Source organism: Lontra canadensis, unplaced genomic scaffold, assembly GCF_010015895.1.
Source record: "Lontra canadensis isolate GAN:19392208 unplaced genomic scaffold, GSC_riverotter_1.0 scaffold14, whole genome shotgun sequence".
Lineage (NCBI taxonomy): Eukaryota > Metazoa > Chordata > Mammalia > Carnivora > Mustelidae > Lontra > Lontra canadensis.
This window is the reverse complement of record NW_022631008.1, coordinates 8,485,086-8,629,264: the sequence shown is the minus strand read 5'-3', so window position 1 is coordinate 8,629,264 and position 144,179 is coordinate 8,485,086. Positions and strand designations below refer to the sequence as shown.

Below are 144,179 nucleotides of genomic sequence, written 5' to 3'. Positions count from 1 at the left end.
GAGAAAAGAATCCATCAAAACCCTTGAGGCAAACACAAGCAGCAGCCTCTTCCACCTCAGCCACAACAACTTCTTCCTAGAAACATTGCCAAAGGCAAGGGAAGCAAGGGTAAAAGTGAACTATTGGGACTTCATCAAGATCAAAATCTTTTGCATAGCAAAGGAAACAGTCAACAAAACTAAAAGACAACTGACAAGATGGGAGAAGATATTTGCAAATGACATATCAGATAAAGGGCTGGTGTCCAAAATCTATAAAGAACTTACCAAACTCAACACCTAAAGAACAAATAATCCAATCAAGAAATGGGCAGAGGACATGAACAGATATTTCTGCAAAGAAGACATCCAGGGCGGGGCGCCTGGGTGGCTCAGTGGTGAAAGCCTCTGCCTTCGGCTCAGGTCATGATCTCAGGTCCTGGGATTGAGTCCCGCATCAGGCTCTCTGCTCAGCAGGGAGCCTGCCTCCTCCTCCTGTCTCTCTCTACCTGCCTCTCTGCCTACTTGTGATCTGTCTGTCAAATAAATTTAAAAAAAAAAAATCTTAAAAAAAAAAAAAGAAGAAGAAGACATCCAGGGCCTACAGACACATGAAAAAGTGCTCCACATCACTCAGCATCAGGGAAATACAAATCAAAACCATAATGAGATACCACCTCACACCAGTCAGAATGGCTAAAATTAACAAGTCAGGAAATGACAGATGTTGGAGAGGATACAGAGAAAAGGGAACCCTCCTATACTGTTCATGGGAATGCAAGTTGGTGTAGCCATTCTGGAAAACAGCATGGAGGTTCCTCAAGAATTTGAAAATAGAGCTACCCTACAACCTGCCCTACAACCCAGCCATCACACTACTGGGTATTTACCCTAAAGATATAAATGTAGAGATCCAAAGAGGCACATGCACCCCAATGTTTACAGCAGCAATGTCCACAATAGCCAAACTATGGAAAGAACCTAGATGTCCATCAACAGATGAATGGATAAAGAAGATGTGAGATATTTTATATACATATATATGTATAATGGAATACTATGCAGCCATCAAAAGAAATGAAATGAAAATGAAATCTAGGGGTGCCTGGTGGCTCAGTGGCTTAAAGCCTCTGCCTTCAGCTCAGGTCATGATCCCAGGGTCCTGGCATCAAGCCCCGCATCAGGCTCTCTGCTCAGCAGGAAGCCTGATTTCTCCTCTCTCTCTCTCTGTCTGCCTCTCTGCCTACTTTTGATCTCTGTCAAATAAATAAATAAAGTCTTTAAAAAAAATGAAATGGAATCTTGCCATTTGCAATGACATGGATGGAACTAGAGGGTATTATTCTGAGCAAAATAAGTCAATCAGAGAAAGACAATTAACATATGATCTCTCTGATATGAGGAATTTGAGAGGCAGAGTCGGGGGATTGGGAGTTAGGGAGGGAAAAATGAAACAAGATGGGATCAGGAGAGAGACAAACCATAAGAGACTCTTAGTATTACAAAAAAAAACGGAGGGTTGCTGGTCGGGGGAGCGGTATGGAAAGGGTGGTTGGGTTATGGACATTGGGGAGGGTATGTGATATGGTGAGTGCTGTGAAGTGTGTGAGCCTGACGATTCAGCTGTACCCCTGGGGCAAATAATATATTGTATGTCAATAAAAAAATTTTAATAAACAACAAAAAATAAATATATAAATAAAAACCAGCAACCTTCAAATGCACAAATAATAAATAGAAGATATGATGGAAGAGAAAACCCCATTTACAACAGCAACAAAAAATTAAAATACTTAGGAAAAAACTTAACAAAAAAATGTTCAAAATGAATATGTGAGTAAAACTATAAAACTATATGAATAAACTACAAAACAGTCCTAAATGTAAAGATACTCTTTGTTCTCAATTAGAACATTTCAACATCATCACAATGACAGTTCTCCCCTAAAGTTAATTTACAAATTTAATACCAACCCAATAAAAATACCTACAAGTTCCTTTCTAGAGCTAAATAAGATAATTCTAGAGTTTATATGGAAAAAAAAAAAGGCAACTTATAGAATGGGAGAAGATACTTGCAAATGATATATCTGATAAAAGATTAGTATTCAAAATATATAAAGAATTTTAAAATTTACCACTCCAAAAATGAATAATTCAATTAAAAAATGGGCAGAAGGCATGAATAGATATTTCTCCAAAGAAGACATCCAGATGGCTAACAGACACATGAAAAAATACTCAATATCACTGATCATCAGGGAACTGCAAATCAAACAATACTGAGATATCACCTCACACCTGTCAGAAGGATTAAAATCACAAGAAACAATAGGTCTTAGCAAAGATGTGGAGAAAAAAGAACCCTCTTGCACTGTTGGTGGGAATGCAAACTGACACAGCCACTCTGGAAAACAGTATGGTGGTTCCTCAAAAATTTAAAAATAGAATTATCCTATGATCCAGCAATCGCACTATTATGTATTTACCCAAAGAATACAAAATACTAATTCAAAGGGATATAAGAACCCCAATGTTTATAGCAGCAATACCTACAATAGCTAAATTATGGAAACAGATCCAGTGTCCACTGGCTGATGAATAAAAGAAGATGATAAATAAGATGTGGTTTATATAGACAATGGAATATTACTCAGCCATAAAAGGAATGGAATCTTTCCATTTGTAATGACATAGATGGAGCCAGAGAGTATTACACTAAGTGAAATAAGTCAGTCTTAGACAAATATATAATTTCACTTATATGGAATCTAAGAAACAAATGAGCAAAAGGGGAAAAAAGAGAAATAGAGAGGCAAACCTCTCCTCAGAAACAGACTCTTACCTGTAGAGAACAAACCGATGATTACCAAAAAAAGAGGTGAGTTGGGGAATAGGTTAAATAGAGATGAGGATTAAGTGTGCACTTACCGTGATAAGCACCGGGTGATGAATGGAAGTGTTGAGTCACTCTATTGTACACCTGAAACTAATACTACACTGTATACTAACTGGAATTTAAATAATATTTTTTCAAATTTATTTATTTATTTATTAGCAAGAGCACAAGTAAGATGAAGGGAGGAGGAAGAGGGAAAGAGAATCTCCACCAGACTTCCCGCTGAGCACAGAGCCCCGTGAAGGGCTTGATCTCAAGACTCTGAGATCATGACCTGGGGCAAAATGAAGAGTTGGATGCTTAACTGATTGAGCCACCCAGATGCCCTTAAATAAAAACTTAAAAAAAAAGAAAAAGAAACATGAAAATATACTCGGAAAACATAGAAAAAGAAATGGTAGGAGAGGGTACAATTCCTAACAGATTAAAACATACCAAAGAATAGTATACTATTGGTGCATGAATAGAATGACTAGAATAAAAAGTTTACAAACAAGACCACCTATATATGGGAATTTAGTATATGATAAAGGCAGTACTCAAATTACTGAGATGATGATAAATGTTTTAATAAACAGTATTGGGACAACTAATAGCCATTGGAAAAAGATAAATCATTCCTAATACATACATTAAAACAAAATGGAACAACACAAGTACTCGAAGAAAACACAGGTAGATTCCTTTACAATGTGGCTAGAGGAAAAGACTTATTAATAAATATTCAAAATCTAGATACAGTAAAAGAAAATTTAAAAAATTTTACTGCGTAAGAATTAAAAAACCACTTGCTTGACTTAAGATATCATAAGACAAACACAAAAGACAAATGACAGAATGGGAGAAAAATCTGAAACAAATATTACAGATAAAAGGCTAATATCTCTGACATAAAAAGAAATGAGGAAAAAAAAATGACCAAAAATCCTCTAGAAAAGTAGACATGACATGAGCAGTCAATTCACCAAAAAAAAATAAATTTTAATAACTCTAAACATGAACAGATGTTCAACTTCACTCATAATAGATAAATTAAAATAACACTGAAGTACCATTTTTTACCCATCAAACTGGCAAAATAGGAAAGCTTGGCAATATACTGTGTTCATGAAGTTATGAAGAAAAGCACTCTCATGCAAAACCCCTGGGATGCAAAATGATACAACCCTTATGGAAGGAAATTTAACAATATATAACAAAACTGCAAACACATATATCTTTTGATCCAGTGATCTCATTTCTAAAATTTTTACCAAGAAGTTACAGTTCTAACAATATGAGATTATCTGTTTCCACATTATTTGCAATTGAAAAATCTAAAAGCCCAAACAAGAGATTGAATGAATTAACTGTGGTATAAACACACAATGAAGTATCATGTAACAGTAAAAAAAGATTGAAAAGAATATCTCTGAACTGATATGCAGTGATTTTCATACCAATGCAAAATGCATATATAATACATTACCTTTGACTAAGAAAGAAGAAAAAGTAGGAAATATACAGGAACATGCTTGTTTTGGAAAAGCCATACTTATACAGAGGTGGAGGGAATGGAATGAAAGGGATAGATGAGGGACTGAGGATACCTAGGTATATCTTTTTGGATTCTTTTGAAAGGATGTTAGTGTTCCATATACTCAAAAAATAAAATTAAATCAACAAATATGAGGAAAACTATAAAATTAATACAGAAATAGGTGATCCAAACTGTATTTTAAATAAATAATATAAGCATGTCATGTGAGAAATAGAGAACTAACCAAAATTACTTTTGAACACTGGCTAGCGAATAAAAGATTTGCAAACAAATCTGGATCTCATCTCAGTGGGTCTGTTTTTGTGTAGTAAAAGGATATGAATTCTTAAACAAGTTGATGTGCATTGAAGGATTAAACAAATGATTAAATGTGTTGATGTGGCCAGAGCCAGATTTCTCTTGCAGAAGAGACATCCAAATATGGAAGACAGAAAGGCAAATGAAGAATTTTTTCCTGCTCAGCGGGGAGCTTGCTTCTCCCTATGTCTCTCCCCCTGCTTGTGCTCTCGCGCTCTCTCTCTGTCAAATAAACAGATAAAATCTTAAAAACAAACAAACAACAACAACAACAAAAACTTTATGAATTTGGATTGAAATTAGAGTTATCAGTATGCACCCATGATTTCTAATACACAAAAACACACGTACAAGTTATACCCACTAAATGAGTCTCAGAGCAATGAGCATATTTAACATCTCATCTTGGTTTCTAAATGCCATTCTCTACTAATAGGACAAGAGTTCCTTGCAGAAATGCTGATTCCAGGTCTGTGGCAGGAAAAGTTTAAGATCAGCCTTAAACATCCTTTTATAACAGAAAGTTAAAAAGCACTAAAAAAAATGACGGAAGCATATCAGAAAAACACAAAGCCAGATTAAAGATGTATTCTGGGGCAACTTGAGCATGAAAATAAAACAGTAAGAATTATAATCCAATGACTAAAATAGGAATCCATGAGTTCATACTGATACTAGAAGACAATGATGATGATAGATGGTAGGTAGATACATACATACATAAACTTTTCTCGTGTATCTTTAATATTTTTCGGGCACCTGGGCGGCTCAGTGGGTTAAGCCTCTGCCTTCGGCTCAGGTCATGATCTTAGAGTCCTGGAATCGAGCCCCGCATTGGGTTCTCTACTGGGCAGGGAGCCTGCTTCCCCTTCTCTCTCTGCCTGCCTCTCTGCCTACTTGCGATCTCTCTCTCTGTCAAATAAATAAATAAAAGTCTTTAAAAATATATTTTTCAATATTAATTTCATTTTTTACTACCAATAATAAATTTTAGGTTCTTCTATTTCTTCTTCAAAATGTCTGCCCATGTTGTTTCTTTTCATTTCGATTGGAGTTTCAGTATCTTTTGTAAGACTATAAGCTGTCTCTCTCTCTTTCATGTATACATTAGGATGGCAAAACTTTATCATATTTATTGCAACTATTTTTTAATTTGTCATTTTTAATAAACAAACCTTTTAACCTAAAAACTCCTTCTGACACTATATGCACATTAAGAAAAATACTTACTGCATTGTATTCCTTCCAACATATTCCTTAATTTTTCCTCACAAAAATAAAATAAAATGTCACCCAAAATCCCTACAAGGCACCACTAATGCCAAAATGGAAGAGGAAAGGAAAGAGACAGAAAAGAGGAAGCCCAACTGTGAGGGTTAATGAGAGAGAAGTCATATTCCATCCATTGTGCCTTAAACCATTCAGTTGCAATTGGGAAGGACATCAGAAGACAAAACCACTCTTCTTCCACAGAGAAATTAATTACTTTCTTAGATTCTAAACCCTTCCAATGAAAAATTTCCTGTTGGCCAGAAGCACCTTTCTAATTAATGATCTTTAGTTTCTCAGGTAAGCTCATGCTGCACAAATCCCTTCTCAGCTTATAAGAGAAGAGGCATTTAAGGACTGAACTGCAAGCTGAAAGAACAGGAGAGTTACACAGAGGAAATGAACTGACAGCTGGGGTCCGTGCGTCCCACTCTTATGCTTGGAGCCGATGAGGGGCTACAAGGATCTTTGTCCCCTGGCTCGGTAGAAAGGAGTGTGTGCTGACTCAAAGCTCTGGCACATTCTTGAAAAATCACTGCACAGTTAACTTCTAAATTACTGAGGACAATTGTAGAGATCAATAGAAAACACCAACCTCTAAAGACATTTCCTACAGCATAATTTGAAGAAGTAGAACACGTGAAGCAGTGAGCCACAGAAAATCAGGTCTTAGCACTAATTAGAAATTTTTCTAAGCTTTCTCTCTCATGAAACTCTGTTCATCGGATAAAGGACCAATTTGAAACATGGTTGGTTTACAAATTATCATTTGGGCTGAAAATAAAATGAACACCCCGATATTTGAATCAACATTTTAAATAAAATTGTGAGACTGATTAATTACTTGCTGTTAATAAAATTGTAATGGAAATTGATTATTCACTAGTAGTTAAAAGCTGTTTTCCACATATCAGAATGAAGACAGCCTATGGAGCAAAAAAAATAAAACACCCACTAGAGTATCTCATTTACTCACAAAGGGGAGAAAAAAGCCTAATACCGTGTCCCCAGAAACATAACTTCTTCCCTTAAACTTTGATTTTATAGCATTTACTTGCAACAACTTAATAAATGCTTACCTCATGGTTAGCTATTAATCTCAGCTAGGAAAGCCATCTTTTTCTTTTATAGCATGATCCTGCCTGACCTAGAGTCACAGAGATACCACAAAGCACTATAGTATGTATATCTTTGTGTGTGAGTGTGTGTATATCTATCTGTGTGGGGTTTTGTTTTCTTTCCCCCAAGTAAATCGTTTAGAGGTCATTTCTCTTCTTCTTAAAACAGAAATTCCTGCTTACCTTCTACTTAAATCCACCCATGTCGTTTGATCTCTGTAGGTGTGGTTCAACTGTTTACATTGATGTGTTGTCTGAATTACAGTATCCTGAGAATACTTACCTGCCAAAAGCTACTCTTTTAAATAGAAGAAAATTAACTCTCCTTGAGCAGATCAATTGGAGCATGTTTTCTCTTCAAAGGGATACAATCTTATAGAAAGGAGGCCAGGGTTGTTAGTCAATGCATCATCTTTTTTTTTTTTAATTTTTTATAAACATATAATATATTTTTTTCCCCAGGGGTACAGGTCGCATCATCTTTTTTTAAATGAAAGTCACAATTTCTTTCCTGACTGGTTTGATCAGTCACTGGCAATAGTTCTATTATCCTCTTCCCATGTGCAGATTCAAAACGTAGTATAATTTGGATCTACTATCTTTCATTTCATTCTTTTTATATACCCAGGTCACATCTTAAACATGATTCCTTCATTTCTCTTAAATATTCCCTTCTCATATATTGCAAAGCTTAAATTTGGGTCCATTGTTTGTTCATTTTTTCTAGTTATGAATTCACTCTATCTTCTCATTCACATGAGACCAATTAAGTATTATTGAGGATACAGTTTGCTAAATTTTTAATACTTATTATAGTAAAATATGTAAATACAAAAACAGAAAACAAATGAACAAATAGGAATTGTAAACATATGTTAGGACCAACTAAATATCAGCAAGAGTACATAGTTATAATTAAAGTCATATAAAGATTTTTCTGCTAAACATTAGGCAGACTAGAATATTAACATATGATATTAAGATATCATAATTTATCACAATTTAATGTTTGCTGTAAGAAAAATTAGGAAAATATAGATATGCTTAATGAAAATGAAAACCTCTCACAATTCCACTGCCTGAGATAACCACTGTTAACATTGGTATACATGTTTTCTGGTTTTCCCCACTCTTATGTATGTTGTTTTTTCTAACAGTAGTGGGCTTCATACTATATAACCTGCTTTATAATGTGATTTCTACGTCAATGAATACACACCTGAAATATTCTTTATGGCTGCATTTTATTAATACCTTAATTTGGTTAGCCAAACCTTAAGATCCTTAGATTCTGTATCTAGATCCATTTTTTCATTATAATTTTTACTAACTAATTGCTTTATAATTGTTAATGCATAATGAGTCTCCACTTAATGCCTACTATTATATAAAAACATCAGTAAAAATATTTAGCTCTTAGAGGAAGCCATGTATCATAAAGTGAAATCCAGCTAAATAAATTTTTTATTGAACTACATCATTTAATTCCTTGGGCTCATCTGCTATCAATTAGGGTGATAAGCAGGCACTCAAAAGCTAGCTTTTCAATTATGTTTTCTACCTTTCAACTGAAATGTTCCTGTCATTGCATATCGTGTAGTAATTCTGAAAAGGCTTCATCTTAGCAACCAAGTGATAACTTTAAAATCAAGAATCTGAACCAATTAATTCCTAACATTAATTACTTCTTTTAAAACAAAAGGCACTTTAAAGTAAGTGACTGCAAATATACTTTTTAATCCCACTAACAGTCCTTATCTCTTTTTCCCCCAGCTCACAATTCTGTTGACAACTCATGCTCAGACTCAAATCATCATTCAAATCATAATTAAAGCATAATTCTGAGCTCTCTTTGTACATGCTAATTCCACAACCACCAGATGTAAAAGCCACACAGAAATTCCTATAGAGTATTATTAGCTTGCAAGGAGCAGAATTAAGATGCATAAAAGTATCTTCTATAGCAAGTAAATATTTTGGTTTTAATTACATTATTACCTTGTTTTATGCAACTAATTACTATGATTTATTGTATAATTAACTCTCAGAAAAAAAGTATTACCAAAGCAGTTCTGTAGCCTTAAACTGAAGATAGTATATACTAATGATTTTGCCTATACCTTCAGTTCCCTTAAAAATATAATGTAAAATATATTTTGTAATAGGTTAGATAAATCTCTTTTCTATTCTCCACTCATATATAAAGTTATCATATACAACTGGTATTTGCTGATTTATTTCTCTATAAATCACAGGGCAATTTTTTAAAAAAGCATATTTTCAAGCCAGGGACAATGTATTAATCTCTTTATTCCCCAGCACCTAGCCCAGAACTTGAAATTCAGCAGGTGCTCAGTTAGCTTTATTAAATAAATTAATGAATTAATCATTTAAAGTATTCCTTAAACTTAATGTCATAAAAGCATTATTCTTAAATATTAGCTGGTATCTATTTCAGCTTTACAGATTAAAAGCTGCAGCAGTTAAAGCAAAGAATGAACATTAGAAATAATAACAGTTTGCTATAAATTGAAAACAAATGAACTCATTCTGAGACTCCGCAGTCATTCATTCATAAGCTTCTTGAGCTCCCTGCCCTCTTGCAGTTTATGACCTCAGCCAAGCCTTTCTACTCAAATAGAGCCTTTTGTTCACTCTGGGGCCATCCTTTGTTTTCTCTGTAATTTGCACCAAAATTTTAAAGGTTATGAATACTTGCAGTGAAGCATAGCTCTGAGCTACATTCATTCACACTTAGGTGTTTTGTTGTTGTTGTTGTTGTAATTGTTTTCTTTTAACTACAAAACCAGGGACTGGCATTCACTTACTTCATGATAACCTAATTGGACGTAACTTTGAACTCAGGATGTTCTTCAAATGTCCTCCTTGGTCACAAAATAGTGAACCTTGCCAAATTCAACTAGGCCAACCTCATCCTCCTAGGAATAGTAGCTAGCAATAAAAAGTGGAGAGTTATTTCTTGCTTGAAACTATACATACCTGAATTCTTTTCAGATTAAAAAAATGTGGTAAATTATATTGCAAATGACAATGGGTGAACATAAGCACAGTTAAATACATAAATTTGCTCTGCCTATTACTTCTAGGTCTATTTCCTTCTTTTTGCTGTGCTTTTTGTTTAATATTTCTTGGACTAACGTGCCCTCTAATGGTTAAAATAAAAATACAATCAGAACCATAAAAGAAGCTCCAACACATTAAATCCAAGGAATAATTCTATTTAAAAGATAGTTCTTTGACTCAAACCTATGTCTTCAGGATTAAAATGGACATGCCTGTAATGAAGCACAAATGACTAACATTTTATCTGCTCTGTACAATAGACAATGCAAATGAGATACAGCAAACAGAACATGGTCAAAGAGATTTAAATGTTAGTTCCCATAAAAAGGCATCAAGTGTTTTTAATAATGTCTATAATTAAGTCTTGCATGCGCTGAAGTTGAAATATAGATTGGGATTATGCCGACTCTAGTATTATACTTTAAGCATTTAATTTAAGAAAGATAATACTCCAAAACAGATTATTTGGGTCCTTTCTTCATTTTTATTTCTCTAACCTAAAATGAAAGGCTGTCTCAATCTCCAAAAAATATATGTACACAAAAAGATTTAAATAGCTGTGCTATGTGTTCACAATTTACCCTCAGTGTTTGTGCTCTCTTATTTGTGGTTAAGCTGTAGTGTCAGAGAGTAATGGAGATTCAGTAATTACCCAGTTAATGCGACCAATGGCAATAGTCCATTGAGCTAAGGGAAGAATTCAGGGAGAAATTTGCTTGAATGATTTAGCTTGGCTTACTAAGTTCAGGAAAATTATTGTAGTTTTACAACACAATGTACTTCTAAAAAGGTTTTGGTTAAGACAGAAAAACATATATACAGAAAATATATTTAAATGTATCTTAAAGAGTAGAATTGAAATCAAAGGCATAAACAAAGAATATGATGCTTAAAGATGTTCTGCCTTGCTTAACTATATATTGTTAGTACTTCAAACAATTTGTTTCTTACCAAAACATGATAGTATGTCAAGAACAGGAAATTTTCAAGCTCCTTTCCAATTTTTGATGCATTAAAAAAAAAAAGGAAGAAGAAGAAGAAGAAGAAGAAGAAGAAGAAGAAGAAGAAGAAGAAGAAAGCCTATTATTTTTCCTATTGTATATATGGGGTAACTGTCATTGAGGTGAACTGACCTACCAAATACTGCACAAAGACAGTGGCAAAAGCAAGATTAGAATTTAGAATTGTTTATACAGTTTGCTGATTTTAGCTGGTGCTTTGTGTGCATCAGAGGAATGTGTTACTCTGTTAGAAAAAAAAAATTACATTTTCCTGAATTAGGATTTCCGTCTTTATCTTTCAACATTAATTTTATAGAGTACATTCTGTATTCTATTCACATGATACTATTTTTTTGTATTTTAAGTGAACAGTTAAAATACAAAATACTGGAAAACTACTGAAAGGGCTGCAGACAAAGGGACCCTGTTTCTGTTTGTGCTCCCAAGTGAACTTAAGCAAGACCTGAAAAATTCTGTTCCTCAGTTGCTCCCACTATGAAGGAGATTGAATTAGATAACCTCTGACTTCTCTTCTAATTTAAAACTGGAGGACTTTTTAAAATAGTGCACATGAAAAAAATATACAGGCATTTTATAAATATAACCTAAAATTCAGGATTTTTTTTTAAGATATTATGATTTTTCTTTCTGATTTTTATCATTATATTTGAACATTTTGTAAAAATACTCAATAATATTCAAACAGATTAGGATAGGAGAAAATATACAGTGAATGCCCTTTTAAACTACAATCACTGAGACTTAATATAAGTGATTCCATAATAATCTGCCTTTATTTATGTTGCTTTTGGTTTCATTGCTTATTATTTGTTTTGCTTTGTTTTGGGCTCTTACATTTTGAAGACAGGAATTATTTTCTCCTCGTGGTATCATCATACAAAAAAAGGATACTCAGTAATATTAACCAATACAATCAAAATTAAGTTTAGCAGTTTAATGAATAAAACAACTGAGACTAGGTGAGTAAATAGTCAATACAAGAGGTGAATGAATGTATTCTCATATTCTTAAAGGAAAACTTAGAAACAATATGTCAAAGGCTGTAAAAGTATATGTAATAAATGTACATTTGCACCAAAATCAATACAATAAATGATTAGAATCAGAGACATCTTGGTTAATAAAGGTGAAAATAACTGTCTAAAACATTAATACAGGGGCCCCTGGGTGGTTCAGTGGGTTAAGCCTCTGCCTTCAGCTCAGGTCATGATCTAAGGGTCCTGGGATTGAGCCCCGCATCGCACTGGGCTCTCTGCTTGCTCAGCAGGGGGCTGCTTCCCCCTCTCTCTGTCTGCCTGCCTCTCTGCCTACTTGTGATCTCTCACTCTGTCAAATAAATAAATAAAATCTTAAAAAAAAAAAAGTGCAAATTCTTAAAAAATAAAATAAAATAAAATAAAAAATAAAACATCAGTACAACATGGAGTACCTGGGTGGCTCAGTCTGTTAAGTGTCTGACTTGACTCTTGATTTCAGTTCAGGTCATGATCCCGGGATTGTGAGATCAAGTTCCACACAGAGCCCCAAGACCTGTTTCATGCTTTCCCTCTCTCTCTCTCTCTAATAAATAAAATCTTTAACAAATTTTTAAAATTAAAAAAAAGATCAACACAACCCACACTAGAACTGGCATATATTGCTCCCAATCCTTGAATCTCATAATTCCCTACTATAAAGAAAGTGGGAGGGGCACCTGGGTAGCTCAATTGATTAAGCAACTGCCTTCGGCTCAGGTCATGATCCTGGAGTCCCAGGATCCAGTCCCACATGGGGCTCCCTGCTCAGCAGGGACTCTCTTTCTCCCGCTGACCTTTCTCCTCTCATGCTCTCTCTCTCTCTCTCATTCTCTCTCTCTCTCAAATAAATAAATAAAATCTTTAAAAAATATATAAAAATAAAGAAAGAAAGTGGGAAATCAAGGAATAATGGATCCAGTGGTTTCTCTGTGATTTCTCACACAAAGTCAGCATTGTGGAACCTCCGTGTGGTTTCCAGCAATTTAGTGGTAGCAGGGAGTGGAGGCTGTGCCAAGGAACCTCAGTGCATTGACTGAAAACCTCCCTTGGTCCCTATTTACACCAGCTTTCTTTCATTCTTTATTTCCTGGAAGCAAGAGCAAGTCATTCCCATCTACCAACAAAAACTGAACCCAGGTTTGTACATATAGCTCATGTGTAGACCAAAGAATAGTCAGGAGTCTCCATTCCCTGCCTTTATTCCTCATTTAAGTCAGATGTTCCTTTTGCCTCTGCTTGCCCTGGACCCACCATGTGGTTATCATTCCTGCTTCCTTGAAGCATGCGTAAGATCCACACCTTAGGAAGAACACCAAGAGTCATCCACAACTGCAGTCTCATTCTATAATTTCTGATTTGCAATATCAGGTATTTTTATTGGTCTCTAAGCATCCACTTCACAACCTCCTACCCTGGATTTCCAATTTTTTATGGACCCTAGGATTGCAAACCTCTGAGATCTGTTTAGCCCCTCAAAAACTACTGCTATTCAAGACCTGCCTCCACAACCATCAGTGCTGGATGCATAAGAGGCAAAATAAGGAGATGGTTAAGAAATAAACTTTGGAGCCAAAATACCTGGCTTTGCATCCCACCTCTTCTAGTACTAGCTTTGTGGCTTTGGACAAATAATTTAACACTTCTAGACCTCAGTTGCTTCATCTATGGAATAGGGACAAGAGTAGCTACCTCACAGAGTTATCATGAGGCTTAATCATGTTTTTGCAAGTAAAATACTGATAATATTGCTTGGTACATAATACGTGATAGAAATGTTATCTATTATTAGAATAGCCAATTTAACTTTTTTCCTCGGTCATAATGGCAGAACAATAAAAATTAAATTAATTTTAATGATTCAACCTTAGCTTGGCAATCTTAGCTCTTATTTTTTTATAATAAAAATGCTCATAAATCCTAGTTACCCAGTTTATACCTGTTGTCTTGGGGTAATTGTTAACAGCAACCTCTTTTATCTTCAGTGTCCAGATTTGGAAAACAAAGTATATAACCACACTAATTATAATTAGAATGCTGAGCAGTTCTGTACAATTAGGAGAATGAATTAGATGGCTTCTGAAGTTAAGTAAAAAATGAAGGTTTTCATTAAAATATATAGGTTATAAATGAAAAGAAATATTTGAATGTTTTATAAATAAAGTCTAAAATATTAGGAAGTGTTATTAGCTTTGGTAAAGATGACATACTTTGATGGCTTTTTTTTTTTCTTTTTGAATAGAAAGAGTTTGAACTTATATGTGGAGAGCTACTTTCATTTCACTTATTCAAAATGATGAGAACCTCTCTGGAACTATGCCCTTGTTTCCCCTTAATTTTTCCTCTCCTCTTCCCTACTTAGTTTTACTCCCTCTTCTCCCACTAGATATGAGGTGGAATGGGGAGTGGACAAGAAGAAAGAGAGCTTTACCTCTCTTCTTAAACTCAACCATTAAATCAGAGTTCTCAAAGAAGCTGGCCAGTCTCCAATCCAAGCTTGGTGAGCAATCACTCCTAAAAAAATATTAACTGAACTTCCTTAAATATAGGGAAGAAAAAAACAGAGTCGTAGGCATTGGCTGTCACTGCATGATATCTACAGAATGACAGTATCGAAGCTAAGAAGTAGTAACATCTTCATTTAGTTCATTACTAACATTTTAAAATACCAAAAGCCAGAAATATCTTCTGGAGGATGACAGGACTTTCTAAAGATTAGGTTAAAATACAACATATGGGAATTGCTTTTATTTCTTATCTTTTTTTCATCATACAGAGTAGCTTTTCCAATTTGAAAATTATACTATTTATGTCCATCTTTAATTGTATTGTTTTGTTATAAGGCATTGAATGACAAAAAAAATTAGACGAAATATATATTACTTATAAAGGATATATTGTAATCAATACTACTTACTTAAAAAGTTGATTGATCATATAAACATAGCTCACAATTATGAAAAATAGAGATTTTTATATAACTCAGTAGACATGCAAAATTTAATCTTAAATATGAATCACACTATAATTGCTTGATTGTTGCAATGAGCTGAAAGAAAAAAAAAAACACAAGGATCCTGCAGAGAACAAGAAATTGTGAAAGCAATCATAGAGGGAAATAATTGTTACATTTATGATTCTTTCAATTATGGATTATGGAAACGACTGCATGGCAACCTCTTCAGTTTCAAGACAGCATGGTGTTTTATATAATAAGGCTCTGAATAAAGTAACTATTATCAATAGTGTTTGCAACTTAATTGGCTACCTTTGAAGCTAAAGAGGTCTTTTTGTTTTATACCTTTGATTCCCAGCTATATTTTAAAACATTGGCATTCTGTCCAGCTGTTTAACTTCCATTTATGTTCTTAGATTCTCTGGAGGATAGTGCATATACGTTTTACTAGAGCTGAGAAACATTTTCACTAGGGAGGAATAAGCACAGAATCTGTTAAGCATCCATAAATTTATGTGTTTATCCAACAACATGCCTACATTGCACCTCTACCCTATTATAATTACATTTAATTTTAAAAGGAACATCACCTTAAGCCACAAGTAGAATTTATTAAGTTCTCAAATAAAGCCAGCCTCCAATGCCTAGTGCATTTACCAGAATAGTATTAAGAAGGATGCGTTCCCTGTTTAAAGATTTGTCTAGAAGAGGCCTTGTCTTAAATAGGCTTTGGCCTGATACGGGCTGATGTTCTCAAAGGTATCTGTACCAAGAGAAATGCCAGTTAATGAGGATGGCAGTTTGAGAAATGACAGTTTCACTGCCCTGGTTTAATCAATGGAGATGGAGGAGGAGGAGGAGTCGTCATCTTGGTGTAGCCAAAAAATGAAGGCTTGTTGATGTAATACTATAAATCAAGAAGAAAAGAAGGTAAAAATGTACACCTCACTATTAAAAGTATAAATCAAGAATTATATGATCTAAAAATCTTGGAGGGTTAAATTTGGGAGAGAGAAACATTCATCTCACGCTAATTTCAATAATCTGTCTCGTTTGATTTTCCTATAGTGAGGTCTCAGCTATTATATGACTACATCCTCTTTGACTTATGCCATAGAAAATAAATGTTTATTTAATGTCTGTTATGTGTCTTTTGGTCAGTATTACCAAGGCAGAAAGTGTTAGAGAGTGTATTAATAAAGATAACAATATTTAAGGAGCAATACACTGATTCACAAAGTTTAACTTTCTACATCATGGTATTAAGTCAAATAACTCAGTATTTTGACTCATTCCTCTAAAACTATTTTCTGTTTTTCCTGCATGATCTGAATATATATAGAAACATTTGGAGGGGCGCCTGGATGGCTCAGTGGGTTGGGCCTCTGCCTTCGGCTCAGGTCATGATCTCAGAGTCCTGAGATCGAGCCCTACATTGGGCTCTCTCCTCAGCGGTGAGCCTGCTTCCCCCTCTTTCTGCCTTCCTCTCTGCATACTTGTGATCTCTGTCAAATAAATAATAAAAACTTTAAAAAAAAAATTGGAAGGAAGTAAATTCAGTTCTGGGCCGTAAGCTCCCATCCCTGTTTCCCACTTCATCAGTCCCTACAGGAAAGGAGTCCTTCTATCCCTCACACAGTTCCTCCTGCACTTGGTCCTATATGCCGCTGGCCCTGAACAAAGGTATATTATAATTTCAGACATTTAAAGGTTCCTAAAATATCTCCCCAAGAAATCCAATACTGATAAAAGCCACTTTTGTGGCTTTTCCTGTACCTCAAAGGATTGATTCCAGAAATCCCTTCTTAAAATACAAATATGTTACCAGAAAACATAATACTTTATCATCCTCTATGATAGCAACACCAATTTGTAATTTCACAAGCTCTTTGTTAGAAAAGGCACTGAAAAAATGACGTTAGTATTCATTCATTCAAACATTTGTTGTCAATCTACCACAGCTAGACTCAATGTAATGATCAGCTGGGATCCCAAGATAAATAAAACAGTATCCATACCATCAGGGAGTTTACTGTCTCGTGGAGAAGATGAAGATGGAGATATATATATATATCTATATATATATATATAATTTCATTGCATATATTAGATAAGTCTTAATAAAGAATCATTTTTTAACAAAAAACAGAAACTCAATTGGACAAGTTAAATAAAGAACATATTAGCATAAGTAGCTAAGAGCTTCTAAAAGGCAACTACAGTCTCAAGAGGGACTCTAATAAGAACTGAGAAACCAATGAGAAACCAAGACAGGTCTCTACTTATTCTCTTTCTTAGCACATCTCTCATATATGCTCCCATTTTCCTACCTTTTCCCATAGATCAACTTTCTTGGCTTGTATATATGACCACATCAGCCTTTGACCTACTCATCCAACATCCATAGCCAACGAATTCACTTTCTCTATTAATTCTTGGAAAGAAAAATCTGACTTAATCTTACCCTAGTCCTAAAACAGATTCTCCTAAAAAGGAAGTATGGGAATGAGGAGGAAATAATTACCACCTTTAATTCAATAAGGTAATTTCAAAGTGAGCCTTGAAGGAAGGGCAGACATCTTTCAGAGAATCAAAGGGAAAAATGCAATCCAAACAGGCACACTGTCATGTTCAAAGGTATGGATGGAGAAAAGCAGCCTTTTTAAAGATGCACATATGAAGATCCACGGTCAAGTGGCCACTGATGATGTTCAGAAGATAGGCAGGGATCAGAAGACAATGTACTTTCTATGCTCTGCTAAGGAGTATGATTTTTTATCTGAGAGCTAATGCAAGTGGGGTATCAAAATTTTTAACCAGAGGAGAGAGAAAAGCAGACCTGTGTTTTAAGAAAAAATAAATACATAAAGCGAAACAAAAACTCCAACAGGAGGTGAAGGATGGGATACAAGAAGACCAGACTGAATGTACCAGTCAAGAAGCTATTGCAGTAATTTAGACAAGAGATGGTGAAGTCTCAAAATAAGACTGTGGAAAAGAGGGCATAGAGGAGAGAAAGGATTCAAAAATATTGTGAAAGCTGAATCTAAAATGAAATGGAGTCAGTTCAGAAAAGCAAAGAATGATAAGTTTTGACCCAGAGAAGAGAATGAAAGTCTAAACCAAATCCAAGGCCTGTGCTATATGGTGTAACAGACATAGGAAAAAGAACACACTGGAAGAAAGGATGGGCACAGAAGACACACTTTGCATTCTTTCTGGTCTTTCCTTGGGGGTAGCCTTTCCTATGATCTCTGAATATTTTAACCTAAACAAATAAATGCAGACTCCAAATCTTCAGGATGTAAGCACAGGAAGCAACAAAATAATTGGTAATCAAACCTTAATCAAAAGCATACTCCAGTTATCCTGTCATTTTATTACAATGTCTGTCAATTCAACCTATCACATAAAAGGACAAGAATTGATTCCTGGTGAAGCTGTAACTCACTGGTGCTGGGCCTGTTTCATTATGTATTTAATTAGAAGTTTTCACGGTGTTGTTTTCCTTTCAGTTCCAAGAATAAAAAGTGAAAAATGAGAAATGTGAACTTTTCAGATGATCCTATGACTTTGAAGCCACATATCGGAATATATGATCTCTTGCTTTTGCATTTAGAAGCCCTGGGGAAGAACATTATCAGATTGATTATGAATGTGTATATTTTCATAAGAATATGCAATCTTAGCCAGCTCAGCACAGGACACTGAAGTGAGTAAGTATCAAATTAAAGATTATTCTTTGTTGTGTGGAATTCACTCCAGCAAGAAATTGAACAAGGGGATTTAAAATCCAAAAACAGTAGGACCACCTCCTGAGACATTATTAATTATTAGTGGGCCCCAGTCTTCCAGTTTCTTATCTCCCTATACACCCAATGCTCCCATTGCTTTAAATGATTATCATTATTTGTTAAATGCCTTCAACGTGCTTAGTATCCTGGCAGGCACAGAAAAAAGGTACCATATCTTCCCAGGGGCTTTCTACCTAAATTGTACAGATATAATTTAAGTTCGAAAATGGGTTGTAGTTATCAGTTACAGTCTTTTCCAAAAGCTTAGAAGCAATAGAACAAAACTAAAAGTATGTAAGTTCCTATCCATTGCTTTTTCCTCCTTGGGCCTTCTTTATATTCCACAATATATTTGGAATATATTACAATATATTGGAATATATTCCACAATATTTCTGGGTGGTCTACTCACCCAAAAAACAATATTGTAGAAATGCACCAGAGGTCAGTAATGGGAGGTCAAATTAACAACATTTAGAAAGAATCTTGTGTGTCTGACTTATCACCCTGCTTCCTACTGTCCTAGACTGGGGGTAGGGGGTGGGGAGAGGGAAGCTGCTGCGGAGCCTGTATTCTGAAGCAGTGGCAACTGAGGAAAGGTGAGTGGAGAGCAGAGGCCCAGAACTGACTTTTTCTTCCCTATCCTCGACTTTCCCCACCCAGTCCAACCTGCGACATGACCAGCAGTGCCCATACCTGCTTCAAATCTTCACCATCCTCTCAGAAACCTTGTCCTTCCCTGACGTCTTCTCCAACTTCTTTGACAAATAACAAAAGTGAAATCTGAAACCTAGCCTCTGATTTAGATTCTTCTATATACATTTTTTACTCCATAAAAATTAGTTGTTTAAAAGAAAGGAAAAATGGGGATACTCTCACACCTCTATCTGCCCCCCTGCTTTCTCAGTATTACTAATAAAAACAACCCTTTTTAAAAATAAAAAATGCTGTATTTGCTTCAAGATCAGATGGGTGATAGGGCAAAAGCAGTGAATTGGAGCTCTATTCCACCATAGAATGAAGAAAAACGCACACAAAAACTGTAGGAAACAGATGTGGAAAAGGAAAACATGCAGACCAACCCTTGGGCCAGTGAAGAAAACAACAGGAGGATTGGTGGATGGGAGGAGGTATTAGGAAATATTCTAAGGTTCTGGAGAATTACTGGGGGTTTACTAAAAAGTTTCCCACCCTATAACCCCACTGCCACTGCTGTCACCACCAAACTGATAACATCCCCCAAGCCCCACCCCAGCCTCCACTAGTAGCCTTGGGATCTACCACCAATGGTTTGGCATTAGGGAATTCCTTGCTTCCACCATCCAGCAGAGAAGAAAGAGAGGAGCTCTTCTTGATTGCACAGAACCATGAGGTACACACACAAGTTCAATGACTGAAAGCCATTTCCTGATACATCATTATGCACAGTGAATTATCTAAATTCAAAAATATATGCTTTGCCTTTAAAATACATATTCCTTGAAGGTAAAACTCTTATAAAGTGACCAGTGCATATGTATACATTTCCAATGTATACATGCATATGTACACATGTCCACTGCATTATTGCCTACCAGTTTTACCCTCTGCTTTAATTTCCAGAGACAGTGCCTCAGTCACTGCAACCCAGTAAAACACCACCAATTATGCCCATTTCTACAACTAACAATGTCCAATTCTGCCACCTCCTCTGGCCTTCTCTTTTTTGTTTCCTATCTGTATTCATTCTGTCCTACATTCTCTCCTGCATGAAGGTGTTACACAAACATTCATTATTGATGTAAGAATTATTCACTGAATGCCTACTATGTACAAGACATGGTGCTGAGTACAAAGCATTGGAGTACCTGGAGTTTTAGCATTCCATTCATGTCTGCTCTAGCCCGCCAATTTCTAAAATGTCAACCAGGTCTTAGTCCACTGATGCAATATGAACCTAAGTTCCTATTCCTCATACTCCTGGCATTTGTCTAGAGATTGTTGAATGCATGCATAGTTCTTTTCTTACTGATCCTTGGTAGTCTTATTATGTAGACCACAAAAACCCTAGCTCATTTTTTGAGAATGAACCTCAGTTGTTCAATCATTTAAATAAATGAAATTGCCTTCAATAGATAGTTCTGTGTTTTACAGAGATTGTATAAAAGTCACTTTTTAAATAGTTATGTTCAGAGGTAATTCTGAGGAGATAAAGGGAGCAAAAGGAGATGAAAACTAGAATAAAAGTAAAATAAAATTAAAATAACTAAAATCCTGAAAGTAAGAGGTATAACTGTGCCATGTTTACTTGAAAACACCGATTTTCAGGGCAGAAAAAACCGAAGCAGAGGTGAGTTTTCACTTGACAAAAAGATTTACAGTATCGCTTTCCAGTATGAATAAAGTACAATTCAATTAGTAAAAAGAGAATATACGTGCTATTTTCTAGTATATCAATATAGCAAATCTGCAGTATTTGTACACTTTACTCAGCATAAGTTTGATAATTGATCACTGATGCCCACCTTCTCAATTTCTGGCTCCTACTTCATTTTCAAAACCTTATTTTCTACAAAAATAAGAATAACTAGGTGAGAGGCATATTCTGAGAACAGGTTAAATGATTTAAGATTGGATCAGTCCTCTGCTTCTTCTCAGCCACCCAGACAAAGGCTAATATATGATTGTCAGATCTGGAATCCATAAATATCATAAGCACAAAGCTGAATAATCCATATCAGTGCACAGGGCTTGGGGGAAGGTGTGGGAAACAGAGGATAAAGAGGCAGAGAGATTACATTTAAAGAAAAAAATTTATAATCATAGTTTCTAAATGTTGGTTAAAGGAACATTTTAATCTTATTATACTGTATTTTTCTTACTTTCTGTACTGCCTGAATTCTTTCTATTCAAATTTCTGCTTATATGTTATTCTTCCTTGCTAGTAAATTCCCTTTTTTCTCCATCTTTTCTATAGATCTATTATGTTCCTTCAGATTTTCTCATCCTTGCTTCTTTTCCCCTTTTCATTAGTCTATGTAATCTATTCTTCTCTCAACCACTTTATTTCTCATTTTTTTTCCTCATCTTAAATCTGGCTTGCATACAATCAGATCTATAGATAACAGTATTAGCGAATACAGGATGTTACAAATAAGTATAAGAACAAAAGCATCTGGGGCGCCTGGGTGGCTCAGTGGGTTAAGCCACTGCCTTCAGCTCAGGTCATGATCCCAGGGTCCTAGGATCGAGTCCCGCATCGGGCTCTCTGCACAGCGGGGAGCCTGCTTCCCTTCCTCTCTCTGCCTGCCTCTCTGCCTACTTGTGATCTCTGCCTGTCAAATAAATAAATAAAATCTTTAAAAAAAAAAAAAAAGAACAAAAGCATCATTCTAGTTTTAATTTCTTTCGTAAACCAGCTTTGTGTTTTCCCTCAAGGCTTCTACCTTATTTTCTTTTTATTGTTATAAACATCTTTATTCAGTTAAATGTATAAATGTGAATCAGTGTTTCCTACAAGAACCCAAACCCCAAGCTAGAAACCCAGAGAATTCAGGGTCTGTAAAAATTTGCCAGTGCCTCCACTTTTTGATGAGAACAATTTGGGTCTGGATGAAGTCACCGATGTGTCTCTGAAGAAACAAATGTCAGCACGACCTATTAAAGTCAACCCAGAGCTAGGTAGCAACAATGAGCTGGGGATTAGCATTGACAGCTCCCTTAATGTGATTCTTTTGGACAGGGATTAATTTAATGTGTTGCTGTCAAATGAAACAAAAAACGAGATGGATTTACTAATGACTCTATTCTATACCACACACTTTTCCACCCCTGATCTATGTCAGAATGAATCTGACAGCAAAAGAAAATAATTTTTAAGATGAAAAGGAAGAAGACATTGCCTTCTTGACAAACTTCCAAGAAGGGAATTTTTACTGGGCCCCCAAGAGGGAGGATGAGTGTAGGGTAGGGGGCAAGTGAAGGAAGACAATGGGAACGGCTGACCACCACTCCAACAAAGAAGCAGAGCACAAGGAGGATGGGGACCTGGTGTTGGCCCCATGCTTTGGCACAAACTTGCAAGATGCCCTTAACTTCTCCAGGCCTCTTTTAACTCCTGTGTGACAGTAAAGGTTGTATGTGCTAGGAGGCTTCTCAATGTCATTTTACTTCTAAACTGCTAAACTCTGAGAGGGGCCCCAAACCAGCTGGGAGCATTAGCCTTGCAAAGACAAGCCTGCACTGAGGCTATGACAGAGAGGGGGCGAATCAAAGAGCGAAGGTTGATCTTTTAGCAAAACGGTTTGCCAAGTCAAATGCTAAAGCCTCCTTAAAATAATTTGGATTCTTCTTTGTTCTCCCTAACAAAGAAACTTTAATTCGCAGTTCTCTGCGAAGACAATGCAGACAAGCCATTTTCAGGTGAAAGGTGTCTCGTCAATTAATAATCATTAAATAATCACTAAGAATTGGCAGGAGATATTCATCAAATTTTGATGCTCATAATATGACACCGCATTGACCTACAATACAAACTGGGCATCACTCTTCCTTGTGATTGTTTTGGTTTTACTTCCTATGAGGTAAACACTTTTCTACTCACTTATTTGTATATCCTCCTGTAAGTTACCATGAGGCTAGAAAATAACCTCGGCTTCCCTGTGTCTGCGTCTGGTCTCTGACAGGTAACGCTCCACCACAGAGTGTGCGCACAGGCGCTGGGAAACACTGTCCTCAGAGCCCTGCCTGAAGCGTGTGGTTAACTCAGCACCACCCGGAACAGGGTCCATCCCCAGCCCGCCCGTCGGTGGGTCCAGGTGGGGGTAGAGGTACAGGCCACGAGAGGGATAGCGGAGGCATCTCGCCATGGCTTAATTGGGGGACCCAAGTGCGGGGCAGGAAGAACCTGGATGTGACGGGCAGCAGAGGGATGAGACACCTCTCCCCCTGCAGGACCCCAGTGCCGCTCGCCCTCACTCCTCTGCCCAGACTCCGATTGGGGTTATCTCCGCGGCTAGAGATAACCCGTGCTGCGCCCCCGAAAAGCGCCCTTGGTTGGGGAGGTAATGACTGTTCCCCGCCCGGCCGCCTGCGCGGCGCTCTCCTGGAGCAGGGACTCCCGCCCGGCGGGGCGGCTGGCACGATCCAGCCAGACCCCGATGGGGTAAGAATCCTGCCTCCGGTACTTAGCTCGGTGACCTTGAGCAGTTATCTAACCTCTTAAGGTCAGTGATTCCCACCGGTTAAACGGGACCGAAGATGCGGTCTCCGCGGCTCCCTGTGGGATGAAATGAGAGGACCTACGCCCGCCTCGAACCCCTAGTGCCCTGGCCCGTCTTCGTTCAGTTCCGCTTCTTCCTCTTCTATGATCTCCTTCTCCCTTTCCTGGCTTTTGCTGTTATTTTTGATCCCGTGTTTTCCCTTGATTTTATCTCCCCAGTCTTTCCCAGAATCCTTTTACTTCTCTTTTTTTCGTTTTTCCTTTTCCTTCCATACTCATTATTGTAGCCAACAATTCATCAAAGATTTGTTTCCACTTCCTAGACTTCAGGATTCCCAAGGCAAATCCCTATCATCTCCACTGGCCCGCTCCCCGGGCCACCCCAAATAATCAGGCAGTCAAGGAAGAGCTTTGCTTACTATGTAAATGCGGTCTCAAGATATACGTGCCCTAGCCCCACTTCCAACCAGTAATTTTCTGCTATGCAGGACCCCTGAGACCACCGCTGCCCTAAAGGAAAGGCCGCTGTGTTATCTTTGTCATTGTGTCCCTCTGCCAGGCCCAGAAATCTATGCCAGGATTTAAGAACGACACAAGCTACCAGCGAGCAGAAGCAGGAGCTGAAACTGGAACCCAGTCTTGAACTGACTTGCCTTGATTTCTTACTAAAGAGAAAATCAAACTTATATATAATGTTCTATATTCATATAGGAACATTTTTTTCAAATCTTCAATTAAGCTGAAAGATAAAGTGTAAAAAGAAATAGCACAAGATGTACTCAAGTGTTTTGTGGTCTTTTTCTAAGCCATGTTCTGTAATTTTTACCTATAGAACTGAAGTTTAAGATCAAGTTCTTTATTGAGATTGGTTAGAACAGGAAGAATATTGCATTGCTTAAAAAGGAGGAGTTACATTTATGTTCATTTATTGAAATACTTTAAAGATGTCTGATAATGCTACTTTTTGTAATAATGAAAACTGCTACCACATACACTATCATAGTACATATAGTATAAAAAGTATAAATAAAATACCAAAAACTATAACCAAAGTTTATATATGAACATTTTAAAAAGAAGCAAAAAGCTAAAGGGAAAAATTCTTCTAAAGAAGACTAGAGAATTTTTAGTTGCTTGCCATTTACCTCAAACTTAAAAGCATCAAGTTTCCCTTAAAATTATTTCTCATTTTTATTAGAATCTAATTGTAGATCACCTGTAAAATGTTGGGGGAAAGGAGACAAGTGGAGAAATACCAATTCTGTGCTTAGATTTTTGAAAAAGTAAAAGAACCACAGTACCACCTTGTGGGGAACTGAGATTTTTTTCATCTGTATTATGGTTGTTTTATGCCCCTTCACTATATAGTCACATACACACACAAATTTTAAATAAAAATAAAATCTTTTAAAGCACAGAACAAAAACTTGGGTCTATGTGAATAAATTATGATAATATGCCTTCTCTATTATTTTAAACACACTAGCATGTTTATGTCAAAATAACTTTCATGTTTTATTAACAAACTAGCATAACAATATGCTAGTTTGTTCTTTCAATAAAGAAATCTTGCTTCTAATACTAATCCCAGAAATCAAATGTTAGGCATGAAACACTAAATATAAAATTATATACATATCCCAAAAGAAGAATAAGTCTTTCAAAACTGGTTTAAATTTTATTAAATAGTATTTATGCCTTTTAAATTTCTTTGTTCAGTTGCCTAGACTTGAAAGAGGGATATTCTTAGACAAATACAAAATAGTGTTTTACTTTTTTAAAGCTGTTTGTTTCATTACATTTAAGATTGGTAGAGAAGCCAGATGTGTATAGAGCCTATATTTGTTAGTTTAAGAACTGTTCTAGTCATTTAGTGCATATAAAAAGGGCATAGATCATAAAGACTGCATTTTAAGATTATAAGACTTCAAAGCCAAGAAATGCAAAATAAAAACTGTGTCTCTTCTATTGTATATCTGGAACTATCTTACATGACATGGATGTCTTCTGCTTCTAAACATGTTTTCTGCAAGGCAAGAGAGAATTCTGGGGTTACCTGTAGGCATTCTTTATTCTCTGTGCTTTAGAATCACAGAGCTAGGATATCCCTCTGACCTTCAGGAAGGACTAAATCAAAAGCATCCCAGGAAGAGAACAGTGTATTTCAAACTGTGTTCGGCAAGCCCTAGGGTCTGTCAAAAGATTAGAAGGGGAGGGGAACACCAGCAGAGGCCCCTCACTCCCAGGTTCTACCAACTGACTATGATTACATCATTTTCACTCTGATTTTCATCATTTAAACAACAGGCTCTATGGCTTTAAAAGTGTTAGAAAATCACTAATCTAACATAGCTTATTTTGTAAAAGATTAGTCAAGAATTGCTACAAGAAATGTCCTGATGCTTCCTGTACATTTACTAACAAATGTATTTTAGGAGCAGCCCACCGTGTTTCCATATAAAACTTTCCTTTCTTTAAAAAAAAAAAAATGGTTCATTACAAAATGAACTAAAATTTAAAAGTTTGGCTGTATTAAAAAAAAAAAAAACTCCGTTAAAACATAAGTATATTAAATAAAAAAATCTCTGTATTACCACCTCAATCAGCTCCCTTCCAAAGAATAACACAATTAACAATCTGGTTTGTACCCCCCCAGACACTTTATCTCTGTGAGCACAGATACAAATGTGTCTGGGTACGTACACACAGATACATACACACAGAGTGTTTGTTTCAAAAAAGCAGGATTTTATCATCTGTGGTTTTGCCCTAAATAAAACAATAAAGAATATTTTTCTGTGTCACTGCCTCCAGAACCACCTCATTTCTTGTATTGACTCCATCTTATAACTGACTCCATATAAACTTAATTTCATTTCAAATGTTAAATATTTGGATTTTTGTTTGTATATTATGTATTTGCCCTTGCTCTTCCCTGATCCAAAATGCATTACTTGCATTCCACCTGGCCAACGCCTACACATATGTTTCAGTTTTGTTTTTTTTTTAAGATTTTATTTATTTATTTGGGAGAGAGGCAGTGAGAGAGAACATGAGCGAGGAGAAGGTCAGAGGGAGAAGCGGACTCCCCATGAAGCTGGGAGCCCGATACGGGACTCGATCCCAGGACTCCGGGATCATGACCTGAGCCGAAGGCAGTCGTCCAACCAACTGAGCCACCCAGGCGTCCCTATGTTTCAGTTTTTTATGTTACCTTAGAGTAACCACTCTACCAACCTCTAAGAAGAAACAATTTCAAAATTTTGAAACATAGTTTCTTAATACAACATACTTTCTTCTCTACCTGAACATTTAAAACACAGTAACACAGGATTTTTTTAAAGCATATTAATTTCTTTACATGAAAATAATAAACCTACATCCTTTTTGGATTTTCCTACCTCAAGAATTGGATTTATGGGGGCGCCTGGGTGGCTCAGTGGGTTAAAGCCTCTGCCTTCGGCTCGGGTCATGATCCCAGGGTCCTGGGATCGAGCCCCACATCGGGCTCTCTGCTCTGCAGGGAGCCTGCTTCCTCCTCTCTCTCTCTCTCTCTCTGCCTGCCTCTCTGCCTACTTGTGATCTCTGTCTGTCAAATAAATAAATAAAATCTTTAAAAAAAAAAAAAAAAAAAAGAATTGGATTTATGCTTTTTGGAGAGCAATCTGCTTGCACCTATCAATAAAGTGTGGATGTTGGTTCTCATGAAAGAGTGGGAAGAAGGAAAGGAAGGGAGGGGAGGATGAAGAGACAACAACCCAGAGAGATTATAGGATATTGGGATAAATCTGCACTGGATAAATAATCATATAATATGTTTGTCATTATTAATTTTGATAAATAGTAATAAGAATATTACATTATGATAAACTATTTAAAGAAATTGGGTTTTCTTCTCAAAGAGCTGCAAAATGTTACAAAAACCTCTCATTCTTCTTTACCTTTTAAACCCAATCTTTGGTGATATATTTCTGAAGCATCCAACATATGTTCTTTCCTTTTTAAAAAATATATCTCAACATACAGATAAGCCCCTTTTAAGTCTAATGAATCTCTGATTGAAATTTATATGTCATTACTTTCTTCTCATTTAATGATTATAGTTTTTGTCCTAAATTTATTATTAACATACTTAGGCCTTTGTTTCTTACCAGCCCATTCATTTTTCTATTCTTAATTCATTTTTCAAATAAAGATAAAATATAATTGGGTATTCAACTGTTAAATAAATACTGCTACTTGGATAAAACCAAGGAGACAGGTGAAGCTAAAGTTTTGGTTGATTTCTAAATCAGCACTAATAAGATGGTGTATAAGAGCCCAAATTCAATATGCTCCGTAGTTCAGGAGTGTCAATGTCTAAATGTCTTAAGTCTTCACTTTAATACATGAAAAGGAATATATGAAAGCTAAAGGCCAACATAAAACATAAAGTGTTTTCCATAGTATTAGAGGAGTAACAACTAGAAAAAAGGAGTGTCCTTATCAGGGGTTTCGTTTTCAAGGATATCATTTGTAATAGTAGCAGCAGCCACCACGATAAAGTTAAGCTATGAACCCACAGAAAATTCAGACAGGTCTGAGTATACATATCTCGAAGACAATTGAGATTGGGGTGCCAAAGGCCTATTTCTTTTTTTATTTTTCTTTTTCTTTAATTTTTATTTTTTTTTTAATTTCTTTTCAGTGTTCCAGAATTCACTATTTATGTACCACACCCAGTGTTCCATGCAATATGTGCCCTCCACAATACCCACCACCAGGCTCACCCAACCTCTCACACCCAGCCCCTCCAAAACCCTCAGATTGTTTTTCGGAGTTCATAGTCTCTCATGGTTCGTCTCCCCTTCCAATTTCCCCCAACTCCCTTCTCTCCATCTCCCCATGTCCTCCGTGTTATTTCTTATGCTCCACAAATAAGTGAAACCATATGATAATTGCCACTCTCTGCTTGACATTTCATTCAGCATAATCTCCTCCAGTACCGTCCATGTCAATACAAAAGTTGGGTATTCATCATTTTTGATGGAGGCATAATACTCCATAGTGTATATGGACTACATCTTCCTTATCCATTCATCCGTTGAAGGGCATCTTGTTTCTTTCCACAGTTTGGCAACTATGGCCATTGCTGCTCTGAACATTGGGGTACAGAAGGCCCTTCTTTTCACTACATCTGTATCTTTGTGATAAATACCCAGTAGTGAAATTGCAGGGTCATAGGGAAGCTCTATTTTTAATTTCTTAAGGAATCTCCACACTGTTATCCAAAGTAGCTGTACCAACTTGCATTCCCACCAACAGTGTAAGAGGGTTCCCCTTTCTCCACATCCTCTCCAACACACGTTGTTTACTGTCTTGTTAATTTTGGCCATTCTAACTGGTGTAAGGTGGTATCTCAATGTGGTTTTGATTTGAATCTCCCTGATAGCTAGTGATGATGAATATTTTTTCATGTGTCTGTTAGCCATTTGTATGTCTTCATTGGAGAAGTGTCTGTTCATGTCTTCTGCCCAGGTTTTGACAGGATTATCTGTTTTGTGTGTGTTGAGTTTGAGGAGTTCTTTATAGATCCTTGATAGCAGCCCTTTGTCTATATTGTCATTTGCGAATAACTTCTCCCATTGTGTGGGTTGCCTCTTTGTTTTGTTGACTGTTTCCTTTGCTGTGCAGAAGGTTTTGATCTTGATGAATTCCCAAAAATTCATTTTCGATTTTGTTTCCTTTGCCTTTTGAGACATATCTTGAAAGAAGTGGCTGTGGCCGATGTCAAAGAGGTTACTGCCTATGTTCTCCTCTATGGTTCTGATGGATTCCTCCCTCATATTGAGGTATTTTATCCATTTCAAGTTTATCTTTGTGTATGGTGTAAGAGAATGGTCCACTTTCATACTTCTACATATAGCTGTCCAATTTTCCCAGCACCATTTATTGAAGAGACTGTCTTTTTTCCACTGTATATTTTTCCCTGCTTTGTCAAAGATTATTTGGCCATAAAGTGAGGGTCCATATCTGGGCTCTCTACTCTGTTCCACTGGTCTCTGTATCTGTTTTTATGCCAGTCCCATGCTGTCTTGGTGATCACAGCTTTGTAGTAAAGCTTGAAATCAAGCAACATGATGCCCCCAGTTTTGTTTTTCTTTTTCAATGTTTCCTTAGCAATTTGGGGTCTCTTCTGATTCCATACAAATTTTAGGATTGTTTGCTCCAGCTCTTTGAAAAATGCCCATGGAATTTTGATCGGAATGGCATTAAAAGTATAGATTGCTCTAGGCAGTATAGACATTTTAACAGTTTTTCTTCTGATCCATGAGCATGGAATGGTCTTCCACCTTTTTGTGTCTTCAATTCCTTTCTTGAGTGTTCTGTAGTTCCTCGAGTACAGATCCTTTACCTCTTTGGTTAGGTTTATTCCCAGGTATCTTATGGTTCTTGGTGCTATAGTAAATGGAACCGATTCTCCAATTTCCCTTTCTGTATTTTCATTGTTAGTGTATAAGAAAGCAACTGATTTCTGTACATTGAGTTTGTATCCTGCCACATTACTGAATTGCTGTATGAGTTCTAGTAGTTTGGGGGTGGAGTCTTTTGGGTTTTCCATATAAAGTATCATGTCATCTGCGAAGAGAGAGAGTTTGACTTCTTCATTGCCAATTTGAATACCTTTTATTTCTCTTTGTTGTCTGATTGCTGTTGCTAGGACTTCAAGAGTTGAACAAGAGTGGTGAGAGCAGGCATCCTTGTGTTCCTGATCTCAAACGGAAGCTGTGAGCTTTTTCCCATTGAGGATGATATTTGCTGTGGGTTTTTCATAGATAGATTTATGAAGCTGAGGAATGTTCCTTCTATCCCTATACTTTGAAGTGTTTTAATCAGGAATGGATGCTGGATTTTGTCAAATGCTTTTTCTGCATCAATTGAGGGGACCAAGTGGTTCTTCTCTCTTCTCTTATTGATTTGTTCTGTCACATTGATTGATTTGCAAATGTTGAACCACCCTTGCAACCCAGGGATGAATTCTGTTTCTAAAATAGACCAAGGATGATCCTGGGAAATACATCTTTAGGTTATCAGAAACTTCAGGAGTACCAATTTACCCAAATGAAGGTAATAAGCTAGTGTTAACACAGAGGGATGATTTTGGTCATGTTAGCAAGATTATATATGACATGTATGGAGACTTCCTAAAAACACTGGTAAGAATTTAAGAGACCAGAATGACCTTGGAGTGGCCTGGGGCAAGGGCTAAGGGAAAGAAGGGGGGAGTAGATAACTACAGAAATACTGTTTGCTTTCTGTTACAGTGAACTTGTAACACTTTATCCTATCTATATTCTGTATCTGGGGCACCCTGAGAAAACGTGAGTTAGATAATACAACACTAGGCTCCAACAGACACTGTGCCAAGTTCTTTCTTTCAAAGTTTGATTGATTTTTAATTTTAGAAGTAGAATTTTTATTTGAATCATGAGAAGAACAAATAACTACTAAAGAAAAATTATTTAAGGGCTCATTAATGACCATAATTTGTATAAACCACTGTCTCCAAACTATGATAGAGAAACAAACAAACAAACAAAACCCCAAAAACAGAACAGCCCTGGCCTTTGAGACCTTTGGGGCAGAAATCAGCTGGTAAAGGGTATAAGGAATATACACAGATGATGGCAATGTTTTATACCTTAATAGGGTTTGGATTCTATAGAGGTATTCACTTGTCAAAACCCAGCAAATGGAATACTAAAGATTTGTACATTTATTGTATGTAAAATTTACCTCAAAAGAAAAAAATGTAAAAAATACTGAACTCTTGTTAATGATATGAATGTTAAAGCACTTAAAGAAAAATGTACCAATGTCTTCTATTACTTTCATCAGTGAATATATCAAAAATTAAGATATATCAATAGGTGGATAAAGGGTTAACTATATGGACACGTAATAAAACAAGGAAAGTAAAAATGTTAATGTTAGACTCTAGATGGTAAATATTTAGGTTTCACAATAAAAATACTTTTCAGTTTGCTGTACATTTGAAAACTTTCATCATGAAACATTGGAGAAAAAATTAATGTCTCAGATCTAAGAAGATTTGAAGTCTAAAAGGGATCAGAGAGGGCTGATAGGATCTGTTTATAACCCAACTAAAATAAATAACCAGTATGGGATGGAAATAGGAAAGAGCAATATGTCAGCTCATCTCATTTTTACTGCCTCCAATTCCCCCAGCATTCCCCAGCACCTCAGATTATTTTGATTCTCCCACCTTTGCCTGGTTATCCAGCCATTCTGTGTGTCAGGCAGTCAGTATAAAAATAATTACAGCTGTCCTCCATACCACCTCCAACTCACACCAACATCACACTCCAAACAAACAAGTTTAGACGCTGATGCACTTGCCCATATTCCCAGTCTCATCACTGGCTTCTATGTTGTGGCCTGAAGCTCGTTAGCCCACAGTCAGGTTTAGGATTCAGTGCTTCCATAATGACCAGTGGGTTTCTGGGATTACCCTGCCCCTTTCAATTCCAGTTCTGAAAAACTCTAGTTGGAAGGGAGGAGTTTCTGTTTTGGTTCCATTTATCTCATCAGGTTTCTGTGGTCACTCTCCCAGTTTGGTGCCTGCAGCCCAGACTATCACATAAACAGATAATGCCTGCTGTACCAGAATGACCTCTAGGATAAGCAGCTTAAAGAAGAGGGCTACCAAGGGTCCTTGACTTGAAAAGCATGTGGCTCAAAGAAGGGTTAAGACAGCAAACGATAAATCTAAAGAGGCTGAGGTCAAGCCGCATAGTTAGGCAACAAATATATTTAAGTCCCTACAATGTGTTGGGTACTATGCCAGGCACTGAGTAATTCAGTGGTGAACAAAATATAGTCTCTGACCTCACAGAGAGGCAGAGGTAGTAAATAAACACTAAAAAACAAATATATATAAATATATACATACTAAATTTATTACAAATACTATGAAAAAAGAGATCAAATATTAAGGAGACCCACTTTAGACTGGGTGGGGAGGGAATGTCTGTCTCTGAAAAAGTGTCATTTAAGCTGTGATCATGTGAAGTGTCAGGGGAAGAGACAGACAAGATGGAGAGAAGATGTGAACGTTTGTTAGATCGATGTTCAAGGAAGGAAAGAAAGCTTATTTACCTGGAACAGCATGAGTAAGGGAATATAAGTTCTTGGAAAAGGTTTTAGACAACTGAACATGGTCCAGATCTATGCAGTACTGGTAAGCATGTTACGGCCTCTCAATTTTATTTAAATGCAGTGGGAAACCACTGGGTTTTAGGCAGAGGAATTAAGTCTTCCTGAGTGCCACCTGCCCCAAAAATGGCTCCAGTTCTGGGTACTAAGGCTTCTGAAATAACTCAAGGATGTCAGCTTCAAAAGTTCAGAGATTTTTATCTGTATTGCTCATTGCTCTATTTCCATCTGGAACTTGGTATACATTTGTTTGTATCTTAGAGATACATTGTATCTCTAAGCATATAGGTGTTCTTTATGATTGCAGACTTAGGTCATACTCAGTTTCAATGGCTTTGCTCTCCTTTAAGCATCTAACTATAGACAACATTATAGACTCTTCTTATTGCTTTACAGAAGCGAGAGCTTAACTCTCTAGCATATATCCCAAGAGCCAAAGGATTTTTAAAATATAAGGCCATGTGTTTGATATTTTGATGATAAATCTTGTTGGGGGAAGGAAAACAATGGCTTCATATAGTGTATACAGTGTTACAAACTCTACAGTTGCAAGTGAGAAAAAAATGTAAATTGTGAAGGGGTGGTGGGGACTATTTGGTAGAACAGTTGGAACTTAATGGTTCATGAAAGTAACAGTTCAGGGGTGGAACTCCAGGCACCTCTGAACACAGATGTTCAGGCATTGTCATTAGGATCCTGTCTCTTTCCATCCATGCTGCAATTCCCTTACAGGCTTTGTTCTCAAGCAAGGTCTCCCCAAATGGTCATAGGAACAGTTAGTAGTAGCTCTGAGTATACAAACTACCAGTCTAGCAACCCTAGCAGAAAGAGAATGACTCGAGCCAAAGTCTATTGGCTCTGATTAGCCTGACCTAGTTCACATATCTACTCCTGAACCAGTCACTGTGACCAAAGAGAGATACTATTCTTTGTGGCCACACCTAGATGGCTTTCCCACCACTGAAAGTTGGGGTGGAGGATGGAGCAGTCAACCTCACCTGAAAACCAAGTACAGAGAGGGGTCACTATTCAAAGGAAAACCAAGATGCTAATGCCAGAAGAAAGGAAAGTGAGTATTAGGTGGACAAGTAAAAAGCCAACTACAGAGTGTTAAGAATCATTTTTATGTCAAAAAAAAAAAAAAATTAAAGGCAGGGATGCCTGGGTGGCTCAGTCAGTTAAGCATCTGCCTTCAGCTCAGGTCATGATCCCAGGGTCCCAGGATCAAGTCCCACATTGGGCTCCCTGCTTGGCAGGCAGCCTGCTTTTCCCACTGCCCTTCACCTTGCTTGTGCTCGTTCTCACCTGCTCTCTCTCTCTCAAATAAATAAAATATTTTTAAAAAATTTTTAAAGGCAGAGAATGACTAATAATTATTTATGGACCATACATACAAATAAGTACCAACCTTTAAATTACAGACTCTGTGTGTATAAACTTCCTATTTCCTCAAGGTTCAGCTGAGTGAAAATTTCAGGTGAACATTCCAATCAATGCATGCACTTGAAAAAAAAAACACAGCTTTTCACTTATAAATGTTTACCCTGACATGACAGGAAAGCAATAATCATTTACAAGAATTTTATGCATTTCTAAGGAAGTTTTAACAATATTTTTTAAATTAAGCTGAAATGTGAAAAGCTAAATGTGGCATGTCATATAGCAATCAAACTGCTATATGCTATTCTGCATATTATTAAGAATTACTAGTATTTTGGACCACTTATTTACTTAATAAAAATATATTCAGTTATAAGTATTTTTATACTTAATCAAAAACTTTTAAAAAAATCTTAAGTATAAATATGGCTGAACCAAGTGTGATAACACTGAAAAATGCTAATTGCAGTGAGACATTCCTAGAATAATAAAGACCTTGAAACAGAGTCTATGGTAATGAGGTCATTCTTGAAAGAGAAGAATATCTGAAAATGAAGAGGGGGGGGGAACAGAACTGATTAAGTAGAACTACCAGATATGCAAAATCAGTAAGCTGCAATCAATATGGAAAAGCATAATCGAGAAAATGTATTACAACTTTGACTTTTGCAATGCAAGTACTAGGTAAAAGTATTAAACACATTGAGTGAAACCAATAATTTATTGACAACTATTAAGATTTGTAAGAATAGTATGTAAACAACAAAATAAGCAGCTCAACTTTAAGTTTCCATAAAAAGGTGGAGAGTTAAGACCAATCAATAAGCTCATTAACTGCTGTGAATCTGAAGCCTGGAATAGTACCTGACACATAGTGGATGTTCAATACATTTTGTTCAATTAAAAAAATGGCATATGTAATCATTCCAGTTACTTCCATTAATTAAAGTGAACAATTTGGTGGATCATTTGATGAATCCAATACAGCATTTACTAGAATGTGAATTTACAATTGAATATACCCAGTAAGGTTCTGCCAGTCATATGTTGGGGTATATAAGTTCTCAGTCCTGAAAAAGTAAAAAGAAAAAATCATACTTACCATTTGAATTTTATAGACCTGCCTGGCTACGACCAAGACTCTATCATTATTGTTTAGAGAATACCAAGTTCTTAGTTAGGTATCCCCTAAAGGCAAATCCTGAGACAAGGATGTAATGTACCTTGTTTACTTGAAATAGTGACCTTGACAAGGACATGAGAAGGTAATGCAGAAAAGGAAAAGCAGCTGATACATGGTGCATAAGCCAACTACCTCAGTGGACACATAGGGAAGCTCTAGAATTATGCCAGTAAAGGGGTGAAGAGCCTCGTATTTATACCTCTATACCATGGTGACTGGGTTAAGGGTGATCAACTAAGGAATATTACTTTTCATGCATTTTCAGAGCACCCAAGCATGTCAACAAAGTGAGTTTTGGTAACCCAAAGTTAACCCCCACAATAAAGATGTAATAGCTGGCCCTTAAAAAATCAAGTTGGCATGCTTGAAAATACTAAAAGAATCTGAGGGTATGAATATGGCACTCATAGTGTTTGCTACAACAGGCAAGAAATGGCAACTGGTATGTGTAGTGGAAGAGGCTCTAGAGAAAAAGAGAGGATATGAAGATAAAACTTTTCATAGCACCATGCTATCTAGTTTTAAGGGCACTATAGTAAAGTAGCTACTACTGTCTATACTCAGTAACTCACTGCTGCTTGATGGAGGAGTGAATAAATAATTTAGGACTGTGCTACCCAAGAACAGATAAAACCAGAACACTACAGACAGCCATGACAGCTCACTGGCAGTGAGCTCTAAATTTTACTTTTTAATGTTTACTTTTGACAACCTAGCTAAAAGGGCATGGCTTTGAGGTAGGACTTTTTCTTCTAAGAGATAGTTATATACAGTTTTAGCCATAAAATATCAAAAATAAAAGTAATATATTAAACCCCAACACTTTCTCCTAATATAAAGACAATTAGTCAATTAAAAATCTAAATTTAAAAAGTATCTTGAAAGAAGTGTAGTAATTTAACTTCTTATTCTCTACATATCCTAAATCTCCCACATTCTTTCTCAAAATCTAATGACATTTGGAGACTAAATTTTTTGTAAAGATTTCTTATTTATTTGGCAGAGAGAGAGCACACAAGTAGGAAGAGTGGCGGGCAGAGGGAGAGGGAGAAGCAGGCTCTCCACTGAATAGGGTGCCTGACGCGGAGCTTGATCCCAGGATGCTGCAATCACGACCAGAGCCAAAGGCAGCCTCTTAACAGACTGAGCCACCCAGGAAGCCCTCAAGACTACATTTTTAACCCAGATTTCACATCTTATTACAGTCCTACAGCTAAATCTTGCTACTTTCAGAAATCTTTTGTATGTCAGTTCAATATGCTTCAAATGGAGGTGAATTATCAATTCTGATGATGTGCTTTTTTTTTGGTAAATTAAGCTAGAGACACAGGAAATAACATATTCTTTGTTTAGAAGTTTACTAAAGTTGATAATGAGTCCTTTAGAAAAAACAGAAATCAATTCTGAGCAAGAAAGTTTTGGTAAGCTATATTATATGAAATTGAAACCAAAGATGACTCCATTTTTGTTAGTTTAATAAACACCATACGTCAGTTCAAATATATGTTATCATTTCTCTTTTAGTGAAGATAGCTAATATTGATTAATAAACTTTTGAATTGTGTGGATATATGAGGAGGTGTAAAACTTACTCTCATTTAGATTGATCAAGCGTTGTTTCATTTGATCCCAGAATGAAATTTCTCTTTAGGCCATGAATCTAGTTTGATCAGGATAATGACATACTAACCTAAGCAAGTGCCATTTTTCAAGGAAACACAAGTATTTACTAGGAAAGTTTAAAAAAAAAAGTAGATATTTAAAACCCTAACATAAACTGAATGATAATATTTTTCATCATCCCCAAATTACCGAATCCTACTTAATGGCCATGCAGTAAAACAGTATTATATTTGATATACTCATTACAGTATGACCATATTCCTAAACATCCTTGAAGATTCATTCTTAATGATTAATTGAACCTGTACTCTTTAAAATGTTTTACTCCACTTAAATTTCATCTTTAATTTCTTCTCCCTGAAACCAAAGAATCTCACCACGACCTCTGTAAATGATCAGATGAGAATGGAAATCCTATTAGAAAACTCATAGGGATGCAATCCTAAAGTATAATTATCTCATCAAATAAATGGAAAAGGTTCCATATTTTTCCAGGGTAGGCCCATATTCAAAAAATATCCTGCAAATAAAGTTACAATTAATCTATTTTTCTTAAGGGACCCCAATATACCCCAAAGCAATTTGATCATCTGAGAGTTCAATATGCAAAAGCATAGAACTGGATTGTTAGCAGCTACAAGTAGTAGTAGAATCTAATTCAATAGCTCAATAGAAGCTAGGACTAGTAATCTGGCCCTGAACTTTCAGGCAAATAGATTTTGGTGATTTTACAAAGAACCTCAAGTGTCCATTAAAATTAAACATCTTCCTACAGTTACAGTGCTGGTTACTGTCTTTACAAAAGTGACCAGAGGATGTTGGTAAAATGATTTCATAAGACACTGTGGTGAGTTCATCACAACTGTACCATAATCTTTAATACACCACCTCTTTCAAGCCTCTTTTCTTAATGTATTCTATTATTAGAACTAGGTTCCCTTTCTCCAGCCTCTCACTCAGAAGCACCATACTGTAGCATTGGCTTTTTAGTTCTTATGGTTACTAGTGGTTTTGCCAAGTAGGAATCTAAAGCCTAATCATCTTTGAGCGAACCAATAAAATTGAGTAATTGAATTTATAAAACCAAAGATTACAGCCAAGATCGATGTGTCCTCACTAAGGTGAATTGTTCCGTAGATGCTACTGGAAACAGTCTTCAACTGCAGCCAAAAGAAATGTTTTACAAATCAGGACACTAATATCACTAACATCAATTTTTTCTTTTAAATAATAGAAAAATAGGCCCAAGATTATTGTTGTATAATTTTTAATTCTTCAAAATGAATTATTAAAATACATGCTGCTACCTATATGTGACCTTAACAATTCTCTACTCTGACCAGGCTGTGAAATGAAGCTTAAGGCTGCCTCAGTCATATTTTAGACCTACCTGATCAGATTCTCCAGGAGTAATACTCACTGACAGAACTCTAGGCTGTGGCTAACGTTTGTTATCACATCATGTTCCTTTATGTAGTATTTCATTCATATTAACATTTCTGAACACCATATATTTTCTAGGCACTGTACTATATACTTTCACATATTGTTTCATATACATTAAGATTTAAAGATGGATTGACATTTTAATATTTAACTTTGATATTATTCATATTCATAACAACACAAATGCAATTTTGCAATATCAATAGGAATATAGCATAACTTACAGGGTAATTCATTTAACTCAATATTGACAGTGTGGTCAGTCAGGCTTCAAATAATAAAAAATTATTGGATTATTTAACAATTCAAGCTAAAGCTACCAGGCATGAATTTAATAGTCCATGCTATTGCACTACAGGTAGAAAATTCCATTTAAAGAATAATCATCATAATTCCATTTCCTGAATTCTTCTAATACTTCCAGTATTTCTTCAAATATCTGAGCTTTAAATGTTGATTTCCCAAACTTATCAAATATGACAGAACAAGTGAAAACTGAAGATCAAGCTAAAACACCACTGGGGGATGATTTCCGTTTAGACTTACTTCCCTTAACTTTCTGAATGCCTCTGGGCATAATCGAAAGACCCTTTTTCTTTTCCTGTACTACGTGTTAACGTTTAAGTGCATTACATAATTGAATTGATTAAGAATTTTTAGAAGATTAATTAGCATCCCAACAGAAATTTAACAGAACTTTTCATTAATACCTTAATCTTGATAGTACCAATTTCCTTCTCAGAACACTCTAAATTCCCAGAGATGGCTTCTAAATATGGAGCCTCTATTTACTTAATGGAGCTTTGCATCACTGAGAGTAGCTCTGTGGGGTACTAGGGAACTCAGAGGAAGATGTGAAATGGGCTGCTTAGGAATAAGAATGCAAAGTAGGCCCCCTCAGCCTTGCAGGTTTCAAGCACTATATATCCCTTACTCTGATTGCAACTTCAGCAGAGTGGAGTGGTTTGTTTGTTGAAATAATGAAGAGTAGATGGCATCCATTTTAGTGGAAAGTTTTAATTTGTGATTCCCTGAGGCTGTGTGAAATAAAACACCCTCATTTATTCCCGTAAATGAAGCCAAATTGCTTTCTGGAATTTCTTCTGAGATAGACCATCTAAGAACACTGATTTGACATATTAGTCTGGGAACTAACACATTTAATGAATGCACTTTTGTAGTGAAGAGCACTATTTCTATGAAGGTTATTTTTATTTCTGAAGTATATTCTTATCTGATTAAGTTTTTGCTTTTAAAAACCAACGCTAAATATATCATGATGTTTTAAGTTTGCCTTAGAAGCCCAAAAAATAAAAACCTACCTATTCTATTTGATTCTACATCTGTTTTACTTATTTATTATTTTAAGTAAGCTCTCCATCCAACATAGGGCTTGAACTCAGGACCAAGAGTTTCATGCTCTACCGACTGAGTAAGCCAGGCACCCCGATTTTACATCTATTTTCCTTAAAATACCAGTTATTTCTGAAAGCAATCATTAGCATCACAGTAACATTTCAATTTCAAAATGCAATTTAAATACATTGCATTGTAATGAGTATTTGGAAAAAAGAACAAGTTTATCCTTGAAAAATCTAGAAACAGAAATATCCTTTTTTAAATCTTTTTTTTTTTTTTTGAGATTTTACTTATCTATTTGTCAGAGATGGAGAGAGAGCACAAGCAGGGGGAGCAGCAGGCAAAGAGAAAAGCAGACTTCCTGCTAAGCCAGGAGCCCAATGTGGGGCCTGATCCCAGAACCCTGGAATCACCACCCAAGCCAAAGGCAGATGCTTATCTGACTGAGCCACTCAGGCATCCCCAGAAATATCTTAAAAAGGAATCATTTAAATATTGAAGAAAGATTTAAATAGACCAGGAGAACAAAGCATTTTCAAAACTCTAAAATACTTAAGAAATTTTGATGATAAACAATTGATATGCTATTTATCAATTTAGCCATTCATTAAATCTTCTCTCAATGATAATACAGAAAATATGCGATTAGCTCATTCCTTATACCTGAAATAAAGTGTTTGCTTAGACATAAAGATATTCATTTACATTTTATAAAATGATTAAATGTCTACTTCTTTTCAGGTGCTGTTCTAAGTCCTGAGACAGTGGTGAGCACAATGCTTATAATCCCTGTCCCAAGTGGAACTAACATCCAATGAGCAGGAGTGGGGAGGGTGGGAGTACAGATAATAAACAAGGAGGCAAATAATTAAATAAGATGATGTCAGATAGGTAAGGGCTAGAAATAAAACTGAGTAATGGATAGAAAGGGAAGGAGTATGTTGCTGAAGGGAGGAAATTTGGGAAATCGCAAATCCAAGTTGAGAACGGCTTTCCTGTAGACTAGCATGTAGGAAAAGAAACATAACACACAGAAAACAGAACTTCTCCTAATATGTATGGGTCCAGGGCATAAATGCCTGGACTCACATGCTACATTTCTAAATATTTATAAGTTCTAACTCAAGATAACAACCTGGTAAAGGAAATATATTCCATCCTTCTACTTCGGTGATATTAAGTTCACCAGAATGTGGTGGTATGAGCAAAGCCTGCCTTCAGCTCCTGACCTAGACCCCCTTTTCCTATTTTGGACTCAAGTCTATATTATAAGGAACCTTACATACCCACATGTTTAATTTCCTGTAAGCATTGAACACTGAAACACCCTTCTATCTTGGTTTCCACAACATCATAATTTTTAGTTTTCTACAAATTTCTTTAGCAATTCCTCTGCAACCACCCATGCCTTAAATATTTCATTCCTTAAGGCTGTTTTCTATCCTATACTTTCTCACTTGACACATCCTCCCTAGGTGACCTCATTCATTTCCATGACTTAAATTATTGTCATAAATTTCACTTTTTACTATAAGATTTTTGCTTAAAATGCCTACTATCAATTCCTGATTAGACCTTTAAGGATGTTCCCTTCAAACTCTTGATAGTTGTCATCAAAGAGAAACTTTGTTCACACAAAGAAATGAAAAAAGTGTTTAAATACTTTTAGAGCCATTTTTAAAATTTGCAACAATTGCAATCATATTTAAGACTCCAACAGCTCTTCCTCTTTTTAAAATACAAATGTAATGTTCAAATTTTTATATTACTATGAATGGATTTTGAAACCAGTTGAACTTTTTCTTATCAAATATTTCAAAAACAAGGGAGATTTTATCTGCAGGACATAATGGCACCATCAAGGCAGTTGTCTTACAGCCAGCTTAGCTGAGGGAGTAAAAATTAAAACATTAGTTAGCTACAAACAGAAATGTCTGTTATATGTAATGTCAAGAATGCTTTAGAACTGTACCTACCTCTACTACTCCCCCAGGTAGTAGAGGCCTAACTTTACCCTCCACACTGTGGGCATCTGAAACACAAACCCTTTCTGCAGCCCCATGGGCTGCTAAAGACCTAGGATAAAGATGTCGGGAGTAGCAAATATTGATAAACTCAAATATTTAAGAAATGCATGAATTTGGGGAGCTGCTCTCCAGCAGTGCCACTGAATTATTAAGTCATTGGCTATCCTTTGTGTATTGCACTTTTGAATATTTGAACAGAAATCTATTTCTGAACTACCTGGAAAGAATAATATTTGATCAGGTTGGGCTAGTTTGTTTCTAGGACAGGCAGTAAGGATAATACTTTCTAGACACTTAGCTCAATCAGAATAGACATACGAATAATGAACATTTGTTGGTTGCAAACCAAACAAACATTCCCTGCTTTTTCTAGATTTTTCTTCTGGTTGGGAGCTCCTCCTTCTCAAAGCCCATGACTCTTTGAGTCCTCAGTCTAAGTTACACAAGATATTTTCAACCTCAAACCTCCTGTGCCCTACTGGTCACTCAAGGGTACAGTTGCCAAGAACTTTTTGAAAACAGAAGTTCCATGATCTTCTGAAATAGCCACCAAAAGAGATATTCTGTCATTGTACTGGAGTGTATGTAACTGAACAGTGAAATTTCTAGAGCCTACATTCTCAATGGGGGCGAAAATTGGAGAGAGAGAAAAAAGTCTTACTTCATGTATAAAGCATAAAATGGGCATACAATCCATAAACAGATATGCACCATATCTGTGGTATTAAAATTTGGGGGGGGGAGCATTGAGAAAAAATATTTTAAAAGGCTCTTTGTGGGAGCATTAAAGATAAAAAGATGGAGAAACAATGTTCTAGAGCAATGGCAAATACCACAAAAGGCAGAAGACAACAATGGAAGTAAATTATTGATGCTATCACTAAGTTTATGAATCAAGGTTTATATGCCAAAAACCTGTTCTAGCTCAACTTTCCACTTAACTGAGTAAATAAATTCCTTTTATTAAGCCATTATGTGTTGAGTTTCCTATCATTTATAACAAACGTCATTAACTGACAAAATATGGAATTCATTATCTGATGTATTATACATGCCAATACAACAGAACACTAAAGTGGAACTATTTTAGTCTGTTTCTGCTAAGTCGCCATGAAATTAGGTGCCAGATATCTTCATACCAAAATGAGCCAAGTAGGATGATATTCCCACTTAAATCATACAAAGAGATGGTGGGAAATGGATTTCAAAACTCTTGGTCCTCATCCCATGGATAGTGCAGAAGAGTTAAAATTGAAGACAAGGTTGAAGGTTAAAGAGTAGTGATTAGGACACTGACATGAGGGTGGTTGGTGGAGAGTGCTCAAATTGAGAGAGACATCAAGAAGTTCCTTTAAAACCTTACTTATATCTCTGGAAATGTGTGTAGACAAATTAGACTGGTAATTAAAATTCAAATAGTGAGGTCCAACCATCAATTCTTAACTCATGAAAGTTAAAGAAGTTAAAGGGAATACAAATTAAAAATTGAGGTGAATTAAGATAAGTTCAGCCCCACCCCCTCATTTCTCTGGATTCAAACTGAATTACTCAGGAATCTTTGATTGCAAGTGACAAAAATACAACTTGGCTTGGCTTAATTGAAAAATGGAAATTTACCATCCACATAATCCAATCACAGGAGGTGATCTGGACTTTGGGGATGACTGGATCCAGACATGATCAGTGCTGGGACGTTATGAGAAGCTAGTGAAAAGGTTCCAGGCAGACCTCCCTGCTTGCCCTGTACCCCATAAAAAGCAGTCTGTGAGCACACAGGGCAACTGACTTTAGACTAGTATTAGTATCATAAGTCCAAATCAATGGATAAAATATAGAAGCAGAAATACTGGAGATTTCAAAATCATGTAGGAAGTTCACTTTGAAATGCATCTACCAAAAAAAATGATAGAAGTATGTGTGCATGGTTAAATAGATGGGGGGAAAAAAAGACAAAAACAAAACAAAACCAAAAAACACACACAAAAAAAACAAAAAAATAAATAAATAGATGGACAAATATAGAATAAATCAAGTAGAGTAAAATGTTAATGCTAGAATCTTGATGGTAAGTATATAGGAGTTCACTGTAAAATTCTTTCATATTTTCTGTATGTTTAATTTTTTTTCCCAACAATATGTTGGGGGCGGGTAGAGGAAATCAAGCAGAATAGCATCATGGCTATAAGGATTAGTCCCTTGTCAGCAGAATACTAGTTCTAAACTGAAGGTACAGAAAAGAGACCTTACACCCCAGGCAAAGGGAGAATTAGCAAAACCTGTTCATTCAACCAGAACACAGAACAAACATTTCTTGAGCTTCCACTTAGTACCCACTGAATTAAGATCTAGGTGTTAAAGAGAAATCAGTAATGACCTGCAGAGTGATAGCATGAGGTAAGAGATGACCATCCTAATTTGGGAAATCCAAAATGACAGGTGAACATGGTCATCCCATTGACTTAATCTGTTTTTATTTAGTTATTAGTGCACTAAGCATCATTTTAAATGTATAAATAAAGCTCTGATTTCTCACTTGGCCAAACGAGTAGATGGATATTATCCTTCACAGAGACAGAAAATGCACACAGAAAAACATATTTGTACTGGGTAACTTTTGCATTTGTTTTTGGAATCTTGACGTTTAGGTGTTTATGTCACACCTAAATAAAGATGTTCAATAGGCTGGGAATGCAGGTAATATTTGAGCATTGGGAGAGACTGGGCATCATCATAAAAGTGGTCTAGGTATCCAAGACACTGTGTATCATCCAGGGTGTATGTGGGGAAGAAATTCTTTCACTCTTTTTATAGCCACTCACCAAATTATCATTATTACCAGAACTACAAAAATGACATGTTTTTCAGTTCAAAACTTAATTTCCAAATCCAATCACCCATTTGTTATCCCAAATGTTTCTTAGTTCTGTACAGCATTTACTGGGTTGGCTACTCTTTAATTGGAAAGCTCTCCTCCAGTGATATTCCCATCACCATTCCCCTCTCCTTCCCTGTTCTGACTGTTCCTTTTCTGTCTCTTACCTTACTGAGTCTTAGAATTTGACAACTATAGGGTTTCATCCTTGGTCCTTAAGCCTTCATTTCTAACTCCAATTTTACCAGTTCAGTTTTAGGTCAAATCGACTAAATAAAGTTTAAAAGCTAGTTTAAAACTAAAAATTGAGTTAATAGCACAACACAGGCAACACCTTGGAGCTACACTGACCTAGCTTCTTATAGCCTGTGATATTCATAATCTTTTTCCTCTCTCTGAGCTTATTTTCTCATGTCCTTAAAATGGCAGCCAAAATATTTAATTTGCAAGGATATTAATGATTAAATTATAAACGTAAAGCATCTGGGTGCTCCGTACTCGATAAGTACTATTGATACAACCCGTAACTTCAGATGAATACAAGTTATACATATCTACCTTACCTAATACTAACTTCTGTTCGTGTGCACTCAGTCTACAGTTATTCAGGTTACATGCGTTGGCTCGCTCTGTATTATTTTCTTTAGAATCTCTCATAGCATCAAGTACTGGCTCAAAGTAACAGTAGCAACCGCTTTCTTGCATACACCGCATTGAGGGAAACACATTTCCCATGACTTCTTAAAGATATAGTTCAGTTTAGCTTAGAGGTGAAACTGAAAAGCTTCGTCACAAAAACTTAGTCCGACACTAGCCCATCCTTCCGCAGGTCTCTGAGAGAAAAGGGAGGGGAGATACAACACAGTTTACCAAGCAGAGTTGAAAACTTAGTTTTTATCTTTCCCGCGGGTATCTAAACAACCAACCGCATTAATATACCGTCGTACTCTGCGCCACTTCCGTTCGCGCATTTTAATTACGTCAGGCATCAGCTCTCGCGGTATCACCCGATGCTGCAGTCCCTTAATAAAGATCTCGCGAAATTTGTTCTACAGTTCCAAGCCGGCCACTCACTCTCCCCCACCCCACCCCCAATCTGCCCTTCCTTTCCCAGTCTCAGTCAGAAAATTTTCCCCTCCCCTTTCTGGAGCTGCCAACCCTCCACCTATTTCCGATTTCAGGCCGGAACCGGAAGTTCGGTGGGCGGGCCCGGCGGCGGAAAACGCAGAGGAGCCGGAGCCGGGACTCGGCTGTGGCCGCTGTCCCTGTCCCCGCCACGGATCGCCGTGGCTTCAGTCTGAAGGTCGGTCCGGAGACGGGTGGGCGCGGCTCTCCCCCGGAGTGTCGGGGTGGCAGCCTTCCCGGGCCCCCCGGGCTCCGTGAGGGATCATGTCTACAGCCTCCGCCGCTTCCTCCTCTTCCTCGTCTTCTGCCGGTGAGATGATCGAAGCCCCCTCCCAAGTCCTCAACTTTGAAGAGATCGATTACAAGGAAATCGAGGTGGAAGAGGTGAGTGAAGCCTAACACGGGGGCACCGAAACCGGCCTTTGGGTGGTGCCGACTCTTTAAGGCTTCCCCTGACCCCTCTGATTCTCAGGGCCCCTTCGGGTCCACTCGGGAGTCCCCACACAGGCTAGGTATAGAGCGGACTTTGCCCTCAGATATTCTGGGGAAGCTTGCTTTTTCCTCACTTCGGCACTCTTGTGTTTGGTCCGGTGCCTGGAGTTCGGTTATCTCAAACAGCTCTACTGGTGAGATGGTGTGGTCCACCAGTTCTTTTATATATGTGTGTTTGTGTGTTGGGAGGGGGGTAAATTCATCAAAGACCATGGCCGTTTTGGAGTTTCAGTTCATTGAGACTTGTCTTAAGGGCCAACGATTGTATTATGTTTGACTTATAGCTCAGTGCCCGGTACGTAAATGCTTGTTAAATAAAGTGTTTCCCCAGCTACCGAATGATTCCTCACTTTCGCTGATGCTGTAGAGTAGTATTCATAATATTAAATGTTCTACCTTCAGTTGGACTGATTTGGATAAATTTTACTGTTATAATGTAGACTCTGATGAAAAACTGCTTCAAGGTAGCATATTCCGAAGAGATAATTAATGATTTCGGTGACAACCGCAATATAACACCAAAACAGAAATCACTATTAGAAAACCCAAATCCATTCTTCATTCTGTAATAAGAAATTTTAGAGAAAGATAATAATGTGCTTTTAACATATTGTTTGTTTATAAATATACAGAGTAGATTGATTCTAAGGACCACAAAATTTAGAGAAGTAAAAACTACATATTTTAAAGATGCACTTTAGAAAGTGTTAAACCTTTAGCTGGAAATAGTATCTATCAGTTACCATTTATTCTTCATTTTTAAAATTTGTTACTTTGCAGTATATATGCCATAAAGAACACTGTGTGTACTATGTTGCAGACTTTCAGCGAATTATCTCTACTTTGAAAATCCAAAATTCTTTTTAGACAGTGGCAAGCTAAAGTAGTGAGATAATTATCATTCAACAAATAATTTTTTTTTATTCATGTTTTGGAAGAAAAATGGATTCCTTAATCATATCTTTTTGTGGCATAAAGTAATCGTTGAGAACAGCCTCATTTTGCAAGGTAGCATAAACAAGGCTTTTGGAGTTAGCCATGTGATTTGAAGCCAGTTTCCTAACTAATCCCTTTGAGCGTTATAGCTTTATCCCTTAACTATGAAACAGGGCTAATAATTTCTATGTAATTTTATCTGTGTACTTCCTATTATGCAATAAAATCAAAACACCCAACACAGTACCTGACACTAACTACTAGGAAACTGAGTTCTAGAGAGGAACAGTAACCTTCTTTAAGGTCACGTGGCTAAAAGAAGGCCCTAGACTTTGAAAAGAGGGGGGAATTTTTTTGTGATCATGGGGGTGTGTGTTTTCTATTGAGGCTATGATAAATTCCTTTTTCAGAAGTGGATAGTTGATCTGCTTTCATGGCTTTCTTTTTTAAGAATAAAAATTCAGTGAGTCAGTATAAAAGAATTGCAGTTTTTAAATAAGCATTTACGTCTACTCTGTGGCAAACTGCTGTACTTGTAGACTACAAATTGTTATATAATAATAACTTGTACTTCACCGTCTACCAAATGCTTTCACAGACTTACATCATTTGATTCTTACAACCTTCATTTTCTCACACTATTTTCTAAAGCATTTTACATTATTGCTTCTTTGGAAGAATGGAAGTTAGTGAGGGGACATTCATCATTTTACTGCTCTTCCCAGAAAACCGTTTAACTTCTGATAAAGTTTTACATTTCTAAAGATATTTCTTTCAGTTTAGATATTGTTTCAACCTTTCTTTAGTATACTTAGGATATTCCTGAGGAGTAAATTTTTGTTTTCAGATGAAAATTTCTAATACTAGTTGGTTATCTAGTTTAGTTTTCATTTTTTTAATACCCAGTTTATTTTCACTTTAAAGATTGAATTTGGACCTTTCTGTTGTTGAAAACATACATAATTCCCATTACATTCATTCGCACACATTAAAACAGTGTTCTATAATCCAGCGTCTACTATAGGTATTTAGTTAATAACTATTTCTGAACTTAGATTTTGCTTCTAGATTAAAATAAAAAATAAGAGAACAAAGAAAGATGACCAGAAACAAAAAGTATTTTACATTGCCTTTAGTATTTCATATTATACAAATACATTGTCTATAAATAAAATTAAATTTGTATTTCTTAAGTAACAGTCTAATTGAAGCAGCATTATATTGATACAGTTAGAAACTGTGTAAGAAAAATACTCCAACCACAAGCCAAATATACAGTCATTTCGTAGATGCATATCTTTAAGGCATCAGCTGATTGTAATCCTTACATTCCTAATCTTGTGACTCAGTAATATCAGGGCAGCACTTCCTAAATTCAGTTCTGATATCAAATTATGTGAGGTCTCAGCCTCAGAAACTTATATAGGTTTTGGGGTTTGGGGTTTTTTTTTTATTATTTTTGTTTTTTGTTTTGTTTTGTTTTGTTCTGTTTTTAAGCCACCTGGTTTTTACCATTCTGGATCTGAGTGAAGAGAATGTTAGAATAAATTGTGAGGTATGTACATTGAAGACAAGGTTGCAAAAGTGGTAAAAGCAGTGTGGTGTGGTTAAAAGTGTGCTGGACTGGGTATTTTAAAAAACTGAATGCCGTACTGATTCTAGTGTAATATATTTCAGTAGCCTTGAACAGGTAACTTAATTTTTCTGGGTCTCTGACTTTTCATGTGAACTGAAGGATTAAATATGATCATTCAAAGGGCACCTGGGTGGCTCAGTGGGTTAAAGCCTCTGCCTTTGGCTCAGGTCATGATCTTAGGGTCCTGGGATCAAGCCCCCCATCAGGCTCTCTTCTCAGCAGGGAGCCTGCTTCCCTTCCTCTCTCTCTGCCTGCGTCTCTGCCTACTTGTGATTTCTCTCTGTCAAATAAATAAATAAAAATATTTAAATATGATCATTTAAGGTGTCTTCCAGTTCTAAAATGAAAACACATTTATTATTCCTAGTATTTTTGCTCTGTTTCCACAGTAAGCTTTACATGATCTCTTGTGGAATGTAGTTGGTAACTAACCCTGGTTAAACAAGACAAATATCCCTATTTTACAGATTCTGACAAATGGTCATAGAGTTTGATTTACTAAAATCAATTACTAGAAGCCTCATACCTAAGTAAATGGTAGAGCTGGGAAATTTGAATTTGAGATATCTCACTCCTGAGTCAGTTGCTCTTTCTATTAGATTTACAGTGAAGCACTCTGAGCAAACCTTATTCTGAGAAAGGAGAAACAAAATACTGATTTTCTTTATGGTGGTTGGTCCTATACATTTAGTGAACATTCTCTTCTGTGTACAATACAGCTAAAGTACTGTGAAAGATGAATAGAAGAAGGCTAGGATACTCTCCTTGAAATTTTTTTTTAAGATTTTATTTATTTATTTGACAGAGATCACAAGTAGGTGGAGAGGCAGGCAGAGAGAGAGAGGAGGAGGAAGCAGGCTCCCTGCTGAGCAGAGAGCCTGATGCGAGGCTCCATTCCAGGACCCTGGGATCGTGACCTGAGCCGAAGGCCCACTGAGCCAGCCACCCAGGCGCCCTGACTCCTTGAAATTTTTTACTTCTTGTGAGACTAGAATAAACACAGAACAGTTAATAATTAACATTTTTAGAACCATGAATTTAAAACTGTGGCTATAAATAACTGAGCACTGAAGCCATAATTTGGAAGTAAGGTTAATCACAGAAGACTTCATTGTATGGAAAATAGTTTGAAGCCAGATTTTGAATAAAGTAAGCATCACACATTGGGAAAGGCACAAAGGTGAATTTTCTTTGCGGTTGCTCCTCTACCTAGCATTCTCTTCTCCCAAGAACTTCACATGGCTGGCTCCTCTCACCAAGTCCCAGCGCAAATGTTTAATCCTTAGGGAAACTTTCCCAGATCTGCATTAGTTCCGTTATCCTTTGTGGAACTTAACCAGTAAACAAAATTATGTATCCCCCAGCAAAACATAAGGTGCCTTATTCATACTTGTAACACCAATGCGTAGCACCTAGTTTTTCTATAAGTATTTGTTGAATGAGTAGTTGAAGTTATCACAGCATAATCATGAAGATTTAGTGCTCATCCAGTTCTTTCATATTGCATGTGATAAAACCAGAGGTTGCGGTAAGTTTGTGATTTGGCTTAGGCAGCATTTACACTAGAAATGAAATCTGATTCTCTGTCTAAATGGTGATTCCATTATACCTAGCAAATGCATTTGTTTAGCAGGGATTTTAAAAAGTGCTGTGAAGGGTCAGATGCTGTAAGTATTGGTGGGCTTTTACTAACATCCTGAAAAGACCCTATTTGGCAGGGCTGCTTTTTAAAAGGGAGACCTATGGTGTTGACATCAAGTATAATAGGAGCAACGTACATATTATCACTATAGTACTTATATGTTGTTAAGCTCTATTACAGAGACCCAAAGGGTTTGTTTTAAAGGAAAATATAGAAAGAACTTTGGCAGTGATGTATATTTTGTAATTTCAGAGGTATATGGGCAACATAATGGAGAAAAACCTCATTTATAGTGGCCTGAAAAAACTGAGTCTATAGATTTGTGAGTCAGTACTTAATTGTGGATATCCAGAATTATTAATAAACTCTTCCATGTGAAACTTAATGATCTTTGGTTTCATTAGAAATCTGAAATTGTTATCACAATGAAGAGATAGACACATGATAACTTGTGTGTGTGTGTGTGTGTGTGTGTGTGTGTGTGTGTGTGGCTTAAAAGGTGACATGGGCATATTACTTGAAAGAAAGGCCTACTAATTAGGTCAGATGTCTATGCCAGACTTTTAAAAAAGACTGCATGAAAATTCAAAAGTAAGTTTGGATAATCAAAGCTTTACTTTTATGTTGTCAAGCCTGTCTTGTCAGCAGATGGCAGTTCTATTCTGCCACCGTTTATTAATAGATATTGAAGTTCTAAGTTCTGAAATAGTTGGAGGCTCTAAATTCTAACAAATAAATATAAGATCTATGCTTGTTCTGTCATGTTCCATATTTCTAGCCAGAGCAGTGGCAGCACAGCCAGGGACCATTCACATAGTCCACAGAGCAGGGCCAAATCAAAGTGACAACTATAGTCACTGAACTAAAAATAACATGAATTGAGGACAATTAAGAAGAATTATTTTGTAGTAAATTAAGAGCATATAAGCATCCTTCACCATTTAGTATAGCTTAGGTAGGCTTTTTGTTTTGTTTGTTCATTAGTTTTTAATAATATGACTTTGATAAAGGAATAGTCTTCCATCCTAAAGAAATTAGTTTTTAAAGGAGTTGCTTTCCTTAAACACACAGAATGAATTCTGATTTTGATTTTTGTGCTTTTTAATATTAATTGCTTATAAATATTCCCATTATCTCATATTTTTCTGTTCTATTTTTTATTTAAAAATTACATTTAAACTTTGCTTTTACTATATGAAACTAAAGTTGTGGACCCCAAACCAAGAGGACTACACCACAGGGGAAAGATGCATATCATAAGAGAATTAATCTAACAACATTTTAATTTAGAAAACATTCATAAATTTGGAGGAAATATTTCTAAATTAACTTCCCTTTTAAAACCAAAATCCTGTTAGTATTCCTCTGTTCTTCTATTTTTACAGAGGAGAGATTGTGAAAAATAGCTAATATCTATTTCTGGGTTTGCCATTTTGTATGGATTTTGTGTGATAGGGGAGATGCTTGTAATTTGGATGTGTGCCCGTTTTACCCCCTTGCCGAAAATTGATCTTTGGAGAAAGCAGTCATTCAGAATAATTGTTAATGATGATATGTCAAAGAAACTTACAATTTGGATATGAATGCAACCCAGAAAGCATATTGATTTGTCAACTTGAATTAGAAATTTAGTAACAAGTAAAAAGTACTTCCTTTCTTTGTCTTGTAATTTGAATATTATGTTTTTCATTGTTTACCTCCGTTGCCAATGTGTCTCAACTTGTCATCTATGCCACTCATTTCTACTGACCTACTGTGTGTCAAGAAAAACACTTGGGTTGCTCACAAGAATCCCCTTTTCCTTTCTTCCTGCCCAAGGTAGCCTCAGTGCTCTGGGAGACTTTCATAAATAATGTCAACTGGTCTATGTGATGGCTTCCACCAGAATATTTTGTTTCACTATTAATTATGTTTTTAATATGACCTAATGTTGTCATTCTCAAACCAGAATCACCTGAAGAGCTTATTAAAACACAGATTGATGGACCCTACCCTCAAACTCAGTACTTTTGGGTTGGAACCTTAGAATTTATATTTCTCACAAATATTCTGGTGATGCTGATGCTTTTGATCCAGAGACCACACTTTGACAGAGCCATTGAATTAATGCTTTGATGTTTTTGCATTTGCTTTCTTGTGACACTCTTCTGGTTTGCCTGCTACAGTACTGACTGTTCCTTCCCAGTGTTTCCTGGTTCTTCCTCCTGTGTGTTCTAAATGTTGAAGTTCTTTGGAACTCAATTCCGGGTCCCCAGTATTTAGATAATGTTTTTTGGTAATCTCACCCAGTTGATTGACTAGAAATAACCAACTAAATGCTGTTATTTAATTGCTAAATGTGTTATTTTAAAAAACATTTTATATATATATAAAATTTTTTTGTTTTCCTTCATTAAGCTGTTGCTTAATCTAGACATTATCCTTGATTCATCTCTTCCTCTCCACCCATCCTGCTGCAGGCAGACCATCAGCAAGCTCTTTTTTTTTTCTTTTTAATTTGAGACAGAGGGAGAAAGAAGCATAAGCAGGGAGGCAGGAGCAGTGGGAAAGGGAGAAGCAGACTCCCCACTGAGTCTGATGTGGAGCTTGATCCCAGGACTCTGAGATCATGACCTGAGCCGAAGGCAGTCACTTAATCAACTGAGCCACTCTGGTGCTCCGCAAGTTCATTTAACCCTACTATAAAACATATCCAAGATCTGCCCATTTTTCTTGTCCTCACAGCTATCATCAGTCTTGTCCTCACAGCTCTTCTCTCCTGCTTGAGCTGCTGTAATAGCCTCGTATCTGGTCTCTCTATATATTCTAGCTTCCCTACAATCCATTTTTCATGTAAGAGCTAGAATGATTTTTTTTAAATATAAAATCATATCACATCGTTTCTTCTTAAACTCCTTCTGTTTCTTCCCATTGCACTTAGACTGAAATCCAAACTCCTTTTCATGATGGAGAGAGTCATTCAGGATCCAGACTCTGCCTATCTCTCCAGCCTTATCTTGCATCACTCTTCCCTTCTCCCACTATGCACCGCCCACACCAAACCTTCCAAGTATTTCTCTAGGTCATCACTAAAATGTCACCTTTCTCAGTGCAGCTTTACGGACTACCCTGTTTGAAATAGGCGAAGGGGGCGGGGGGTATAGTACATACATATTTGTACACACAGTATTTTTCTCCTTTTCTTCTTAGCACACTTGTGATTTACTAAAATATATGTGTTTTCTTGTATATCTTGCGTCCTCTTTATTTGTCTTTCTCCACAAGAATATAAGCAGTAGGAGCAAGGATTATGGTTTATTTTGTTCGCTTCTGTACCTTGAGTGTCTAGGATACCACCTAGTGTATAGATGGAGTTCAGATATTGTTGAATAGGGAATAGTGGGTTATTTCCATCCCTCCTTATGGCCTTCATATTACTTGTTTCTTCTTTGGTTGGTTCCTTCGATCATTCAAGTACCAAGTTAGTAACATCCCAAGGTTTCCACTAGTCTCTGTCCTCTCATCCTCATTTTGTGTTTTCTACATGGCATTTTTTGCAGTCTGGTATTTTTCTCGTTCATCTTTTTGTCTGTTGATTGTCGTCCCCCCACCTCCCTTAATTAAAAGTACATTCAATGTAGATCAGGACCTTTGTCTTGTTTATTGCTGTATCACTGGTATCCTAAATGGTACCTGGACATAGTAGACATTCAGAAAGTACTGGTGTAAGGAGTGAACAAATGAAGTTCATTATTCTCTTGGCATGAACCTCACCTTTACCCCTTTTGAAAGGAGAACTTACCTGTCCTTCCTCCATTGGCCTACACTGATTCTCCAAAACTGCTGAGCTCCGTGTATTTGAATTATCTGCCATCCCACAGTCTGTGATATAGGTTCCAACAATTTGCTCAACCACAGCCTCCTTCCAGCAGTGTAGGAAACTCTAATTTTCAGTTGCCTCACTTTTCTCTTGATAAGAGTTTTTTGTATCATTTCCATGTTCTCTTGGGGCTGAGAGAGCCTGAGCAGGGCCTCCCTTTGTCTGCCTCTCTTGCATTCTCCATCATCTGTAGCTTCCCTTGTTAGCTAAGCTGCATGAGGCAGCCCTCTCTTAGGGATCTCTTTGAGAAGTGGAAGGAATGAGTCCTTTCTGCCCTCAAATCCCTAAACCTGTCCTGAATCCCTAAGCCAATCCCCTGAAGGGGAGGGGGTGTTACTTTAGCCACCATCATAGACTAACCTTTGGCTTACTTTAGCGGTTAAGTACTTAAAAACTATTTAACTCTTGTTTTGCCTTGAATTATTTTTCTACCTCACAAGGTCAGTTCTTTATTTCTTTTTCTTGTTAACTCTTAATGTCTCTACATTTATGCCTTTGAAAAAATGGGAGGTTTTTTTTGATATTGCATTCTGAATGACCAACTGTGTATTTCTTAATATATTAATATTTATTATTATATATTATATATTATGTATATTATATTAATATATATAATATATATTACTTTTTCACAGTTCCTGGCTCACAGCTCCCAAAACCCTCAAAAGTTCATAAGTGAAGAGAGATATAAAAATCTCTCTCTCTCTTTCTCATATATTTTGTCTTTGTCTCTCTCTCTCATATGTTGGTATTGTTTACAGTAGTCATTATCATATTTATTGGCATTATTTACATTATTTACAATAGTCAAGATATGGAAGTAGCCTAAGTGTCCATTGACTGACGAATGGATAAAGATGATGTGGTTTGTTGGTATGTTAATGAGGCTACTTTGAACACTACCAAAGGATAGGGGTTGGTGCAAGGAGAAGCTACTTTGTGATTAGAAGGTTGGAACTTTCATTGCCATCCCCCTGACCTCCAAGGAGGGGAGAGGAGAAAAAAGAAGGGCTGGAGGTCAGACCACTTGCCAATAACCAAAGTTTAATCGATCATACCTGTCTAATGAGGCCTCTATAAAAACCCAAAAGAACAGTGTTCGGAGAACTTCCAGGTTGGTGAACACATAGAGGTGCTAGGAGAGTGGCTTTCCTGAAGAGGTCATGGAAACCCTCTACCCTTTTTGCATACCTTACCCTGTGGTTCTCTTCCATCTGGTGGTTTCTGAGTTATATCCTTTTATAATAAACTGGTAATCTAGTAAGTAAAATGTTAAAGTTTTGTGAGCCACTCTAGCAAATTAAGTGAACCCAAGGAGGGAGCCATTGGAACCTCCAGTCTGTAGCCATGGTCAGAAGCACAAGTGACACCTGGGCTTGTGACTGGCATCTGAAGTTGTGGGAGGAAGGGGCAGGTTTGTAGAACGGAGCCCTTAACCAGCAGGATCTGATGCTATGTCCAGGTAGATAGTGTCAGAATTGAACTGAATTATAAGATACCTAGCTGGTATCTGAGCATTGCTTGGTGGTGTGAAGAAAGTCCTCTTCATTCATTGGAAATGGTGATCAGAATCATTTGATACACAGAAATTTAATTCTTTAAGCATTGATTCTGTGCTTCTAACGTCACTCCTTTGAATTCATAGCAATTTTTTTTTAATCATGAATTTCAGTTTATGTATACAACCTTAGGCATCTTATACTTTCTTTACTATCATTTTGTATATGTTTCACTGTATATGTGAAGTATCTTATGGCCCTAACATGAGTGGAGGCTTTTTTAATAAGCCATGGGCTCTCATCTTATAAGAATATGCCTGTTTTATATGTCAGTGTTCCCAGAAATTAGTTTCTTTAGCAAATGGAAGAAAGTTTATCATGTCCTTTTTTGTTCACATTATGTTCCTATGATTTTAAGTTGAAAACTCAAGATTCAGCCATTATCTCAGCACTAGATGACACTTTTGCATCACAACTAGTCAAACACCTAACAGTTTTTGTGACAAGTGAATGATCCACAAATGTAATGTTTGGAATTCCTGCATGGGTATTCTTGAGAATAGGAAAATGAAACAGGAGGAGACTTACTAAGTACCAATTGCTTTAGGTATTTTTAAATACATGGTTGAAGAATATTTTAAATTCATAATCATTATTTCGTAGTAATATTAATAGTCTGGTCTCTATCCATACCTTCTTAGCCTAATGTTGCCATAAAGTTGAAATTTCTTTCAGGACCTTTTTTGCTATCCATCATGGCTAATTGTGAGACAAATGAGTAGTATCGCTCCTTACACTGATTCACACCTAACTCTAAGCACTTACTCTTCTGTAGGATTTAAGAAAATGCATGGGTTTGGCTTTCTTAAGAACCCTATAGATATCACTGAGGACACTGGAAGCATCTCCCTTTTACTGTTGAGAAAACAGAAGTGCAGAGATGTTAATCTCCCCAGCATTAATAGCTAGTATGTAGGCAGGACCTGTATTCAAACTCAAGTCTGTTGGATTTTAGAGCCGAGATCTGCTCTTTCCTTTATTCTGATGGTGCCGGTTTAGCCAATACCTATTCATGTTAAAGTAACTGGATGACTAGTGCAATGATTGTTGTTGGTTTCTTTCTCTTACAAGATATATAACTCAACACCCAAAAACAACCCAATTAAAAAGTGGGCCAAATACACAAACAGACATTTCTCCAAAGAGGACATATAGGTGGCCAGACATGTGAAAATATGATCAATATCACTCATCATCAGAGAAATGCAGTTCAAACTATAATGATATATCACCTCACATCTGTCAGAGTGGCTAAAATCAAAAACAGCGAGAAACAGCAAGTGTTGGTAAGGATAAGGATGTGGAGAGAAAGGAACCCTCGTGTGCTATTAATGGGAATGCAGACTGGTATAGCCATTGTAGAAAACAGTATAGAAGTTCTTTAAAAAGTTTAAAAAAAAAAAAAAAGGAACTACCCTGTGATCTAGTAATTGCACTACTGGGTATTTACCCAAAAAAAAATGAAAACACTAAAGGGATACATGCCTCCCCCCAGGTTTATTACAACAGGTTTATTTACTATAGTCAAGATATGGAAGTAGCCTAAGTGTCCATTGACGAATGGATAAAGATGATGTGGTGTGGATATGTACACACGCACACGCATGCACGGGAACATTTTTCAGCCATAAAAAAAGAATGAAGTCTTGCCATTTGCAACAACCTGGATATAGCCAGAAAGTATTATGCCAAGCTAATCAGTCAGAGACAAATACCATATGGTTTCACTCATATGTGGAATTTAAGAAATAAAACAGAAGAACCAAGGAAAAATAAAGAGACAAACCAAGAAACAGACTCTTAACTGAAGAGAACAAATGGATGGTTACCAAAGGGGAGGTGGAAGGGGGAATGGGTGAAATAGGTAACAAGGATTAAAGAGTATCCTTATCATGATAAGCATTGAATAATGTATAAAATTGTTGAATCACTATATTGTACACCTAAAACTAATATAACACTGTATGTTAACTATTCTGGAATTAAAACTAAAAACTTAAAAAAATACTTAGAGATGACAAAATAAAATAGAGAAGAATGTGAGAATAGAGGAGAATGCATGAAAAGCGCATAGACTAGTACCTGGCACATGGTGAACATTCAATAAATGGCCCATGGTTTAACCATTTGGGTAGTTTTATATATTATTTAACATGAGAAACGTCTGTACTGCTTTGTGTAACGTATGAAATAGAATTTGAGCTATGGCTAGAGTGGCCATATATCCCAGTTTACAGCCACCATCCTGGTAATTACTAGCACTTTCTTCTTGCTCTAAAAAGAGTTCTGATATAAATAATAAATTACCTAATCACCCTAGCTATAGCCAGCTTTGTTACAGAAGAGCTTTGTACCCAGGGATTTGTTCTTGAAAGTTTGTCTAAAGTAAAAACTCCTCTAAGGAAAGATAACTGGTACTTTTCTGACATAGAATAGAGATACGTGTGTGTATATTAGCATCCTTAACATTCTGGTGTTAAACTCTCTGGCATGGTCTTCACGAAGGAATATAGCCTTGGGCAAGTTCGTTTCCTTCTTTAAAACTAGGTACTTTATCTGTAAAATAACAATAGCATTAGTACCTGTCTCCTATGGTTGTGTAAATGGGGTAATGTAAGTAAAGCGTTACATAGAAAGTACATCATAAATGAGAGATATACAGAGGTAGATATTTCACTTAAGGAGAAAGCATTGATACGAAGTATTTAGATACATTGGGAACGGAAAAATTGGAGTAGACGACACTTAACTAAGGTCCTTTACAGTGATAAAAATCTAATGGTTTTGATTTACAAGGATAAAAAGCTATTCTTTTGTTGAATTTATATTAGGGCAAATTTCAAACATTTGTGAAAGTAGAAAGCGTAGTGTGAGAAAGCAGTGAATCCATGAGGTACCCATCACTTAGCTGTCAACAGTAATACAATACATAGCCAATCTTTCTTTTATAACTTTCAAAAATAACTTTAATGAGATATTTTACATATCATAAAATTGACCCATTTGAACTATTAGTCATTTGTACAAATTTGCCAAGTTATGGAACTGTCACCATAAATCAGTTTTCAGACATTTTCATCCCTTTGGTAATATTCATTCTACCACTTTATAGTTAATCCCAGTTTTCACAGTCAGTTCCAAGCAACCACTGATCTACTTTTTATCTCTATGAATTAGCCTTTTCTGGACATTTCATGTCAGTGGAATCATACAGGATGTGGTTTCTTGTGTCCAGCTTCTTTCACTTAGTATAGTGTGTTTGAGGTTCATTCACATTATAGCATGTATCAATTAGTAGTTCATTTCTTTCTCTTGAAAAGTGTATTCTCTTGTACAGGTAATACCTTGTTTCGTTTGTCTTTGCAGTCCCAGTGTTTTATCATCTGTATTTTTATCCTTTCACGTCTGTTTCATACCCCTACTGAACTATACAAAAGCTATGTTTAATTTCATGAATATGATAGCTTAAAAACATTGATTGTACGTTCTTGCTTTTTATATTTATTTTCCTAAACGTAGTCTTTCTGTCCTCTCATTCATCTTGCCAGTTTTAATTTGTTTTCTTGCTCCAGGGGTCTTTGTTGTTTGTTGTTTGGTTTTACCTGACAATAAAGAGCTGTCTAGACTATAAACTTCCACAGACAGAGATAAGTTCATTTCTTTATTTCCTCACTTTAATGAAACATTGTACTTGCTCAGTGGCAAATCCAGATAGTGATGATTTCTAAATCTTTTAATAAGTCTTTCAAGTTGGCTTCAGTGTTCTATGTTGGGCTGAATCTATTTATTTCTGATTCTCATGGGTGTTTGTTTTTTGTTTTGTTTTAACTCAGGTTGTTGGAAGAGGAGCCTTTGGAGTGGTTTGCAAAGCTAAGTGGAGAGCAAAAGATGTTGCTATTAAACAAATAGAAAGTGAATCTGAGAGGAAAGCTTTTATTGTAGAGGTAAGTTGAAATGTTTTTTCTAATGTATAGTTCTTTACCAAAGATATTCTGTGAATTTAATATTATGAAAAAGTTATTTCCCAGTTGTCATTTCCCCGTATTCTTGAACCTTAGCAATTTGGTTGAACCAAAGATAATGCTGTAGAAACATTTTTCATTCACACTCTTAATTTTAATTAAAAATTGGGGGGAAAAGACTTCTAACCACATAAATGAATTCATCCCTGAATTAAAATACAGATCATCTGTGTAATTCAAATCTATTTCAAGGCATAGGATTTAAATTTTGGAATAGAAATGGTATTCTATCCCATTATCTAAAATTAAGAAGGGAAATTTTATGCATTCATTATTGACTGAATATTTTTAGAAATTCAAATGAGATCACTTTACAGGGAAATAATTTCAAATTTGATTTTTTTTCTCATTTAGCATGAAAATCTACAACTCTGTTCTCTTACAGATTCAGTGATGAAGAATTCAATAATCATGAATTTAATAATAGTAATTGTATTATCAGATTTATTCTTTATTAATTTTGAACTATTTTGTATATTAGATCACAGTAGTTCCTTAAATTAGTGGGGTTTTTTCCCCCTCATTGGCCAATGGATAAGTGGTCTTTACCTTACAAGCCTTTCTGAATTTATGTCTGTGGTTATATTTAATTATAATTTGCAAATATACTTTATGATATTTTTAAACGTATAATATGGAGAATGAAAATTTAGTTGGGATACAATGAAGGGGATTTTTGTAATTAATTGAATGAGTTGAGAAATGTTGATAATTTGGGGTCCTCATGAAGAAAAGGTGATCTCTAGTAGTATGCTCCAAGAGTGGCCTCAGCATTGCCTTATTTATGATTTTTGTTTATGGTTGAGATAAGGTCTAAAAGTGCATTGGCACTTTCACAAAACTAGCTAAGAGCATATGTGTTAAATGCTAGGAATTAGGAGTCAAAACATTATTATAGGTTGGATAAAAAAAATTTTATCAAGGTTATACATACAGGTAATTCAGATTGTCAAATAGTTCTCCACATAGTCTTATTTTAAAAACTTTTTAATACCCAGACCTCTTCCCATCAAGATTTTTTGCTTATCAGAGGCAACTACTTTGAGCTCATCCCTTAGTTCTGTTTGTGTCCCCCAATCGAGAGACTCTAATCATTGGGATGATAAAGAGGCAGTCACTAAACTGAAGTCAGGAAAGGAGAGAATCTGGTCTGCCTTTCAACTAATCTCTCTGTTCCTTTGTTGGCTTATTTGCATAGGTTCCTGGTAGTACCACCGGTCCAACCCTTTGTAGGTTTTATGAAATTAATCTCATTTCTGTTCACTTTTTCTCATTTTTTTTTTAGGTCTGCTGTGTCAGTTACTGCTAGTCATTTGCTTTTCAGCTTCCAGAAACATGTGCTGTTTCCTCATTTGACATTCTCTTCATCCTTCTGAATTTGTGCCTTGAAAAAATGCCTGTAATATCTTGGTAGGATTTGGGGAAGGAGCAGAAATAAATGCTTAAGGGACACCTGGGTGGCTTAGTTGGTTAAGTGTTTGCCTTCGGCTCAGGTCAGATTCCAGGGTCCTGGGATCAAGTCCCACATTGGGCTCCCTGCCCCACTCTGCCTGCTTCTCCCACTGCTTGTGCTCTCTCTCTCTGACAAATAAATAAAATAAAATCTTAAAAAGAAAGAAAGAAATGCTTAAATAATGTGCTATCCGATGCTCAGTGCTAAACCTTTAGAAGATGAAATACCATAAATATATTTTTTGTATAATAAATGAATATAATAAATAGTAATTGTTGTGTTAGGACTGAAAATACACAAGTGTTGACTATAGAGAAATACAGCTTTCTAGTGACGTATAGTAAAAAGGTTAACCTTCATATGAGCTGGCTGTATAGTGTGGATAACAGAGAAGAGAAAGAGGGGGAAAAGACAGAAAAGAGAGGAGAAGGAAGAGTAAGTGCAGTTTGGAGGGACACATTAATAGAAGTTTGAGGTGTAGAGCAAGAGAAACAGTACAGCCAAACCTCTCACTGACCTCAGTGTGATTCATTGGATTGGGGAAGATTATTTGCATAGGTACCTGGTACTATCATTAGGAAGTAGGGAGAACAGCTAGGAACATACCATAGTGATTACTGCAGCAATTCATGTTGGAATTACTAAGGCAGTGGTAGTGGGAATGGAAAAGACGTGATTAATTCAAGAGATGGGAGAAGGAAGAAGACCGTACACATATGCAGAAAGAGTACAGATTTTAAGTTGGGTGAACCAAAGTTGAAACCCTGGCAGTAGCGATAGGTTATTTAACCTCTCCCTTAGCCCTGTCTGAGCTTTATCTTAAAGGTCCCTTTTCTTTTCTTTAAATTTTATTTATTTATAATAGAGATAACAGGGAACATAAGCAGAGAGAGCTGGAGAGGGAGAAGCAGGCTCGCTGCTGAGCAGGGAGCCTGAGATGGGGCTCAAAGCTAGGACGCTGGGATCGTGACCTGAGCCAAAGGCAGCCACTTAACTGACTGAGCTACCCAGGTGCCCCAAAGGTCTCTTTTCTTATAGGCAGAAATGACAATTCCTACCTTGCAGAGTTGTGAGAATTATATAGTATCTGTTAAATGCCCACCAGGACCTGGCACAGAGTGAGGTAGGCTATGCAGCCGTAACTCTGAAGATGATGATGATGACATAGCTTCATTTGCCTTGGATAACTAAGCTCAGTGCCCTCTCTGGGATGGTGTACTAACATTTCTTGTTAAAGTTTATTTTTTCTTACTTGTACTTATCATGGCTTGTTCATACTCCTGTTATAGCATTTTGCATTTTGCCTTAGTTATTCGTTTACATGTCTGTCTCCCAAGTAAAGTGTGAGAGCTCCAGGGCAGGGAATCTTTTCCATTCTGGGCAGGCATTTATGACACATCACCTGCTACATAGTGAATAATGATTGTTAAATGATTAAACTAATGTTTTGTATACCCTAAAGTTGTAATGATATAATGTAATCAATTCCTCAAAAATTAGCATCTTTTAAAAGAAACCTTAATTTGTTACAGCTTCGACAGTTATCCCGTGTGAACCATCCTAATATTGTAAAGCTATATGGAGCCTGCTTGAATCCAGTAAGTTTGTCGCTTTTTCATTGTCACCTGTCTATAAGCATTGACACAGTAAATGTTTGCAGGTGTGTAGTTTATGAAGCTATTTTGATCTGTTATTTTTTCTTAAATTAAAAGTGTAAAAATTACCCTTTATGTATTTGTTTGTAGTCTGTTAGCAACGCAGTATATTGCAAGAGTTATCTTGGGTAGTCTTATCCATTAACCTCATCTTATGAGGCTCATGATGTTCTGTGTCAGTATCTACTCAACACTGGAGAAAGCTTTCGAAGTTCTGGCAATTATCTTTTTACACACACCTGCATTCTTGGACAGTGGGCCCCTACAAGACAAGGCCTTAGATCATAGATCCCCTTCTTTTTTCCATTAGTTCCATTCACATAGCAGAAATCAAAAGAATAATTTCTTGTGCATTTTTAAAATTAAAGATTGAACTCCGTTCTCTCTCAAGTCACCTAAGATGTTATAGCCCTGTGGTTAATTATAATGACATATGTTTCTTTTAGGTATGTCTTGTGATGGAATATGCTGAAGGGGGCTCTTTATATAATGGTGAGTGTCATTAGACCTGTCTTTATCTAATAGAGTAAAATCATTGAAAAGCTTTTCATATACACTGTTAGTTACTTAATGTTCTTTACAGCTTACCTTCAGAATCTCAAAAGGAGGTAATTAAAAATAAATCTGCTAAAGATAAGAAATGAAAAGAACATTAGTATGTGAAATTTAGAAGTCTGAGTATATCAATCTTTTCAATTGATGGTACTTTTCATAATGTTAAAAACATTTAAGTCAAGTAAAATTTGCTTTTTAAATAGATTTTAAAATATCTTCATACTTTTAATGTTTTTCTTTTTGTCCTCTCTTAGCTTTGAGCCTCCTCATTTGAGAACTCTTTAAGCATACTTTCTTCCATTTCATTCCTCTTAATTTGCTCTCTTTACAAAAAATGAAATTGTGAAAACTTCAGAAAACATTTTAATTATAACAAAGAAACTAGGTCATTTAGTTATATTTACAGAACAGAGCTAACTTTTTCACTCTTAAGAAACACCAATCTTTTAGTAAGTATATTAATTGTTGCATTTGTATAAAATAAATGGTTGTATTTTATTTTTTTTTAATTACCATTTTATTTAAATTTTTACTTATATTCACTGCCCATGTGTTCATTGTTGATGGGTATCTCTAATACTCCATTGTCTTACTTGGTTGAATTATTTCTAGTTTTTAGCTATTGTAGAAAGCATAATTTTAAGTATCTTGACACACGTTATTTTCTTTTTGTACTACTTCTCTGTACTTCTCTTACAGTAGTATGCCATCACATTACTTATAAGTCACATTATTGTGTGAAAGACTGTCAATGTGGAAAAGTGTGGTAATTCATACTAATTTTGCTCGAGTGTAGGTATAACATTTAATAGAAGTATCACATTGTAGGTGCTTATGTGATAGTTACCCATTTGAAATTATTAGATATTTCCATCTTTGTATTTAGAAAAGAATTAAAAGCAGAAGTGATGGGAGCATGAGTAGGAAAATATCCAGTCATGTGTTCCACTAGTGCTCGCATTCACCTTGTGTCTTTTTTTATATGCAATAAAGTTCTTTTTAGTTTGTGCCTTTCTTTTGCAGTGCTGCATGGTGCTGAACCATTGCCATATTACACTGCTGCCCATGCAATGAGTTGGTGTTTACAGTGTTCCCAAGGAGTGGCTTATCTTCACAGCATGCAACCCAAAGCTCTAATTCACAGGGACCTGAAACCACCAAAGTAAGTTCTAATAGTGTGGTGTCTGTCTCTGTCTCTGCCGCCCAGCCCTCCATCCACTTCCTAATTCAAGCTAATTGTTACACTGACTTTATCTTTTCTCTTCCTTTTTGGCTTGTTTGAGAGTGTTTATTTTTAACTTACCTTCATTATTTAGTCATTTCTCTAAGCTTGCATTTTAAAATGTTGTCTTTACTAGGATTTAAATCTTCGTCAGATTTTTATTTTAATAATTCTTGCTGTTGATTAGCATACTTCTACAGTTGGTTAGCCTATAAATCTTATTTTGTGCCTGCTCTATATATTGTTGCCCCCAGACAGTCAGTTCCATAAAAGCAAAGACAAGTTTGTCTTATTCCCCACTATATTCCTAATAGCTAGTACAATGTCCACATGTAGTGGACATTCTGCAATATTTTACAGAGTGGTTATTATTTGCCATTTTAGAGGAAGGCAAAAGGACATTTCTGGCTTCCGGGTAGAAAATGAAAATATTCTGGATTTCTTCATATTAAGGATCCTAGGACTTTGAAAGAACTTAAAAACTCCCTAAATAAGTACTTTAGAAGGCTAAAACTTTAGGGGGTTTTTTGTTTGCATAGGTACTCAGTTAAAGAAAACACACATGTGGGTTTGTCCCCTTTTTTCTCAGATTTTTTTTTCTTCTTTATCCACTTGTGACAGAGTTTAAAAAAAAAGTCCACATGCCATTGTCTCTCTTCCCACTCCCTCTGCCACCACATCAGTCCTTGTTTAAGAGGTTTCCCCTAGGAAATCAGTCTCAAATATTGGATTCTCTTGATACAGGTAGCTTTAAAGTGTCCCTTCTGGGTACAACTTGTCACTCTCATGTCTGATCTGATATGTTCTACATAGGTTTCAGCTCTTGGAATGACTGTTCTCACTAGTGTACCTTATTTCTACTCTCAGACTTAAACTGATTTCTCTTGCCCCAGGTCCCTGGTCAAATAATGTTTAAGACCCAGATTCATGACATACATTTTTTTTAACTTGACTCCTTGAGGCTATTGCCTTAGCTGCCTATCTTGAATATGAATAGTGAAGAAAAAACCACTTTGTCTTTCTTTTTTATGAAGCGTGAGTCCTCTTTTGCTCCTCTTCATTAACACACAGCTGAATTATCAAAACAAATTAATGAGAATCATAGCTCTTATCCAGCAACAAATTGACTAATGATTCAAAAGATATAGGCAAGCATCAGGTACATAGCATCTTTTTCTGAAAGATCCAGAAACTATTAGATGGAACTCTTCAAAAGTATCCCTTTTCTTCTGCATTATGTCACATTTCAGCTTTGAAATAACTATTTCTAAACAATATACGTGAAAATATCTCACAAAAGGAAGTCTTTTGAGTTTTCCAACATCTTTTCTAATCCATAATTTTACAACTAAAATAACTACCTTCATTCTCCATCTACCCATACTCCATAAATCCATAAATATTAGATGTACTTACCGAACCTACTTAGACCAGTTATGTCCTACCAAAATCATTTGTAGATAGGGCCTCTAACTTTTGCTAATAAATACCATCAGTATATTTACAGGAAGTCTGGCTTAGGCCATACATTCCTCTTGGGCATCCTTATGTGTGCACTCATCCTGTAGTATTTCAGATTATCTTTGGGACATCCGTATTCAAACTGGGCTTTAGAGTTAGAACTGATTTTTCAGAATGTACTGGGAAGAAGGTTGTTTGAAATGGCTGTGTTTTCTCATGAAATTGTGTATACAAGCACATGTACTATGTTATTGTCACTGGAAAACCTGTGGATTCTGTGGTCAGAAAGAATTCCTGGCATATAAAGAAGGCACCTGATGATTTGGTTAGGTATTTTATATAATGTCAATTTGTGCCCTATTTTATTCATCTTTTGCAGGTTCGTTCGCATGTACTTGAGAAATAAAAGTGTGTTTTTGATCCCAGCTGTGTGAATGTAAGCCTAAAGAGAATGTTTAGGTGCATATTTCAGTGAGCCTTGAATATCATGCTCATGGCTAGTGGCATATTAAAATCTTAGTGAAGGAGTACTAATTACAATAATAATAATAATGTAAAAGTCATTCAGAAAAAATTGAATCTATCAAGATGAAACAAGGAAAACCAGTTATAGTTCTTTTGTTGGGTAAAGAGTAGTTAGAGCTGGAACAAGAACAGTGAAACAGGAAGTTTTTTGTTGATGTGCATATAAAGGTAAATTGCATTTAGCATTCTTTCCACTTCAGTTATTATAGGAGATTTGTGACATTATGGAAATGTGTATAGCAGTTTATCTGGTTTATCGTAGTCGTTGGACTAAAAAGAAACTAATTCCTAAATAATCTCTCCAGTTAGAATTTTAATATGAAAATTATATATAAAGAATGTATAAAAATTGTAATTTCAATGGACCCCATATACTACTATTGAATATTACTACAGTGTGATGGTACAACTTATCTTTATTTCTGTTTGTCATCAAGAGGAAAACCTAAGTAAGGGTATACTACTTGGTGACTATACTTGGGTAATATAGCACCTAGGAAAATCAGAATCTTAAATTCAGAAAATTTTCTGGAAATCTTTCATTAAATTAGTCTAACTATAATAAGAGTTATGTTCCTCCCACACACACATTCAAAGCATAAGAATGGTTTTGGGTTTGAACATTTTTAGAAGTATCTTAAAAATAAAGACATTTAAAATAAGGACCATTTTTTTCCTTCTTCCTTAGAGGTTATTTTACTTTTTTCTTTAAATTATATGTTGTTATTCTCAAATAATACATGTTTGTGATTAAAAACAAATTCAAATAGTTAGAAAAATATAAAGCAAGTCTTTCCTACCTCCTATTCCTCAAAGGTAACCACTGTTTTTGTTTTTTTAGCAAAAAAAAAACCAAATTTTTACTTATATTCACTGCCCATGTGTTCATTGCTTATAAGTCACATTATTGTGTGAAAGACTGTCAATGTGGAAAAGTGTGGTAATTCATATTAATTTTGCTTGAGTGTAGGTATAACGTTTAATAGAAGTATCACATTGTATATATAGTAGTATATAATGTTCTTTTTTCACTTACATGGACATCTTTTCATATCACTGTATTCAAATATTTACTTCTTTATTTTTTAGCCTCATTTTTAATAGATAAATAATATTCCTGTTACCTCTTAAGTAAGTACTTGAAACTATTCTTGGTCTTATAAGCAGTCTTAGAAGACTTGATTTGTAGAGCTGTTTTTAGAAAACAGAGTGCTACTGAGTCTTTTAATGTTTTGAGATTCTGCATAGTTTTTAATGCCCTAAGTTGGTCTTCTCAAACTTTCCTACCCCTCAGAACAAAGTTGTGATATAATGTAACCTCAGCCATTCTAAGACTAGGGACAGAGCCCAAATAACCCTTCTTTAGGAATTTTGCATGCACATTTTACTTCACCTGCATATATTATGTAATTTGTTTTAAAGTCAATGTTAGGATGTTAAAAATACTTAAAACTGAGTAAAAGTGATGGCCCATGGAGAAGTGCTAGCTTTAACCTAAAGGTTAAAGGCTCCCTGCCACTTATCCTGGCATACACTAATATAATGGCAAGGTTTCATACCCTGGTTTGAAAACTGCATAAAGTTAAGCCACAGTATCTATGCACTTAAATCCTAACAACCTGTGTGTGCTGATAGAGATTGTATAGAAATGTGGCTTTGATTCTTATGCTCACATAATAAGAATTTTGACACTCCAGAGTATGGCGAACCAGATCAACTGAAAAACCATCCTACAACAAACACCCAGAGATAAATGCGTATGACAACAAATATCCTTTTACATGTATAGGTGATCTTACAAGAAAAGAGAAATCATCAGGACAAAAAATGGAAAGCACTGAATCCTGAGAGAATTTAATCCAAGCATGGAAGCTAAAACTGTTGTGAGCTGTCATTATCAAAAATGTAAAGCCCTGGTGTTAATGGCTCTTGTGTAATTGGAGGTAGGTCCTGTGTTCTGCACCAGGTGAAGTAGCAGAACTGAGATCTCTCCATAAATTTAGGATCCCTGGAGGGAACAACTTAAAAGTGGGCTAGAAAAAATAACCAGTTTTCTGATTGGGAAACATTTATTTCTTAACAGAGGTCTCCCCGTATGTTGTTGCGAGTTGAATTTGCCCTGCTTACACAATCCAGAAAAATCCCAACAAAATAGATTAAACGTGTTTTGGGATTGGTAGTGTCCCACGGCATCTAGTAGTAAGTGAAACTCCATTTTAAAGTCCTATGTTTTGGGGTGCCTGGGTGGCTCGGACGTTTAAGCATCTACCTTTGGTTCAGGTCATGATCTCATGGTCCTGAGAGCGAGTGCTGTGTCGGGCTCCCTGCTCAGTGGGGAGCCTGCTTCTCCCTCTGCCTCTCTCTCTATATATATATATCTCACGAATAAATAAATAAAATCTTTTAAAAAATAATAAAAATTTAAAAATAAAGTCCTGTGTTTTCAGTCCAGATTTTAATTACTCCAGATTAAAATTGATCAGATATAAAGCCACAATAAAAATTACCACATCCATAAGGGTCCAAGTTACCATGGGTAAAAGTCAGCAGAAATAACACAAAGCAGAAGTAAGCCCTCAAATATTAAGACTCCAGATATTTGGAATTATCAATATGAAATATAAAGTAAATATGCTTATATAATTTACCCCCAAAAAGGAATTAAAGTGTGCAAGGAATAAACTATACAAAATGACCAAAAGAACAAAATACAACATTTAAGAATAATTAAAAATTTAAACTAGCAGATCTGAAATAGGTGACAAGAGAATTGGTGAGCTGTGAGATATATCTGTAACTACCCAGAATGCAACACAAACAAATAAATAAATGAGAAAAATAAAAGGTTAAGGAACACAGGGAAAGGAAAGGACTAACAGCATAGAACTCCAGTAGAAGAAAATAGGATGGAGAGAGTTTATAATTCAAGAGAGATTACGGGCACCTGGATGGTTCAATGGGTTAGGCCTCTGCATTTGGCTCAGGTCATGATCTCAGGGTCCTGGGATCGAGCCCTGCATCGGGCTCTCTGCTCAGCAAGGAGCCTGCTTTCCTCTCTCTCTACCTGCCTCTCTGCCTACTTGTGATCTCTCTCTCTCTGCCAAATAAATAAAGGAAATATTTTTAAAGAGAGAGAGAGATTGGCCAGGAATTTTCTGGACAAAGGTATCATTTCTAAACAGGATAAATGAAGTCTACCCTGTGACACACCTTAGTGAAGCTACAGAAGAACAAAAACAAAAGAGAGATTTTTAAATCAGCTGATCAGAAAAGAGATTACCTGCAAAGTATTGACAGACAAGTACACTTTCCAGCACCATTAGTAAAATCTGGAAAACTGGAATCATAACTTCACAGAGCTGAGAGAAAATAGTGTACCTGCCCTAAATTACTTTCTAAGAAGAAGGGTGGGAGTTAAAGATGTTTTGAAACAAAACCTGAGAGAATTCACTATAAATGGACCTTAATTGAAGGTAGTTGGGAATGAAAGAAAATGGTTATGTAGGACAAGTATAAGATTCAAGAAGGAATGGTGAAACAAAATAAGTAAAAATAAAATAAATGTTGGCTATGTAAAACAAAAATATCTTTTGTGTGTAAGAGAAGGTGGTTGAAAGGGATTCAAAATAAAGAATTATTTCTTTATAGAAAACAAGTAGAATTACTTCTTGTTTACACATGACTTTCAGCTTTTTTTTTTTTTTTATAAATATATATTTTTATCCCCAGGGGTACAGGTCTGTGAATCACCAGGTTTACACACTTCACAGCACTCACCATAGCACATACCCTCTCCAATGTCCATAACCCCACCCCCCTCTCCCAACTCCCCTCCCCCCCAGCAACCCTCAGTTTGTTTTGTGAGATTAAGAGTCACTTATGGTTTGTCTCCCTCCCAATCCCATCTTGTTTCATTTATTCTTCTCCTACCCCCTTAACCCCTCATGTTGCATCTCCACTTGCTCATATCAGGGAGATCATATGATAGTTGTCTTTCTCCAATTGACTTGTTTCTCTAAGCATGATACCCTCTAGTTCCATCCATGTTGCCGCAAGTGGCAGGATTTCATTTCTTTTGATGGCTGCATAGTATTCCATTGTGTATATATACCACATCTTCTTTATCCATTCGTCTGTTGATGGACATCTAGGTTCTTTCCATAGTTTGGCTATTGTAGACATTGCTGCTATAAACATTCGGGTGCACGTGCCCCTTCGGATCACTACGTTTGTATCTTTAGGGTAAATACCCAGTAGTGCCAATTGCTGGGTCATAGGGTACTGGCACAAAAACAGACACATAGATCAATGGAACAGAATAGAGAGCCCAGAAATAGACCCTCAACTCTACGGTCAACTAATTTTTGACAAAGCAGAAAAGAATGTCCAATGGAAAAAAGACAGCCTCTTCAATAAATGGTGTTGGGAAAATTGGACAGCTACATGCAGAAAAATGAAATTGGACCATTTCCTTACACCACACACGAAAATAGACTCAAAATGGATGAAGGACCTCAATTTGAGAAAGGAATCCATCAAAATCCTTGAGAACACAGGCAGCAACCTCTTCGACCTCAGCCGCAGCAACATCTTCCTAAGAACAGCGCCAAGGGCAAGGGAAGCAAGGGCAAAAATGAACTATTGGGATTTTATCAAGATCAAAAGCTTTTGCACAGCAAAGGAAACAGTTAACAAAACCAAAAGACAACTGACAGAATGGGAGAAGATATTTGTAAACGACATATCAGATAAAGGGCTAGTATCCAAAATCTATAAAGAACGTAGCAAACTCAAGACCCAAAAAACAAATAATCCAATCAAGAAATGGGCAGAAGACATGAACAGACATTTCTGCAAAGAAGACATCCAGATGGCCAACAGACACATGAAAAAGTGCTCCATATCACTCGGCATCAGGGAAATACAAATCAAAACCACAATGAGATATCACCTCACACCAGTCAGAATGGCTAAAATTAACAAGTCAGGAAATGACAGATGCTGGCGAGGATGCGGAGAAAGGGGAACCCTCCTACACTGTTGGTGGGAATGCAAGCTGGTGCAACCACGCTGGAAAACAGCATAGAGGTTCCTCAAAATGTTGAAAATAGACCTTCAGCTTTTTAGGGAATGATATAGAGAGTGTTTTACACATTTAAATGTTTAACTTTTGAGTAAGGTAATAAAACTCTTTTACTTTCATAGTTCTTTTTGCACTTTTAAAATGCTTTATATTGATTTCAGTTTTTATAGGAATAATAAGTTACATTGGGATATAAAAAACCTAAAACTCTGAGTATCAGTTTCTTTAAAGGAATCCTAATAGCTAGGAATATTAGTTAAAACCAGCTGCTGTAGCTAATACTGGGTTTATCACAATAGAAATTTATTGCTCATGCATGTGAAATCCAAAAGAGGGGTTCCTGTTTGGCAGATGATCTTCCATATTGTCATTCAAGGACCCAGTTAAGCTCCCTTCATTTTGTACTTCCGCCGTCCTCCAGGACTTTGGGAACGTAAGCATTCAGCCAGCAGATAAAGAGAATGGAGATCACATATGAGAGGTTTTTTGAACAAGGCCTGGAAGTGACCCTCCCACTACCTACGTATCAGTGGCCACAACTCAGTCTTAGGTATAATTACCTACAGTAGAAGTTGGGAAATGTCTTATAGGCCCCAGAGGAAGAAGGGGATGGCTTTTATGAGCAGATGGCCAGTCCCAGTCACCCAGAATATTTACTGCTCTAACCACCGGTTAGAACCACTCACGGCTCTTTTCCAGTTAAACATCCCAAAGGCTCTAACAGTCACCATCCAGTTCACCATCCGGATGAACAGCTTAGGATGACATGCAGTCCTCCACCTGTGGCCTTCCATAGTTTGGAAACGAATGAATTGAAAGGACAAGTTATCTGTCACCTCTCTCTCTCCCCATTCACCCAATACATAATAGCTGAAAGATGGGACAATCAGTAAAACTTTCCACTGGGGAAAGGGAAGCATGGAGGCATACAGTAGTTCCTAGTCTCTAGGGGTGAAGTCTTGGCATTATCTGGTCCCTCTGCCCTGGATTTGTAAGAGGGGTCTTGATCAGGCCTTTGGCCCTTGAAAAGGAACTCCCTTATCCATTGCTCATGATTCCAAGCTTCACCCTTTCGTGGGTTCCCCCTTGTGCATTCTTTATACCATGCCAGATGTGGGTATTGGGTATACTCTCCTCCAAAGCTGTACAGATTTCCCAGCTGCACACTGGTTATGTAAATCTGGGCTCCTGAGGATTGTTGTAAGACTCAAAATAATCAAAAGTCTTATTTAGAAATTTGTGGTTCATTTGACAATATTAATTTCCTCAAGAGTAGGCTTATGATCGCCCTGGTTCCAGTCAATTTCATGTGCCTGTGACTATTACCAGAATTCTTTCTTAGGCAAAATATTGAACCTGGTTTATTTGATTTCTGGCCACATTGCCTTTTCTTAGTGGAACATTTTAATTAAACTATTACGTTCAGGTGGGAAGTACTTTCTCTTAATTTGTTCTTTGCTGCGGTACTGAGTCTTGAGGGCTTTTATCAGTCTTATTTCCTGCTATTTGGAGTTTAGAAACAGTCAGCTTTTCCAGTCCTTCAAGGCCACAGATTATCATAGGAGACAATTTTTACAAAATGTTTTGCCATGTCATTACATGGATCTGTTTCTTTCCAGCCTCCAGTTTTAGCTTTCTTGCTGCCTGTTGCTAAGTTAATATCAAATATATTAGATTTTTTTTTATAGCAGCATCCACTTCTATACCAATTTTGTATATCGGTTAGAGTTGCACTGTTAACAGTAGGTAAGCTCTGAAATCTCATAGCTTTACAAAATACAAGTTTATTTGTTTTTCCCACTCATGTGAAGTCCAAAATGAAATAGCAAGTTTCTCATATGGTGGCTCAGGATCCCAGGCTCCTTGTAGCTCAAAAATCCTCTGCACTCCATGGCATATGAGGAAAGGAAAAGAAATATATATATGTGGGAGATTTTTATGGCCAGGCTTAAAAGGGAACTACATCACTTCTACCTACAGCCCATTGGCTTGAAAAACACTGCAATAGGTAGATTGAATTTAGGGGACAAGTGACTTATAAAAGTATTGATATCCATTTACTTCCATTTTAGAGCACATAATGTTGACCTACTAGAACTTTTTTAAATCCATATTTTATTTTGGCCCAGAGAGATGTATAGTCAGGAAAGATTATGGCGATAGAGATGAAGACATCAAAATATGGATCTAGCAGTTTCCCTAAGAGAACTAGGTTAAGGCAATTTATTTTTTGCTAATATTCTTGTGAACCATTGAGCTATTAGAGTGACCAAGAAGTGTTTGACAAAAGTTGATGACATTTTGCTTAACCATTTCTATTACCACAAATGCCTCCTCTTTTATTTTAGATAATCAGGTGTTGGTCTTACAACCTTTGTTTTTGTTGTTTTGTAAACAGCTTGCTGCTGGTTGCAGGCGGGACAGTATTAAAAATCTGTGACTTTGGTACAGCCTGTGACATCCAGACTCATATGACCAATAACAAGGGGAGTGCTGCTTGGATGGCACCTGAAGTTTTTGAAGGTAAATGACAAAAGCATGTTGTGACTGATAATCTGCCTTCTTACTCCATGTACATCCAGAGTATGTTTATGGCTTTACCCTGTTTCGGTGGTTTTATTTCTGCATAGTACATGCTAGAAAGGATATACAGTTGACCCTTGAACAACATAGAAGTTATTGGTGCTCACCATCCTGTGCAGTTGGAAATGCACATGTAACTTTTGACTCCCCCAAACTTAAATACTTATAGACAACTATTGACCATAAGCATTAGTGATAAAATAAACAGCCTTTTAACACATATTTATGTATGTATGATATACTATATTCTTACATGAAAATAAACTGAAAAAAGAAAATGTTATTAAGAAAACAGTAAGGGAACTACATTTATAGTATTGTACTGTATTTCTCAAAAAAAAAAAAAATCACATTTAAGTAGACCTCTGCAATTCATACAAGTATTCACAGGTCAACTGTACTAAAGTCTAAGAGGCAGTAAATAAATACAGCCCTAGATCTTAAATCTCATAGCAAGATTTGTGTTGTCTAGCAGTGTCCTATGCAAGTTCAAGTATATGTACAGTCAAGCCTCATGTTCATATTCCACCTATTGCAACTGTAAAACGTGCCTATTTTTAACCTGAAAATCAGTATTCATGGTGCTTTCATGGTTATTTGCAGGCATGTATAGAGCAGGGGAACATTTTGAGTCGTCCAACATACGTTCCCAGCTAAGTAGCAAGACAACACACTGCCTTCTTATTTCGGCTCTTATATTGTGTCATTTTAATGATCTACTTAGTGCCGTGTTTTTTTCGTTTTTTATGTGCTTTTTGTTGGTGATTTCACTGTTTAAGATGGCCTCCAAGGGCAGCATTGAAGTGCTTTCTAGTGGTTCTAAGTATAACAAGGCTGTGATATGTCTTAACAGAGAAATATGCTAGCTAATCTTTATTCAGACATGAGTTATAGTGCTGTTCCATGAGGTCAGTGTTAATGAACTCACATATATATTAAATAAGGTGTCTTAAACAGAAACCCATATAAAACAAGGTTATATACTGATCAGTGACATTAAGAGGTTCACAGGAACCTAACCCTGATTGCCCCCATGAGCAAATGACTCCGCTTTCACTAGTCCAGTCTTCGCAGAAGCTTTATAGAACATAAACACCAAGAATAACAAGAATCAGTTGTACTTTGTATTGATTTCCTAGCAATTAAAAACTGACAGTCTAAATGAGCATGCCTTAAAAGGATTGCAAGTAATTTGGTAGAAATATGATACCGAGAAAGACTAGTAAAGGATGAGATGTTTAATTTCTTTTACATCTCTGTATCTCACTCAAGTTCTAAAAGAATGATCCATAAATTTCATAATACCTTTCTGTATGAAAACATCAAGTTATCTTTTAAATGAGAAAAGTTGAACTGAAGATGTGTGATTTGTGTGTTAGTATGTCCATTAAATTCAGATATGTTCAGTAATCAGATTCTGATTATGGCTTATTTCTTTTATTTTTGATGAATTTAAAGTTTTTTTGTTTCTTTGTTTTTAGCCACCTGAAAGAAATTTGCCATGCAGTTGGTCTCTTGAGTGGAACTGTTTTGCCATAAAATTCAGTTAAAAAGTGAATGAACCAGCAGATGTTAAATTGTACAAAATTAAATAGTGCTTCCTGTTTTGTTTTGTTTTTTTAAAGATTTTATTTATTTATTTGAAAGAGAGAGAGATCACAAGCAGGCAGGGAGGCAGGCAGAGAGAGGAGGAAGCAGGCTCTCTGCAGAGCAGAGAGCCCGATGCGGGGCTCGATTCCAGGATGCTGGGATCATGACCTGAGCCGAAGGCAGAGGCTTTAACCCACTGAGCCACCCAGGCGCCCCCTGTTTTTAAGTTCATATACAGAATACATTGATTTAAAACTATTCAATTTTTTGGGGGTGCCTGGGTGGCTCAGTGGGTTAAGCCGCTGCCTTCGGCTCAGGTCATGATCTCGGAGTCCTGGGATCGAGCCCCGCATCGGGCTCTCTGCTCAGCAGGGAGCCTGCTTCCTCCTGTCTCTCTGCCTGCCTCTCTGCCTGCTTGTGATCTGTCAAATAAATAAATAAAATCTTTAAAAAAAAAAAAACTATTCAATTTTTTTAAAGATTTTATTTATTTGCTTGATAAGAGGGAGTGGCAAGCAGAGGGAGAGGGAGAATCAGGCTCTCCATGGAGCAGAGAGCCCTATGTGGGGCTCGATCCCAGGACCATGGGATTGTGACCTGAGCTAAAGGCAGACGCTTAACCGACTGAGCCACATAGGCGCCCCTGAAACAATTCATTTAAAATGCTTTTCTGTGAGTTAAAATCACATAGTATTACTGTAATGTGAAGAGCAAAAAGACTTATTTATACCAGAAGCCAGAAATCATTCCGAGTAATAAAAGTTCATACTGTAAGGCTGTAGTGATTTCTTCATTTCTGAAAGATGTCAGTCCCTATTACCCAAATTAGATTTTAATATTTTAGTGCTTACAGTATACTTCTTAGTGCATGTGTGGTACTATAGTCATTCTTACATGGATTTTGGGGGTTTGGGGAGTTTTTTGCTGTTTAGTTTGCTAATTGGCCCAATTTAGTGATCCTATAAATTTTGCAGCATAATCTGTCAATTGGTTATAATCATTCTGATAAATTTGTTATCCATCATTTTTACTGCTTACAACTTTAAAGTTTGCAAATTAAGAATTTTTGTCTTGCCAGATATTGAAAAGAAAGTTTTATCATTTAATTAGAAATTTCTTCTACTGTGATAGTAGAGTAATGAATGGAGGAGGAAAATTTAAGAATGAAATTAAATTCTTAAAATGAGAGAAAGGAGGGGTACCTGGGTGGCTCAGTGGGTTAAAGCCTCTGCCTTCAGCTCAGGTCATGATCCCAGGGTCCTGGAATCGAGCCCCGCGTCGGTCTCTCTGCTCGGCAGGGAGCCTGCTTCCCTTCCTCTCTCTCTGCCTGCCTCTCTGCCTACTTGTGATCTCTGTCTATCAAATAAATAAATAAAATCTTAAAAAAAAAAATGAAAGAAAGGGAAGTACAAATGTCTTACATTCTGCCTCACAGAAAGTGAAAGTCTGAATAAATAAAAGACAAATCCTGTGGCTCTCCATGAAAAGGTAGAAAATGACCACCTTTCTAAAGTGGGTTTTTTTTAGTGCATCATTAATATTCGGTTCATAAATAAATGTTTTGTTGCAGAGACTTAAGTTACTTAAGAAATTAAGAAAGAGTAATTTCTCAGCTATACATGCAGCATCCTCCTGTTTTTGTACATAGTGCTCATTCTTAAAAATTTATGAAAGCAATTGTTCCTGTAAGTCATGTGGAAAAGAGTCTTGAAATTATACCACCTTTTTCTCTAGGTAGCAATTACAGTGAAAAATGTGATGTCTTCAGCTGGGGTATTATCCTTTGGGAAGTGATAACACGTCGGAAACCCTTTGATGAGATTGGTGGCCCAGCTTTCCGTATCATGTGGGCTGTTCATAACGGTTCGTAAAAAGAAATTTTTTTTAATTTTTTTTTTCTTTTATATATTTTGTATATTATATATATTTGTATATTTTGTATCTACCCCAAAGAAGACCATTTATCGCTAACATTAAAATGTCCAGTTCTTTGTTACCAAAATACTTTGCTGTCATCAGTCTCCTACCTTCCTCCTCATCCCCAGAATCAGGTAGAGCAGTACTGAGAGTGGTCCTGTCCTTTGCCCAAGGCTGAGGAGGTCTGCTGATCCTGCTAATTAAGGAAAGGCCATCAGTAGACAGCCAGAGCCGACTACCTAGGTTGGCTTTCTCTAGGGGGTAAAGAAGCTTCAGATTGGACTCTGTGGAGGAAATAAAACTTAAAAATAAATAAATAAAATCTTTTTCAAGGTTAGGGTAATTGAGGAGGTTTAGCCTTTTCTCCTGAGGGAGCAAAGAATAATAAGAAGAATTGTTACTTCAGCTATTCATAAAGGCAAAACACAAAGTGCTTCACATACGCTTTCTTTTTATCTTCTCATTCATCCTTATAAGGGGAGTATGTTATCGCTTCATTTAACAGTTATACGATTTTACAGAAACCAAGACTTAGAGAGGGAAAGGAAGTTACTCAGGGTCATTAGATTAGTAAAGTATTGCTGGGATTCCCATCCAGATCTTTCTGATTCCCAGTGTCCCTATTTTTAACTTACATTGACTTATGAACTCAGTGTCCTTTATCCCTCCTGCTTTTTTTAGACATGTAGTTGTGATGTTTCTAACCACTGAGGATATTAGAATACCTGTTCTTCATTAATCAAGTTATTTCACATTTGATTTGGGAAAATAAACTCTTCATGGAGGGAAATTGCTTAACCTTTTTTATTTTTATATCATTCTCTATTACTTAATTTCTGTCAATTGGTTATAATCATTCTGATTATGGCATTTAAATTTTATTGGTATTTTAGTACACTATTCCACAGATCATAAAAATACCTGCCTAACTAGGTCATTCATAGACTTGTCAAACAGTACCATCATATGAGTAATCCTAAGTGTTCTTTTTAGTTTCCTGTACTGTCTTTCATTTTACCACCTTTAATGTCATTGTAGAGAATGCTGGAGCATTGACTAAGACAATGTGTTTTGTTTTTCTATTAATTGTCAGTAAATAATTAACTGTCGGGGAAGTACAGAATAAAAGAACTAACTTGTTAGTTGGTAAAATTACAAAGATTTCATTATATTTGAGGCTCTTTTTCAGTTAGGGACCTTTCTGTTAATCTTGGTAATTACACAAAAGTTGACAGTTTTCAGTTGGTGAAGTGATGGATTCACAGCAGCCAGAAAGGTCTGCCACTGACAAAAGAGTCATTTAGAGATCAGTGAGTATAACTCCATAGTTGATGACTTTTCTGTTATGGAAGGTGATTTTTGAAACACATTTGAAATTTTTATAGTGAATCTGAAAACCTACCTAGTTCAAGTAAGATTACCTCAAAGCACCCATTAAGCCATTATTACTTGTTAAAAGAACAATGTTTAGAACAAATGAGATATTATTTCTCAGTCTCACTCCTGCTGTACTGCATATAAAAATTTTAATTTAACTTTGGGAAAGGTGTACCTTCCCCTTTATGAAAATATAATGTAAACCTAATAGACAAAAAAAAGTACTTTTATTATTCCAAAATAAATCTTAAATTATAAGATCTATAAAATAAATACTGTATTGGGAGTACATATAAAAAGCTTACACCATTCTTTGGGTAAATCCATTCTTTCCCCCCTTCTAATTTTCAATTATAGGTACTCGACCACCACTGATCAAAAATTTACCTAAGCCCATTGAGAGCCTGATGACTCGTTGTTGGTCTAAAGATCCTTCTCAGCGCCCTTCAATGGAGGAAATTGTGAAAATAATGACTCACTTGATGCGGGTATAATCCTTCTTTTGAGGGGCTTTGGATTTAGGGGAATTAGATATATACTGAGTTTGGGATTTTAAAGTGAAAAGACATATTGCTGTTTTCTGCTTTATACTTTCCTGTATTGTCCAAGTTAGAATGGGCATTTATTACTCATATAATCAGAGGAGAAGACTTATTTTGGGGGAAAAATCTAGTTCTTTGTAATGGAAGGATAGCTTAACTAGATTTTTGAACTTTCTTTTTCCTCCTGCTTAATTTGGTGAACAAATGTGTTTGTTTGGGGGCCGGTTTCCTCATCTGTAATCTGAGAAGCTAAATTAGATGTCTTTATACAGGACTTGGGTATTTTCTTACTCTAATACTTGACAAACTAAATTTGAAATTTTCTTGAGTATAGATCTTCATCAAGCAGTCATTTATGCAAGGCAATAGAATGGTTGTATTCCCAGACACATGTATTTCATGATTTTTACCTTTTGATGTTTAATTACAAATTTTTAGCTTTTCTTGTACCATTAAAAAGTTAAACATCTAGGATTTAATAGAAATTCTTAATTTAGAAGAGTCCTTTCAAATGATTATCAAAATTTCTTAGTCTATAATAAACAGACACTTGGAATTATTTGAATAATTTTAGGCCTCTAGTTTTTGGTACATTAACAAAATCTCCCAAGTGGTACTTTGACTTTAAAAGTTCACATACTTATGAAAGTGCCTGAATTTTAGAACAGTAGAATAATTTTGCTCAGTAGAAGAACCTTTCAGTCTCCTTAAATGTAGACTTCCTAGATGGCCAAAGATTTGTTTATTCTACTGAAAATGATTTAGGCAAACCAAGCTTGAACTAACTTGATTAAAGTTTAAACCATCATATGTGGGTGGGTACCAGCTATATGTAGAATTTTAGGCCCTGAAGATGTGCTCATAAGAAAACAACTTAGTTTTCATAGTGAGATACCTTAAAACATTGGGATATATAAATTGTTCAGATTGTAATTGTACTTATATCTGCTTTGTCTGATTTCAAAAGAACACCTTTCTTTTTTTCCCTGAATTCTAGGGGTTTTTTTTTTTAAGATTGTATTTATTTATTTGACAGACAGAGATCACAAGTAGTCAGAGAGGCAGGCAGAGAGGTGGGGGGAAGCAGGCTCCCTGCTGAGCAGAGAGCCCCATGCAGGGCTCGATCCCAGGACCCTGAGATCATGACCCGAGCCAAAGACAGAGGCTTTAACCCACTGAGCCATCCAGGCGCCCCCTGAATCTTAATTTTTGACAAGCAAAATTTCCAATATTGTATCTCCATTTTATAGAGGAACAGCCATAATCTGTCTTTGATATTCAAAATATTCTAATTATTCTCTGACATACCAAACTCAGTTGTCAGACTGACAATAATTTTAACAATTTGAAAGTTTGTATCGGTGCTATGAGAACATAAATACATTTTACCTAAGTACGAGGAATAATACTATTATATTTGATATGTTCCTCTAGAAAAATATAGCTGTTTTCTTGAGGAGTATCTAGGCTCTGTGTAAAATAGATACTACTTAAGTACATACACAGCATTGATCACAGTTGAAATTTAAAAGAGTAGCACATTATCATCATCTTTGCAAGTTCACAAACTTAAGGCATATACTGAGTTTAGACCTCTATAAATTCAGTATATGCTGTAGGGAAAATAAAGCACCATCTCCGCTACTTTCACATCCCAGGACAAGGAAATAATTAATGTGTATTCTTCGAGTTAATTCTTACAGTATTTATTTTGTATTAAAGAAATTTTAAATTTTGATTTACTTTTTCATATATAGTACTTTCCAGGAGCAGATGAGCCATTACAGTACCCTTGTCAGTATTCAGATGAAGGACAGAGCAACTCTGCCACCAGTACAGGTAAATGGATAGATTGGAAGAGTAATAACTTAATTTTTTTTTGTCTCTGTTCCCATGAAATTATAATCAAGAGGCAATGGATGATGTCTCCATTTGCATTTTAATTTCTTCATTTCATATGATTGACTGCAATTTGGATTTCCAGGTGCATCATTCTTCAGGAAGGTACCCAGATTAAAGAGTTATTAAAGTCTTGCTTCCAAGTCTTAGAATTCTTGTATAGTTAAATATAAAAAGATAGTATATTGTATTGCTGGGATGTCATTCTTTATTTGAAAAATAATCATTTTTACACAGATATGGGTAAATCAAATAATATTAGAAATCATTGTAAATTTTAAAAACTGCATATTTTTTTATCATGAACACTCTTCTTTTTGGTCTTTATAGAAGAGTCTATAGAAACTCTTATTTAAGAACTCTTATTTTTAGTTCAAAGTTCCTTAATTTTCTAAATACAAAGTAGTAGTGGGATCTGTAGTTTGTGATCATCAGAAGAGACAGTAGAAATAAGTCTCTAACTTAGAAAAACTGCTTTTCAAAATATATGGCATTTTAAGCACTCATTAATTTAATTACAACTAAAAGATACATGTGTCTATGTACACATATATTTACCCTGTACTTAAAAGTTTATTTTTACTGAAAAATAAGTTTGCTGATGTTTCCTTCACCTCAAAAATAATTACGTTTATTTTAAGCTGGTTTAATAGTTTTTCCCAAATTCTATTTTTACTGAAAATCTTTAAGTTGCTCTGAATTCTAAAGTGAACTTCTCTAAAATTCCTTTGTTTCTACCACCACCTCCAAACTCTGTCCCTGTTTAAGTACTGTGACCTTCAGGCCTTTGATCCTTCCATCTTTTCACTGAGCCACAGTTCTCTTAGATCCTTCCTTTTATCCTCCCTTCACTTAATTCCAGATAGTGATTATAATTTCTCGTCTTAGGCTTGTTTGACTAAACCACAGATGGTTCGGTCTGACACTCAGCTTGCCATTGCCTGTAACTGTGCAACTGAATGTGGCTGGAGACAACACGTGTTTACTGTCTTCAAATGCTTTAGTGATAGAGTGATGCTGGACAGTTGTACTGTAGTTTAGTCTGTCTTCTCTTGCCTAGCTGACTTAATTTTACTCTTTAGCCTCTCTCCTCAAACTTCAAATACCTCCTCTTCACTCCTCACTTTTAGCTGATGCTATTTGCCTATTTCTTTGAAAAACTGGAATGATCAGAAGATAGCTCCCAGAGGCTCCCCTACTACATCTGCCCACCTACCTATGTATCTGTGCCCATCCGCTCTACGTTCTTTTTGTTACTGTGGCTGAGCTCTCGACGCTCCTCACCAGAGGCAAGCTTGTCTACTTGTGCACTATATCCCATCTGCTCTATGTAGTAGTTCTTCCCTCAGTCTCTTGCATCACCAGCCTTTCTACTGGAATCATTCCCAGGGCATATATAGTCTGTATTTGCATCCTCTTAGCTTCTCTCTTCCTCATTCTCTATTGCCCAGTCTGTTGAGGCTTCTATTATACCACTACTCCAGAATTGCTCTTGTCAAGGTCACCATTTGTCTCCACATGACTAAATTGAAATGATTTTCAGTTCTCATCATTTTTTTTAAGATTTATTTATTTCAGAGGGAGGGAGGGAGCAAGTGCATCCATAAGCGTGGGGGAAAGGCAGAGGGAGACGGGGAGAGAATGTTAAGCAGACTCCCTGAGGAGCACAGAGCCTGACTTGTGGCTTCATCTCATGACCCTGACATGAACCAAAACCAAGAGTTGGATGCTTAACCAACTGCTCCACCCAGGCGCCCCCCAGTTCTCATCTTTTTTGGCTTTCAGCAACATTTGACACAGTTCATTACTTTCTCCTTATATGTAGCACTTTCTTTAGTTGGTCTCTTGGATATCATACTAGCCTGGATTTCCATCTTCTATCTCTGGCCACTTTCTCTGATAGTTTCCTTTGCTGGTAATTTTACCTTCCCAACCTATTCATGTCAGCATGCCTAGGGCTCAGTCATTAATATTCTTTTGCTTATCTCTCTATACTTGTTTCCTCAGTAGTCTCATCCAATATTACAGCTCTGTATACCATCTATGTGCTGATATTTTCTTCCCTCCCTGACCTGAACCTCATACTCCTATATCCAACTCCTTACTTGATATCTAATAGGAACTCAGTTGTTAAGCATCTGCCTTTGGCTCAGGTCATGATCCCGGGGTCCTGGGATCCAGCCCCATGTTGAGCTCCCTGCTCGGCGGGAAGCCTGCTTCTCCCTCTTCCACTCTGCCTGCTTGTGTTCCCTCTCTCGCTGTTTTTCTCTCTGTCCAAATATATACAGATCTTTAATGGGAACTCAGACTTACCATTTTCCAAAAATTACGTTCCTGACATTCCCCTCAAACTTACTTCTCCCGTTGTCTTCCCAACTTTGATTAATGGCTGCTCTGATTTACTAGCTGAGGCTAAGAACCTTATAGTCATCCTTGATTTTTAGAAGACAAAGCATTTTGGTTCCCTTTTTGTGTTATCCTTAAAATTCATTTAAAATGGGTTTGGATCTCTTCATTGGCTTGAAAAGTCTTATTTTGTTTCTGTTCATGTCTTGTTAGTTTAGAAAAGAGTTTAAGTTACATATTATTGAATGAAGCCTCTGTATTATTCCCAACCTGTAGTCATAAATATTTCTACTTTCCTAGGCTCATTCATGGACATCGCTTCTACAAATACCAGTAATAAAAGTGACACTAATATGGAGCAAGTTCCTGCCACAAATGATACTATTAAACGCTTAGAATCAAAATTGTTGAAAAATCAGGCAAAGCAACAGGTTTGTTTTGTTACTAAAAGTAAAATTATGTGATGACCTTACTAGTAGTCATAACTTTATACTAACTGAAATTTTTTGTTACCTTCCATTATACTAATGCTGAATCTTGTTCCTAAAGCAGACAGATAAGAATAGAGACATAAAATGAGATTCTCCAACCATTTATCACTGATCAAATTATTTTCCCTTCTGATGTTTGCTGCCTTTGCCAACAGTGCAGCTCCCTGCCTGTGATGTTCCCTAACTTTAATGGTTGATGATTAAAAATGTAAAAATGCTAAAAAAAAAAAAAAAGTAAAGTAAAATGCTTATTTCTTGGTTCTACTACCCAGTTAAAGGAGTTTGCCCTAAGTCCATCGTTTCATATTGTCCAGATATATTTTTGCTATTATTGATTTACAAGTATTTTAAGTGATTTCATTCATCTTACCTGCGGCATTTAGGTTAACTAATAATTGTAGCCTTTAACTCCCAACTCCAGGGACTACCCTTTCCTAAAGGCCCCTTCTGGAGCTTGCTGTCCCTTACCCCTGCAGCTTCCTCTCCCTTAAAACTTCCCTTTTTTTTCAGAACAGAATCCATTAAGGATCTCAGGTGATATCTTTCTCATCCTAGGCTGCCCAGGATTTTTCAATTTAAAGAGCTTCAGTAATTCAAATTGACCTATAATTTTAACAGAGTGAATCGGGACGTTTAAGCTTGGGAGCTTCCCGTGGGAGCAGCGTGGAAAGCTTGCCCCCAACCTCCGAGGGCAAGAGGATGAGTGCTGACATGTCTGAAATAGAAGCCAGGATTGCTGCAACCACAGGTAAAAAGGAAATAAAAATCTGAAGAGGAGTAGAAAGAGTAGTTTTAATTGTTTCAGTAGTGGGAGTATTGGGTTTTTTGTGTCATAAAATTTTTTAAAGCAGGAAATAGGCTTACAAGATACTTTCTAAGCTTCTAGCAGATAATTTGTGTTTTTCTCCAGTTCCAAGTAAAGCAGATATGACTTGTAAAATTATTTGGATCATAAAATATATTTTTATCAAATGTAATTCTTTCAGCTCGAACATGAACTGAAAATTTAAGTGGAAAATTGAAATTTTGCCAAAACCAGAATGTTTTAGAGGATTTTTAGTGATTCTACTAGAATTTGTGCTGACTTCAAATAATAGCAAATACTTTGTTTTGAAATTAGTAGAAAAATGTACTCTAGATCCAAATATGATTTGGCCTTACTATCTGCACCTCTTCCTTCCAGTAGCAAAAATAGCTGAGTTGGGTGTAGCTAATTCTTTTAATTGCTATATAAAAGATAGTGGTAATTTTATTCAATCTTGGAAAAGCTAGCATTTAAATTACATTTTTTCAATTCTTAAAAGGATTAATTACAAAAGCATTGGTTAGCACAAAAACAATTACAGTTGACCTTTGAACATTGTCCAGGTTCGGGACATCAACCCGCCATGCATTTGAAAATCCACATGTAGGGTGCCTGCCTGGGTGACTCAGTCATTTGAGTGTCTGACAGAGAGTCTACTTGAGCTTCTCACTCTTCCTCTCTCACCCCTCTCCCCCGGCTCATGCTGTCTCCCTACATAAATAAATCAATCAAACCTAATAAAATTAAATAAAGAAATAAATAAATGAAAATCCAGGGGTACCTGGGTGACTCAGTTAAGTGTCTGACTTCAGCTCAGGTCATGATCTGAGGATCAGGGGGTCAAGCCCCGTGTCAGGGAAGAGACTCTAAGTGAAGAGCCTGCTTTTCCCTCTCCCTTTGCTCCACACCCCCTCATGCTCTCGCTCTCACTCAAATAAATAAAATCATTTAAAAAAAAAAAAAAAAAAAAAGGAAAGGAAAGAAAATTCACATGTAACTTTCGACTCTCCCAGAACTTAACTACTAATATTGACCTGAAGCTTTACCAGTAACAAATAGTTAACACATTTTGTATATTATATGTATTTTCTACTGTATTCTTACACTAAAGTAAACTAGAGAAAAGAACATGTTATTAAAAATATTGTAAGGAAAATAGAGGCACCTGGGTGTCTCAGTTGGTTGGGTGGGCATCTGCCTTTGGCCCAGGTTATGATTTCAGGGTCCTGGGATCGAGCACCGCAAATGGCTCCCTCTCCGTCTGCTGCTTCCCCTGCTTGTATTCTTTCTCTGTCTGTCAAATAAATAAATAAAATCTTAAAAAAAGAAAAAGAATATTGTAAGGAAAATACATTTATAATACTATACGATTTTTTTTTATTTTTTTTAAAGATTTTATTTATTTATTTGACAGAGAGAGATCACAAGTAGGCAGAGAGACAGCAGAGAGAGAGAGAGGAGGAAGCAGGCTCCCTGCTGAGCAGAGAGCCCGATGCGGGGCTCGATCCCAGGACCCTGGAATCACGACCTGAGCTGAAGGCAGAGGCTTTAACCCACTGAGCCACCCAGGCGCCCCTACGATATTTTTTTTAATCACATGCAATTGGACCCACGCAAGTGAAACCCATATTGTTCAAGGGTCAATTGTATATGTTTTATTACCTGAGTGAACTTGTAACCTTCTTTCTAACCAGGTTTCAGCTTAGTAATGGTGGCTTAATTTGTTTTCTTTCAGTTCTTCCAGGGGTAGAGGGAAGCTAATTATAAAAGTAAATACATTTCTTTTATGGGAAATGTGGAAATGGAAACAAACAGCCAAAAAGTTTTCCATAATTGTCCCACTAAGAAATAAACACTTAACAGTTTTGTGTATTTACCTCTGGTCTTTTAACCATATATGTGTATACATGTGTATTTTCATGTATCATGTATTTTCATATACATTTTTTAATTTAGCTAACCAGGTTGGTTTGTTTGTTTTTTTAGGTCTTTTTTCTCATTCATTCGTTTTGTTTTGTTTTCTAAATAGAATATTCTCCCTTTTTTGTGGAGCTCTTTTCAGAAAGTTTTCCAGAGGACCATCATACTATACTTGTCTTCATCTAATAATGAACACTGATTGTGTCAGCATTAGAATCAGCTAGCTATAACAGAATATTCAGAATAACAGTGTCTTGAACACATAAGCTTTCTTTTTCACACATAAAGAAATTTGAAGGTAGACTCTAGAATCATTAGGTACCTGAGCTCGTCTGTCTCTGGGCCACAGTCCTATTGTGTGGCTTCCATCCTCAAGGTTACTTTGTGCTCCAGAATAGCTGTCATAATCGGCAGTCATCACATCCACAGTCCAGGCAGCAAGAAAGGAAAATTAGGGAAAGGCCAAAGGGTCCATGCCCAGGCTCTTTCAAGGATCTTTACCAGAAGTTCCCCTTAACAACTTCCATATAGATGCCTTCGGCTATAGTAATATGGTCAAATGGCTACTCCTGGCTGCAAGGGAAAAAAGGATCTGTGATCTTTTATCTGGGAACACTGCTCTCCTGAGTAAAGTCAGGGTTCTGTTGCTAAGAAGGAGGGAAGAATAGAGATTGGCAGGGGACTGGCAGTCTTGGCCACACAGAAGATCTTTATAAATGATCAAGTTGAATGAAGCTCACCAGCCACTAACAAGCCTTCCTGGTCTCTGAATCGCAAGTGTTTTTCTGTGGGGTGAGGGCATCTCAGTGTAGTGGCAGATGAATAGTGCACACAGTGATAGATCTTCACACTTGGGGAACCTTTTCACTTGAAGGATATCATTCAAGTTAGAACTGCTAAATAATGATTGCTATTCTAAAAAAAGAAGTAGTGTTATAACGGTTTTTATATCTTTGCTAGTGTCAGTTTTCTAGTCAGGTACTGGTTTATAATTCCTTACAGAAGTGATATTTCACTAGGTTAAAAACAACCATATTTAAATTATCCTACCTTCTCTAAATATAGAACAGATGCTGTTGAACATCACTGAATTTTATATAGTTCAGATTTTTTATGATTGTCTTACTTTGAAAAACTCATACTCTCCAGCTTTTAATACTGTTCACATTTAATGGAAATGCACCTTGAACTTTGGAAAGTACAGTAAATACTCAGTTTAATAGAAGTATATGTAAATATTTACTTACAAAAGCATAAACATTTCACACTTCAATTCAGTAATTACATTTAATCACAAATTTTACTTTATAGCACACTTCAAGAAACATCTGATTTGAACATATATTCCTGTGTTTGTGTGATTAAAACAAATATGGCAGCTTATTTCTTTTTAACTCCTCTCTCCCTTCCCACTTTCATCCTAGCCCTCCCGTTGCTTATCAGTGATTTCACTTAGGTAGTTTGTTTCTGTGAACATGTTTGAAATTTAGCTTTGTTATTACCCTGCAGCTTTGTCTCTGTCCTTTTTGTTTTCTTTTACTGCTAATAAAACTAGTATGTGAAACATCTTTATTGATAGTTTGTTTCTCCTAAATCATGCCTTTTCTAAGCATGGATAAAAAGTTAGATAGTTCTGCATGCCATTCTGCATGAAGTATTATTAACATAACTATTTGAAAAGTATTCTGTTTTTGTAGTTAATCATTTTCCGTGTTACTGTTTGTGGTTGTTTGCATGTATACTGTATATATATATGTTTTTGCAGCCTATTCCAAGCCTAAACGGGGCCACCGTAAAACTGCTTCATTTGGCAACATTCTGGATGTCCCTGAGATCGTCATATCAGGTATCATAGACCAACTCAGGTGGTCTAATAGCTGTGGGACCGAAATAATGAGCCCTGGTACTTATAAAATGCTTCTTGCTCCAATTCGTCTAGGACATAAAAATAGATACCTTGCATGCAGTGATTAGGAAGAAAGATTGAAAAGTATACATTTATATATACTGAAGCAGACTTGACAGGATACCTTAAATCTCCAAAAAGGAGGGTAGTAAACCTTTTCCCAGAAGGGAGAATACTAGTCTAGAATTTTACCAGCTTGCTTGCTGCTTTTAAATGAGCAGATGAGCTGAACCAAGACTTTTTTTGCACCCAGCAGAAAGAGGAAACAACTATTTAAAAATATTTGTTGTCCCTTGGCTCCTTTTCTTCCTTATTTTCTACTTTTCGGGTTCCCTCTAGGCTTCCTATCCAATCCTCTTTCTGTTGGTAGCAATTGAAATTTGAAGTTAAGAAAAAAGAATTGCTAAATTCCATTTTGCCTTAACCTAGAAAATAGAAACAAAGTAAAACCAAATGAGATTTGCTGCATGGTATCCTGCCAAAGAATCATGATCAATTCTGATTCTTATATGCTATCAAGAGAATCTTCTTGCAAATTTTATGTTTTTATACCTAACTCACACATGGTACTTCAGCATCTCAAATTGGTAAATTGCTTTTATTTGTTGTGGTAATAATTTCATAGATGAATCTAAATCACCACATTTGACAGAAACTTAAATGGCATATGTAACCTTCATTATTGGTTAATATATGTCATCAGAATTATCATTTATTTCTCCCATCTGCTTTGGGTTTTCCTCCACCTCTTCCCTAAAAAGAAATACACAGTTTTCCCCACACACATTCATGGGTATGATTTGGGTAAATTCCTCAGCACTCTATACACTGCCTGTAATTGTGCTTTTAGCATAGTATTGTATCAAAGTTGAAAACCTAGAGGTCATTTTCTCCTCTAGTAAAATGAAAACAAAATAGAGACCATGTGTTTGTTACTTACTACTGATGGTATCAGCAGTTATCTGACACAGTGCCTCACACATAGTGTTTAATAAATATGTGCCTATTAAATAAACTGTTATTGACCTCCCATGGCTAGGAACTAGGATACATATAAAATCTGTATAAATTATAAATATGCATAAAACATAAATAATACAATTCTTAGGCATTTTGTCTGTATAAAACCATTTTATATTAAAGTAATTTTTATTCTTTCAAAGCGCTTTATTCTGTAACACTATCACTATTGCTGTTCAGAGAAAAGAATTAACCCATTTCTTACATAGTAATTTCATTTATTGAGTCATGGCCTGCTTGCAGAATTAACAGAGTACTTGAGATCATTTTACCTCTGTACTGAAAGGTACAGCGTTTAAGGGAATAATATTTTGACTAAAGAAGTGGGAGCACAAATATGCATACTGTTAAGCTGTGATTACTTTAAATTTTTGAGTGAATCAGTAGAATTTAGAATTTGGCAGTATAATCTTAAGCCATTCTTATGAGTAGCATTAAGAACACATACACACACATGCATTGAATGATATAGCCAGTACTGTACAAAATAATGAGGGAGAAAAAAGAGAAAGAATAGTCTTAATGGTTCTCAACCACGATGAATTTGCCCTCCAGGGGATATTTGACAACATCTGGAAACATTTTTGGTTGTCACAAGTGGCAGGTGCATATATGGTGAGCAGGACCGTGGGACACTGCTGAACATCCTACAGTGTACCAGATAATCTTCCAAAAGCCAAGAATTACTGAGCCTAAAATGTCAACAGTGCCAATGCTGAGAAACTGCTTCGATACTCTTGTGTGGCCTCTAAAGTAGTTTAGAGTACACCATCCTAATTGACCTCTACAACAGTCTTATAAGTGGGTTACCAGATTAAATTACAGCTCTTTTAGGAGTGAGGAACTCCGATATAATGGGTTTTGAGTGGTTTTCCCAGAGGCAGATAGCCAGGATCCCAACCTAGATCTGACTCCAAATCACATCCATTTTCTCCTCTTTTGTTTGAGTCAGAGAAGACTGTAATTCTGCCTTGCTCCTGTTTAGTGTTCACATTAAAGAGAACTCTTTGGCCAGCAGACCCTTTTTGGACACTGAGTCCTTGTTGGGAGTCAGGAAACCTTAAGTCTGCTCTTAATTGCCAGAGCAACAATGCTGTTCAAATACAGATGGTATTCAGTAACACATTTTATTAAATATTCTTGGTGACTCCCTCCCCCCCGATAATCCAAACATTAATCAGTTTTGCATTCTTTAATAAAAGAATACAAGCACTGAAATTAACAACAGTTGGACATAAAAGCCAGACATTAATGTGTTCTTAAGTTGTATTTTTAAATTAAATTAAATATAAAAAATAACCCATGCTTTGGGAATATTTCAAATGTCTTACATGGCCATTTTAATTTATAAAGGAAGATGATCCTTAATTCCCAAAATTTCTTTGTACCTTCTAGAATTTTTTTCCTCAAAGTCCATTTCCCACAAGCTCTGTCGTCAAAACTTCTTGCTATATCCAAACAGGTATTCATGAATACTGGATCCCATTTGTAAGCATTTTTTTAAAATACAGCTTTTTTTTTATCTTATCTGTTATAAAGTATTTTGAATAGTACTGTCCATTGCCCAAATGTAATATACTGAGTCTAACGTACTTAGAATGAGCTGCATCTTTTAATAAGAGTGTTCTTTTGAGCGTCACGAAAACTTTCATGTGTACTTTTGGCAATGTACAAATACATCTTTTTGAAAGTGTTTCATGCTTGAACTTTTTTACATGTACCAAGTTTTTAAAATTGTAAAGTACACACTGTTACTCTGAAGAGTTTTTTTAAAAATATACATTTTTATAGTAACTGAAATGCCTAGTCAGAGGTGAACAAATTCAAGTCTTGTTTTTTGCTTGCTCTTCAGCACTGTTTTGTATTCTGCTATCCTTCAAGCAATCCGTGGCTTACAATAACTTTCATTAATGTAATAGTCACTTGGGTCATGCAAAAATCTTTAATACCTCAGGAGTTCCTATGGATTAAGCTACACAATTTTTTATACTTTTTCTACATTGACCCTGGCTCTGAAGAAGTGTTGGCGATGTTTGTTACAGATGACTCCCTTCTACCTTTCTCTATAAGCCACAGAGAGTGGCTATAGATCAATCTGGCTTTTTATTACCAAGTGACACATAGTTAAGAGCAGATTGCCGGTCGAGTATGACATTTTGCTAATTCTTCATTTGTGGAGAGTGCCCTGCAAAATAACAGTGTTCTACCTAAGCAAAGTAAATATAACTATATAAGTGTCTTGCTTAGGATTGAAACTGACCTACCATTTTCTGATCTATTTGTTTATTGAACATTATAAACTGATAAATTGAAATTAATTTTGAGAAAAAGAAATAGACTTTCTTAAATGTTTACCATTAATACTTGGAAGTTTTAAAAGCGTAATCAATTCTCCCTTTTAGCCAGTTCATTTTCATTTGTTTTACTTTTATTTGAGGAAAAGATGAATGAGTAGATTATTATTAGATTGCTTTAAATTTACTTATTTTTTCCTCCAAGATCTTAATAAAAATGTGAATTTTTGTTTATTTGGTTCTTCTATTTGGATTTTCTTGACTTTCCCACATTTTTTTGTGTCCAGGCTTCCAAGGTTCTATTTTTTCCCCCATCTTCATCTCAGATACTCAAATGAAACAGGCATTATGAATTATGAAGTTATATAATACATTTTGATAATATTTACTAGTATTAGCATACCTCATTTATATTTCTTTCAAAAATCCAGGTGTCAAAGATCACCAAGTAAAATGTCAAAAAAAAAAGTTAACAGGAGCAACAGTCTTTTTCCATTTAAAGCATGGAATAAGACACTAGGTAGTTAATACAAATTTTGTTCCTGGCTTTAGTTTCAGTAATTGAAAAAAATCAGCAGTTCTGCTCTGGAGGCCTTGTGTGAATAATTACAGCATTTAAGGAAATCAACTGCAGTAATAAAGCATTTTGAAATCCACCGAAAAGATACTATCAAATACATACATATATACTGCCTTTGAAAGATTTCACTGAAACATTAGTCTTCTGTAGGTCCTTACTTTTTAATATGAAATCCCTTACACACAGTTTATACCAGATTGATTACTATCCTAAGATGATATATATTTCCAAATATTGCAAAAGTAAATTTTTCCAAATACTGATATTATATGACTACCATAGTTATAGTATATATACATCTTTTAAAAAGTAACCTACAAAGTTTTATAGGATATTTATGTTTAAACAGTTTTTATGCTATTATACTCAGTAGTACTGAATTTCTTAGGTTAGACTAAATTATAATTCTTGCCTTCATATAAAACACTTGAAAATTCTCATTTATTCCATAAATTAAAAATTGCTTTAATGTGCTTCTGTTTGAGAACCTTGAACAGTGGTGCTTTAGTATACCTTTGATAAGGCTAAAATAATGTTGCATAGCATTTTAGAGTCATAGAGTGCTTTAACAGAGGTGATTTTTCTGTCTTACATGCAGTTCTTAAGGATATAATAAATAATAAAGATTGAATGTGCAGATATTTCTTAGTCAGTTGTGTAAAATGTTTTTGCCTAGGTCCCTGAAGAACCTGAATTTAATTGATATTTTTTGTAATACTGTTCTTAAAGCTGAAAGGAACTTCAGCTGTCCTTATGATATCAACTACATTTAGACATCTTAACTGAGAAAAGTTTGATGAATATTTGCTTTTAATATGCCAGACATATTTAGCTCTGTATTAGTTGTTTTCATGAGTATAATGAACAGTTAAATAGAATAAGTAGAATATGGGAGAGTCCAAGCATATTTAACAAAAATAAATGGATGTTGAGTTTCTCATACTTAAGTCTTTTCCTCCTTCAGAAGTTTCAGAGATCTTAGATAATAGGCAAACAGATTGTCCTGGTGGGGATGGGGAGTGGAGGGGTGGAGGGGTGGGGGAGGGTAGTGCAGTGAGGGCTTTGTACAATCCTGGACAGCTGGAGGCTGCGATACTGTTCAGAGGCACTTGGGCACTGTTTTGCTTTCTCCCCTCAGGACAAGAATATAACCTTGTAATACTATATTTGGTTCAAGAACCAGTAGATCCTGTTCATAAACATTACTTTAACTCTAAGTACATCAATTGTTGGTGTAGTTTTTCCATCCAAATAGTGCAGTGCTGGTGTGAAGAGACAGTGAGGTAAAAAGTGTAGATCTGGCAGGTTCCTACCTTGGACACATAGTGTCATTAGCAGCTAGAAACCTTTGAATTTGGGACTCTGCAGCCCAAGGAGAGCTATGCTAAAATATTTCTGCTTCTGTTGTGTGTAGCCACCTCACCTTCAATAAAATTCTGTAAATGTGGCTAATTAAAAAGGAAGTTCATCTAACCAACATTAAAGAGAACATTTAGTAGTCTTTACATATTGTAGCCTATCAAGATAACATTTTATAATCGAAAAACTAATAAAACTAGTTTGTTAGAAAGTAAAATACCACTAATAATTACTTCCCTTTGATAGGAGGAAAAAAACACCCACCGTGAGGGGCCTTCTAAGGAATGAGGCAGAACTTGTTGAAATAAAAGAATATGAAATTTGTGGCAGCCTAAATGAGAACATACATTTTTAAATTGCGTGATTTAATGTGAAGCAGTGATATAACACAACAGTATATAGTGCTGTACAAATTTTTTAAATTTTATATATTTTACACATGAAGACACAGTTTTAATATTTTTGCTATTAAAATTTATACCATTCAGTATTTAATCAAATATTCTAATATGAAAATATTTTAATGAATATGTAATATTCATTAATAGTTTATATTTGTTATTTATATAATTATTAATATTTTAATAATTTAATATTCAGAACTTATGAATCTCAGAATTTCCAACATTTGTCAAGAGATGTCTCCAGGAAAATGTAGTGTTGATTTTTACATAAAAAGAATATTAAAGAAGTTTGAAAAATAGAAAAATAAGAATAATTAAGGTAAGGGAAATAATGAGCTTACTTAAACCAATAAGAAAAGCCACAGGACTGTCTAGAAAGGGTTCTGTTCAAATACCAGTTCAGTAAATGAGTTGTACTTCAAAGAGAAGCTTTTTGAAGAGATGTATTCTGATTTTGTGACATTAATTGTAAAAACAACTGAATTGACAAAGTTGCTGTTTCAACCACACTTTCTTTTTGGGGGGAAAGGGGGTATGTGGGGGCATTATGATGGGCTAGGGATATAGTTTATTCCTTTTGTTGCTCTTAGGGAAGTTCTAAAAAAATACCACTTGTTCCCTGTGGTAAGTCCTAAAAGTCCCAGAATTTATTATAAAATGAAATACTCAGGACATCATTTGCAGGTTTCAGATTCCTTGTTCAGGCATCTGTGGACCCTCAATTCTACTTTTTTCATTTTTACTACCATGTGTAATATAGGTATGCACATATCAAAGAACCATGAAAAAATATAGAATGAGTTTCTAAATTAGTTTTTAATTGCAAAAAAAAAAGTTCAGACTCCAGCTAAATTTACTGAGAACACAACCCAGTAATTTTCATTTGCAATAATAGGAGTTTTACTTTTTTTACATTCACATTTCCAAATTATAACTTAAGACTTAATATTGGAGCAACAAGTATTTGTTGATTACAGTATTTTTTTGCTTTGTCTAAACTTTGCCAGATGGTTTCTGCATTGGTTATGCTAATTAAAATGCATTGCCTAATATGCTTGCTTTGACTCATTTTGTAGCTTGAAGATTTCTCATTTTATGGCATTCATTAACTGCGTCCACCTCTTATTTACCCTACTTCCTTAAAAATTTTTATTCCCCTTCCTTCTACCCTACTTAGATTTGAGTTTGTTTTTGTTGTTATTGCAGTAGTGATGTAATGATTTTTAGAGACATGTGCTGGGTAGTTCCCCAGATTCACAAATGTTGCTAATCTGAAATGAGAATTCCAGACACTTTTTTATAAGCCTGTCTCATCTCCGCTAATTTTAGAATGATTGTGTTGAATGAAGTGTGCCTAAAATTGCTTATTAGTCATGGTGGTAGGGATCTTTTTGTCCTCAGGAAACAGGGAGAGTTAAAAACTTTCACAAGAGTATCTTAGTGTGCCTGATTCAACAGATGTGCTGTTATTTGTGTTAATTTGTATCCAAAAGTTGGAACTTGTGGGGGACCTGGGTGCCTCAGTCGGTTAAGCGTCTGCCTTCAGCTCAGGTCATGGCCCTGGGGTCCTGGGATCAAGCCCCACATCCGGCTCCCTGCTCAGCGGAGAGCCTGCTTCTCCCTCTCCCTCTGCTGCTCCCCCTGCCCGTGTTCTCTCTCTCTCTCTCTCTCTCTCTCTCTCTCAAATAAATAAATAAATAAAATCTTTTTTTTAAAAAGTTGGAACTTGGAATGAAATGAAATTTGAAGTAAATTTGAGCTAAAATTATGCAGAGAATTCTAAAACATAGTTTAAAATGAAAAAAATGATGTCTTAAATATTGGAGTGTAGCTATAAACTTGAGCTTTTATATTTGCTACATATTTTACTGCATTAAACATTCTGTGTAAGGTCATTTTAGTTTACATACAAAATAATAATGGGGTCACATGGATTAAGATGCTAAATTACATTGCTCCTTGGTTTAAAATAAGATACTGAGGATTATAGAAATATAAAATTTTAAGAATGAATTCTCTCTGCTAATCGGACCAAAACTGTTACAGTGTACATTCTCAAAGCTGCCTACTAGTTTAGAAATTATGTAGCTTTCAGAGTCCAAAGAATTTTGAGTATTGTATCAGCTGTTTCTCACAATATTTTTGTGTTTCCTTTTAGACAGCTAATCTCTCATCTTAAATGATACCGTATAAACAGCTCTATGCCCAAATAAAAGTACTGAGTGAAACTTTTGCTTAATTCATTCTATTTTGCTTATATTTTTAGAATTTTTTTGTAAACTCAGATTAAATTTATTAGCATGGAAGTTCCTAAAGCAGCCCATTTCAACAAGCTGTATATTCGAGAATGGAATGAGAGTCATTCTTCTTCAGTAGGAATATTAAAAGAGTTGTTCACCAGTAGTAAATTACTAGATTCTGACAAAGACTAATGGGGTTAAGTGTGACTCAGTATAATAAACTTAAGCCTAAGCATCCTTTTAGGCTCTGAATGAACAAGGTACTGTTGTTGGGTAAAGCCAGTCATGTTCTGCTACCTGCTGGCTAGCTGTCTTGCTGTAGAAATTGTAACGTAAGGCCCTTGAAATAGATGCCATCATCAGCCCCAGCCCACAAACATTCATCTATTTAAATACATGACAGAAGATGGTGCAAGAGAGTTCAGCAGCTATTCATGTAGGGTAGGAGCAGGACCTACTTTGTTGGAGGCCGGCAACTTTTGAGTTAAAACCCTGCAGCTGTTTCTCTTCCTTTCCTTAAAACATTCTCTTCTTTTTTTTTTTTTAAACAATAAACTGACTTAACTATTTTTCCCACAAACATTTTGTATAGATCCAAGGAGCAACAAATTCCAGCTTCCTACTGTAGCAGTAACATCCTTGTTGTCTGTTTGAATAGATCTCAGTATTCTACTTTTTTTTTTATCTTTTAAAAGGCAACGGACAGCCAAGACGTAGATCCATCCAAGACTTGACTGTTACTGGAACAGAACCTGGTCAGGTAAGACTTAACATTTGAATTCTCTGTCTTTGAAGAAGAATAATGGGCAGAAATCAAGAATTAACTATAATATATATACTTTGCAGAATTAGTCTCATGAGTTAATCTAAAATTGTGGTAGAGAAGTTCATTGGCACCTGAATTTAAATACTTTGGGGAAAAAAGTATATATGCCATTGTTAGCTTAACTTGAATGATAGTTTATCATAGTAGGTTGATTAATTCAGTAGTGTTCCATGTGCATTATATATATATATGTGTTTTTATATATGATTTAATAAAGAAATATCAACTTCATAATTTAACAGTTTGTTGTTATCCTTAGGCTCTAAAGTGAGTCATTAGTGCTATCTCCTTTTTACTAACGAGATAAAGAAAAAAATTTTTACTATTTTACTAATTACTAATATTTACTAACAAATATTTTCCCAAGAAAATGTCACTCCTGTGGCATCACGTAAGGCACTAACATACCTAGATGACTCCAGCATCTTTTAATTTGTCATATTTACTGGATTTATATTTTTGTGAAATATGCTTAAGACAGTATTTACTAAGCAGATGGATAAATTCTGGAAAGGCTTCTATCACAGTTGCTAAGGTTTTCTTCATCTTATATTTCTGGATGTTCTTCAAAAGTCTTATTACCTCTTTATCGCTTTCTTTATAAATGATCCAGACAGTGTTATAATTTTAGCCATTACTGACAGAGTTTTAACCAACAAGTATATAAAAGTATCAGCTCAGCAAGTATTTTTTTCTGTTATTCAGCTCAATACATATAATTCATGTGATATTTTTAAAATGAATGAGAACAAATTGTGAGGTATTTGTTGATTTATTTTCAGCTGTATTACAATAAGTGTTATGAGCACAACATACATCTGAAGCAATAAAAATCTCACATTATTGTCCATATTCATGTAAAATTACCGGATTATTTATTATAAACAGATTTAATTTATGATAAAATGTGCTAGTACTTTCCATTCTAGAAAGGTGTTTTATTATTTCATTTTTATAAATTTTAAAAAAATTCTTTTTTTTAATTTATTTGAGAGAGAGAGAGAGCACAAGCAGGGGGAGTGGCAGAGGAAGGAGGCAGAAGCAGGGAGCCTGACAGAGGGCTCCATCCGAGGACCCCAGAATCATGACCTGAGTCGAAGGCAGATGCTTAACCAACTGAGCCACGCAGGCACCCCCCCTTTTTTAATAATATTTTTAAATTTTAGAGAATCTTCGTAGTCATTAATAAAAATTTGAAAGCCCTTTATAGGTATCAAATTAACTAACAAAAAGCACTTGAAATATTTAATGGTAAATATCCTTGATCTTCATTTATATCTGGATATATTTTTTATTTCTCACAATGCCTATACACACACTCAAACACATACATATACACACATAAGTACATTGTACATATATATTTATTATAAATGATATGAAGTAACCCTAAATCTGAAAGTATTATAAATGAATACAGTCATTTTATTTCATTTATTTTAATGGCTTTTGCAGTATATCTGCTTTTGTGAAACCCCAGAACTTTTGAATGACATTTCCCACTTTCTCCCCCTCAAATACTTCAAGTGTTGGTGAGGGCAATTAGTAACAGATAGTTTGGCATCTGGTATTTGCTTTGATTCCTTAGAGGCTTGATGAGCTCAGCCTTTTTAACCCTGTTTACTATTGCCATTGATATTCCAGTTATGAGAAATGCTAGCCAAGTGTTCTCCCTTTGAGAATGTGAAGCGTGCTCTGAGGCAGTTCAGAAGCGTGTGTGAGTGCAAGTGCCCTTTTCTGTACTCTGTAGTAAAGGCATTGCTGTTGTTATTCGGGACTCACCTCACCATACCAGCCTTTGTTACTTCATCACAAGTTCTGTATGACTTGAGATTATGATTCTTAGCCTTTTCATTTGTAATACCTTCCATGGAAAACACTGGAACTGAGGCAGTCATGTCAAATGACTGACAGTCATTTGCATGAATTGTCATGGACTACTGCAAAAGATTCAGAGTGAGGGGGATTTTAGGGTGGCAGTGCAACCAGTTCTAAAACGGGTGATAGGGGCGCCTGGGTGGCTCAGCGGGTTAAGTCTCTGCCTTCAGCTCAGGTCATGATCTCAGGGTCCTGGGTTCGAGCCCCGCATCAGGCTCTCTGCTTAGCAGGGAGCCTGCCTCCCCCCTCTCTCTGCCTGCCTCGCTGCCTACTTGTGATCTCTATCTGTCAAATAAATAAATAAAATCTTTAAAAAAATAAATAAAACCGGTGATAGGTGGCCATTGTGTAGCCAGTTTTTAAAACTGATCCACTCTTCCAGAATTACTTAAGTATCATAAATGTAAAATGCCATTGAGGATGGTAAATAGCAATTCTAATACACTGTGAAAACATTTTCCTCTGAAAGTGTTAGGACAAATAAAAATTAAATCTTTTTAATTACTCATGAAAATGATATTCATTATTTGAAAAAAAGTTATGCACAATATGGATTTTCAGAATTGAAGGTATAGTTCTTTTTAAATTCTGGCTAAACGGTGATAAAACAGATGCATAGAGGGTTTTGTTTGTTGGTTGGTTTTCGCCATGGAAATTGGTAAAGAACATGAAAAGAATTTGCCTACCTGGTACAGTCATCAGAGGAAGAGAAAACTTACTAATTACATTTAGTAGTATGTCTCATAGAGGAAAGTAAACTAATTGGAGTTTATACTTTGGCTCTTGATTCAAGACTGACCTTAAAAATCATTTAGACTTTATATCTGTAAATTAAAATTAGGTTGTTTTTATACTGCCATTGCTGTTGAGCAGAATAGTGAATGAAGCAAACCTCTGAATTAACAGTAGTTGTGATTTGTCTAAAATTCTGTGTCCTTAAACATACAACTCACTTTAAATTCATTCAGGTTTTTATTAAGCCAGAAAGCTTATTAAGCACATTTAGTAGATCTGGCCTCTTAGTTTGAAAACATACTGAGAAAGAAAAAAGTAGCCCCAGGATGTCCCAAGAACTGATCTGACACTGAGGCCTCAAGGGCTGTTAGAAGCTGGGCATAAACAATGTTTCAGAACACCAATAGACAAGATTATACTGAGACCATGATAAGGTGAGACAAAACAGGAACACTTTTTAGTGTCTCAGCACAGACAAAAACAAGGTCACTGTGCCACACACAAAATACCAGACATTGCCGTCTCCCAGCTGATGTGAGTGACTGTGCTTCTTTACCAGCTGCAGCTCTATCCTCATTCTAGTCTAACTTCCCTGGAGAATTGCCTCTGCTTTCTGGCAGTAGCTAATCTAGAGTTCACCCCTCCTTCCTTGGAACTGCTCCAAAATCACTCATCGAAAGCCCCAAATCTACAAGTTCTACAGTCCTTTCAGAGATACCCCACATTATCCCATAGTGAGCACTCTGCTTCGCTGTAGTGAGTGTTAAACTCATCTCCTCCCACTGTGGGTATGTTCCTGGTGGTCTCTGCCTACAGAGTATTGACAGTGCCAAGAAGGCCCAGCCCCCTAATGTATTTGAGCACAGCAGACTTACACCCAGATCACTTAGAGAAATGCAGTAATATGGTTGTGCACCAACTTTGTGCTAATCAGGCCTTTATTTTTTAATTTTTTAAAAAAAGATTTTATTTACTTATTTGACAGAAGGAGAAAGATCACAAGTAGGCAGAGCAGCAGGCAGAGAGAGACGGGAGGGTGGGTGGGGGGGAAGCAGGCTCCCCACTGAGCAGAGATCCCGATGTGGAGCTAGATCCCAGAACCCTGAGATCATGACCTGGGCTGAAGGCAGAGGCTTAACCCACTGAGCCACCCAGGCGCCCCTTTCTAATTTTTTTTTAAAGATTTTTATTTATTCATTAGAGAGAGAGTGGGGGGGGGACATGAGCGGGAGAAGGGGCAGAAGGAGGAGAAGCAGACTCCCCACTGAGCAGGGGGCCCAACAAGGGGCTTCATCCCAGGACCCTGGGATCATAACCTGAGCTGAGGGCAGACACTTGACCAACTGAGCTACCCAGGCACCCCAATAATGTATGTTATTTAAATCATAACCCTGTAAAAAATAAATCATAACCCTGTAAATTTGGTACTTTTATTTTCCTCATTTTGCAGATGAATAAACTGAGGGTTAGAGAAACTTTCCAAAATGTCTTCCCTTGTACTGCCAGTAATTGCTATAGCCAACTTATGAATCCAGATCTGATTCCAGAACAGACACACTCTGTCATTCTGTGTTGCATGTAAAACTGAATGTATTGCATGCTAAAGTACTCCTAGATCTCTTTGATTTCAAGATTTCAAGATGATAGTGTACATCATCATTAATTATTTAAATAGTTTTTAATGATGATGAGTTTTAGCTGTATCATATTACTGAGCAAGGTTAATTTACCTTGATAATAAATTTCCTGAGATGGCTGTACAGATTTACTTTTTATATATCTGGGTGAGCCTTCCTTAAATTTCACCAAAATTATATATTTTTATGTATGTCTGCATAACCCTTCTGGAGTATATATATATATATAGATCTGTTTTCAGAAGTCTCTTGGGGGGATAGCAGTCAGTGAAAATCACAACCGCAAGATAGATGATGCGATGATGATTGTTTAAAGAGTTAGGCCTACTATATTTTTAAATGGACTTAGAATCTACTTTCATTAGTCAGATATGTGACTCTAGGTAGGTTCTTTAATTTCGCTGAGCTTCAGCAATCTCATATACCAGTGGGGATCATAACACCCACTCCTTGGGGTTCTTATAATATGTAAAAGTACCAGACACACTGTAGATGCTTAATAATGTACACCTGCCTCCCCATAGTGTACTTCCCAAGGTTCTTATTACTTCCTTGTTCTCATTATAATATATTACTATCCAGAAAACAAAAATAGCACTGGGAAAGAGATAGTCCCATTGGCATTCAGTTTTTTCTGTATTATAGGAGAAGTTTGTGTTAGGGATCATAGAAAGTATTGGCACTAAAGGCCTTTTATCACATATCAGTTATTTATTTAAGGGATATAATTTATTATACTACTACTTCTGTCTTCAGTCTGTACCTCCTTCATTATAAATAATTTTCTGTTAAAGCTGTAAGTCAGAGGTTCACATAATAGTTTTAAATAATTCCTGGTTCATAGTATACCTTTCTTTTGGAGAATTTAAAGACCATATAAGAATAATAAAATTCTAAAATTTCCTTATAATGAACTATAGTGAAGCTAGAATTAGATTGATCCTATACCTTCAGATTAGAAAGAATGTTTTCAGTATTACCTGTCGTGTATAGATTTAATTATCTGTGACTATCATAATGGAGGAAGTACCCTTGTAAACGCACATCACTAATTTGATACCCGTTTCTTTTTAATGTTTATATTATTCAGATATTACTTCAGCAAAATTATCATATAAATCTTTAATCTCTGTGCTTTGTGCTTATATAATTTTAGCAACTGAAAGTTTAAAATAGCTTTTAAATGTCAGTCTAAATGGTAGCACTGGCCATAAATTTTTTACTTACGAAAATATTTTCCCAGTCATTCAGGTGAGACATAAAAAGCAAAGCTTTATTTTTGTCTGTAAAATAACTCCCAATTCCTTTTTATAAATATTGAGATAAGGTTCTGGGCAAAGTCCAATCCTGTTTCATGTCTACCGATGGTAATTTGCCCTCTGGTTTAAATTTGGCTTTGTATTCTTCTGCCTTAAATTTCAGTGTGGCATTTTTGTACTCTTGTAACCACTTTCACATCCAACCTTGTGGTAGATCAAGTTTTTCCATCTCTCTTAAACTTTTTACAATTTGTGTGAGAATAGAATAAAGTAATTATAAATATCTTGAAGAAAGAGGCAACCCAAATGAGTTTTATTAATTTGAGAGCATACATGAACATAAGAATTTGACCAATGATTTTTTTAGTAGCTACTATAAACTAAAACTTCTCCCTTAATAGTTTGCAAGCAGCAACATAAATTTAACCCATAAACTAGTTTGATTTTTTTAATTGTCAAATATTACGTGATCCTCTTATTTATTACCTTATATTTTTCAGATGTTCAAGAAATACAATTATGGCTTATTTTTAAATATTTAGTTTTTTTATATGAACATTTTAGCATATTGTTCCTCATTGAAAAACCAATTTATTGAAGTCTGAAGACTTACTTAGTTAATTTATGGATGTAAATTTAGCTCATGATGGCTTTTCCTATAGTTTTCAGGAAAAACTAGTTTTGAAACTTGACTTTAAAATATTAGCCTTCAGGCATCTAGGTGGCTTAGTCGGTTAAACATGTGACTCTTGATTTCAGCTCAGGTCATGATCTCAGGGTTGTGAGATCAAGCCCCGTATCAGGCTCCAAGTTAGGCATAGAGCCTGCTTAAGATTCTCTCTCCCACTCCCTCTCTCCCTTCCTCCCTCCCTCTCTTAAAAAAAAAAAAAAAAAAAAAAAAAAAAAAAAAAAGGTTTAAAGGACTCAGGGGAATTTTCTAATTTTTTTTTCCTTTTTTTTTTTTTTTTTACCAAGGGTGGCAGCATCCAAAGTAAGAGTTAACAAATTTCATCACTGATTCTTTTTGGTATATATTCTGTCTTGTATACAAAAGGTAAATAAGCCTAAGCACCAGTCTTATACCTGAGTACTAAGAGCTTATGTTATCATTTTATTCAATGAGTATTTATTTTGTAGTTATTATATTTCCTAAGTCCTGGGGAGTGCAGTATACAAATACACATGATCTCTGCCCTTAGTATATTATAATATTTTTGAGGAATAACAAACATTGAGAGTAATATAAACTATTTCAGTCTCAAGTTGAGGCTTATGTAGTAGCAGACTATAAATACAGCCAAATTCAAAGAAGAAAAGTGTCTTTGTTACAGGGTTTAGTCACTGTGTTTTATAAAAAGAACTGTGATTTTAATCTTGAGAGAGAATTGTTAGGTGCTACAAGTTCATTCATATATTCCCATCTTAGATTTACAACCTAATAATCAGCCACTTAGTGAACATTTTTATTGTGTCAAAAAATACTTCAGATACTTTATTTCATTTGATTTTTTTACAAACTGATGAGGCAGGTAATACTGTCCTCATTTTACTTATTGAGGCTTAGAGATTAAACAACTTATGTAAAGCCACACTGCTAATAAATAGCAGACAGAGATTCAGACTCTGGGTTGTATTGTTTCCAGTGCCTGACTTCCTAACTCTTACTACTATTCAACCACACTTGATAAATGAGCTTAAGGCACCAAAAGTTTTGGTGCCTTAAGCTCATTTATATTCAAGTTCACATAGCCAAAGATGGCAGAACTGAGATTTAAATCCAGGTCTCCACAAAGTATTAGACTAAATCATGTGAACTCGCTGATACTCTATTATTTTGATGTATAAAATGTCAGATTCATGTAGTTCAGTTGTCTTATTTGCTCTTTGCATTAGACCATATAATCCTTAAATGAATATAGGGTCAAGATTAAAAGCAGGAAGAGAAAGAGGGGCATAAGGAATTGTCAGAGGAGAGATAATCCGGATAGGTAAGGTAAAACCTGCCAATGGAGGATTAGGAATTCCAGGGTGGGAATTTCAGAATTGATCCATTCACAACCAGTAGATGAATATTTGTAGATGCTGCTAGAATAAAGTAGTCTTCAAACACAGGATCTGGCTTTGTGCTCAGAGAACCAAGGATGTAGCAAGAATGAACATAACGTGTTGAAGGGAATCTCAGCAGGGCCCTAAAAGGATGAAGAAGAATTAGCAATAAGGAGAGAAAAACAATGAGCATTGTTATACACAGGGCACCTTTGTAATTATGACATGAATAAACTAAGGTTTTGGAAAGACCAGTCTAATAAGGAGTTGAAAATTGTTTGTGGTATAGGAAAGCTTTTTTTGGAGTTTCTGAAGCAATTTCTTAGGTACCCAAGATGAAAGTAATATTCCATCAGTCTTTTCTTCAGAATTATTTTGTGATTTATTTCCAAAATTATTATACAAGTGCCTTTTACAGTTTTAGTATCCTCAATCCGTTGTGAGTTTTCAAGGCTTAAAATAATAGAACTGTAGCAGTGGATGAAATACTAAAAGTTACCACATCTTTAACCCAGCTCCACCCCCTCTCTAGATAAAGAAAACAAGACTTCTTGAAGTAAACTAAATTAGACATAGTACCATAATTAGAACTCACATCTGCTAATTTCTACACATGGGGACTTTCTATAACTATTGTATTGCCCTCATTTTACTTGATGCCGTCTTTGAGTGTTTCTGTTGAAGATTTTTTTGAATTTATGTACTTTTTATGTTTTACTTTGTATAACTCCATATTCTTTTTTAAGTATCAGTAACACTTTTAAGAAAAAAAGGTGATTTTTTGAAAAAGAGTCTTATAGGGACACCTGGGTGGCTCAGTTAAGCTGCTGCCTTCAGCTCAGGTCATGATCCCAGGGTCTTGGGATCAAGTCCCGCATCGGGCGCCTTGCTAGGCAGGGAGCCTGCTTCTCTCTCCGCCTCTGCCTGCCACTTGGCCTGCTTGTGTGTGTGTACGCGTGCGCACGCTCTCTGACAAATAAATAAAATCTTTTTTTTTTAAGAGTCCTATAAAATCCATTTTAACTCATATGTCCTTTGAGAATTTTTAATATATGAAATATTAATACATAGATAAGAGTATATGTACTATGTAAGTTATAAAGCCTGATAATAAAATGAACACTTATGAATCCACCACCCAGCTTAAGAAATGGAACATGATCAATTCCCATGACTCTGCCTGTGTGTGCTCCTTGCCTGTGACCTTTCTGTCATCCACCAGCCTACAATGCCATTTTCTGTGCTACCACATTTCTAGACTTTTTATAAATACTAGTTCTCTAGTTAAGAAACTATCTTCTCTTGAATGGAATTCAAGTTTGTTACATGTAGTTTCATAAATGGCTGTTAAATTTTGTCAAATGCTTTTTTTATGCATCTGTTGAGATTTTTCTCCTTTAATCTGTTAATATGATAAATTGGATTAATAGAATTCCTAGCACAAAGTGACCTTTGCATTTATAGGATAACCTCAACTTTTCAAATGATTTTTATTGTTTTTATACTGCCAAATTCCATTTGCTAATATAATTTTTAGGATTTTGATTTTTGCCCCTATATTCATCAGTGAAGTTGCCTAGCAGTTTTTCTTTTTCTGTCCTTATTTCTTAATCAGATTTACTGCCTTACAGAATGAGTCAGGAAGTGTTTCTTTTTTCTAGAATAATTTCTTCAGGATGGTAAGTGCTTGATAGAACTCAACTGTAAAATCCTCTGAGGTTGGTGTTTTCTCTAATGTATAGAAACTTCAGTGATTTATATATTTTTTAGAATTTCTCTATTTCACTTTTTTTAATTTTTTGTTTTATTTTTAATTTACTAACCACCAATTTATAGTATTCTCTCATTCTTATTTTGTTATTTTTGAAGGGAGGCTGATGACTTTGTTCTTTTTCCAATTTTATAAGTTAAATCTCTAAGCTTATAAACTGTCATTGCTTCTAACTTTTTTCATCTAAATATTTGGAATTAAGTATTTTTCTCCAAGTGCCTCTGTAGTTGCGTCCCACAGGTTTTACTGTGTTTCATGGTAAAAATCAGTTCAAATACATTCTCATTTCCACGTTGCTTTCTTTGAACAGTTAGTTATTTAAAAGTGTTTTTAAATGTCCAAATATATGAGATTTTTAAGGTTAACTTTGAGTCAGTACAAAAATAAATTTTTTTTTAACTTTTTTTGAGATTTGTCTTATGGCTAGTACATGATCAGTTTTCATAAATGTTCCATGGTGCTTAAAAAGAATGCATATTCTCCAGTTTTTAGGTATAGGATTCATTGATATGTTTAGATTAAGCTTTCTTCTTAATGCAGTTCAGGTTTTACTGGTGTTGTATCTTATTTTTTGGTCTGGTTTTATAAATCATTTACCAAGGAGTTTTAAAATACTGCACTATAGTGGTGATTATGTCCCTTTCTCCTTGCATTTTTATTGCTGTATCTGTTTGGAAGCTATGTATAGATATAGCATATCTTATAATAGGTAGAGCATTATAAATTTTGAATTGTTGTTACATAATGAATTGACTCACTAATCATGTTATCTCTTTCTCTAGTAATTTTTTTTAATCCTAAAATGTATTCTTTCTCATATTAATATAGCTACATAACTTTATTTTGGGTAGGTTTGCCTGTCTTTTTTCATCCTTTAACTTCCTGGTTTCTCTACCCTGTGAATTAGAGCTGTCTCTTATAAAGAGCATTTAATCCAACCTTACAGTCTGATTTTTTAAATATCTTAACTCAAGAAATTAATCCATTTATATTATGGTTACTGATTGATTTGTTCCTTTTTATCTTGTGCTTTCTCTTATTTCCCTTTTTGCTCCTTTTTTTGCCTTCCTTTGAATTGAACAAATATATTTCTCATCCCATTAATTGTCTTTCTAAATTGGGGATATCATATACTACTACTTCTAGTAACTACCTGTGAAATTTTAACACTCATACTCAACCTAAAGTTAGTATCTTTACCTCATCTTCAACAATATAAGGATTTTTAAATCAGTCTCTTGCTTATGCTATTTTTTTTATTTTTTTTATTTTATTTTTTTATTATAGATTTTATTTATTATAGATTTTATTTATTTATTTGACAGAGACCACAAGTAGGCAGAGAGGCAGAGAGAGAGGGGGAAGCAGGTTCCCCGCTGAGCAGAGAGCCCTATGCTGGGCTTGATCCCAGGACCCTGAGATCATGACCTGAGCCGAAGGCAGAGGCTTAACCCACTGAGCCACCCAGGCGCCCCTTGCTTATACTGTTTTTATTCAAGTTTTATTACTGTCTTATTATCTGTTTGCTTGGTAATTTTGAAGATTAGTCATGTTCCCATTGTTTAATATTTTATGTGCATAGAATCTCCTTATGTTTACCAGTATTCCTGATTGCAACTTGGTCCTTCAATCAGGGAAAACTTTTTCTTAACCCTAAACTACGTGCTTTAGAAATTGTTATAAGAGCTTATGGATGAAAAAAAATTTAAAAATTTAAAAAATTTTTTAAAAAGAGCTTATGGATGGTAGAGTCTATTTTTGTCTAAGAATGTTATTTTGACCTCATTCTTTTTTTTTTTTAATATTTTATTTATTTATTTGACAGACAGAGATCACAAGTAGGCAGAGAGAGAGGAGGAAGCAGGCTCCCCGCTGAGCAGAGAGCCCGATGCGGGGCCTGATCCCAGGACCCCGGGATCACCACCCGAGCCGAAGGCAGAGGCCTTAACCCACTGAGCCACCCAGGCGCCCCTTGACCTCATTCTTTATGTTTTTGTTGGCCAAACAATTCTAAGATAGTTATTTTCTTTTAGCAGCTTAAAGATACTCCACTTTCTTCTGGCTTCCTTTTTGCTATTAAGAATCTAACTGGAGGGGCACCTGAGTGGCTCAGTGGGTTAAAGCCTCTGCCTTCAGCTCAGGTCATGATCCTGGAGTCCTGGGATCGAGCTCCGCATCGGGCTCTCTGCTCAGCAGGGAGCCTGCTTCCTCCTCTCTGCCTTCCTCTCTGCCTACTTGTGATCTCTGTCAAATAAATAAATAAAATCTTTAAAAAAAAAAAAAAGAATCTAACTGGATGGTTTTGGGAATAATCTGTCTTTAGCTACTTTCTGCTATCTTCTATTTTCTTTGTTCTCTAGAATTGACTATAATATGACATATGTTTAATTCATTATTGTAGTTCTGTTATTTTTTTCTGCTTTGGATTGATTGTGGTTGGGATTTGTTGTATCGTCCAGCAGTTATGTAAATATTTTATGAATTCACAGTGGATACATTTCTCCCCTCCACCCAGAGCCACTCCCAACACAGACAAATTTATTTGCTCTCTGCTTTTGTAGGGTAGATCTTTATTCCTAGTTCACTCTTTCCCCAAGACTGAAGTCTTTCTTGGGTTTTAGCTTTAAGCACAGAGTTCTCCAGTCTTATTCCCATCCTACAAAGGCCTAAGACTTAATGCCTATTCCTTTGAGTGCAGAACACAGTCAAAACAAAAGTTTTAGGTCATTGGTGTTCATTTGAAATTCCCAGGGCTCACAGTTTAAGCACTTACTGGACTCCTGATCCTGCTTTATTTCTGGTCTCAGAGCATTTCTCTTACTTTCTTGAAAGCTCATCAGTTTTTAAGAGGTATTATGCATGAGTGCATAAATTTTTTGTTTGTGTGTATACATATGTACAGACGTATGTGTGTGTGTATAAAATCTTAGAGGATTTATTTATTTTTTTCCAAGAATATTTCAGGACCTCTAGTGATAGAAATGGAAGGCTGTCCTTTGCTTTATAATAAAAATTTTCTCTTATCTTTTTTTTCACATAAAAATCACATTTTGTTCCTCCTATCATTTCTTCCTGTAGGTAAGCAGTAGGTCATCCAGTCCTAGCGTCAGAATGATCACTACCTCAGGACCAACCTCAGAAAAGCCAACTCGAAGTCATGCATGGACTCCTGATGATTCCACAGGTGACCAGTGTATTTCCTCACTATAATTAAGAAGTTGAATTTGTCATATTTATTTCCATTTATTTGTGTCATGACACTGATCTTTATAAAGGCAGGCATTTCAGAGTAGATTTTCATATTAATAAAATCAAATATTTAGCAATAAACTTAAAGATGAGTTTTTGAGTTCTGAGATAGATTGTCTTGCCTTCTGCATTCCCCCCCCAGATACTAACCATCTATATTAAAGATGATTTTGTTCCTCTACAGAGGAGGATACTGTATTCTTGATTCTTAAGTCTCTGATTTTCCTATTTTTGATCCATCCTACAGATGATAGTAGTAAAGTCCATTATCATTTAAATAACTAAAATCAGTAGGAGAATAAAAATAATCATCTTAGTCTCAGTCTTTTGTCTTAAAGACACGAGATACCATGTACTTCAGTAAGAAAAAAAATTCTGACCATTAATGTTACATAAATTTCTGTTAATTAGACCTTAAAAAGCCTGTTAAATTAAAACTCCCTAGTGGCACCTAGGTGGCTCAGTGGGTTAAGCCTCTGCCTTTGGCTCAGGTCAGGATCTCAGGGTCCTGGGATTGAGCCCTACATTGGGCTCTCTGCTTCCCCCTTGTCTCTGCCTGCCTACCTGTGATCTCTTTCTCTCTCTGTGTCAAATAAATAAATAAAATCTTTTAAAAATAGTAATAATAATACTAAAATTCCCTAACATGAATGACTAACTGGTCAAAATACTAGTATTAAAATCTAATGATGGAATAGTTTTATTATGGGCAAGCAGGAAGTTATGTGCCACAGTGGAATTAACTTTCCTTAGCATTAAGAGAATTCCCTGATGAATACTCAGCAGTATGGTTCTATAAAAATTTGTTATTTATATGTTATTATGTCAGAGAGGGAAAGATGATCTCCTAGGCCTTGGAAAATTAAACCATTTGTGATTTTATTTAAGATCAACTGTGTTATTAATAGTGTCAATTAAATTGAAATTAAAAAGTCAGCTTTCTCCCTTTACAAACTAAAACACTCCTTGTAAGTATTTATAGATATTTGGCATGGCTTAGTCAAGTTCATAATTTAATTTAAAAAAATTAACTGAATAGCTTTCTCTCTTTCATGTAAGATACAACTAAGTTTAGCCAGGGGTGTACTCCCTCGTTTTAGTAAGTTTAAATTTAGTGGTGGCAAAGAATCCTCTGAGTTTCACCCCTAGCAAGCCCAACCCCGATTGTCCAGAACAGTCACTACTCAGCACATATGTAGAATTTGTCACAATGTGCTTTCTCTCAGAGGTAGGTAGGGAAATGCTCTTGACAGATTTGATCATTAACAACCCTCAGTACTTGCCCTGACATTACACCATTTGCTGAGACCTAGTGCTCAACTTTTGCAGGGCCTCCTGACTTCAGTCTAGACTAATCTAGCCATGCCAGTCAATGGAATTGTGAATTCATGGACGTAAAATAAAAATTCTCTTATGTCCCTTTCACTTCTGTTTTTTTTTCCTACTTCATGTGTTCTTCCAGCCTTTCAAACCCAATCTCACTTTTTTCCTTGCTGGGACCTAAAATACCAATAGCTAGAAATCATATCTAGGTCCAAAATTCAACTGAATTTTGTCTTTCCTTTGAAATACAGCAAGTATGTGGTTATAATTTTAGATAATTTTGAATATAATTTTAGAAGTTGAAACTGGTTTAAGCTTATATTTAATGATCAGTTTTGCATTGTTTCTAAGAAAAGTACTGATAATCAAGCTAATACAATAAATTACAGGGAAGAGATATTAGTAAAGCCTTTTTCTTTGAAGTCTCCCTGGTTCAGGAAAAATTTAGAAGTGCATACAGAAGTTTAAGTAACCTAATTAATTAGGTGGTTTTATTTTAAAAGAGGAGGGATTTCTATCCATTTTCAGAGAAAAATAAGAAGCATATCAATTTAATAATCATAGCACACAATGAGTGCTCTTGGATTTATATTTATAATAAACAGAGGATGAAGAAAGACATACATACACAAGAGCAGTTAGAAAGATAGCTAGACACAGTTGAGGGAGCCACAGAGAGGGAAAAACCCACCGAAGAGTTTTTCTTATTTGCAAAGATTAGAAGTATAAAACATGGCCCACTGCTTACAATCTTATTAGAGTCATAATACTGACACATTAAAAAATAAAAAACTCATCATGCTTTAAGTAATTTTTAAAAACTACTAAATTTGCAGTGGAAAGCTCAGTGTTTTAAAAGTTAATAGAACAATCCTTGAATTTTTTTTTTCTATTCCCTGAATACTTGAAACACTAATATACTTAATTTTAAAATATGTATCAGAGGGGCGCCTGTGTGGCTCTTTCAGTTAAGCATCTGCCTTCAGCTCAGGTCATGATTCCAGGATCCTGGGATGGAGCCCGGCACTGGCCGCCTTCTCCCTTTCCTGCTCCCCATCCCGCTGCTTCTGTGCTCTCTCATGCTTTCTCTCTCTCTCAAAAAAAAATCTTTTAAAAAATAAAAATTTTTTTAAAAGTAAATATATATCAGATGACAGGGTGCTTATTTGATAAGATATATCAAGTATGAAAGATTTAAGAAAGTAATAAGAATAGAAATATTGAATGAGTTCAAGATACTTAATTCTTCCTATAAAGCCCAGGGGGAAATAATTTTTAATCAATTGTACTTTTGCGGAAAGTAGTGTTCCCTGGGCACATAGTTCGAAACTGTTGTTGTGGGTAGGGAAAGAGTTAGAGAGATAATAAGTTAAATGTAGTTTTCCTTTAGCCATTCCAGAAGAATACTTACGTTAGTATATGATTTTAGGGTAGGTAAGACTGTACTAGGCACTACACTCCACTCTTTATTGCACTCCAGTATTTAATAAACATTACTTTTTTTAAACATTACTTTTTCAATCTGAAATACAAACTTAAAACTGCCCTTCCTTCCTAATTCTCCATTTAGTGTCAATAATAACAACAGTAATAGTAACCATCACCACCATGTGTTGACAGCTTACTATATGTTAGCATTGCATGTTATTTCTTACATGCATTTTCTTATATCGTTTGATTTAGCTTAGCTTTTGGAGTTATTTGCAAGCACATTCACAATGGCTTTGAAAAAGAAAACTAGAATATCAGTCAGTAATAAATTATTGAAGTTACCGAACCATCGGACTGTCCTGGATTTTTATTGCATTGCATGCCGTGCCTTGCTGTCAGCCCGAACATATATTTATCTGCACCACTCTTTCAAGGAGTCACTTGTTAGGAAAGGGACTGAACAGTTCACTTTCTTTTTTTAAGATTATTTATATATTTATTTGACAGACCACAAACAGGTAGAATGGGAGGGAGAGGGAGAAGCAAGGCTCTCCGCCGAGCAGAGAGCCCGATGTGGGGCTCAATTCCAGGACCCTGGGGTCATGACCTGAGCTTACAGCAGACGCTTTACCAAAGGAGTCACCCAGATGCCCTTGAACAATTCACTTATTTAACTCATTTACTCTTTCCTAACAGTGGGAAAGCAGCTACTTCTGAAATAAAAAAGTCCATATTACTTCACAGTTGCCCTGCCTGCTTTTGGAGGCATAAACATTAATCCCATGTGACTCATGCAAGTTGTTATGACAGTTTACCTCTTTTGAAATACAAATAAAAGCTGTCTGTTCAAATACTTTGATAAAATCAACAGGTTGTTTGATTTAACCCATTTAACTCTCCCGCCCATGACATCGAGCTAGTTTCCCTACTATTCATTACACCTGTGTTCAATGTACTCCCCTCAAAAACATCTTCCCTTTTCTGCAGCGATTCTCATTAGGAGAGGTGGGAGGGAGTTCACACTAGAATATATATAAATTTAAGATATTCCACTGGAAGAGAATGTGTCTCCCCCACACCTTTTCCATTAAAGAATGCTAATATTCAGGGAATTAACACAGCATTATAGTAAACAGCATGATCAAGGAAAGAGATACGAGGTTAGATTAGGTAGAGTTAATGAAGACTGAATTTGAAGTATAAAGGTCCCATACCACTGTTTTTGTTTTTGTTTTCTTTCAGGATTTTATTTAAATTCAAGTTGTTTAACATATAATGTAGTACTAGTCTCAAGGGTAGATGTTTTTAATTGAACAAGGGCTTATGACCTGTAACGTTACACAATTTATAACCAACTTAAATTGTGCTAGAGTATGATTGCATTCTGATTATCTGGTGATTGGATGTTCTGTTTTTACCTTTAGAATTCAGAAATAGACTCTCTTCATTATTAATAACAATAACTTTAATGTATTATTTACTTCAGGAAAAAATGCCAATATTCATGCATGCTCTCTTGTGTTTTGCTTATAATTATTCATGATAGAAAATAAAACACATACTTGAATTCCAGATACCAATGGATCAGATAACTCTATCCCAATGGCTTATCTTACACTGGATCACCAACTACAGGTAAAAAGAGTACTTTCTCAGTGAATGTTTACTTTTTCCTTAGAAGTTTAGACATAGTCTATCTAGAAAGTGGGCAGTTTTATTTATATCTGGCATCATATATTCATTTATTTATGCTTTTAGATGGCCTCCTTAAACTTTCTAAAATCAAGTTAAAATGATTTGTCCAGTTAAGTTTAAGTTAATCAGATCTAAAATTGGTAGTCATGGTTAACAGTTGTCTTTAAATATTTCCATATATTTGTTTAAGAATACCAAGAATGTGGGGGGGTCATCTGGATTCCTCAGTTAAGTACCCAACTCCTTTTTTTTTTTTTCTCTCTTTTTTTAAAGATTTTATTTATTTATTTGACAGAGAGAGACATAGTGAGAGAGGGAACACAAGCAGGGGAAGTGGGAGAGGGAGAAGCAGGCTTCCCACCAAGCAGAGAGCCCGATGTGGGGCTTGATGCCAGGGCTCTGGGATCATTACCTGAGCTGAAGGCAGTTGCTTAATGACTGAGCCACCCAGGCGCTGCAAGCATCCAACTCTTGATTTTGGCTCAGGTCCTGTTCTCAGGGTTCTGAAGTGGAGCCCCATGTCAGGCTCTCCACTGGGTGTGGAGCCTGCTTGAGATTCTCTCACTTTCTCAAAAAAAAAAGGAATGCTAAGAATATCAAAAATAGCATTTTTGCTCTTTAATTTTAGTGCTGCAGTATAAAAATTTACAGAAGCTCATTTCTACTTAATAGATTTCATGGTACACTGTCATATTCATAGTGACTGAGAATTTAAGTAATACACTTAACTGTCTCCTCATGAGTATGAGAGCTAGAAGCTTCTTTTGATATAATACAGTTTGACAACCTGAAATGTAAAACCAGAGGCCAGTGATACTCTGGTCATGATTCTCTGTAACAACAAAAGTGTTAAAACAGCGAGTGTGAATTTATATTCTGAGTTAACTCTGTCAAAAGGACACTGACATTTTCTACACAATGGTTTAACACTTATTTTTAAAAGACAACTGCTTTAGTGCTATAAAAACATATCACAGTTACTGTCTTAACTCTCAGCTTGATACTGAAATTTGACTGAATTATGTTTTAAGAGTCCTGATTTATTTTTAGCCTCTAGCACCGTGCCCAAACTCCAAAGAATCTATGGCAGTGTTTGAACAGCATTGTAAAATGGCACAAGAATATATGAAAGTTCAAACGGAAATTGCATTGTTATTACAGAGAAAGTAAGTTATCTTTTATGAATAAAACACAGTAGTATTTTGGGTTTAAAATATGTTAAGGTGAAATATTGTTGGAAAACTTGAAAACTTTGTAATTTTTAGAACTAATCGTTAAGCATAGAGTTGACCCTTGAACAGCTTGAGGGTTGGGGTGCTGATTCCCTACTCATCGAAAAATCCACATGTAAATTTTGACTCCTCAAAAATGCTATTGGCCTACTGTTGACTAGAATCCTTACCAATAACATAAACAGTCAATTAACACATATTTTATATATGTATTTTGTACTTTATTCCTAGAATAAAGTAAGCCAGAGAAAAAGTTTTCTTAAGGAAATCATAAGGAAAAGCAAACACATTTACAGTACTGTACAAAAATCCATGTGGAAGTGGATCCATGTAGTTCAGACCCATGTTTTCCAGGGTCAACTATATTTCCAACTTGAAGGTTTTACATGTGCTCATCTTTAAGTTTAAAGCAACTTTTGGCTATTTTTTTTAATGCAAAATTCATCCCTTTTGACTACATATACTATATTAAAATTAAGGAAAATAAACTGGTGTTATATAAACATTTCTTATGCCCTAAGAATTTTAAAGCTAAAAGCTGCTTAGATTTATAGTTATAAAGATTTATTATTTCTTTAGACATGAATAAAATAATTTGATTTACTAATACTCAGCTGTGCGTGGTGAGTACTATGAAATGTGGAAGCCCAATGATTCACAGACCTGTACCCCTGGGGAAAATAATATGTTATACGTTAACATAAAAAATAATAATAAATAAATAAATATTTTATAGATATATTCTTTCTAGGTATATGTTTAAGAGAGTAGAATTACTTTATACATGTGAGTGTTTTTCTGGGGAGTTTTATGCTCACGTGTTTTTCTGAGAGTTATAAAGAGGCTGCCTTCCTCCTTTTTTAAGAAAATCAGTTTTCATGGTCCTTTATTTGAAATTCTAAAAAACAAAGCAAAAACTTCAGTTTTCTTAAGCATGATCCTCATGAAATTTTATACCTCTGTAGCTTAATTATTGTGGAAACTGAAATGAAGTGCTGTAGTACAAAATCAAAGCAACTATATGTATACATGGTAATAGGATTCCCTCTGTTAATTTTAACCTAAATAAATGAAAATTTCTTGCTTCCTGAAGTAATATGTGGAAAGTTTTGTTCGTACTTCCAAAAAAAAAACCAAGAAAAACAAGCTCCTACTGTTAAAATTATTTCAGCTCAATACCTTAAAGGATATACAGTAAATAAATATTAGAATCTGCTAATTGTAGAATTGTTGACACTTCATGTTTTAAAAAAAAAAAACCCTCTTTCTTTCACATATTTAATCTATACTTTGTTCATTTGAAGGAGGGATTAGTTGTGTGCTAGAAAAAATAAATGATGGATTAAGGGAGTGTGAAAATTATGACAGTTTTAATCAATATTAAATACTTTAAATGAGAAATATTATAAGAAAATCATCTAAAGGCTTTTCATTAATTATTCAGTTATATCCAGGAACTTCACTTTAGGAGTTAATATTGAATATCTCCCAAAGTTTTATCAGGCTATAAAAGTGTCTAATGGTCTTTCCTGAAAATGTTCGTAAAAGTGAGTTAACTCATTTGAAAGTGGTACTTTGTATTGTTCTCACTTTTAAAATAGGAAATAGATTCTAAGTTGGTAGCATCTATTTTAATTAGCTTGCACATGTTATATGAGCCCCCACTTTGTACTGTAGTTAAATAAGACTGTAACTTCAAAGCATGAATAAAAGTTCATGAGTGTAAAAGTGGAATGTGAATGATAAAACATGTTATTTTCCTGTGGTCAGGAAACTAGTATTTAAAAGTTGTTTTATACCATTTTATCTGCATTCACTACTTGTCTAAGTACAGTTACTTACAAAAGGATTATGGTGTTTCTATGGGTACACAGACTAGTGGGTGATAGTTTTTATTCTAGTCCACAAGTGTATTTGATAAGTATACCTAAGATGCATAATGATCAACCCAGAATAAAAGTCCTAAAAAGTCGAGCTCATCAGTTATTAGTATGAATTTTTCTATCACATACAATATTTTATTGTGTGGTATTTGTTTTCAGGCAAGAACTAGTTGCAGAACTGGACCAGGATGAAAAGGACCAGCAAAATACATCTCGTCTGGTACAGGAACATAAAAAGCTTTTAGATGAAAACAAAAGCCTTTCTACTTACTACCAGCAATGCAAAAAACAACTAGAGGTCATCAGAAGTCAGCAGCAAAAACGACAAGGCACTTCATGATTCTCTGGGACCTTTAAATTTTAAAATATGCAAAGAAAGACTTTTTTTTTTTTTTTTTTTTTAAGGAAAAGAAAAGCCCTTATAATGACAATTCATGAGTATTAGCTTTGGGGCGTGTTCTGAATGCCAACTGCCTGTATTTGCTGCATTTTGTTTCGTTTCATCGTTAATTTTCTTTTTCTTATGGTGGACATGCAATTCAACTGTCTCCTTGTATAACATGGGGCATCTGTGACTTGAATAAGCAGCAGTTCTCAACTTCAAAACAGAGGCAGTGAACCATGGCTGTATATGCATGCTCATTGTGTGAAGGCTAGCCTAACAAAAACAGGGGGTATCAAACTAGCTGCTATGTGCAAACATCGTCTTTTTTTCGAGGTGGAACCTCAAGAATGATTTTGTTCTTGTATCTCATCTCAAAAAACAATTTTTTTTTTCCAAAAGATGGTATATACCAAGTTAAAGACAGGGTATTATAAATCTAGAATAATCAGTGGTACATTATAGAAATGCAGAACATTTAAGGATAGTTGCAAGTGAGGGCTCTGATGCCAGCATCCTTCAATCAGTACTGAACTTAGTTCCATCCATAAAATATTTAAAGGTAAGTGGTGGTTGCTGTATTTAACGAAAACATTTCATTGGACTAAAATATGACTATGATACATTGAACAAAATGGAACCTCTTTTTTAAGATAAAAAGATTTTAATTTTGTGATTGAGTGTATGTGTGTTGAAACTGTAAAGATTTTATCACTCTAATAGTAATACCTCTTAAATGAAATTAAAAGGTAAATGAACACGATCCAGCTTAAATGATCATTCCTTCCTGCAATGATTATTGGATTGTTTTAGTTTATATTTGAAAAACTAAAGAGAAATAATTGAAAATGGAAATAATTGCTCCAGCTAAAAGGCTTGGGCTTAGATTTCTTTTATGATACCAAAAGAGTAAAAAACCTGGCAAATCAGGAAAGTTAGTAAGGAAATTAAAGAAATAAATACAGATTCATGAAGTATACTATTTATGAGCATTGGAGTAATTGATTTTCCTTGCAAGCCCATCCTAGAATGCCTGCTGCCTTTCAACACTTTTAAGGGAATTTCAACACTTATAAAGAGAAAATTTATATTGTTAACAATAACTTTGCTACCAACTTTGAAAATAAAGGTAATAAATTCATTGAAATAATAGACTATATAAGCTCTATTTTTTCAGTTGGTATTAAAATAAATCACATTTTGATACCAGTACAAGGTGTCTTTTAAACAAGGATGTCATCAACCTCATTTTTATAGCATTAATGTTTTATGAAGAGAAAATTAAAAATGAAAGCATAATTGCTGTGATTATTAGAATTACATCATGATTGTATTGTAGTTTTGCTCTGTTTCAGATAAGCAAGTTGATCTAAGAAGTTATCAAAACTATTCTTAAAAATGCTAAAGCAGGTAACTTTTTCTTCTGTTATTTTTTTCTCCTCCTTCTGAGTTTTATAATGTATTCCTGTGTATACAAGCAATAAAGGTAAAAGACAGTTTGTACTAAACTGTGTCATTTTTAGCTTCCTCAAAATCTGTTACCAGAAAGTTTCCAGTAAATAAATGTCTACCATTACTTTATTTAAATAAAAGAAAGGGCTGTCATTCCCAAACAATTTGATTACCTAACTAAAAGTATACTGTCTAAACACATAGTAAAATAAAATTGACATAGAAAAGAACTGTAGGGTAAGGAAAAGTATAACCCATTCATAGCATTGCTGCTTGTGATATGTGTGTGTCACTCCACCAAAAGGGATCTAGTCAGTGCTCAGAGACTTTTCTGGTTATCTCAGAGCATGAGATATTCAAGTGTGGATGCTAATGATTGACCTTTCCATTAGGATTTAGCATTATAGATTTCAGATTTTATTTCTAGTCATTAATGTGTTTTTGCTATATATTACATACTTAAAGGGAAAATTTATTATTATTACATGTAATCACTTTATAAAAATCTCAAATAGGAAAATGGAAGAAAACAGTAGTGTTAAATCATGGTGCCAAATGCCAAAAAAAAAAAAAAAAAGGCTATTGAACCCTTGCTTGTTTGTTTACAGTAAGTTCCTTGTTTGTTTACAGTAAGTTCCTTCATTCTCACACTGTAATTCTCCTAGACGCTGAGTGTACTTCAGCCTACTTGGTTTTAAAGTAGTTGTGTTGCAAAGTTCATACCTTTTAAGTCCTGATTATCCTTGATGGGAGAAAAGGGCAGCAGGGACAATCAAAAGCTACAGCCGGTTTTATCCAGCATCCTCACCATCAAACCTTCAAACAGATTTTAACAAGGAGCCGAATGTTTTACTTATAAAAAAATTTTACTTTTTATTCTAACTCTCATTTTTGGGTAGAAATAGTGAACAGACAAGCAAGTGGCTTAAAGGCCCTCATGTAAGAAATTCACAAACAATCCCTAATTACATTTCATTTTTTCCCTCAAGGGAAAGAAAACAAAGTCTAGGGAGAGACACTCCTCAGCATTAAAAATAACTGAGTCGAATGAAAATCATTTAACATTATTAACTTTAGAGCAGCACCGCATATTGAAGAGATTTGCTTGAAAGTGGTTTACAATTGTTTGACTTTTTGCTGAACCATTTTAGAGTACTTAATGTGGTTTTTTTCTCCCAAGTTTCTTCTGTGTTCCTAGTTTCAGCTCCTGCTTGTAGCCAGAGATCACAGGCTTTGCCTGTGATGCTCTTTTCTTTCTGTAAGTGTGTGGCTTTCAGCAGTGAACTTCTCTCTTCAAATGGTAGGAAGTTCTACTTCTGTCATTCAGAACATTTTATGTGAAACAGTGTAATGCAGAAGTCCTTGTGTATACTGTATACTTGAAGGAAGCTTTTTAGATTTATTTTTGTTTGTAATAAAATTCAGATTGTTATTCTAAACTTGTTTATAAAAATGGTTAATGATTTATATCAGCAAATGAGCTATAGGAGTGTTTTACCTTACATGAAATTAAATAAAAACTGAAAAGTGAGTACTCTTAAAATACTCAACACAATTGTAACATAATCATGATTTTTGAGAGGGTAAGTCACTGGCCAGTTAACATACCCATCTGTAACAATTCACATTTTTTTGTTAAATGGGTACTCTTCACAATTTCATTAAATCATGATTTATATAAAGTACAGTATGGCATATACATCACTGAGTGATTCTTCTCATTAGAAAACTGATTTCCTCTAGGTTATCTACCTTACATTAAGTATTCCATCCCATTATCAACTTCCTAGTCTCCCAGCCATCACATAATGCACACATAAACTTTTACAAACTTGACCTTCATTTTAGTAAATCAGCTCCTTCATCATTCACTCATTCCTTTAACAAATATTGAGCACCTGTTATAAGTGAAGCTCCTGTGGCTAATGCCCAGTTACATGTTCTCTTTAGTCACATGGTAGTTAGATCATATTCTCATTTCCCAGATGGAAAATTAGGCTGCTAAAGGTTAAGACTTTTGCCTGAGTCTCCTTTTCCCCCCTCATCTGTTTTAGGCAGAATCTCATGGAAGGGGACGCTGTGGCCACCATCCCATGATGCGAAGAAGAGCATGAGAAATGCAAACGGGGGGAAGATAAGAGGTCACTTGTAGGCACAGAGGCTTTGTGACCACTCTATAGATCACAACAAAGCCAACACTGAGACCCACACATGTCTTTTAAAACCAAGAGTGTGCTCCAAACCATTCTGCCATACTGTAATTTAAAACTTGCTGAATGCTTCAGCTTTCACATTCATTTATTCAATGAGTGGGGAGCCTTCACTCTTCCACTCCCCTCAGCTGAATGACATGCTAAAAATGGAAATAGAAATGATATTGTGAGGCTTGGTCTAGAAAGAAGACTTGTTCTCCACTCTCAGGAAAGGCTTCAGGCTTTTTCATTTTTGGTTTGTTTTTGTATCTCTGTTTTTACTTTTTTGTTCTTTTTTTTTTAATTGGGATATAATTTTTATATAAGAAACTGCATCCATATAATGATGTGTAATGCAGTTTACTGAGTTTTAACATGCTCATACACTCAGGAAACCATCCAACAAACAAAATACATAATGAACATTTCCATCCCCCCTCCCCAAGGTCTTCCATTCCCCTTTACAGTCCTTCCCTCCTTTTACTTCAGGCCTCAGGCACAGTGCTTTCTAACAAATAAAAATTTGTTTGCATTTTCTACAATTGTAAACAATAAAATCACTCAATATGTACTCTTTACTTTTTAAGCTTTTTTCCCCCCTCTTGAATAGTTGTTTTAATGCCTTTCACAGGAAATTTTAATTAAACCATTCTTAGCGATACTTGAGAACTTTTCACTATCAGTCTTCAAGAGAAAACGCAGGTTTGAAGAGACTTTCGATGCATCCATTGTAGCCAGCTTGATTGTGTTGTGTTATCTTCTGAAACATTTCAGATCACTTTATTTTTACATTTTCAGAACCCTAATACTTTGCTTACAAAATCCCTTGGGTTGTTTGTTAAAGTCAGCCTGTTTCTTTCTGCATTTAGGTGTTAGAAATGCAACATAGATGTGGACAGTAGCAGCCTATTAGTAGGTTCATGATAGTTTTCAGCAAATACGGTTGATCAGTGTAACTTCTTAAAAGTTACTCCTTCCATTTTCATTTAGATTGTGGCTGCTGTTTTGCTACTCAGAAACCTGGGAAACTCTATTTTAAATAACAGAACAGTCTTCTGTATATAGTATTTGACATGGGTATCTTCTACCGATGCTGTTGGTGGTCCTGTCTGCTTTAGTGGTGCCCATAGAAATAAGTAAGATTACACTGGTAGCTCATGTATTGCTTACTGCCAGGGCCTGTGTTCCTTTTCCATCAGTAATTAGTAACTGCTCTCAGTTTCTCATCCCTACTGCCATGAGGTCCCACCAAAACAGTTTGTGAAATGAACTGCCCTTCATGTCAGTTTTTTCAGTGAAGTCTTTTTGAGAATCAAATGCTTATTTAACTTTATCTGAGTCTTGTGGTGCTTTTTTAAAGGTTTTATTATTTGAGAGAGAAAGTGCATGAGACGGGGGAAGGCGAGGAGGGGCAGAGGGAGAAAGAGAAGCAGACTCCACACTGAGCAGGGAACCCACTGTAGGCTCAGTCCCAGCACCCTGGGATCCTGACCTAAGCCCAAGGCAGACGCTTTTAACAATCTGAGCCACCCAGGCACCTCCATAGTGCTTTTATATTTCCAAGTAACGAAATGTGTTTTTTTATCCTGTAATTTAGTGGTCAGTGATCTCTTGTAGATGCCATATGGCATCAGGATAATTGCTTTGAATACACCAGAAATCACTGAACAAATGCTGGATATTTATCTTCTGAAAAACAAAAGTAATATATAAAATGCAGTTCCTTCTCAGACTTGTTTTTTGTTTCTTCTGGTGGACACCTCTTCTTTAGTTATTATAGGAGAAGCTACATTAAATATTGATAAATTTACTAAATTCAAATTAGAGATGGAAGAAACCTGAAAACGGGTATAACTTTTTATGGTTGAAGAGAAAATGGTAGTATCATTTCACATGCCTTGTTGACTTTTAATCTGTTTCCTACAAAGATACTACCTAGTATCCGTCTAAAATGTGAGCATATTACTTGGCAAAAATCGATACCACTGTTGTTTCTTTTGTGTCTTCCATGAGAACCTTTTAACAGATATTATTTCTTTGAGGATTGGAAACATGTCTTTATTCTCTAAGCTACATATGAAATTGATAATTTATATGCTTACAAGCAATATTTCAGTACATTTGGGCTAGTATATACTAGCACATTGCTGGACAACAGTCTTACTTAAAAATTCATACTAAAACTCATGTCCGACTACATAATTCTGTCTCCCCATTCATGATTCCACATTTTACGTACAGGACAGTTGAAGTGGTATAAGTTCCCTTGGCCTAAGCTGAGTATTTCTTCCATTTTTACTGTCTTTTGCAGTCATATCAGAAAATTCTCCAGTCCCTGTGCTCCATGTACTGTGATTCATAAGGACGTAAGTTTGGGTGCTGCCCAAAATAATAGCTTAAACAAGATAGCAGTTTTTTCTTTCTCACAGCAAAAGTCTAAAATAATATAGTTTTGCTCATCTGCCTCCTAGCCAAAGAGGAGGCAGAAAGGGCAAGAGCAGTGAAGGTACAGTTACTTAGGCTCCCATCTGTTAGCCAGAACGTTGTCACATGAATTTACGCTACTTGCAGGGAGGCTGAAGAAGTCTGTATAAATGGACAGCCGTATGCCTAACTAGAAGGTAGGAATTCAGTTACAAATGAAGGATCGAAAAGATTTAGAGGACAGGTAGTCTCCACCACTCAACCACTGGAGTCCTTGCATGAGTCCCACAGGGGTAGGACCTTCCCTTCCACTACTGGCCCCAACCTGGATCCTTGCAGGTAGGGGTTGACCCAAAGGGAGGGGATTCCAAAGGTTCTCCTGTGGATTTTGGTGAGGAGGAAGCTCAGTCTCAACAAGAGGAGGAAAAAAAAAAAAAAATCAGAATTTTAATGACTCTAACTTGTTCCTTATTCTTATTAATATACATCCTAGGGACCTCAGCCTCTGAAATTTGGCTTCACAATGACAGGCTATTTATTCAGGGAAATAAACTTTTTTTTCCAGTTCCCAAAGTGATTCTGTTACACTGACAGATTATAGAATTACCCACACCATAGAGCAGATAGAAGGGGTATTGCCATTGTAAATTTACTAGATTCTAACCCATCTAGTGTTGTGAAAGCTAAGAGGAGGAGTGTGAGATTGTGATGTGTAGTAAGAAATCTATATTTTCCCTTCTTGTTCCTGGCACACAGCTGGAATTTCTTAGGTGGTGAGAACAATAAAGACGTCTCACTTTGTTAATGAAATGATTTTTGGGAAAGCCCTTAGGTGGGGATGGAAGTTGGTTGCCAGGGGGGCCAACTACCTGGTTAGAAGGTGGGAACTAACTTTCATTCCCCTCTGCCGAACTTCAGGGAGGAAAGAAGGACTGGAGATGGAATTCAGTCACCAAAGGCCAATATTTTAACTGGTCATGCCTGTGTAATGGAGCAGCTATAAAAACCCCAAAAGAACAAGGTTCAGATTGCTCCTGGGTTGGTAAAAACATGAAGCTTGGAGGAGAGTGATGCACATGGAATGCATGGAAACTGTAACATTTCCAATACCTTGTTTGCCCTGTGCACTCTTCCATCCGGCTATTCCAGGGTCGTATTCTTTTATAACAAACTGGTGATTTAGTAAGTAAAATGTTTCTCCCAAGTTCTGTGAGCCACTCCAGGAAATTAATCCATTCCAAGGAAGATAATGTTGGGACCTCTGACTTACATAGGCAGTCAGGTCAGAAGCACAGATGACAACCTGGACTTGGAATTGGTGCTAGAAATGGGGACAGGAGGTAGTCTTGTAGGACTGAACCCTTAACCTGTGGAATCTCATTCTCTATCTGAGTAGACAGTGTCAGAATTGAGTTGAATTGTAGGACACCCAGCTGGTGTCGAATGGCTGGTATGAGGGGAAAACACCCACACATTGTCATTGGAGTCAGAATCATGAATGAGTCAGTGAAAGATAAAATCTGCCATATCCCTGAGATTCATGAAACACAGAAACATGGAGGTAAGGATAAGATTAGGAAAGATGCAGAGCTAGAACTTCAAAAACTATAGAAGGGCAACTCAAAAGGGCTTTAGGAAAGTAGAGCCTGGGGGAGAAAACTTCCTTTCTATACAAGGAGTGATACCTGAACATCAGAAATTCAAGGAGTTTTAAATATACGAACTTTGTCTTTTCTACCACTCCCATCGCTATGGGGGAAGTATAGAAAGTAAAGGTGATGGGTGCCAGGGTGGCTGTCAGTTAAGCGTCTGCCTTCAGCTCAGCTCATGATCCCAGCATCCTGGGATTGAGCCCCGCATTGGGCTCTCTGCTCAGCAGGGAGCCTGCTTCTCTCTCACCTGCCATTCTGCCTATTTGTTCTCTCTCTCACTGTCAAATAGATAAAATCTTTAAAAAAAAAAAAAAAGTGAAATCAAATCATTTTAGAGTTATATTGTTAGATAATTATGTTTATCACAGCATTGAGTTGTTTTTGTTTTTAAGTATTTATTTGCAAGAGAGCAAGGGGAGGAGCAGAGGGAGAGGGACAAGCAGACTCCCAGCTGAGTGCGGAGCCCGATGTGGGACTTGATGCAGAGCTCAATCCTAAGACCCCAAGATCATGACCAGAGCTAAAACCAAGAGGCAGATGCTCAGTCGACTGAACCACCCAGGCATCCCAGCATTGAAGTTTTAAAAAGCAATCTGAATAGCCATTAATCCGTGTTAAGTAAGTTATAGTAGATCTACACCAGGTAATATTTTATGTCCATTAAAAAGTATTGTGAAGCTGAGTAAAGGAAACCTCTTTTAAAATGGAAGGGACACTTGGCAGGCTCAGTTGGTGCAGTATGTAACTCTCACTATCAGGATTGTGAGTTCAAGCCCCATGTTGGGTGGAGAGATTACTTAAAAACAAATCTTAAAAAAATAAAATAGAATGGAGTCAAGAGGCCAGAAGGGGGAGTTTTCATGCTCATCACAAATGCAGACCCCAGCAGGAAGAGACATACCTTATACTCCAATAGAAAGAAACCTCCTCCACTACTCCAACAGAAGGAAGAAAAAATTTCTCCAAGCCCAGCAACTAGCCCAACCAATAAGAAAATACCACAATTCAGCCAATGAGAAACTGTCACCACCCTGAGCTCTTACTTTCCCCCAATAGACTTTGGTTCAAAAGAGTTCCTCCCAACTAATTCCTTTTCTCTATATAAAGTACTGTTCATGTCCTTTGATCTGACTTGGTTATGGTTTCCCATAGCTTACATGTTCCTCTGCTACTTCCAAATCCATTTTGCTGGTAAAATAACTTTTAAGGCTGACAGTGTGATAGAGTGCTACACTTGATAATATATATCTGTCCAAATTGAGTGCTTGAAAATATTGAAAGATTGACACATGAAGTAGTGTTTATAACAAAAATGCAACACTTTAAAAAAAATCTTATCAGTGTAATTCATTATATACATAAATAAAATGTACAGTTCTATTAATAGATGCCTAAAGGACAGTTGGGAAAATTTACAAATAAAAGAACTAAAATGGAATTTCCCAAACTTGATAAAGATCACAGATCTAAACCAACAGCATATTAAATGTTCATTTAATCATTTTCACTAAATCTGAAAAACATTTTAATTAAAATCTGAAACAAAGCACAGGTGCACTGTCATTCAACATATCTTTTAAGTTCTAGCTGATAAAAAGACCCCAAAACAATAATAAACACTGAAATGAAGAAACAAGATTATCTTTACTTGCAGAATGTAAAATTATATAGAAAGCCCACAAGACTACTTAAATTGTAAAAGAGAATTTGCTAGAGTGACTATATCTAATACGTGTCAAAATTAGTTTTTTTCTGGGGCACCTGGGTGGCTCAGTGATTTAAAGCCTCTGCCTTCGGCTCAGGTCATAATCCCAGGGTCCTGGGATCAAGCCCCACATCGGGCTCTCTGCTTAGCAGGGAGCCTGCTTCCTCCTCTCTCTCTCTCTCTCTCTCTGCCTGCCTCTTTGCCTACTTGTGATCTCTGTCTGTCGAATAAATAAATAAAATCTTTTTAAAAAAATTAGTTTTTTTCTATAAATAATAACAATCAGATTGTTATTGGAGATTTTCTTTTACTCCAACTGAAAATGGCAATAATACTATAAAATACCAAAGAAAACATTTAACAGGATATAGGGTTGATGAACACTATAACCTTAATAAATAGTATAAAACAAGATATGAACTTAACATTTTCCTAAATGAGAAAACAATATCATAAAAATTGTTACGTACCTATATGTATTATAGGTTATTTGTTTACTGTAATTTCAGCCAGAAACCCAGTGGGGTTGGGAGTAGGTTTGTTTTGAATTGGACCAAGTGATTCTGAAGTTCTTGGGAAACAGATGCTCAACAGTTAACGTGTAATTTTCATACAAACTGCACATACTTGGGTGTAAATTTGATAAGTTTTGCAAGACGTATACATCTGTGAAACCACCGAGGTCAGGATGATGACTCTCCCCAATTCCAAAAGTGTCCTTGTACCCCTTGATAATGCATCCCATCCCCTTTCCCAGACAACCACTAATCTGCTTTCTATAACTAATTATTTGGCATTTTCTAGAATTTAACCTATAGACTATAATCTCTTTTGACTGGTTTTTCACTCAGCATAATGATTTTGATATTCACCTACGTTGCTTGCTGCGTATGTGAATAGTTTGACCGTCTATTATTTTTCAGCAGGATCCCATCGTATAGTTGCAGCACAGTTTGTCGATGAACTCGACTACTGAATTTGCGGTTTCCAGTTTTTGACTCTTAACAAATAAAGCTTCTATGAACATTTGTGTACAAGTCTTCACTTAGGTGTTTTCATTTCTTTGGGGTCAATACTTGGAAGTGGAACAGCTGAGTTTTGTGGTGGGCATATATTTAACTTATTAAGAAACTGCCAAACTTCTCCAGAGTAGCTATGTGATTCTACGTTCCCAGCAGCAGTACTAGAGAAGTATCCGAATTACAGTTGCTCCACATCCTTGTCAACGTTTGGTATGCTCATTTTTTTTTTTTTTCATTTTAGCCATCCTAATGGGTGTGTAGTGGTAACTTACAGTAGTTTCAATTTGAATATTTCCTTGACAGCTAATGATTTTGAGTATATTGGCAATGCTTATTGGTCTTTCATATAATTTATTTTGTATAGTGTCTGTTAAAATCCTTTGTCTATTTTTTAATGAGTTATTTCTCATAATATCAAGTTGTGAGATTTATATATACTCTTGTTGCAGTTTTACATCTGATATTTGTGCTGTGAATGGTTTCTCCCAGTCTGTGGCTTGCCTTTTTCATTTTCTTAATCATATTTGTCAAAGAAAAACCTTTTTGTTCTTTCCTATGAAATTATTTTTTAGTAGTCTTTATTCAAGTGTAATTAACATACAGTGTAATGTTACACTGGTACATTGATACACAGTGTTCTATATTAGTTTCAGGTGTACCCTGATTGAACAGCTCTGTATATTTCTCAGCGCTCATCAAGATAAGTGTACTCCTAATCCCCTTTATCTATTTCTCTCATCCTTTCACACATCTCCCCTTCTAGCAACCATCAGTTTATTCTCTGTGTTTAAAAGTCTTTTATGTTGTCTCTTTTTTTTCTTTATTCATTTGTTTCATTTTTCAAATTCCACATGTTAGTGAAATCATACGGTATTTGGCTTTCTGTGATTTAATTTCACTTAGCGTTATACACTCTAGGTGAAATTCCCTGAGTTAATCTACATTATAGACCCCTCCTTCCCCCCATAGGAAAGTAACCTTGCCTGAAATAATCCTTTTTTTTTTTTTTTTTTTTAATGACTTCCTTGCCCATACTCCATTCTGGCTATAAAAGCCTTCCATTTTGTACAGCTCCTCAGAGCTCCTTTCTCCTTGCTAGATGTGATATTGCTCAATTCATGAATTACTGAGTAAAGCCAATTAGATCTTCAGATCTACTCACCTGAAAATGGTTTTTAACAGGGCAAACAGAAGGAGATTGGGAGCCAGAAGTAGGACATAACTTGTTCATTTTGCTGGAAGGTACATTGGATTTTAAAACTAAATGTACGTATCACCTTGAAAAATTAAAATATCTTTAAAATGCATAAAAGTAGTAAGACAAATTGTTAATTTACTTGCTGAGGTGTCTTCTGCTTCTTTGCTCTGAAGCTCCTGCCCCCCAGCCTGGGGTCAGGCCGCTGTGGATGTGCTATACAGTCAAGTCCCTTAAAGAGCTGGCCCAGCGGGCAGAAGTGCAGGAGGCGTCAGCATTTCAGGGCTGGTTTGGCCCTCTAGTTATCAGAGCCAAGTTCCGAGGAGTTTTAATTAAGCTCAAGTTGGGAATGAAGGAAGGGGAGGGATTGGGAGAAGAGAGGAAAACCCCATCCCTTTTTCCAGCTTGCCTTGTCATTCATTATTGCTTACATAGCAATGATCAGCCCAGCTCAGCTACCACCAGGGAAATTATCATATGTAAATAAGAAACTCAGGATTACAAAAGGTCCTTGAATGTTCAACGTGATTAGTGTTCAACTTAATCTTCAGGGATTCGTATTTATGCCAAGTTAATAACTGAAAGGATATTCTATAAATGACTCATTTAGTCATAGCATATACTTACGGTTTTACACAAATTATCACTACAATTTATGGTGATTAGAGTATTAAGTTCAATTTCCACTTATGGTTGGAGGCAGCTGTTTCAGCGTCCCTCAGGTTTAATACAGCAAGTCTTACAATGGGTCATATGTTGTATCAGCGAACGCTACCCTGCCGTTTTATCGGAGACTCCATTATGCTGACCTTGCAAGCACATCCCCTGTGCAGAGAAGCCATAATTTGGCCCAAATCCAGGACTCTTCCTACAGTCTTAAAGATCTATGGGGAGCTTGACTTTTACATTGGTTCACAGGCCATTTACTGATTCCCGAATCACGGTAACATTTTTAAAAGAACTATAAAGAATTCATGTTAACATTGTTGCTGTAAATGAGAGGACTTAGTATCTTTCCTGAAATGAGTTGACAAATACACATTCAATTCTATTTCCCCTCCCAAAATTTGATCCAATTCTTTCTTATCATCAGCACCTTAAGTATATGTGACAGAAGAAATGAATTTGCCCTAGTGGAGAATGGGGAAGGTAACATTAACAAAACCAAGATAAAAGGCGTTTAGAATTGGATCTAGGCCATCTTGTGTCCTCGGCAGAGAAACTGGCTGGGCCTCCTGACTCCCAACAACAAGGTGGCATCTAACCAGGCCCAGAACCAGTCTGCCTCCCAGATCTTTTTCCTCCAGGGAATTGCTTTTCCTTCGCATAGTCAGTTATAACCCTCTAGTTTTCAGGCTCCAAAGCAAAGTCATTGTGACTGCACCTCCTTCCCCATGTCCAGGAGCAATTTGATGAATGCCAATCCAGGAGAAAGCAGAAATGTACTTGCTACCATTTCATCTATAGATGGCATGCCTAGCTTGGAATTACAAATAATAAAAAACTGGAGATTGTCATGTCAGTGAATAGTCTGATCTTGTCCTCCCTACTATGGTTCTTTTCGTTTTCCTTCTTTCCTTCACTAAAAAAACAAGATGACTGTTCACCAAAGAAAAGTGAAGAAGTATATCCACATGTTCTTGAAATCAGTTTGTAGGGGAGAGTCCTGTGAGATGAAATGTCACATTCTACTAGATTATAAAATGCCCCAATCCTACCAGCTAGCAGAGCAAGAGAATTTGGAACAAATTTGGTAAAGGAAATCTTTAATATATTTAATACTTCTAAGCCCCATTTGGCTATTTTTAAGTGTAAAATAAAACCTCTTCCCCCAAATAACCAAAGCACTGTGTCTCAGTAGGAGCAAATTTTATTCCTTCATTTTAATGAACCTGACTTGCTGGTACATGGAGCAGTCTGCTGAAACAGACTACTTTTGCATTGCGGACCAGCCACCTCCGCATTTGTCACTGTGACAGGTTGTTATTTAAGGGAAGTGGCAGGTTGTTCAGATCCTAAATGAAGTTCTAAGGAACAATTATAGCAATGTTAAAACATTTCAGGCAGCAGAACTGGCTCAGGTACTAGCTTGTTCAGGCAAGGAAAAATATAAAAGCTGATTTCCTATATGTTTTGGATTTATCAGCCTACCAAAGAGTATGTGCTTGCTTGCTTTCCTTTTAGGATAGTCAGTTATGGGGATGCCTGGGTGGCTTAGTCGGTTAAGTGTCCAACACTTGATTTTTGCTCAGGTCATGATCTCAGCGTTGTGAGGTCAAGCCTGCATCTGGCTCCACACTGGGCACTGTGCTTGGAACCTGCTTAAGATTCTCTCTCCCACTCTCACTCTGCCCCTCCCCCCACCCTCTACTAAAAAAAGAAAGAGAAAAGATAGTCACTTTTGTTAGCAGCACGTAGTTTAAACTGTGATAGTTGGCATAGCTAATACTGGAAAAAGCAGACTCATCTGGGGCTTCCTAAGTATGAGAATAAGCTAAAGTAGCTTTAAAACTAAGATATCTCTCTTCAGTATTTTCTCTAGTCTTTTGTCATGTCGGCAAGTGGTTGACAGTATCAGCAGGGCCCGAACAGAGGCACAGCAGGAAACTCCCCCTATATCCACTATTAAAGGAATGAGTAAGCAAAGTAAAAAGACATTTCTTTGCTAGTAGAGGTGTATGTTCACAAAAAGGACCCAGCTCCTCTGGTTCCTGGCTTCAGAGTCTGATCACAAAGGCACAAAGGTGCTTTGCTTGTTTATGCACATTTTCTGTCTACCTGTGTATTCTGTTGATGGGAGTCTGCTCCTAACTATAAGTTGCATGTCTCAGTGAGATTAGGATTTGCTCCTCATTGATTTTCGAATTCACCATTTATTTCCTTAAGGGAGACAATACGACTTGAAGCTTTCCTTGTGTGCTTCAGATCAGAAACCTTATTGGGGTGCAGAGTTATGATTCATTATATGCGTTGCTGCAGATGTACTCTGAATAACTACTATTTGCAATTTGTTCTCTTCTAGACGGTTATAGACCAATTCATTATGCTGTGCTCTTGTGTTTTCCCTCCTCATTTATTAGACTTTGTCACTATTTACAGACTGTGGTAATCATAAGATCAATTTAAAAAGAAAAGAAATTTCTTCTTTTCTTTTTATCCAAAAACAATTATCTTTGCAGGCCTTCATCAGGTTAGTTACATTATGTATGCTATAAATACCTATAAATACATTTTGTGAAGCCTTATTTATTGACACAACTACTTTTAAAAATACTATAATTTAAAACATTTATTTCAAAAACGTAAATCACTTTTTTGTAAACCAAGAAATGCATATTCTTGTTGCAGAATCTTTTAGCAAATACACAAATACAAATCTGTAATTCCCACCTTCCAACAGCTACCTGTGTCCCCATAGACCACTGTACCTTCCATGCATGACTTCCCACTGTTCTGTCTCCACTTCTGCCTCCTCCTTCTTCAAACTTAGATTTTCAAATTACAAAGTTGCCTATTCTCATTAAACATGCCGAATAATTCACAATTACATAAAAAGGTAATAATCTGTTAAGGTAATAATCTGTTAAGTGTATCCTTCCCTACTGTTTTCAGTATTCATATGCATGTCATATTATACATGCAGACTTTTGCTTTTGCTTTTTTTTTTTTTTGTTGTTTTGGTTAACAGCATCATATATCTGCCCTTCAGTGTCATATTTTCATGTAGCAATAGATCATGGACATCAATCCATATCAACATGTATGATCCAGTCCTTTAAAAAACTACATCATTTACATAATTTAATCTTTCCCTGTCAGTAGACATTTCTGAGGTTTAAGGAATTTTTTAAATTAAATATTTTTGGTCGTTACACAATATTTCATAATTTCTTCATATATATCCTTCTATACAGGTGCTCCTAATCCTTAGATTTCTCAAAAGGAATGTTCTATCCCCAAATGTGATTTCACTTTTCATAGAGGCTCCCAGACTATTCTGGAATAAGTTTAACAAAACATGAGAAATAACAAGTATTGATGAGGATGTGGAGGAAAAGGAACCCTCGTGCACGGTTAGTAAGAACGCAAACTGGCACAGCTACTGTGGAAAACAGTACGGGGGTTCCTCAAAAAGTTAAAGATAGAATTCCCCTATGATTGAATGATTCTGCCACTGGGTATTTACCCAAAGAAAAATGAAAACACTAATTCAAAAAGATATAAGCACCCATATATTTTTTGCAGCATTATTCACAGTAGCCAAGATACAGAAGCAGCAGCCCAAGTGCCCATTGATAAGTGAGTGGATAAAGGTATGTGTGTGTGTGTATGTGTGTGTAATGAAATATTACCCAGTCATAAAAAGGGATGAAGTTTTGACATTTGCCACAACATGGATGGGCCTAAATTGGCCAAACCAGCCCTGAAATGCTGACGCCTCCTGCACTTCTGCCCGCTGGGCCAGCTCTTTAAGGGCCTTGACTGTATAGCACATCCATGGCGGCCTGACCCCAGGCTGGGGGGCAGGAGCTTCAGAGCAAAGAAGCAGAAGACACCTCAGCAAGTAAATTAACAATTTGTCTTACTACTTTTATGCATTTTAAAGATATTTTAATTTTTCAAGGTGATACGTACATTTAGTTTTAAAATCTAATGTATCGGGGCACCTGGGTGGCTCAGTGGGTTAAAGCCTCCGCCTTCCTTCGGCTCAGGTCATGAACCCAGAGTCCTGGGATCAGCAGGGGGCCTGCTTCCCTCTATCTCTCTGCCTGCCTCTCTGCCTACATGTGATCTCTGTCAAATAAATAAATAAAAATCTTTAAAATCTAATGTATCTTCTAGCAAAACAAGCAAGGTATGCCCCACCTCTGGCTCTCAATCTCCTTCTGTTTGCCCTGTTAAAAACCATTTTCAGGTGAGTAGATCTGAAGATCTAATTGGCTTTATTCAGTAATTCATGAATTGAGCAACATCACATCTAGCAAGGAGAAAGGAGCTCTGAGGAGCTGTACAAAGTGGAAGGCTTTTATAGCCAGAATGGGGTATGGGAAGGAAGTCATTTAAGGAAAAAACATATATATATATTTTAGGCAAGGTCAGTTTCCTTTCCTTTCCTTTTTTTTTTTTTTTTTTAAAGATTTATTTATTTATTTTAGAGAGACCAAGAGAGCAGAAGCTGGGGGAAGGAGGAAGAAAGGGAGAGGGAGAGAAGTCCTCACGCAGACTACCCTCTGGGCAGGGATCCTGATTCAGGGCTGAATCCCAAGACCTTGAGATCATGACCTGAGCCAAAATCAAGAGGCAGATGCTTAGCTGACAGCCACCCAGGTGCCCCAGCCACTTTGCTTTGGGGGAAAGGCAGGAGTCCGTCATGCAGATTATCTCACTAGTGTTGATAGGGATATTTCAGACAGATTGGTTCCAAATTCCATTCCTGGAGGAGGCTAGAATTTCATTTAGGTTAGGTATTAAGTCTTGGTCTGCTGGAATGGGGATTAGCATAGGTGAGTCCGTTTGGGGCCTGTTGTTTCTTTTTAATAACTCCATACTTGTAAATAATATGTTTGTACCGCTATTTATTTATGAATATTGCATACCAAAATTTTGACCTCGTATTATGGTAGTGGAAGACTTAGCCAGTTTGTGCACACCTCTCCCATTTCCTTAGATCACAATTAGTTCACAGTTTTAAACAGTGAATATTGCATTATCATGACTGTATAACTAATGTTCACAGCTGAGCCAAGGAACTAATTATATGACCTTTCTCTTAAAATCATTTGTCTCTCCTAGTTTCTTTTTCCATTTGTCTGTAGATTCATCATCTTGTTTTGGTCATTTTATGGTTTTATTAACACAATACGACGTGTAGAAGCTGTTCGTTTCCTTCGAGGCAAGCCTGGCATTGGGATTGGTGAGTGCTGGCCAGCTGAGCTTCTCTTTTCACAACGGCTTTAGGATTCTTGGAGGAGACATTGTGAGCAATCTCCATACAGTAAGATTTGTTGCACATTCGCAGCACTCCAAGCTCCTTGACAGTGTGGATGAGAAAGTCCTAGAAGCCACTGGGCCGCATGTGCTCGTTTTCTTGTTGCTCCCATAACCAATGTTGGGCATCAAGATCTGGCCCTTGAATCTCCTGCCTCTGGGTTTCCACCAGCTGTGCTTGATTTTTTTTTTTTTTAAGATTTTATTTATTTATTTGACAAACAGAGATCACAAGTAGGCAGAGAGGCAGGCAGAGAGAGAGAGAAAAGGAGAAGCAGGCTCCCCGCTGAGCAGAGAGACCGATGTGGGGCTCGATCCCAGGACCCTGGGATCATGACCCAAGCCGAAGGCAGAGGCTTTAACCCACTGAGCCACCCAGGCACCCCGGGGCTTGATTTTAATATATCACTAACTGGTATTGGATGGTCCTCTTTTTAATGAGCTTGGCCTTCACCAGAGATCTGAGGGCAGCCAAGTAGGAGATGGCTGCCACCTCTGCTGGCAGAGCCAAGAAAGAAGTAGATTTATCACCTTAAAAACAAAACAAAACAAAAAAAAACCCAAAAACTCCCAACAGATTTATCACCCACGCCCATTAATAATTTTTCATATTCTCAAACAGTTGCAGATCCATTTCCTCTCTGGAGCCATCATTCTGCAGACCTAGTACAATTCCCCTAGCTCCATACAGACTTGGCACTTTCTTGGACAGGATCCCTGTTTCCTGGATTTCATGTCTTTCTTTTTTGTGGTGTACTCCCTTGTTTTGCTGAAGCATATCATCCAGCAACTTCTTCAGAAAAGGCACAGATGAGGTAAACTTTCTGATTGATCAGTTTGTCTGAACATGTCTCTATTCTACTCTAGATGCTCAGTGGCCCCTACATTTCTCCCCAAGGTGTACCCAGTTCTTTAGTATGTTCGTCCCCTGAAGACTGAGTACCTCCAGGTCAGACGACCCTAAAATGGTCTTCTTGCTCAACTGTTTCCTAGACCATTTAGGCTGGGAGAACTGATATTTTCAGTCTTCAAGTCTCTACCCTTTTAGCATATAAGGAAAATCATGCCTCATAGTTACATACTTTTTGTTTTTATAGTTATATCCTTAGGCCTTTTCTGTCCAAGGACATAGATTGGGATGAGGCGAGGCAGAAGTCACAAGTGAAAACTCATCTGCCTGAAATTGACTCTCCTTGGCCCATGAGAGTTTGGCAGTTTTCCAAGACAAGGAATGTAGGGTAGAATTATCTCCGGCTGCTATCTGTCCAGCTGTTGGTGCCTCACCCTCCCTGTGGGCTGCAAGTTGCAGGGCGAGGCTCACATGCTCTAACACCTGACCCTGAAGAATAAGGATCGATTGGTCAGTCTCAGAGGGAAGAACTCTCCATGAGAAAATCAATACCATGTTTTCCTAAAAGGAGCCAAGGCAATTTAATATTCTTCTGACAAGGGAGAGGGAAGGGCATCTAGGGTACTGTCCAAATTAAGGGGAAAAGGAGAAAAAAATTACATTAAATGATTTATGCAAAAAACAATTCCAGCAATCATTATCTTTATCACCCTTCTCTCTTGCCTCTGTGGAGGCTGGAAACAAGAGATTTGCATTTTGAACTTCTATTGCCAGTTGGGGTGGCTAAATAACCTAGATATGGCCAGTGGGCAGTGGGGGGAAGACTGCTGGGGGCTCCTAAAAGACCTTTTCCCAGACAGGCCTAGAAGGAAGCAGGCTTTGCTCCCATCTGTCCTTCCTGCTTAAGACACTGTGAGGATGCGGGGCGCCTGGGTGGCTCAGTGGGTTAAAGCCTCTGCCTTCGGCTCAGGTCATGATCCCAGGGTCCTGGGATGGAGCCCCGCATCGGGCTCTTTGCTCAGCGGGGAGCCTGCTTCCTCCCTTCTCTCTCTCTGCCTGCCTCTCTGCCTACTTGTGATCTGTCAAATAAATAAATAAAATCTTAAAAAAAAAAAGACACTGTGAGGATGTAATACTTGGAACCATCATGTGATGAAGGTGACCAAAAGCCCATATATAAGGGCGATGGAACAGAGGATGGGAATGACCTTAACGTGCTGCCCCACCAACCCTGAGAACATACTCTCTGATTTATTAATAAGCAGTAAATGTCTGTACACAAGAAGCTACAGCAACTTGGGTTTTCAGCCTCTTGCAGTAGATAGCTTACCTAACTGCTATCACCAATCAGGGAGAGACTTTTCCTACTACCACATGCCTGCCATGATCCTCCATGTGACTTGACTCAGGCCTATCCACACCCTGGGAGTATGGGCAGCTCAGGGACTCAATGTAAGGTCCCCTTACTGCTCATCTGGCTGAGCTTATGTCCTCATAGGATGACAGGTTCCCTTTAGGGCTGGAGTTCTACCTTGATCTTGCCCATTGTAGGCCCTAATCCCACCACCAAGAACACCAAATACGTTAACAGCTGATCCAACTCAGATTGCCCATTCCCTGCCTATCTGACATCCAAATATGGTCTGTTCCTGGAGATCCCATCCTGTAGCCCATGATGCCCTGCTGGAACTTTCCAAGGTCAGCTGCTCATCTGCATGGCCAGTTACCTTCCACTGGTCACCTTCCTCTCTGGGCACCAGGCTCCAACTATCTGGCTGAACCGCCTTCCTAACCTTCAGTGAAGTTTGCTGATCCTTCCTCTCCTAATCCTTGCCCAACCCCAAAGAGGTGTCTGGCTCCATGTCCTGCTCCTGAGTAACACACGTGCCAAGCAGATGACATTCTAGGCCATCAACATCCTCTGCAGGTGGTGAGTCTGCACTTTAATCTCTTATTCTATTGCCCATTGTATTGAAGTTATGAACTACTTCTACTTTTTGAGGCAAGCAGGGCATAAATGCTCACTAAAGGTTAATCGGAAAGTTGATAAGAGTCAAAAATTAGCAATGGCACAGTCGTGATGATTTTGCTCAGCTAAAGACAAAAGTCACCTTTTCTTTAGCTAAGCAAAGAAGTATTTTCCATCTCAGAGTTTTCCTTGGACTGTCTTAGATTTTAGGTTTTTATCAATTAAGTCTTTAATATGAAAATCAAGTTAAAGCTATGTTGTCAGGAATGTTACTTCTTTTTTCTTTAGGTAGGGGACAATTTTTTGGTCTAGGCATTCAAAAGAATATTTTTTATCAGTTTGATAAATGGGAGGGTACCGTGATGACCAAACCAAGGTCCGTAGGGCTGTTGTGGCTTCAGAAAGACGTGTTCTGTGGTCAGGTTGTGTTGTTAGAGTTCACTGTGCAGGCAGCAGCACACTTTGCCCAAGTCAGCTTTCTTCAGCCCGTCCTCACTCTGCAAAGAAAGGAGAAAGGAACAGGTGAAGTTGTGCAGACAGGAGCTCCAAGCTGCCTTGCACACGCTGCCACTCCCCTCTGTTTCCCCTTTCTGGGAAGGTGATTGTTGCTGCTGCAAACTCCAGCCACTGTTCTGAGCGTATTAGAAGTAGTAACTTGTCCGAGTTCACAGAAACTCTCAGGTAGGGGCTGCCTGGGTGGCTCAGTGGGTTAAGCCTCTGCCTTTGGCTCAGGTCATAATCTCAGGGTCCTGGGATCGAGTCCTGCATTGGGTTCTCTGCTGGGCGGAGACCCTGCTTCCTCCTCCCTCTCTCTCTCTGTTTCTCTCTCTAGCTTGCCTCTCTGCCTATTTGTGATCTCTCTCTGTCAAATAAATTTTTAAAAATCTTTAAAAAAAAAAAAAAAGAAACTCTCAGATAGGAACCATCATTATCGCCCAGTTTACAAAAGAGGACACAAAAGCATGGGGAGGTGAAACTTTTTGCTTGAGGTGACCCTGCTCGTGTATGGCAGAGGTGGGACTCAGTACAAGCTGCCTGGGCTCTTAATGTTATGCTACAGCTGGGAAGTAATAGGTAAATGTTTTCAGGAAATGGATTAAGGTTCTGAATAACAATGAAATGAATGTATCTTCAAAACAGAATCTTCAAGAGTAAAAACTTGACCAATCCTTGGCAACATGAGAGCTAAATGTCCATTAGAACCATCTGTCTTTATTTAAAATTCAGTTATTTATGAATTGCTGGTCTTCACATTAAAGAGCTTAGACGTGTCACAAAAAAGGAAGGAAAATATTTTACTGAACCATGTGTCAGGGATGGGAGGCTTGTTCACCATTGAGAAGTCTGCAGGACTAAAATGTGATTGATATGTCTAAGGACTGAATTACCCTGAAAAGTGGAAAGAGGCAACCATTTCCGCAAGGGACCGTATCTGTGGGAGGGTGGGAATGGAGATCTATGGAGAAAAAAAGAAATGATGCTAACCAAGAATTCAAAGCAGACCTGGGGTGGGATGGCGGGGGGGGGGGTGGGGGGGGGCACCTTGAGTTCTGACTCACTTCTCATAAAAGAATTCATTTACCACAGTGGATGGTGCAGGCATCAGGACAAAGGCGTTCCTGCCTGGAGGCATTCATGGGTTAATGAAAAAAAAGACAAGGCAAAGGCCACCCCTTGTGATATGTGCCATCATGGAATTAGGTCAGAGTGCTGAAGGGAGCTCCTGGCGGGGGGGACCCTACAGTAGCCTGCGGCCAGGACCCTATGAGCCTTAGCTGCACACTGCAGGTTGAAAAGAAGTTGGCCAGATATTACGGGGAAATGTTTCAGGATAAGAGTGCAATGTTCAGGGGCCTGGAGTAAGAGACTATGGTACAGAGTTCTGACGGCTGTTCCATATGGCTGCAGTGGAGGCTGTGAGGTGAGCACGGTGAAGAGAGCCAGGGGAATGGGAAGGGACGAGGTAACGATGACAGGTGTGTCTCTGAAGGGAACCAAACTGGAAGCCCAGGGAGCCGTCTTCCAGGTCGCCGTTGTGCACTGCATTCTTCCCGCATCCCTGCTCTGCTCTTTTCCCCCTGCTGCCCATTCCTGCGGAAATCAAAAGTCATAACGTGTAGGCTACTGTGACTGCCCCGGCTTAAAACTCTCCAGATTTCCCATGGTATTTGCGGTAAGATCAGAGACTCGTTACAAGTCTACAGATCCTTACCTCATCCTGCCACGGCCCTCCCCTTCAGCTCCGTCCACACCCACTTCTTCCCAGAGGGGTCTTCTCGCAACCTGCTCCCAACTAACGCTTGCTCAGATGGGACAGCTGTGCTTCCTCAGAGAATCCTTCCTTGATCCCAATCTAAAATAGGCTCCTTTGGCGGGGTGGCAGGGGGGGAGGGTTGGGGTGAAATTCACATAACAGAAAACATTTTTGAAACATACGATTCAACAGCATTGACCACATTCACAGTGTTGCACGACCACCACTACCTAGTTTCAAAACATTTTCATCACCGCAAAAGAAAACCCTGTACCCATTACCAGTTACTCCCTATTCTTCCCTCCTTCCGGCTGCAAGGCAACCATCTGTTTTCTGTCTGTATGTATTTAACCTAATCTGGATATTATATATAAAAAGAATTGTATGATATGTAACATTCTGTGCTCCTTTATATGACTAGGTAACTTTCCACCGTATAGATACCACGATGTTTTGTTTCACCGTATAGATACCACGATGTTTTGTTTCCCCATTCCTCCCCTACGCTTGGGTTGTTTCTGTATTTTGGCTGTTGTGAATAATGCTGCTTGAACAGTTGTGTACAGGTATTTGAGTACGTGTTTTCAGTTCCTTTAGGTACATACCTGGGAGTGGAATTGCTAGTCATATGGTAATTTTATGCTTAACTTTTTGAGAAACTGTCAAACTGTTTTCCACAGTGGCTGTATGCTTTTTTTTTTTTTTTTTAAGTGATCCTTTTCATCTCTCTCTCTCTTCTTCTTACCCACCTTACAAACTCTGTAAATGTCCTGGCCATATCCGATTTATGCACTCAAAAATACTTGTTGGCTGCACAAAGGAGTGAAGGAATGTGACAAAACCAAGTCCCAGTTTAAACATCACTTGGGATTCAGGTGACGGATGGATGGATGGATTAGAGGGGTCAGATGTACAACAGAAAGCAGAAGGGGCTGGCTGCATTCATCGGGAGCCTCACTGGACCCAACGACCAGATGCGAGACCTTCCTCCTCATTGTCGTCACTGCCACAGCGCAGCTGGCACACTGCATTGTACCTGTTTATGGCTCGATGTCCTCCCCCATTTGTCTGTGAGTTCTTTGGGACAGTCACCACCAAGTTTTTCTCCATTGCAGGTTGGTTACACAGTAGATTCTCAGCCAGTGTGTGATGAATGAATGAATGAATATGAATGGAGAAACAGATGCTAACTATATGATCTTCAGCAACATACTTAACCTTCTAAATCTTAATTTCAGTGGTAAAATGGAGCCAGTGATGGTCTCTGCCTCATAGGATTCCCACGAAGAGTGAAAGGAATAAAGCCACCAAGGCTCTTAGCACCGGGCTGCCCACAGCAGGCACACACGAATGGCATCGTGCACTCTTTATGATTACAGGCATAATTAGAACAAATGAGCTTAAGGTAAAGGAGCAAGATTTCAGCCTCAAAGACAGAAGAAGAGTCTCATGTAAACTTTACGAGAGCAGGACCACGTCCTTCTTATTTCCTTTTGTGTCTCCAGTGCCTGGCATGGGGCCAAGACAAACCATTGGCTGAAATGTGTAGAAAGTGAGACTGATCAAAGGTGGAATGGGCATCCTGGGAAGTAGAGAGCTACTCATCACTGGAAGTAATCAGGCAAACAATGCCTACCTGTTAGAGATACTGGAGAGGGGAGCCTACTTTGGTAGGACAACAGAGGAGTTAACCCCAGAGATCCCTTGCAATTCTGGGATAATTTGTGTTCTTTGATTACCCTGGCCAGACAGCAGATTCCTCCCAGGCAAGAGATGGGAATGAAGTAATATCTCTAGAGGTAAGGGCTACTGAACATAGTACTTTCATCATCTTTCAAGGGAAAAGGGAAGCATTTTAAATGCTTCAAAACTGAAGATAAAGAAAGTGAAATCTGGAATTTTCTTGAGTCTAAGGATGTAGGAAAGCTTCATAAGAGCCCAAATCTCAAAAAGATATCTGTACTCGGGGCACCTGGGTCGGTGGGTTAAAGCCTCTGCCTTCGGCTCAGGTCATGATCTCAGGGTCCTGGGATAGAGCCCTGAGTCGGGCTCTCTGCTTAGCGGGGAGCCTGCTTCCTCCTCCCTCTCTGCCTGCTTCTCTGCCCACTTGTGATCTCTGTCTGTCAAATAAATAAATAAAATCTTAAAAAAAAAAAGGTATCTGTACTCACATGTTCATTGCATCATTATTCACAGTAACCAAAGCATGGAAACAACCCAAATGTCTGTTGATAAACGGATAAAGAAAATGTGTGTGTGTGTGTGTGTGTGTGTGTGTGTGTGTGTGTGTGAGAGAGATAGAATATTATTCACCCCTGAAAAAGAAGGAAATTCTGCCATTTGCAACAACATGG

At 36.5% G+C, this 144,179-nt stretch overlaps 1 protein-coding gene across 4 annotated transcripts; it reads left to right on the top strand.

Annotated features, from left to right (window-relative positions):
* The first annotated feature begins 46,360 nt into the window (after positions 1 to 46,360).
* Positions 46,361 to 120,631, top strand: MAP3K7 (mitogen-activated protein kinase kinase kinase 7). 4 transcript variants are annotated; one of them, XR_004382740.1, is made up of 18 exons: positions 46,361 to 46,786; positions 60,360 to 60,470; positions 63,534 to 63,599; positions 64,103 to 64,148; positions 65,235 to 65,373; positions 74,901 to 75,025; positions 78,410 to 78,538; positions 80,327 to 80,457; positions 82,269 to 82,350; positions 85,057 to 85,187; positions 85,866 to 85,995; positions 89,738 to 89,818; positions 98,471 to 98,535; positions 111,006 to 111,111; positions 115,504 to 115,565; positions 116,676 to 116,791; positions 118,900 to 119,684; positions 120,478 to 120,631. XR_004382740.1 is itself a non-coding variant. In XM_032858140.1 (17 exons), the coding sequence occupies exons 1-17, from the start codon at positions 46,667 to 46,669 to the stop codon at positions 119,078 to 119,080; spliced, it is 1,821 nt and encodes a 606-aa protein (XP_032714031.1). In that variant the 5' UTR covers positions 46,361 to 46,666; the 3' UTR covers positions 119,081 to 120,631. The 4 variants fall into 4 exon arrangements, 2 of the variants coding, with proteins under 2 accessions (XP_032714031.1, XP_032714033.1); XR_004382739.1 differs by having other exon boundaries at positions 120,151 to 120,631; XM_032858140.1 differs by having other exon boundaries at positions 118,900 to 120,631.
* Positions 120,632 to 144,179: the final 23,548 nt, after the last annotated feature.

Excerpts from the sequence above, each read along its gene's own strand:
- MAP3K7 (XM_032858140.1), top strand. The coding sequence starts at position 46,667 with ATGTCTACAGCCTCCGCCGCTTCCTCCTCTTCCTCGTCTTCTGCCGGT. Across the intron at positions 65,374-74,900 it reads AGGGACCTGAAACCACCAAA|CTTGCTGCTGGTTGCAGGCG; the intron begins GTAAGTTCTAAT and ends TTTTGTAAACAG. Across the intron at positions 75,026-78,409 it reads GGCACCTGAAGTTTTTGAAG|GTAGCAATTACAGTGAAAAA; the intron begins GTAAATGACAAA and ends CTTTTTCTCTAG.